Source organism: Globicephala melas, chromosome 11, assembly GCF_963455315.2.
Source record: "Globicephala melas chromosome 11, mGloMel1.2, whole genome shotgun sequence".
Classification (NCBI taxonomy): Eukaryota; Metazoa; Chordata; class Mammalia; order Artiodactyla; family Delphinidae; genus Globicephala; species Globicephala melas.
Genome location: NC_083324.2, coordinates 74389865 through 74534043, shown reverse-complemented (window position 1 = coordinate 74534043; position 144179 = coordinate 74389865). Strand labels below are relative to the sequence as shown.

Below are 144179 nucleotides of genomic sequence, written 5' to 3'. Positions count from 1 at the left end.
TATCAAAAGAATCAACTAAATCAGTTAAAAGAGTTTGTCTCTGAGAAGCAGGGAATTATAGAGTTATTTGACTCTTGAAATCATATCCACGTGACTTTGGTTTAATGTGTGTGTGTGTATAATTGGAGACAGCATGAGACATCCTGAAATAGGAAGTCACCTTGATTGATTTGATTGGCCACAAGCTTATGTAGCCTTGGTCAGCTGCTTCAGTTCTTGGAGATGCCTACGAAACCTTCAATTTGTAATGTCCAGTAGGACACTTGGCATACCAATCTATTGTTCCAGGGAGAATCTGGGCTAGAGATACACTCTTAGGGTCTTCACCCTGGAGATTATGGTTAAAGCCATGGGACCAGATGAAATCACCTAGCAGGTACAGGGAAAGAAGTGAGTAGGTCCAAGCATTGAGCTTTGAGGGTACCCCATCATTTAGAAGTAGGGAGAGGACGAGGATTCAGTAAAGAGGAAGGAGAAGGGCAGCCTGTGAAGTAGGAGGGAAACCAGGACAATGGGACCCAGAAGCAAAGAAAAGCATTTCAAGAAGGAGTTCAAGGACAGCAACTGGGTTAACTACTACTGAGAGTCAAGAAAGATAAAGAGCCTGACTTGCCCATTCCAGTTTGAATGTGAAGATCATTAATGTATGAATATAATAAGCACTCAGGGTAAGGAATTCCACTAGTGGAGAGTTTCACATTGAACACAGAGAACGGAATCGTGTTTAGATGTTGCCATCCCTCATATTGGATAAGCTCTTCCAGATCTGCAACTAGCTATTTTAGAAAGATTAATTTTCTCCATTTTTTGGATGCTTCCAGAACAAATGGAGGGGCTGAGGGATGGTCATTTTGTCGCACCTAGAATGTTTCCCAGCCGGATGCAGATTTTGGTAAAAGTCCCAAATCTATTTCTTTCTCAATGATTCTTATGAGGAAAGACAATGTGCCTTTTGTTAAAAGAAGGCAGCAAAACTGTGCTGTACTTACCTTTATTAAACTTCAGGGGGCAGGCTCTGACCAAGAAATAAATCCTGGACAAATTGCTCAAAGCTTAAATACACCTGAGATCCAGCCTGGAATGTGGCGAGGTGAAAGGCGTTTTAATCCAGCTACTCTAATTAGGAACAATTTACAGTGTTGCTGCTGTGTTTTGTCTAGTAAAAGAGATTAGGGAGCTAAGAATATAATAACTCTGTTTGGGGCTGGGAAACAATACCTCTGTTTCCTGGGTTTAAGCCCAAGGGTGCTGACGAACAGTTGAAGCCTGCTTTGAAGCAAAGCAGGAATTAGCCGTGGTTGGCAGGGGATTTTTGCCTGCTAGAAAACCAGTGTTTTATTTAAAATGTAGGTTGTCTAACAGGATATACCTTGAGTAACTTGGGCAAATGCAAGTTAATGCAAGTAGGTGGCACCAAATAGATTGGGGATGTTCCTAGATTTTTGGATTCATTGTTTACTTTGGGGGAAAATGGTCTGGCAGATTTTGCACAGTTTTGTCATACATGAGCTTCCATGAACGCATTACCCTAACTCTTCAGGGCGGAGGGAACAGAACAAAAGAAACATAAAATAGTGACTTCATTCAGAGCAAAGATTTACTAGGGCCTCAAAGATGAATCAGGAAAGCTCAGGGCTGCTTGCAATTTATTCCTCAGCCCTCCCCTTGCTGCCAGGGCTTGCGTTAGTGTTACGCAGTCCAAGCTCATACTGCCCGCTGCACAACAGGCCAATAGATCAAGAGATGAGGTGTTGGGACGAGGAATAGTGACCTTATCTGGAAAGCCAGCAGACCAAGAAGTGGGTGGACTAGTGTCCCAAAGAACCATCCTGCCCAGATTTGGGTGCTAGTTTCTTTTATAGAGCCAAGAGGGGAAGGTGAGGAGGTAAAGTAAAAAAAGGGTTAAGTTTTGCAAATATTTCCTGGTTCCTGCCAGACTCCGGAGGGGATGTGTTGATTTCTTCTTTCCTGCAGCCATTCATAGGTTGGCCTGGTCGGGATGTTTCCTGTGAGCTAAACAAAGGTATTTTAGCTTAATCCTCAGGCATGGGAGGCAGGGTTCCCCAGGATGGGCCATTATGTATACTTTAAGCCTTAGGCAACACCCCTTTAGTGATTAACTTGTAGCAAAAGCAATAGAATACAAAGATTAAAATAAAAGAGACAGATCCAATATGGAGTCAGATTTGTTCTTCCCTATTACATTATTGACAGAAAGGGTAGGAAAGGGAACAGAGGTGACCAAAGCCCTCAGGATCCCAGTTTCTGTCTTAGACTCAGCATAGATCATGCTCGTTAATCCTCAGAACAACACAGTAAGTTGCATATTATTTTCCCCCTTCTATAGATAAGGAAGCTGGGACTCGGAGAGTTTGGGTAAGCTGTACACAGCAGGAAGGGTCCAGAGCACTCCACTCTGCCTCACTTCCCTTGTTCAGAAAGCCTCCTCGCTTCACTCTATGCAAGCAGCAACCATTCCTAATATTTTGTGAATAGAGATTTATTGCTTTGGGATAAATATTGGACCCTCAGGCTGTACCATGAAGTAATTTATCCAGACACTCGACTCCAGCTTCTCCTGATAACCCGGGCAAGGTCAGGGAAGGGTTAGAACTTGAGAAAAGGACAAGTGATGGGGGAAGAGTCCACTGGTGACCACAAACTCTTCTGTAATTTGTCTCCATTTCACCTGCTTGATCCTAAAAAAAAAAAGTGCCCATGTACATTTCCATGATGGGCTCCATGGGGCTTATGTAGAGGGTTCTCTCTGGGATGGAGTCCTTGGGAGGCCCATCTCTAGTTTGCCTCCATCACTTCTCTGTGGGTCAACTTCCCATCAGTAAAACCACAGATCTGCATTAATTCGATAAGCTCAGAGATCCCTTCCAGTCCTGACTTTCTCTGATTCTGCGTCTCTTCATAGGTAACACCCTGGGAGAAGAGAAATTTATCACCAAAGAGTACCAAGTGGGTTTGGCAAGACCTTATCTTGCTGGGTAGGAATCACAGACAAAGCATTGCCAACAACTACTTTTATGCCAGCCAGATGGGAGGCAACACCCCTCTGGAATTCTGACCTGACACTTGAAACCAGAGGAGAGGAGAGCCCCAGTGTGATGTGTTGCCAAGGGACACATTGCTTTTATGGATAAGGTTTCCTGGTTCTTAGCTCTCAGCCATGTCCCCCAGTAGAGCACGGCGAGGCAGCTGTGGATTCCATGACAATACACAGCCAGGCACTGCCAAGGACAACTCTTTGTGGCACGAAAGCTTGCCTGGTGCTGGTGATAACGTGACTTTGTTTTCCTGAAGTAGGCTGGGTGTGGGGAGCCAGCCCCACCTGTCCTCTATGTCACCTGATGCGGGGAACGTTATACAGCCCCCCTCCCCATCAGCTTTCAAAGGAATATGTAAGAAGTCACATTCATGGAATCACTTTCAAAATTTGTGTTGATAATTTTTTACATATTAAATTCTGCAAACATGCAGTGCACCTGCCCTGCGTTCTTTTAGACTAGAGCAATGATTCCCAAACTATATCTTCAACCGGCAGCATCAGCATGACTGGAACTTCTTAGAAATGCCAATTCCTGGACCCCACCCCAGACCTCCTAAATCAGAAACTCTGGAGTGGTGCCCAGGGAGTGCTGTTTTAACAAGCCCTCCGGGGGATTCTGATGCACACTCAGATTTGGGAACCACCAACTTAGAGAACTGAAAGGGGGAATGTTTCAGGCTGAGGGCAGGAGATTAGGATCTGAATAAACCTTGCCCTGTGCAGGAGGGTAGGGCAGGGAGTGAGGACTTTTTTGTTTCATTTTCTAATGACAGCACTTCCGTGAGCCTCAGGGATCAAGACAGTCTTGGTACTGGTGCGAGCAGAGAAGTGTTAATGATAGATGTGTAATGTAACAGAACTGATAAGAAAGAAAAGGGATTGAGGCCTGGCTCCAACACTTACTAACGGTATTAACTTGGTTCCATTCCCAAAGCCCAGTTACTTCATCTGTAAGCTAAGGGTAATAACTCTTTGGAAAGTTATTGTTGGGAGTTCATGAGAGAACCTGAAAATTCTCGGCATACTGCCTGGTATTTGGTAAGCCTCCAACAAATACCGGCTATTACTAATATTAATAGTGCTGAAGTTAATAAAGCAGCGTGAATTCTATATGATATTGTCACGGCCCCAAAGCAGTGCACTTCGAGGAAAGATACAGTCTTCAAGGTCCAGAGAGAAGGGTTCGAATATCAGTCCGGCTATTGACCACGTTGGACAGGCTATCTTATTTCTAGTTATTTGTTAAAAATCGGAAAGATGGGGGCTTCCCTGGCGGCGCAGTGGTTGAGAGTCCGCCTGCCGATGCAGGGGACACGGGTTCGTGCCCCGGTCTGGGAAGATCCCACATGCCGCGGAGCGGCTGGGCCCGTGAGCCACGGCCGCTGAGCCTGCGCGTCCGGAGCCTGTGCTCCGCAACGGGAGAGGCCACAACAGTGAGAGGCCCGCACACCGCAAAAAAAAAAAAAAAAAAAGAAAAATCGGAAAGATGACAATTATCTATTGTCATCATGTTCAGGCTTGTTTAATGCCTGAATATATAGGAGTCCAATACATTTTCTTTTTTCTTCCTCTTCCTTCAGTGGGAAAGGAAACCCAATTTTCAAGGGTATGAAGGTCAGTGTGTCAGCGATTTAATCATGCAGAACATTCATATCGGAGCGTTCTGTCGAGGTGGCTTACAAAATACTTGTTTAAAGCTGAGGAGAAAGGCCATGGGCAGCTGTGAAGGAGAGAAGGACCCTGGATGTATATTTCTTTTTCTTGTTCATTATCCTATAGAAAAGTGTAATGACCCTTGACAAGTAGAAAGAAAAATAGTCCAGACCAAAGAAGGCTTTACAGGGAAGAATCCTGAAGACTCACAACCAAAAGAAATGTCTAATTACTTTTCCCTTGTTAATATAAAATAGACTTTAAGAATATCAAAGGCATTGCCATAACTTCCGCTTAGGACATTTCCAAATGTACGGGACTCTCAGGTCCCTAAGTGACGATGCCTTTCTAGCCCATCTCTCTTTGCTTTTTGTTTTTCACTTTAACGAAGACTGGTCACCAGCCTCAGACATCTTTTTCCGGCCTCTCTTCCCTTCTGCCTCTCCCCAGCCCAATGTGTATACATTTTCCTCATCCTGGCGTTGCAGGTGCTGGGAGGGGTCATGTAGTACAGTCATAGACATTTGGTTGAGTGTCCAAATGAAACAAAGTGTACATTCCAAGTATTGAGCATAAGATGTATAACAGGTGTGACTATGAGTGAGTGAGATTGATTCTTTGTTTCCCAAAAAGGAATGTTAAGTTTATTCATTTGAGGAAGTTGAGTACCGTGGCAGGAAGTATGAAATCTGGACTCCCACTGTAGCATAGCTCTTGCACTTAGCCCTGTCCTCTGGCAAGTGATTTAGTCCCTCCAAGGCCTCAATTTGCTCAATGGTAAAACTGAGACAGTGATAGGAACTGCCTATAGGGTTGTTGTGAGAAGTATCGATAAATGAAATAACACATGTAGCAAAATTCCTGGAACAGAGTATGTGCTCAATATATGTTAGCTATAATCACGTTTAGCTTTTATTTTATTATAAATAAAAAAATACATATGATAGAATATAAAAATCCGTTTCCTTACTTTTACGTTTACTTTTGCCTCCCCAGTACCCTGCCACACACAGTAAATAATCATTGTTTTTGGACTATATCTTTCAAGACTTTATCCTTCCACACAAATGGGATCCACTTTCTATGTGCACGTATTCTCCCTTGTCAGCTAGTGTTTGATGTTTACTTCAAAAAAATCACAGAAGAGATTTGGAAAATTTCTATGAGACTGAACCAGGTATGAAATACAGAAGGAATAGATCTCATAACATTAGAGCTTTGGAGTTATACCTGATTTTCAAAATAAAAACTGCCTTGTTCTACGTGGCTACTGAATTATTTACAAAAAGAATGGGTCTGGATACATGTGAGTTTCTCAAAAAATTCATACCTTTCTCAAAGTTGCTGGTATTGTCATCATAGCAGATATTTAGAAGATTGTGATGCTGGCCCTGAAGGTGGGGAAATGTGAATTCTGCACACACATGCCCTTCTTCTCCCATCTCCCTGACAGCCCCATAGTGTTGTAAAGCCCCAAATCAAAGTGTTAACTCGGATCCTCCCTCCAGCGCAGCCGATAAACCCACGGTCATGTGCAAAAATACACTGTAGGCACAGAGATGGGCAATGAGTAATTTTGTTCAAAATCTGACACTGTCTTGGCAGGGACCAGCAGCTTCCACTGCCGAGAGGTGAGACTTCACTATTGAAGTCCAGCTCTTCCTTTGCAAAGGTTTCTTTCAGATAAACAACAGTACATGATAGCATATGGTTCCTACATGTGCTCATTTATCTTACAAGATTCCCAGGGCGAGGAGGGGTGCAAGCAGACCAGGAGTTAGGGTCCGTATGTATCACTTTAAGACACGGCTCTGGCTCCTGGTTGAACAGTTGCCTAGATACAAGTACATTTTTCTTGTGCCATCACTTAGTGATGTTCATAGTTATCACCTCCACCTTATCCAGTCCCCTCAGAGCACATCTTATTAAAAATAAGTGCTTTTAATACTGGAGTATGTAGGAGTAACATGATATGGTATCAGAGATCTACTGCTTTTTTTTTTCCTGGTACGCGGGCCTCTCACTGTTGTGGCCTCTCCCATTGCGGAGCACTGGCTCCGGACGCACAGGCTCAGCGGCCATGGCTCACGGGCCCAGCCGCTCCGCGGCCTGCGGGATCCTCCCGGACCGGAGCACGAACCCACATCCCCTGCATCGGCAGGCGGACTCTCAACCACGGCGCCACCAGGGAAGCCCCAGGCTGAATTTCTTGAATGAGAAGGTTAACTGTTGTTCTTTCTCCCACAGTGGAAAAGTCAAAGACAGGCATTGAGAAGCCCCTAGGAAATCTTCCAGTTTCATTCTCAGCTCATCTCCAAGGGAGATAGGGACAGGGGAGAGCTGTCCAAGAAACAATCAAATATGTAAAACAAAGCAAAACAAAACAAAACAAAAACTCTTATTGGATGTTGGAGGCATGAGGGGGAGAAAAAAAAAGTAAAAAGGAGGGAAAAAGAAATCACTTCTATTTCTACTGCTACTGAGAGCACGTGGTGGAGAAATTGCAAAGGGTTCTATATTCCTAGAAGGAAAACAAAGTGCAGACACTGGGGATTACTGTACAGAGGACACTGACCTTCCTCTCTTCCTGAAGAGCTTATGAGACCACACAAGGAAAAAGAGATTTGTGCTGGGAGAATCTCTTTACTTTCTTCCATTTGTCAGAAGTAAAATATCAAGGTGGAAGAGGTGGAAAGGAGAGGAAAGGGCCATTTTCAGAAAAAAGAACAACAACAACCCTGAAATATCACAGTTACCCTTAGTTCTAGGAAAAGGAATAAAACATGGTCTCCTTTTTATTTTTATCTTTTGAAGGGGCACCTGAACTCGCCATGTTTTCTTAGTTGGAGCATTTCCTCCTTCCAAATATATCCCGTAAATCTTGGGACAGATCTTTCCTTTGTATTTAGTTGGAGCTGTCAGGGAATTTGACTAGATTTGGAGCCATTATGCACAATAAACTCTACCATACATATTCAACCCTCAGAGTGTGCAGATGATTCCAGCAAAATTAATAATTGAGTTGTTTGTAAAGGGCCGAACACTTGTGCAACCTTTATTAACATTAGTAGTCATGCAGACTTTGGAGTGAGCAGTCAAACTTCAAGCTTCCAGGCATGGGCAGGGAACAGGTCAGCTTAGAAAAGGACATTTACTCTCACATACTTCTGAAGGGAACAGAACATTCCTTGAGTTCTTTCACCTTTACTCCAATGGGCAAATGGGCTTGTATTCTTAGCAAACGCCACTGAAGACCAACCCATTCAGGAAAACAAACGTTAACAGTAGCTCTGTAGGTCTGAAAGGGTTCTGCTTGGAAGTGTATGAGCCCAGGTCTCACTTTGAGTCTTTCCAAGATTCATTCATTCATTTGACAAAAATCTATTGGGCACTATGGGCCATACACTGTTCTAGGTATTGGGGATACAGTGGTGAACAAGATGAAGAGATGAGGTTCCTATGCGCCTCTCACCATCCATGTGGGTACAAACCCATCACAAGTCTACAACTTTTCAGCTTGTCTGGTCAGTCTCTCCTAGGCTCTGCTACTTTTCGAGAGGTTATTTTTTATTGATTTGGAATACTTGGGCCCTGTCAATAAATAATCTGATATTCATCTACTTTTATGCTCTACTTCCAAAGGAAAAACTTACCACTCCCCATGTTGTTTCATTCAACCTAGAAAGCCCGCCCACTCTCCCTTCCACCTTTGCAAACCTCCTTGGTTCTTCAAGGTTCAGATGGCAGCCTACGTCCTGCTTGAAAACATTTCTGCCTGCTCCTGCCTGAATCGACTCCCTTGTCCTCTGAATCTTATCGTATTCAAGTAGCCACCAAGATGTTGCAGGAGGTATTGATTGCATAGTTTTTCTATCATTTGCTGTTTTTTATCCCTATTAACTTTGTTTCACCTGCTGGATTATGCATTTCTCACCAGTGAAGACTGCGCTTTATACTTTGATGATAGCTGACTCATTGGTATTAGACTTGAATATCAATTGCATATATTTGATACATACAATGGAATATTACTCAGCCATAAAAAAGAATGAAATAATGCCACTGGCAGCAACATGGATGAACCTAGAGATTATCATACTGAGTGAAGTAAGTCAGACAGAGAAAGACAACTATTATATGATAATCATTTCTATGTGGAATCTAAAAAATAATACAGATGAACTTCTTTACAAAACAGAAACAGATTCACAGACACAGAAAACAAACTTATGGTTACCAAAGAGGAAAGGGAGGGAGAGATAAATTAGGAGTGTTGGATTAACAGATACACACTACTATATACAAAATAAACAAGGGCCTACTGTATAGCACAGGGAACTATATTCAATATCATGTCAATAATGGAAAAGAATCTGAAAAAAATACATATATGACTGAATCACTTTCCTGTACATGTAAAGCTAGCACAATATTGTAAATCCACTATACTTCAATAAAAATAAAGAAATGAATTGCATACCTTTGAAGTATACATTTTCATTTGCGAATTAAAAAGCTTTTCACAACATTGTAAATCAACTATACTTGAATAAAATACATTTAAAAATTTTTTATTGGAGTATAGTTGCTTTACAATGTTGTGTTAGTTTCTGCTGTACAGCAAAGGGAATCATCTACACGTATACATATACGTTACAATTTTCTACAGGAAAGCCAGGTGATCGGATAAAAGCCAAAAGAGATTTAATTGATTCTCCAGATGTTGAAAACATAGAAAAGAAACCACCAGAAGATTGACCTGCATCTTCTCAATACTAAGCTACTAATTCATGAGCTAGTCCTAAGTAAGCAGTTGTTCACAGGCATCTCCCCCTTCATGCAATTTGAAAAATGGGCATCCCTCTGGTCAAAACAATTTTGCCTTCTATATCATTCGTTTGTAAATTTGGAGTAAGAAGAAAGTGGCTCTGGGTGTGGAAGAGAAAAGGTGGCTGGAGGAGATGCAGAAAGTAAAGCTCATTCATTTAATGACTGTGTATTCACCTCAACACAGCATGATCCAGAGCCACTCACAGCTCCCTGTTTTTTTTTTAACATGCAAATAAGCACTTCAAGCAGCTTTTGGGTATTTTCCCATCTCAGGTCTCCCTATTGTTTGCCAAGTCCTTCTGGACAAGGCGAAATGCAACGTATTTCCTTCTCGGTGATTGTTTGGTCTGTAGACCTGTGTGTGCGTGTGTTTGTGTGTGCACTGCCCAGCTGGTAGGTAGACAGATTTCCCCCACGCCCTTGGCCTTTGAATAGAGCAGAAAGGTGGAGATTGTTTTTTAACTTAGTAATAACAATGCTGTTACGAAGCAATTGAGAAAATACCTAAGGCTGCATCAAAAACAGCTGACTTAGATGTGACACAGAGCCGCGGTGACTGTCATCAGAGACAGGGTCAAAGACAATTTTTATGGGTCCTCAGACCAAAGGACATTGGGGCAGATTCTGTGTTTGAGGGGGCGGGGAGTGACATCTTATTTCCTGAGTAAGATATGCCAATTTTTTTTCTGTATTTTTATAGTCTTTTTTCAGATGTTATGGTATTTTCCACTTTGTGTGAATGTGTGTGTGTACCTGAATATATTGAAGAATATTTTTATAACTTATTCTTTCATTCAATCAATCTTTTATTTTGGTGGAAAATAAATTGTGCTTTATATTTTATTTTGCTTCATTTTGTCTGTTTGTTTTTCTCTGCAGCAAATGGCAAAACCAGAAATGGTGCTGGGTGAATGACCGTGAAATCAGTACAGATTAGGTGTGGAAACCTCGGAGTCACTGGAAGCACCTCCTTTAAGTGTCAGTCCTGCTATTCTAATGTCTTGAATAGCAATGAAATATGCCTTTTGAGTATGAGGGCTGGAAGGGGAGCAAGTGGTCAAACTCCAAAGTTAATAGAAGAAAAGGAAGATAATTGGGATTCTGGGTCCATAAGGTGGCAGATGCCTGGGTCACCATCCTAATACTGCCCTCTGGGATCTGTTTGTGGCCTGGAAGGTATAGGACCTATGGAGAGAGGTGAGATCTACTGTGGATGCCCTACTTCTATGGCTCCAGCTAGAGTAACCTCTCATTGATTGTGTAAGTTTCTAGACTGGAACTTGCTGTGGCACTTTGGGTTTTAGGGGGTGAGAGGACACCACTGTCCTATATGGTAGCTTAGCCTTTATATGTTTCCTTCTGTCACCAGATTCCCAGTGTTTTGAGTGTGAGACCACATGGCTCATGCATCTCTATAGCCCCAGCCTTGCACACATTCCATGGGGTTTGTTCAATGAAAGAAGGAATGAGGAATAGATTCTATAGGTGGAGAAACAGAGAATTCTTGCTGCGAAATTCTCTGCTCTCTACAACTGACCTTCCAAAGTGACTTTCCATTCTTTGACTTTAAACACTGCCACAAGTCCCGGTTTGGGGTTAAACGTAATAGGAAAGAAGGAGAGGCCTCTGTTATTCTGTAAGAAAATTCATAACTTGAACTGGGGGATAAAAAATACATTTCATAGAAACTAAATTTGTGGACAATTTGAAAAATCATTAAAGCAGAATGTAAATATATCTTAGCTGAAAGACTTCACACACACACACACACAATTTAAAAGAAGTACAAAGACTATGCTCTATAAATTTCTCCATATCATAAGTAACTTTCAAAACATATCTTTAGTGAGCTGCCTGCTCCTCCATCACGATGTTGGACTATATTTAATTTAATGAATTAAACTCATTTGGGGGGGCTCTGTAGCAAAGAATTAATCTCACCCAGAGAGAGATCTGGCCTTTGACCTTGGCTACGGGGAGGTATTCTCTTGGCCGTTGTAATGTCCTGCCTGATAAGAATGTCTTTGTTTAACTTGGGGTCTTGTGCTAAACTGGACAGTCTAACAGTGTGATTTATAATGGGCCCCTTAGGCCACACAGCATTTGCCCAGGTGCAGAGGGGCAGGAGATTAAGTAGGATGCGCCACACAGTGACACAGGCAGCCACTCGAGTCTACGCGATTGAGCCCAGTAAACACTCGGGACACCCAAGGATCAGGTGGCCCTCTCTGTGTGGCAGTACTCTAGGCGTATTGCCACACATTGTTGCAAGGGGACTTCACGCTGTCCATGACTCTACTGGGAGAGGTCAAATGGACACTCCACCTTTGGAATTTTCTGCCCTGTGCACATTTGCCCCTGGCTGATTTTAATGTGCAGTCATTCACTGTAATAACCCATAACCAGAAGTATAACAGCTTCCAGTGAGTTCTGTGAATCCTTCTAGCGAATGAGCGAATCAGAGGGTGACCTTGAGAACCCCCAACTCTGCAGTTGGCATCAGACATGAGGGTGGTTTTGTGGACTGTACTCCCTAACTTCACAGGAGCATTAATATTTCCCTTTGTTCTAAGTTGTCAATGACTTTGAAATGAAATATGAGTTTAAAATAACATTTTGTAGAATAAAGAAAAATTTACATGACATATACATCATCTGTAATATGCATTAGAAAGGCTAAATGTGTTAAGATATGGCTCTTAGAATTAAGAAAATTAAGCAAATTGTTTCAATTTTTTTATAATATAAAATAATATAGTAATGTACAGTATGCACTTGGATATGTGTCTTTGACCCTTTCTTTACATTAGATTCATAAAAGTAGAATTAATTGGTTGAAAGACCTGGACATCAAGCTTGAAGGATGTGGAGCTTTGAATGTGCAGCAACAGATGGGGAAGGAAGGGGCTTCCCTGGTGGTGCAGTGGTTGAGAGTCCGTCTGCCGATGCAGGGGACACGGGTTCGTGCCCCGGTCCGGGAAGATCCCACATGCCGCGGAGCGGCTGGGCCCGTGAGCCATGGCCGCTGAGCCTGCGCGTCCGGAGCCTGTGCTCCGCAACGGGAGAGGCCACAGCAGTGAGAGGCCCGTGTATCGCAAAAAAAAAAAAAAAAAAAAAAAAAGAGATGGAGAAGGAGGAAAAGAGCCTTCCAGGTGGGTCAATGAGAGGAAGCTGATGCATGGAGACAGGGAGGCCAGTGAGAGAATGATCTGGACTGAACAGAATGAAAGCTTGGACAGGTGAGTATTTGAGAAAAAGTATTAAGAAGATAAATCTTCTTATGATAGTGAAGTCATCCAAGATGCTTACAGGCCTGCAAAGTAGGAGAAATTAAGACTTCCAGGCTTTGCGAGAGGCTAGCTGTTGTTGAACCTCATTCCACAAAGGATTTGAGGGAGCTGAAACTCCCATCAAAACCTATTGAAAAGTTGATCATTCCAGAGCAGCCAGAGGAAATAGGTAACAGGCAGATCATTTGTCACATGGACAGAATCTAGACTCAGAGGCTGCTTAGTAGAAGGGTAATTACTAAGACCTCAGAATTCTTATAGTTCTTACACACAACTCGAAACAGTGATAGGCTTCCTTCTGAAACATGATAGTAAGGAAATGGTTCTAAACTTTTCCGTTAATGTGTATTTGCAGGTTAAACCAATACCCATTTATTGACTCACATTCTGTATGTCAGGGTCTGGCCTGGCATGGCTGGGCTCTCTGCTCAGGGTGAAATAAAGGTATTGGCTGGATGCATTCTCATCTGGGACTTGGGCCCTTTTCTAAGGAAAAGTCCCCATTTTCTTGCTGGCTACTGGCTGGGGCTGCTTTCAGTAACTAGAGACTGTCTCAGTTCCCTGCTCCAGGGACCCCTCCATCTCACATTTCAGATCTCTGACATCCTCTTCTGTTCCCACTTGAAGACAACTCTCTGCTTTTAAGGGACTCATGTCATTAGGTTAGATGCACTGGAAAATCTTCCTATCCTAAGGTCAACTGATTATTGACCTCAATTACATCTGCAAAAATATCTTTTTCCACATGAAATAACCTAATACAGGAGTGACACCAGGGAGTGGAGACCATGGTGTCCTCTCAAAATTCAGCCTCCCACAGGATAGACCAGAAGAAGTCCTTCAGAGAAGGACCCTGCAGACAAATGTATAAAGACTGGCAGAGCTTAATTCAGAAGTTCTCAAAGGATAAGTCAGTGATCAGAGTCCCTGAGAAGATCATGAGATCAGAACCGTTTTCAAAATAATATTAAAATACAACTTGCCTTTTTTTACTCTCGTTTTCCCACATGTGGGTCTGTCTAAAGGCTGCATGATGTGTGATACAGCACAGACTGAATACAGAAGCAAACATGAGGGTCCATGTCTCCTATTAAAGACATTAAAGAGGTTTGCAAAAATATAAAACAGTGACACTAGTCACTCAGTTTGTTTTTTTATTTGGAAAGCACGATTATTTTTCACACACAAAATTTTTTGTTAACATGTAATGGGTTTACTATTGCCATTTAAAACGAATTACTAACCCCAATGTTCAAGCAGCATTATTTACAATTGCCAAGATATGCAAGCAACCTAAATGTCCATCCTTTATGAAGGGATAAAAAAGATGTGTTTTATATACACACACACACACACACACACACACACACAATGGAATACTACTCAACCATAAAAAAGAACAAAATTTTGCCATTTGCAGCAATGTGGATGGACTTGGAGGGCATTATACTTAGTGAAATAAGTCAGACAGAGAAAGAGAAATACTGCATGATATCACTTATATGCAGAATCTAAAAAACACAACAAACTAGTAAATATAACAAAAAAGAAGCAGACTCACAGATATAGAGAGCAAACTAGTGGCTACAGTGGTGCAGGGGAGGGAAATATAGGGGTGGGGGAGTGGGAGGTACAAGCTATTGAGTGTAAAATATGCTACAAGGATGTACTGTACCACATGGGGCACATAGTCAGTATTTTGAAATAACTGTAAAGAAATGAAATGAATTACTAAATATATATACTTTAAATTCTGATTTAATTCCCAATATGGTTAATATTGATAAACATTAACAGCACAATAACAACATAAACACCAACAAAAGCTCTAATTTTTAATGTAAAGTGTTTCTGAGACTAACTGGTGTGAGAAATGCTAGTTTCACCAAAAGAAATGTTTTGAGCAAAACTTACTAGGAGAAAATGTATTCTATCACATTGTTTCATTTGGATAGCTAGACTTTTGTTTTTGGACTGTTAGCATTATGGGGGAGAAAAAGCTCATTCAAGTGAGTTTTCCATCTGGATGACGTATTAAATATTTCCTCACTTCATGGGAAGAGAATAAAAGTGTCATCAGCCGACTGTATTCTTCCTGGAAGTTGCAACCCTGAGTTCCAAGAAGAGACAGTTAGAGCTATATTTGGAACCAAGGTCAAGTCTAAAGTGAGCCTACTTTTGGCTCCTAAGTAACCAGGGAGAAATATATTCTCTTTTCAAGCATGTATGCCCCTTAACCAAGGTCTCACTCTCAGCAAAAGACTGTCTCCTCTCTAGTTTTCATGCTCAGCTCTCTCTTGCTTTTTGACTATATTTCAAAGGATTTGAGAAGTGATAGCTGTATGAGGCTGTGTGCAGACTACAAGGACATTGAATAAGAAAGTGGTATAGTCTGGTGGTTCCACCACTGCGTAGGAGTGACAGCATGGTTCAAATACTAGCTTCGTCACTTACTAACTGTGTGACTGCCTTTGGGCAAGTATTTAACTTCTCCAAGCCTCAATTAAAATGTACCTATTCACACCAACTATGCTGATGGCGCATAGTTGAATCAGTTTAACTTTGATCGTTAAATGTGTTGCGAACACCCACGTGGCTAGGCTAAGGGCACAAGAAGTGATGCAGCTGGAGTCTGAGGTGTAGGGAGCCTTTACAGTCTAACTGGGAGATGTCCAGATTCTTCTTATTTCCAGATTCTATGCTAATGCCTCCACCTAGGTAGGAAGCTTTTTGTAGTGAGGGCAGGCATCCATGATTCTTTCTGAGCTTAAACACCAAACAGGATCCTCCTCTTATACTCCCTGTCTCAGAAAATGTCCCCATCATTTATCTCCTCGGTCCCTCTAGCCACCGTGGGCATTGTCTCAGCTCCTTCGACTTCTCACCATGCTCTCTCTCAACCAGTCTACTAGCAAATCCTAAATATTTCTCCCATCTGCCCCCTCCTCTTTATCGCCACTGCATCCACTAGTTCAGAGAAGGACTCTGGAGATGAATGTACAAAGCCCGGCTTGGCTTAAGCCCTGGGTTCTCAAGGCCAGGTCTGGGGTTTACCAGTAGTCCCCAAAGTGTCAAGGATTGAAGAACAATTCAAGGTTGTAATGCTCTCACTTTGTTCCACTGCCCTTTACAGGTGTGTTATACTGTTGTTTCTGCAAATATTTTGTATTATATCAGGACTTTGTGTGATAAAGTCATGTGTAAATCACACAAGCTAATAATTGACTGCAGACCTTTAAGATTTTCACTTTATATTTAAAATTATACTGCTAAAATCATGTTGTTTGAAAGTCCCCTCCCCTCAAACTAAGAATAAGGAAAAATAGCTTGGCTTTTCAAATTTTTACTAAGTCCCCTGTGGACCCATGAATCTCTTCTTTTATAACTTACCTTTCTGAGACTGACATGTATATGAAAAATCAATTTTGTGTTGATGACAGCCATATTTCCTGATGGCGTGGTTACATATTTGCCTTAAAGTTTCAGAGAGATAGGAGCAAAGGGTTGAAATAAATGTATCATTTGCCTTCCATGTGAATTGCCCTAGTAAATCTCAAAATGTTTGCTTTCTTGAGGGAGGGACTTAATTTCATCAGGCAATCCACGTCTTATCGGGAGTTGTCTGTACTTTTGGGTCAAATAAGAGCACTGGAGAAAATAGCCACATTGATGAAATAAGAATGACATGTATGAGGAATGAGTTAATTATCCTCCATTAATAATGTGTCATATTTATGGTTTTGCAAAAAGATTAGCTTTAGGGAAAGAGATTACTTCCACTTTTCTCAGACTCAAGTTTTGTTCTTTCCTTTTTCCTTCCAGAGGACAGAATGTCCCTCAGCATGGAAACAAGCAGACCAGGTAGCCAAAATATCATAGCGTATTCTCATTGAAACAAACAGGAAAAAACATGCTTGGAGAGAGTTTCGCTTGTTTGATGTTATGGTTCCTGTTGAGATTTTTCAAACAGAAGTTTTGAAAACAAATGTGTCCCACAGTCTCCCACCTCTGAAAAGCAGTATTTATTCCTTTTTCTACGGGTGTCTTCATTCCCATGAAAACTGAGATATCTTTTTCGGAATCGGCAATTAGATTGTTCCCCTTGTATCAAAACTACAATGAGGTACCACCTCACACGGGTTAGAATGGCCATCATTAAAAAGACTACAAATAACAAATGCTGGAGAGGATGTGGAGAAAAGGGAACACCCGTACACTATTTAATTCAGCAAATTTTTAGCGATACTGTCTGTATATATGGGAACATGTTAGGGATACGGGGGAGATAAAGAATAGAGAGAAAGACTTTGACTACAGGAAGCGCACAGTTTATAAGGGGACTGAGAGAAGGAATCAGACAACGGTAAAGCGAGAAGAACGTTCTTCCCAGGGGAGACTAGGAGATTCCAAATGGGAGGTATCCTCTGGTTGGGAGGATCAGCTAAAGCTTCATGGAAGAGGAAGCAACTGAGATTAATTTTGAAGAATGCATAGGATATCCACAAGCGAAAAATCAGGCTGAGATTGTGGAGAATGAATGTGTACCAGTGGGTGGATTGACCTGAGCAGGAGAAAAGCAACCAACTTAGAAACCTATTTAAAAGTCTAGACATTTTGTAATGATGGCCCAAACTAGGGAAGTGTTAGTAGAAACTGAAAGGGGAGGACAGATAGGAGAGACATTGCTAAGATAAGACTGTCGGTGCTTAACAACTGCCTTTGATCATGGGGTGAAAGAGAGGAATGAGTGTCCAGCCCAAGGGACTGGAGGAACGGCCATGTTATCATCAGAAGGGCTAAACGTGGAAGAAGTGTCTTCATTAACACATTTGAAATAGGCTGAAATTCCAATATAGCAGGTAAAATAATTTGAAAGGAGAAAATTTGGTCTTTGCAAATAAATAGAACTACCAATGAGAAAGCTTATAACTTTCATCTTAGTCCTTCTTGGTAATTTGAATGGTATGACAAAATGGCCTTATCTTCCAAACATATTTATTTACAGATATAAATATTAGGCTGGATCCTGAAACACCTAATTAGAGATGTTCTTTAAAATTTTTCTTTTTAAAATTCACAGGCACCTTTGTGTGAAAGTTTCTGGGCATTTTAACAAAACAAATAAAACCTATGCCTTCTAACTATGTAATTGGTTTTTATTTTAAATTCAAAAACAGAGTATTTTGATATTACTGGTGCAAGTTTTATAATCCATTTTTAAGATCAGCTTTGGCCAATGAAGATATCTGTGACTGCAAACTCTTACGCTCTCAATAAGAGGAACAAAAATGATATACACATGAAAAATAGCAATTATTAGAACTGAAAAAAAAAGCTGAATAACTGGAAAACAATTCATAGTATTTAATCACTAAAATAGACCACTGGGCATTGGGTGATATTATTAAAAGAATAATATTGCGTCTAATATTTATCCAAGCATAATGATGTGTTTGTGGCAATAACAGGACAATATTTACAGAAAACAATGGAAAATTTCTAGGTTAAGCGGAAATGATTTCCAAATTTGATGCTAAAATAGCCAAACACAGATTGAAAACACAGGTTAAAAAAAGAATGAAACAAATGATCAGTATCTAGAATGGAAAATTGTAAAAGGGATTGTTAATCAACAGTAGTAAAATAAGAATACTTAATATATAAAATTTTTAAGAATACATATCTCAGGTCAACTGGATTCTATTAGTAATAAAAGTCTTCTTGTATGTGTGCATTTATCATACAAATTATTAAAAGCTACTAGATGAAGAAATAAAGAAGTGAACATTTATAAATGTTTCATTGGCTTTTACATTCTCTGTAAAGCTAAGTTTTGGCTTTTATAAGAAGCTGAAAAAAAAAACCCTTTTAATTTTAGGCATTGATTTAGAGTTCGATGAGAATTGTGCTCAGATGAAGAAAAAAACACGTTTAAGCCAGAAGAGAACTCAACATAGTTTGAATTTGTTACCAAGAGACAAGATTTCAATTTGTGGATAACAACGGCATTCTATGAACCAATTTAAACATTTATATATGTTATTGTCTATATCTGTCAAAAGGGGGAAAATGGAAGTAACCAATATCAAATTCAGCCATGCAACTATCCTTAAATACGTCATGGCAATGCGAACTGAGTGCTGTTAAAGCGGTAAGATTTAATTTAGACAAGATGTCAGATGTATAGCAGAGTTAAGTTAAGTAACAGGAGAGTTTCAAATAAACAGCCAACTGTGGTCTTCAGCAGAAAATTAAATTCAGTTTGAACGTGAGCTTCCCACGTTATTTTGTTATTTGGAATTAACTTTGTTTATTTGGTATAAGCATTTAAGCAAAATCTTATAAAAAGAAAAGATCAGAGTTTGGCCATTTCACTATAAAAGGATTACAATTTTTTTTTTTAAGGAAAAAGTGTTTTTATAAATCAAAAGAAATTGCATATAACCTGTACAAGTAAAGTGACATTCCAATAAAATATTAGAACAAGGAAACAAAAATGTGTACATGAATATAAAGAAGATTCATGTCAAATAATCCCAAAATGTATTTCTGTAAGGATGATTTCCTGGTCTTTATGGATCACGGCATGCTCCTATTAAAGAGAGGTTTGGGCAAATGCAGCAACACAGTGCTATTTTCAGTTTTCTTTATACTATCCCAACTTGGAAAAACTTGAAAGAAAAGGCAATTTTAAAACATCATATGGGAAGAGATATGGGAACATATGTATATGTATAACAGATTCACTTTGTTATGAAGCAGAAACTAACATACCATTGTAAAGCAATTATACCCCAATAAAGATGTTATATCTCTGCAAAAAAAAAAAATCATATGGATCTAAATTTTGCCTTGAGATGATTAAAATCACAATATATGATAGCAATTTATATGATAAAACATAGAATTTTCTATGATAATGCTAATTTATCATATGTGATTCTATTAGACTATTTGAACAAAATATATAAAATTCCTAATTATTTCTCAATCTAAGCATTTCTTTAAGACATCTATTGGCAATTCTAGTTGCCTCTTCCCCTACAGAGCAAAATTTTCCAAATTTAAATCAATTTATAAAACTACCTAGAAATGATGATGACTCAAGAAAAGTTGTGTGAGGTGACGTTGTTAGTAACATACCAAAATCTTGATAACAACATATTTTGCAATTTTGTGGACATTAAGGCAAGAAAAATAGATTTTATGAAATGAATATATAATTGGAAAGTTCCATATATCTTTATTTTATGAAGCATCCAAACATCCCTGACTGGTCAAGAGAATACCCAGAAATAGGTAATAATAACTTTCAACCATCTTTGATATTTTGCTGTTTTTTCACTCATTTAAAAACCATTGCTCAATATATATTTTTTAATATTATCATCATGATGCATATTTGTCAAGGTAGATAGTTGTTGCATTATTGCTGAACAGTGTGTCAGTGTGTTGATCGGTTTTATGTGTCAACATGGCCAGGCTAGAGTCCACAGATATTCAATCAAATGCTGATGGAGGTATTGCCCTGAAGGTATCTTGTAGCTATGATTTACATCTATAATGAGTTGACTTTAAGTAAAAGAGATTATTCTAGATAATCTGGGTGGACTTGATTCTATCAGTAGAAAAGTCTTTAGAGCAGAACTGAGTTTTCCTGAGCAAGAAGAAATTTTGCCTGTGGGCAGGGGCTTCAGCTGGTGCCCAAGTGTTCAGCCTATGCTTCCTGATTGCCTGCCCTACAGCTTCTGGACTCACCTGCCAACCCAACTGCATAAACCAATTTTTCCAATAAATCTCCTAATGTACATCTCCATCAGGATCCGTTTCAACAGTGGAATGTTGCATGATACAATTAGTTTAATTGATAATTTTTTAAATATTGGCACACAGAGTGTGTGAGTCCCCACATGTCCACTACTCAGCTCTCTAGATGGAGGGACAGGCCTACATGCATGGTACTTCTCCCCAAAAATGTCTTCTCCAAATCTGACCTGAAATAGCTACCTTTTCTCTTTCCTTATCTTCTCTTTACTGTGTCTGCTCTGTTTTGCCCATTGGTAGGATTTTGACCATTCCATTGAGAATCAACGTATCTTCTCTGACCTCCTCTGTTCTCTAGACTTACCCAGTATTCCCGCGAGCCCAGATGCTGATGGTCCAGGACAAATGCTCCTCAGATGTGAGAGCTGGGCTGGGGGGGCAGCAAAGCCCCTCATAAGCTAATACCTTTGACCCTTACTTGTGAATTAGGTACTCCTTAGGCTTTTATTCTTCACCCATGACCATTCAGCTTCTAATACTATTTTGCCTTCCTTGCTACCAATTCTTTTCCAGTGGCCCAAGAAGAATTCGTCCTTCTTCTTTCTTTGCTGTCAGCAGCTTCCTTTTGATACCTCCAGGACACTTGCATATGGAATTGGGTGAGGCGAGTAAAGGTTTTTGAAGCTCAAATGGCCACCCTTTCCCAGGAGTGTGGGACTCTGGTTGGAGTGGGTCCCTGTTCTCTCAGTGTCTTGCCCACACCTTCCCTTAGTTCTGGTGACTCTCCAGACACTGAGTCTTTTTTTTTTTTTGTAAAGTAGTTGTTTTGTTTTCCTCCAGTTTTACTGAAATATAGTTGACATACAGCACTGTATACATTTAAAGTGTTCAGCCTCATGATTTGACTTACATACATTATGAAATGATGATCACAACAAGTTTAGTGAACATCCATCATCTCCTAAAGATACAAAATTAAAGAAATAGAAAAAAAATGTTTTCCTGTGAAAAGAACCCTTAGGATTTACTCTCTTAATTTTATATAATCCATACATCAGGGTTAATGATATTTATCATGTTATGCATTATACCCCTAGTACTTATTTATCATATAACTGGAAGTTTGTACCTTTTGACTGCCTGCATCCAATTCCTCCCCCCCCCCCCGGTTACCACAAAGCTGATTTATTTCTCTATTTGGGTTGGGGGAAGGGGGATGCCTGGGATTTTTGTTGATATCAGGATTTGATCCAGAGTCTCTAATAATGACAAAGGATCATAAGATATAAAATATGGAAGAGTCACTGCCCGGATTTCTGCCACCTGGAACTAGGTATGTTTCATTTTGTTCCATATGACAGTAAAAGGAAACCTCTCATGATGATAAATATAAAAGTGTGAAGAGAAATACTAGCACAGTAAGTCCCTACATACGAACCTTCAAGCTGCAAATTTTCAAGGATGCAAACGTGCATTTCGCATGTCCAATCACATAAGTTAGTTCACATGTGTGGCGTACATGGTCATGTGCTTGCATCCTCTACAAGTGGTTGTGTTTTGTGTACTTTACTGTACAGTACTGTAGAGAGTACAATAGTACAGAGTCTTTATTTCAAGCCCAGGATGTCCAGAAACAAGCATAAAATCAGTGGTGATGTAGCTGGTACGCTAAGAAACGCCAGCTGTTGTACTGTACTACTGTACTTTTCAAGGTAATGTACTGTAAGATTCAAAAGGTTTATTTTTTATGTTTGTTTTTGTTTGTGTTTTTTTATGTATTATTTATGCGAAAAGTATTATAAACCTATTACAGTACAGTACTATATAGCCGATTGTGTTAGTTGGGTACCTAGGCTAACTTTGTTGGACTTGATGAACAAATTGGACTTACGAACACGCTCTCAGAACTGAACTAGTTCATCTGTAGGGGACTTATGTATTAAAGAAAAGTGAAGCCAAAAGTTTTCGAGTACAATTCAAAGTGACTAGAATTATCTCCCCAAGATATTCATCTCCCTCCTCTATTTAGACCAGTTTCTCTCAAACATCAGACTTCAATGTTAAAATCGTTTTAATCCAAAATAATTGATTTTCTGCATAATCTTATTACTAAGATTGTACTTAATTTTTGTGCTTATTTTTCTTTGCATGTGGACAATTACATAGGCTTCATGGATGGTTTCAAGAAGCCACTAGTTCATTTATTTCTTTTCTTAATTTATTTATTCAGTATTTACTGTGAGAGTCGAAAAGTAACTCTATATTTTTAAAGTACAGCTAAGTGTCCATGAGTAAGTTACACAACTTCTCTGAGCTTTAGTTTCCTAGCAAAGATGGAAGGCCTTATACCCACTTTTCAGAGTTGTTATCAGAATTGAGTGAAATATCATTCAACCTAGTATAGTATCTGGTACGTGATAAGTACTCAGAAAATGATAGCATTTTTTCTTGCTGCTGTTGTTGTTATTTTAGAAATTTTGTTTTTGTTAAAAATACATTCTGCATTCCCAAATAAATGACTATGTTTTGGAGTAGAGCTTTGTTTGTGACGTCTAAACTGCTTTATCCTCATTTCTATCCTATTTCCATCCGATATGGACGTATGAGGGGAACAATTGAAATAATAGTAGATAGTAAATTTTTCCAAATGACTTTAAAGTTGTATGCAGACTCTGGATGACATTAACATTCTGAGGTTAACATGTTTCTAAACTTAAATAGTTATGAAATTACTTAATCGCTTAGACTATGAGCTTCTTGGGTCTCTAGTCTTGGGAACAAAACCTGCTCAGAGGGAGACTGGGCTGGAATTGTCACATCTTTAGTGCTGTTGGCAGGTTTTCTCCCTAAGGTAGCTGAGAATGATAAGGAACAAACATTAAATGAAGAAGATTCTTTGTGATTCTCAGAGAGGAATCAAGAACATGTTTTTATAAATTCCAGTTGATGTGAAGAATTAAGATCTGGGAACATTGCTGTTTCTGTGAGAAGAAATGACAGCTTATTGAAGCAGAGAGAATGAAAGTTATCCCCTGGGAATGAACTGAATCATTAGCTTTGTGGTCATTTCAACAACGATAAACCAGAGGAAGTGATTTCAACCCAGGGCTGCCCACGCCTTGGTGTGAGGGTTTAGTCCAGGGAGACCTCTATGGCAGCTTAGTTTCCCCTACATTTCTCATTCCAGAAAGAAAAGGAGTCGGGGGAGAATACCTCATGTCATTTCCTGAGATGCTCAGTATTTACAGAATACATTTTTTGTAATCTTGGCCCTAGTAAGAGTCAATATATTCTGGAAACAGTACAGAACTCTCAAGACCTTGATGAATTTTTCTGTGTACTTTCTACCTCCCAGCTTTGGGTTATCTGCAACCCTGAAAAAGAGGCTTTCTAAGCTTTCCTAGCCATCGATAGAAACCAGTCGTTGCTTCTCTTTATCCATCTTTTTTTTTTTTTTTTGCAGTACGCGGGCCTCTCACTGCTGTGGCCTCTCCCGTTGCGGAGCACAGGCTCCGGACGCGCAGGCTCAGCGGCCATGGCTCACGGGCCCAGCCGCTCCGCGGCACGTGGGATCCTCGCGGACCGGGGCATGAAGCCGCGTCCACTGCATCGGCAGGCGGACTCTCAACCACTGTGCCACCAGGGCCCTCTTTATCCATCTTAAAAACCATCTGTCCTCATGCCTTTTCTTTCGCTTCTTAATTTATTTATTCAATAAGTATTCGGCACAAAGAGGGGGTACAAAGCTGATTAAAAGATGCAGTCAAGATGCTTACAATATAGAATAAAAGATAAGCCATGCATATGCCAGGAAGAGACGATATACACAGGTGAGGAAGAAAAATAAAATGTTGCTGTTTAAATTGATAAAAGTACAGCAGCCTTCTAAGTGAGTAGCATAAAGGTGGAAGCTTATTTTAGAAGATACTTCACTTGGGTCATTTTGGAGGTGAAAGCTGAAACCCACTGGGCATTCGGATGAGTGAGTGCAAAACAAAAGGAGAGCTGAGTTACTCTGTATCTTGAGGGTGAGAAGAACTAAGAATTTATTCAGCAGTGAGAGGATGGGAAGAGGGAGATGTCAGAGGCTCTGGGAAGGAAGAAGAGCCCAGACATATGAGATAGATAAAGGCTTCAGGAGAACATTAACCAGGAAAATTCCGCGTGGGGTGGGGCAGAGGGACTATAGGACACTGATTCCAGTGATCAATGTAAGTTGTTTTCTGGGTTTTGATGTAATTACCCTCTTTCTTTTCTCAGACTGTTAACAAAAAATCTCTTCCACCCAGCAGCCTTATGCTAATGAGGCTCTGGGGAAATGAAGGATGTAGGGTTCAAAGGCAGGAACCAAGAGCTATATGCTGGCAGTAAGCCATTTAGTGCTGGTTCCAGCGCAGCCTCCAGTGAGGATGGCTCACAAGAACTCAACTCTCTCCCCCACCTCCTTCTTTGAGGATCCCAGAGGAATGGAGGGTGGGAAAACTGGTGGTGGATTTCCCACAGTGCATGGGACGGAAACTCCAGCCATTCCTTTTGCTATCATATAGGAAAGGCTGAAATCATACCAAAAGATTGTGTGTTGGGAGAATCAAATAGGTTAATATGTCAAGGGCTTCGCATATAGTAAACTCTCAGTGGGTTTGGAGTATTATTAATTTTATTATTATTTGAACAGCTGGGTTATGAAATCATAAACAGATAATATACAAGACCGGGAAAAGTTTCTAAATGGTACAAACAATATGTGTTCTAGAATTTTAGTGATGGGAGAGATTACCTCTGGCATCCTTTATCAGGGGAAAGTTTATGGAAGAGCCAGGCTTCATGCTATGCATGTGGACTTATGTGAGACTGAAGGATGACTCCACCCGAAAGCCCAGCTCTTTGCAGAAAGGAAAAGACAACGCTTGTTGGAGGGAGGGAAGGAGATTCATTTGGGTCTGGAGCCAAGGCTAAGTACAGAAGAGCAGAAGTTACACTGGAAAGGCAGACTGGGCATAGACTGGGAGCATTTTGCATAGCAATACATAGAGCAAAGTCTCTTGATAGGTAGCGTGTATACGCAACACAGATGTCATGGACAGATATTTGAGAAGGGAGCATCAAAATCACAGCCCTGCTTTAAGGAAATTCACCTGACAGCAGAGTGTCAGTGGCTGGGAGGAGGGAATCCAGGAGAGGAACTGCTGAGGATATTTTTTTTTTTTTGTCATTCAGGCTGGAAGAGATAAATGAAAACATGAAGTGATGGCAGGGAATATGCAAAGAAAGAGACATAGGGGAGCTGTCTGTCTAAGTCATAATCAGCAGGTTTGGGAAACTGATTTGGGGTTGGGGAAAGGATGGGGGGCTGGGAAAATAAAGATAGAAGCAAAGTTACTCATCACACCCCAGATCTGAACCTGAAGAACTAGAAGGATGGTGGTGCCAAAAGCAGGACAAGGGATGTGAGATATTTTGGGAAACGCCCTCATTTAAAGAGGAATGAAGACCATTGTCTAGTAGGTCTGTGTCTTTATTCCTGTCTTACCCCTAGGTTCTTCATGACATTTCTTTTTTCTTAAATTCATATATATGTGTTAGCATACGGTATGTCTTTCTCTTTCTGACTTACCTCACTCTGTATGACAGACTCTCGGTCTATCTACCTCATTACAAATAGCTCAATTTTGTTTCTTTTTATGGCTGAATAATATTCCATTGTATATACGTGCCACATCTTCTTTATCCATTCATCCGATGATGGACACTTAGGTTGTTTCCATCTCCGGGCTATTGTAAATAGCGGGGAGGGGGAAGGGTGGGCTGTGACAAAGCAAGAGAGAGTCATGGACATATATACACTACCAAACTTAAGGTAGATGGCTAGTGGGAAGCAGCCGCATAGCACAGGGAGATCAGCTTGGTGCTTTGTGATCGCCTGGAGGGGTGGGATAGGGAGGGTGGGGGGGAGGGAGAGGCAAGAGGGAAGAGATATGGGAACATATGTATATGTATAACTGATTCACTTTGTTATAAAGCAGAAACTAACACACCATTGTAAAGCAATTATACTCTAATAAAGATGTAAAAAAAAAAAAAAAAGGAATGAAGAAAAGCCAGATTAGGAGGGAGGAAATGGGAAGTCCTAGGATAGAGACCCCGGGCGGTACAGATGCAGGGAAGATGAGAGAGGATTTTCAAGAAAGAATTGATTGACATGTTAAAAGCTTCAAGTTGAGAAACAGGAGACTTGAGAAAAGCCCTTGTTAGCCTACAGTCATTGGTGACTTTAAGAGTCGGATTTAGAGAGAGGGATGGATTACTAGCACTTCAGAGAGAGGAGGAAGAGGCTGGGTGATTAACAATTTTTTTTTTTTCATAAGTTTGGTTGAAAACGGAAGGGAAAAGATAGGATGGTAATTCAAGAGTAGGCGGAGTTAACAGAAAGTTGGTTGTTGAAATGTTTTTGGAGTAAGAGGTATGAACACCTTTTTAGGCAAAAGGATAAAGGAGCAAGTAGAAACGGAGAGATTAATAGCTAGAAGAGGATTGTTACAAAGGACGTGTGAGAGGTCAGCTCTCAAGAGCTCAAGTAGGCTACTGGGTACTGCACATCCTTGTCAAGCAGCTATGAGGATCCAGTTGTATTTTGCAATGGGAATATCTCTTTACTAACGTTCTGTGGCCTTCCCCATCCGTCACAGAGAGAGCAGGGAGGATTGATAGGTCCCCCAGGACCAGGAGTGGCCAGTGGCACAAGCGGGAATGATATAGGGAAGGTTGACAAAGAGAGTATTTAAATAGCTTTGCAAGGCATCTGGCTTAATAGGAAGGTAGTTGTAGCTTGAATAGTTGGAAGCTAAGGAAGGAGGTGTAGAAGAGCTGGGCCTCTCAATGAAGGCAGATGTCCCATGAAAGTGAGGAAGAGGCAGTAAAAGGGTGTGCTCCCCATCAAAAATATTCAAACTTAGAATCATGTATTTTCAAATTAGAGCAGTTCCCGATGGTCACATTGTGGCAGAACATGGCAATTCGCTAAAGTGGGATGCAGGTCATTGGCATGGAGGAGCTCAAGGAGGTGAGAGCCCAGGGTCTTGAATGTGAGGATGCAGAAATCCTGGAGAACGGTTGCAGAGGAAAGAGTCGAAGCATGAGCTGATGTCAGCGATCAAGGAACAGTGGAAGAGCAAGTGGTGATGAGTAAGTAGGAGGGGGATGGAGGGGAACAGGGAGGGGGAAGGATTTGTGCCCGGGGGCATGGGGTGGGGCAGGTGTGATGACCAGGATTCGTCACCCAGGGAGATTGAAAGGGAACTGGGGTCAGAAGCTCCTGAGAAGGGAGAAGGCTTTAAACCCAGACCCACATTGTGTGCTTATGGGGCACGGAAATGCCTCAGGGTGACAATCTAGGGTGCATTGACCCAGGAAGCCCTGCATCACCAGGGGCTGTAACATCATCACAGTAATATCTCCTGGATGATGACTGATTTCCCTCTCACATCTTTAAAGAGACATGGTCTCTGTGTATTCACTTTTACATCGGAGATGTTGACTAGCAAGGATGGAGGTGAGTCTGAGACTCACTTACCTCTCATTCCTTACCAGGTAGGAAAGTCAGAGTTTAGAGAAATTTAGGACACATCTCACAAACCCACAGCTTCTTCCTCTGCCCACCCCCCCCCCCAATTTTCTTCAACCCACACTAGTTTGTTGCTAAAACTCCATCGACCAAACCAACCAAACAAACGAGTTTAGTTTTTAAAAACAAGTTTCTATTTACAGCATCCAAATAAAATGGTTTCTCTTTCAAACTTCCTAAGGTATATATATATATATATTTTTTTTTTCTTTTTTTTTTTTCAGTACGCGGGCCTCTCACTGTTGTGGCCTCTCCCGTTGTGGAGCACAGGCTCCGGATGCGCAGGCTCAGCGGCCATGGCTCACGGGCCCAGCCGCTCCGCGGCATGTGGGATCCTCCCAGACCGGGGCACGAACCCATGTCCCCTGCATCGGCAGGCGTGCTCTCAACCATTGCGCCACCAGGGAAGCCCCATATATTTTTAAAGTACGTTGTCTTCGGGAAATTTTTACACATATTCATCGAGGTTTTACAGGTTCTCTTGTGAACTACATCAAAGAGCAGGTGGTAGACAATACTGAGCTGTCAGTAAACATGCAGGTGACTGTGTACCTGAAGGGGCCCTGAGGACCCTCAAGGTTTTGTTTCACGTGGAAGAAGTGAGAGAATCTGAGATCTAGCCAAGGATAGTACTGCAATTCCATCAAGGATTGGAGATAATTCGCATTTTCCCAGAGTTCTCTTCCCTTAATTTTTTTCTACCACAGTTGCAGGTGGAGGATGTGAAAAGAATGTGTCTAGTCTATGACTCAACATGTCTCTATTATTTAAAATAATATTTTAGTGACTTTTCTTTTTTCTTTTTATAAAGAAAAACTATAGAGAAAAACCAGCATCTGTATTACATGCCAAACAGAATTAAACTATTAATATTTTGTGATTTTTCTTTTTTTTAATACCAAAGACATAGAATAAAATGCAAAATCTTATATCGTCTGCTTAGTCCTATATCCCATACCTTCTTTTTCCTGGATTGTATAGTTCATTTTTTCCATTATATATCATTGTGTATATATAGTTTTGAAGCTGGCTTTTTTCATTCTGGCCTTTTTTTTTTTCCACTTAAAAAAATTATCTATCCGGGCTTCCCTGGTGGCGCAGTGGTTGAGAGTCCGCCTGCTGATGCAGGGGACATGGGTTCGTGCCCTGGTCCGGGAAGATCCCACATGCCGCGGAGCGGCTGGGCCCGTGAGCCATGGCCGCTGAGCCTGTGTGTGCGGAGCCTGTGCTCCGCAACGGGAGAGGCCGCAACAGTGAGAGGCCCGCGTACTGCAAAAAAAAAAAAAAAAAAAAAAAAAAAAAAATTATCTATCCATGTTGACACATATAGATCTAGTTCACTATTACTGTAATAATACTAAAATATTTTATCCATTTCCCTACTGATGCACATATAGGTTCCTTCAGATTCTAACTATTAATAATAATAATGGAATTGAACACTCTTGTATTTTCTCCTTGTATGTATAGGCAAGCATTTCTCTCAGATATATAGTAGTATATATCCAGAATTTTGAACTCTCCTGGATACGTCAAATTGCTCTCGCAAGTGATTTAAGTAACACGCATTCAGCGGTGTGAGTTCCTAATTGCCCCCCTAAACAGCAGTGTATGAGAATTCCTAGTTCCCCAAAATATTTGGACTTAGCTCTCCCTCCCTTCCTCCCTCCCTCCCTCCCTTTCTCTCTCTCTCTCCTTCTTTCATTCTGCCTTAATTTTTCCTAACACCTTAACTTTCCAGGGAAGCATATGACAGTGGTTTTACCTAAGGCGAACATTTATTTTCCAAGAACAATCCTACTGATGTTTCTTGCGTTATGTTGTCTCCTTGACAGGGTTGATACTATGGAACACACGTTTCCTCTTCATCTCTCAGTGACACAATGAAAGTCATAGAACTCCTTAGGAGTCGCCTCTCAGTGCTCCGTCTTCAATGACAAATGTGATATTAGTATTTGGCAAAGAGAAAAAAAGGCTAATGGAACATGACTAATTTCACCTCCAATGTAGGTGCAGCCAAAGCTGGCGGTACTGACTCTCTTTTCAGGAGACACTTGGAGCTTGTGCAAAAAGAGCCCTATGTTTGCAGGAAGTGATCTTTGAGCAGACACACTTGTTCTGTTACTTACCATGATTGTTCATACTTCTCACCATGCCTCCCAAATGAGGAACCATTCTTCTCAGGAAAACATCCAAACTACCACACTGAGCTCTTAGGTATGTTTTTTTTTTTTCCCCCCTCAAAATAATGGAACCAATGACAAATTAATTTCAAAAGTAAAAAACAAAACAAAACATAAAAGCCTTTATGTTGACCTGCTTATCTGGATCCAAGAGCATTAAGGAGCAGATTGGACGGATTGACCAGAACATTCCTTAGAGATAAATCGTTTACATCTTTGATATTAAAAAAATGTATTTTGCAAGTCACATCAATTAAAAACACAACAAATACCAACATTAAAAAAAACCAAACCACACAAATATATTGATAGTAAGATATTTCTGGATGGCTGTCTTATGTGGTTACAGATTCTGAAAATAACATTTTAAAGAATTATCCAACACCCGACATGTGTGCCCTTTGTTTATCAAGGTCCTCTTTCCTCCAAGCTACTAGTTTCAACGAGTCCAGCTTTAGCACTTCTTCCTTGCCTGGTAAATCCACATCCAGTTACATTTTGTAACATCCCACTTGGGGCTTTGCCTATACTTCTGCCCTTCCTGAAACTCTGTGCACTCTTCATTGTTCAGCTGAGGCAGTTTCTCTATTTACTTTGGTAATCAACATGCTTCATTCTTTCCCTGAGGGAAAAGAGTTACCCTACAGCAAACTCCTAACATGACTTACTGTATTCACTGAGTATCACCTGACTTCTGTTAAAAGATCGTTATCCAAAGGTGAAATGTCACTCTCATACAAATATAAAATGAGCATGTGACAAAGTTTTTATTTAACTCATCTATTAATGAAGGGATGGTAAGACGTTAAAGCTCATTCAAAGACAAATCTTAAGAGCAGACATTGGTGCAGGCAAACCAGGAATGCTAAACCGAATTGGCTCATAGATGCAAAACTGACTCATAGCCTCTAGAGCATTAAGATGCCATGTTTGGGGTAGTCATTTCTACAGTGTAAAAATCAACGGTATCTCTACTGGAGAAAGCTAATTTGTGTTTCTATGGACAAGAATCATCTGCATTTCTATCAGTTTCTACATCTTTCAGAATTATAAAATAGCCAAAAGAATCAAAGGTATCGACCTCTATAGACTCAGTGCCTCACAGAGGGTCTGCAGACGATACTCGACGTCCTGTTGACAGGGCCCCCAGTCATCTTTTTGCACTTTAACGTCTTTCACTATGTTTCTCGACTATTCCATCTTCAGTGGAAGTAATGCCTATTAAGTAGGAACAAAATTGAGACTCCGTGAAGAACATTTAAACCGTTGGTTTAAGGAATATCTTTGCTTTACTATAGATCTCTGCATATACTAAATTACAATTAACTGCACAAAACTAGATATTCAGAATAATGGACTTTTACCTTATCTTTATAGATGTTAGATTATGCATCTCCACTACTACAGCTTGTGCTCCAATCCGACAGCCTCAGCTGAGGCCTCTCAGCTAAACACAGCTCTTATACCTACATGAAGTGACCCTTTGGTTCATAGGAACTACGACAAATGACCAGAATACACGCATACAGGCTCGGAAATTCTAGCAGGAACATTGTCACAAAGTATTTACAACCGTGAAAAGAAAACTAATTTGGTGACTTACAAAATGTTTCCAAATCCAAGCAAAACACAGAAGCTAATTTCTGTGTCCTCACAGCAGCTCTGTGGCACAACCCTCGACCCGCTTCTGCATTTTGGGTTTTAGAACACACCAGCTTGATTTATCAGGAAGCACAGGAAAGGCACTGGGGAGTCATGGAGGGAACAAGGAGTTTCTAGATGCTTCTAGATGAAACGGTGACCTGGAGAGTCACCCCCCTCCATCCCTCTACCCCACAGTTTCCCAGCCTTTGCTGGACCCTGTGTTTCTTCTCACCTCTCCATATTTACCTGTCTTCCCTTCCCTCCTCCTACATTCCCCCCTCCTCTTTCCTTTCCTCTCTCCCATTTGGCATCCCCCCACCCCCTTCTCACCTCCAACCATTTCCCATTTTCCTTCACCCTTTCTTTTAACTTCAGAATTAAAATCCTCTTGGCATGTCCAGAGCTTCAGTTTCTGAACAGAGGTCATTTTCTACTCATAATACAGTCCCTGTAAGAACAGGGACGGACAGCACATGACAAACTGTGGTGCTTTAATAATAGCCCTGCCGTATTGCCTGTGAAATCGCTCCACTTTTTCTGCCAGAGTTTAAACTGTAAAACCATAACAACAATCTTATGTTTTCCTCTGAGTCATATGTTTTCCCTTTTTCAAAAAGTGGAGAGCTGTAATTAACAGTGCCTTTCCTGCTAATGCTCACCTTACACAAATAACGCCCTCGTGGGTCCTAGGTCTAGGGGTGTAATGCTGAACTAGACGCTGTCCATGACTTTATGGAATTTATAGCCCAGCAGGAGGTATGGACAAGTAACAGACCTTCACCACTTCCAGTTATGCGTGTTCCAGGAGAGATAAGCATGGTTGGCTACGGAAGAACACAGAAGGGGCCCAGGAATCAGAAAAGGACTTTCTAGAAGACGTGAGATTCAAAGGATTAGGGGTTCGTAGAGGGCATCCTTCAGAGAGAAATTTCCAGGAGAGGATAGAGGTGGAGATGGAGAGAAGGAAAAGGGGGGTGAAGAGAGAGAGGGGGAGGTGGGCTTTGAGGTCAGGTGCAAGAGGACAGCCAGTTCTGGTCCTGAAGGGGCTGTGAGCCATGCGCAAGCATTTGGCCTTTACCCTTAGGCTACTGGAAGAGTTTAAGCATGTGATAATTTCATGAAGACAGCAATTGAGAGGTTGCTCTGACTTCGGGGAAGAGAATGGATGGGTGTGAGGGTTGGACCCAAAAGCACTGAGGAGACCACTGGTGGGATTTTAACCCAGGGATGTGTTTGTGGCCTGTGTCCGCTTAAACCACAACCCAGCTTTCCCCCCTCTTTGTACCCGCTTCTGAGTACATTGCTCTTCAAAGGCTGACTGTCACCCCTCAGAACAAGGTGGCAATAGTCCAGGCCTCTTGATAACATAGCTTGTTAAAACCAACACGGCCACAGTTCCAGCCTTCTTCCTACTGGAACCGAGCAGAGCCCTATGGGGCCATCCCAGGGCGGACCCCTCCCCCATGTCCTCTGCTTTAGCTCCTCTCCGAAGTACCCAGATAATGGTATTTCATGCATATTTCCTGAGTTTTTCAGATGCTAAAAATAACCACCAGATGGAAGAAATTAACTACTTGATGATCATGAGCATGTAGCCCCCAGGACCTTCTGGCACCTAAGGATTGATAATGTTCACTCCGTGCCACCAGCCCATCAGAGAATAGTGCACAAGCTAATCGCATACCCTGGGACCCCCCCACCACCCGGCCTCATCTGGCCTTTAAAAATGCTTTGCTGAAACCCTTCGGCAATGTGGGGTTTTGGGAACATAAGCCCCTCGTTCTTCTCGCATGGCCCTGCAAAAAAACCTTTCTCTTCTCCAAACTCCGATGTTTCGGTTTGTTTGGCCTCACTGTGCATCGGGCACACAACTTGCGTTCGGTGACACGTTGGCAGGATGGGCTTCACAGATGTACCACCTACATAAGCTGCAAACAGCCCTGTGCTCAGAAGGGCCCGCACTGGGTTTAAGGATCTGCTGTCATCTAGAAATCCTTAATTTCTGGAGGAGTGACCTCACATTTTCATTCTGCACTGAGCCCCATCAATTATGTAGCGGGGAGTCCTGCTTCTAGCAATCTACAGACGTTTGCCTGCAGAGAATTCTTTAAACACTAGGGTAAAATGGCCTGAGGACTTGAAGAAGTGTTCCAGAATTAGACACAGACTGTCATCAGCGTTTCCAGAGACAGAGCTGAGAGAGTCTTTGCCTCCGCTGGCAAGCAGACCCTTCTCAGGCCGGTTCTGGCCTGCCTCTGACCAACAGCTCTGCAGCACTGCATCTGGAGTGTGGCCAGAAAATTCTTCAGCTCGGTGGAAGAGGATGAGGACATGCTTGACTTTTGCAGAGTTGAACACTTGGAGAAACTTCAGGAAGAAAGCACTTAGTACAAGGTAAAGCTAGCTGGCCCATCAGCCCCCTGCCTGCTGCCCTGCTAATTCTCATTTCCACGATTCTTAGCATGTTTATTCTCTTCTTGCCAGTGGCCAAAGGACACATTTAAATGTCTTATTTCCTCTGGGGAGCCTGGAGAGAGGCAACAGGCACCTACTACAGGAAATCATGTGGAGAGGATCTCTTATTTAATACGGTTCCCAGATTACTTCCCTTCCCCCAGCCTCCAACCCCCACCTCCAGCCACACCGAGTCACCCAGTTTCTTCCTGCAGCAGAGACTAGAAGGCAGTTCACTTCTGCTTCCTGAGGTCCCCGTGAGCCAACGAGCTGAAGTCTGGTCTTGGGCAACCCCACCCTCTCCGCGGCTGTGATTGAAGGGGAGGCCCTTCAGTTTCACCTCCCCAAAGAGGTTCTTGGGAAGCTCTCCAGTACAGGGTTAAACTTCAGGAGGCTGCAAAGCACAGACGAGAAAGGTAGGTTCCTGCACTCTTTTCTTTTGCCTTGTACTGTGAACCAAGCTGTTCTGAAGTGTGTGTCCATATGGCTTTTCCAGTTGGCTGCATGTTTTCAACCTCTGTGTCTGGTTGAGGTTTACTCATTTACAGGATGTGGGGAAAAAGAGTGAGAGGGGAGATGACCCTTGGGGGTTTTGCTTCTGGACATCTTTGGATACAGAATGCCACCCAGAATAGTACCTAGAATGCAAAGCTGATTCTTCTTTTCTTTGGAGGGAAATCCCATTAGAAGCTGCATTTTGGGGGCTTCAGTATATGAGAAAAATGTTTACCACCTGCCTTTCCTTTTCAACAATGTAGACCCTTCCCTTGATTTTTTTTTTTTTTTTTTTTACTCCTTTCTGAGTTTTTCCTTTCAGTTAAAGATGGCTTAGAGCAGATAGTGTATTTTCTGACAGCAATATAAATAGATGTCTCTAATTTCGGGTACCTATGAGTTATAAGAAATGAACAGGCACTGTGTTCAAGATCAGGTGGACTGCCATGTTATTTTCCAGAATTTGCTATGAAACAATTGTTCTTCCTGAAGCTTCCTGAAGCTACCTGAAACTAGATGCAAGTGTCTCTCAAGTGATGGCTGAGAAGGCTGATTTTATTTGCTCTGTTGTGATAATTGTCTGCAGGGATGCTGCGCCCCTTAGCTGGTTGCTTTTTCAGTCATTACTGGGGCTGGAGATGACGTGTCCACTGAGACCCAGAGGGGGGTCTAGACTTATTCAAATAACACTATGTGCCTCTTTGACTTTTTTTTTTTTTTTGCCTCTTATGCTTTCATTGTTTCATCTTCGTCCTCACAAGCAACCTTTCCTCTGGGAGAAATATTTTACAGCGACTTCATAGAATACCAGTCTGCACCTGTTTATTTGAACATTGACTGTTCTTTCCTAACTTTATTTAGTTCAGATGCTCAAAATTTCTTGCCACTTCTGTATTTTAGCCCAGCAGAGTCTCCCTCCATTCCGTCCTCCATACCCTGCTACAGGGTTCTTGGGAAAATGCAATTCTCTTAATGTCACTCTCTTCAGTGAAATATTTCCATTGCATCCCATTGCTTACAGCCTTGCTTCCTAAAGGGTAGTCCAGGGACCAGCTGCATCAGGCATCATTGGGCAGCTTGTTAGAGATGCAGGTTCTCTATCTGCTCCCCAGATTTACTGAATCTGCATTTTAACCAGGTCCCTGGGTGATTCACATGCATTAAAGTTTGTGAAACCCCAACTTAAGGAAGGTAGACAAGACCTTCAAGGTATGGTCCTTATCATACAGCCAGCCTTACCTCTCACCCTCTGACTTGCCAGCTGTACCCAATACCTTCCATTTCCCCAATATGAGAGAGCTCTAACGCCTACCTATGTCTGTGTGTGCTGTTCTCTCTGTCCCCATAACTTCATTCATCTTCTCCACCCAACTACCCGCTGCAGCCTGATTGTTCCTGCCCCCTCCCCCCATCCAGTCCACCTTAAACTAAATGCCCATCAAGTCTGGTATTTTATGGCAACTTAGCGAAGTGCTTCTGCCATAGCCCTTAGTACCTTAAATGCTCGTTGCTAGCTTTACTATTTTCATCCATGAGGAGTTACTAGAGATTGACTTCTGAATCCTTAGCACTTGAACCAATGCCAGGTACGTAGCCTGTGCTCAGTGTTTTTGAATTCATGAATGAATGAATGGACGGACAAATGAATGGATACATTGTTTGAAGAGGCCCAAATCATCCCCAGATTGAGATCTGTAGTTTGAAGTCTTCCAAGGAGATTGCCGCTCTCTATAATATTTTTCCACACTCTCCTTTATGAGACTTGGCTGGATTCATTGTTTTCACCAAATATTTTGAGTACCTACCCTATGCCATACCTTTTCGAATCTATTTCTTTACGTCGCTGTGAATAGTCTCTCCCAAAAGGTGTTTCTCTATCAGTGCCCCTCATTCGCCGCCACTCCAAGTCAGAGACTTACTCCTCTTTCAGCAAATAGGTACTGAGCACCTTCCCCATACCAGTTGCTGTGCTCCCTGCTACAAATGCGATGACCGACGACACAAATGCGAGCCCTGCCTCCATGCAGCTCCCCATAGACAAGATGCGCCTTTTGTCATCCTCTGTCTTGCTTTTCCTTAGAAAGTCTGAAGGAAAACTGAAAGCCTCATCTTTAACCAAAGCTTTGCATCCAAGTAAAGACAGCAGGAGATTGAAGGCAGAGTGATTTAGTGGAAAGGAAGCGGGGCTGTTTCAGCACCTTGATTTAGCCCAGCACCTGCAGTTCCCTAGCCAGGTGACCCTGGGTGCGTCCACATCCCTTTGCTGGACCTGGATTTTCTCAAGTGGTGAACAAGATGGAGAATTAGAAGGAAAAGAGGCCCCTGCCTTCATGAGTGTACAGAGAAGATAATATCCAGGGAGCCTCTGCACTCACTTCTGTCATGTTACGTGATGATCTGAAGGGCAGGGCTCTGCCGTTCTCTGGGTCAAACTGGCAAAGAGGAGATCTTAAGGGAGACATTTCATGACTATGCCCACGAGCTCGGCTGTGACATTAATGCTGTCCTTTGGCACCTTCCATCAAACACGATGTGGCAGTGGCTTCCAGGGAGCAGCGCCCTGCAGCTTAGAGGAATCCACTTGGTATTCATTGTTGGGTGGAGAGCTGGTTTGAAGTAGGGCAGCTGAGGAGAAAGGCAGTGTCACCCTCAGGCAGTCTCTGCTTTTGGAAAGCAGTCAGGAGAAGGGAAGGAAGTGGCTCCACCAAGTCGTGCAGGAAAAATCTGGAAACTTGTAGACATAGAGCGAAGAAGGGATCCCTGACCCCCACTGCGGCATGGTTGTAAGGACTCCCTTTCTGATTACACTTGGGTTCTTTCTAATTTGTGTTCATTTCACCTACAATCAGAGGTTGGGGGCCGGGCGTAGTATCCTTTGTCCCCGAGCTTTGCACCCCCGTGCGGTGCATGCACAGCTGGGAGGAAACAAATACTTTCTATTTGTTCTCCAGATACAACCACCAGGCTGAGGCTGCAGCAAACTCTTTAGGTACTCGCAAGGGTTCACCCTTTGCCTGTCTGAGCCTTCTCTTCCTGCTTCATCATGTGTGCAGCTTCCAAACGAAATGCCTTCCAAACCTTCTGAGTTCCTTCTTGCTTCCTGTTCCTCGTGTATCTCTTTGCCTCCAAATTTCCTGCACACCCACCTTGTGTATAGTTGCCTCCCAGCAGGCGGTGTTTTCTGATGGTCATTTCCTAACTCCTCAAGTTAACATCAATCTCTATCAGTAAGCACACCTTGTAGCAACAAAAAAAAAGAGGCTCACCTGCATGGGAGGTTTCTAAGGACCTACTGCAGATCTCGGGATGTATCTGAGATCAACCTTGCCTGTACCTGACCAACATTTGTTTTTTCATCAGAGGCATGGAGTGGGCTAGAAAGAGGTAGACCCACTTCTGAGTCCTCTATCTGCCATCTCCTTCAATAAGTGGTTGTATCTCATCAAGTCTTAGATTTGTTTCTGAAAATGCAGATAATATTTACCAAGCAAGGTTGTAGAGAAGATTAATTAGCTTAAGTACCTAGTATGTTGCCTCAAAAAATACATCAGATCTGAAAAAAGGAGGTTGACCAAGATGGTGAAAATGAGAAAATTGGCATGTGCAGAATAGTTGAAAGAACCAGAGGACATTTGAAGTAAGAAGTAAGTCTTGCAGCCCATGAAGGTTGCCTTCAAATATTTAAAGATTGCTCAAGGTGGGAAAAGGGGTCAACAGAGGATGGATCAGTGGCAATTATAGGGTAACAGGTCCTAGCTCATTGTACAGAAGGATTTACCCACCATTTGAATTGTCTAAAACTGGGTGAGCTGCCTTGTGGCAGGGTGAACACCCTGTCCTGGGCAGTGTTCCAGCACCTTGGAAGACCATGGCCAGGGTGTTCCCAAAGGGAAGCCTGCACTGGGTGGAGCCTGGGTGATGACCTCGAGGTCCTTCCCACTCAAAGCTACCAAGAGTCTCGTGATGTCAGGGTTCCAGCCCAAGCCACAAAATAAAAGTCTGCAAAAAAACCCCATCAGACTACAGAGTGATCGGGGCTGCCTTTTGACTAGCTAGCCCTACACATCAGCTGAGATGCTTTTTAAATAGGGTCTTTGCAGCAACAGTCAAAAGGTTGGATTTCCAGGAAAAAGCAAAAAAGAAACGAGAACAATGAGATGGGAAAAGTTCACTCCAAACCGCTCTTCTTGGGTTACTCTTTAACTAGATCGTGGGTTACTTCTTGTGCTGTAATCACATTCCTATTTGATGGAAAACTGCCACATTTTGGTACATTTTCACCCAAACTGGATCAAGCAAGTTAACAGCAAGACTCCAAGCTTTGTCCCTGATTTTTGCTCTATGTATAAAATGAAAACACGACAATATGTCTATGTATTCTTTGCCATCTCGAAATCTAACTTTCAAAAGTGCAAAATAGGGCTTCCCTGATGGTGCAGTGGTTGAGAGTCCGCCTGCCGATGCAGGGGACACGGGTTCGTGCCCCGGTCCGGGAAGATCCCACATGCCGCGGAGCGGCTGGGCCCGTGAGCCATGGCCGCTGAGCCTGTGCGTCTGGAGCCTATGCTCCGCAACGGGAGAGGCCACAACAGTGAGAGGCCCGCGTACCGCCAAAAAAAAAAAAAGTGCAAAATAAATGGTTCTACCATCCTCTAAATTACGGGGACTGTGAATGTGGAATTTGACTTTTGGGGGGAGAGGAGAGCTGGCTGCCGCTGGCTGCCGCTGGCTGCCTGCTCTGAGTCTAGTTCATCAGCCATTGTTTTCCACCCACCTTTCCTTTTCTGCTAAATGATAACAGCCTCTCTGCCAGATAAGGACCTGGAGGCTTTTACAAAAGGGATAATTTAGCTTATGGGGAGAGGGGCCTGCACACATCACTCACTGCTCCAGGTCCCCTCGGAGGCTTTGCTAATACGTCATCCTTCCAGGACTCATAAGAACTTTCTGGTCTTGCAGTTTTGGACCCTCACATCTTTTCTGCAGTTGCTTGGGCAGCATCTCCACGTGCTTTTCATTTCTTCCATCTTTGTTTTGAAATCTCAGGGAAAAGAAGCTGTGGTTCTTTCAGTAGAAGTGGATGTCCGCAAACGCTGCATTTTGTCAAATTGAAACAAAACTACAATCTATTTTATTCTCCAGGTTTACCCAGGCTCACTTTATTGAAAACGAAATTTTTAAAAATCCCTTGAAATATAATCAGCTGTGCAGGACAAAATCACAGAAACCCGTGCAGACCCGCGTGTTTATTTTTAGATGCCGGCCCAGCATGGCAAAGCAGCGGTCTAATGTCCAAACTAAGGCCCTGGGAATTTCCTCTAACAAGCCTGTGCTTCCGGGCATTGTCACAGTACAAAGGGCAGCGGGGGGCTTGAGTGCAAAGCTCCGGGTAACCCTGCCCCCATGAAATCTGGAACTTATCGTTCCTTCGGTCTACATGGTCCTCAGTGCTGGGGTCACCATGCAGGTCGTCCGGCAGCTCTGGGCACATGCAAATAAGTAGACGTGTATGATTATCTCATCTAAAAATATCCCAGAGATCAGCAATGGCATTTCGGAAATAAAGTTTCAGCTTTCTGTTTGTAGTTGGGGATCTACTCAACCCTCACCCTTGTCGTGAGGTGGATTCAGGTCTAGCCCAGAAACGGGGTTGTCATGCTAAGATCCTGGGTTAGATTGCAATTAATAAAGGGGTTTTAAAGCATATTATAGTTTTTAAAAAGCATAGATGCATGTACACACAGCGCCAACACACACACACAGAGGAGAAAAGACACCTGAGTCACCTAGATCTTTCCTATTATCCTAGACTGGTTTCTGATCCTTGATTTATTTATCTACAAAATGGATGCAATAAACCTCACATCCTATTAGTTTTGGGAGAAATAAGGTGCAAAATTACAAATAAACTGACCCAAACTAGACTTTTGCTCAAAGTTTTGCGTTTTGGTCTTAATATGCTTTGAGCTCCTTCCAAGAAATTTTTGTAGGAATATTTACCATCAAGTCTCCAGGGGGTTTTGTTGTTGTTTGGGGGGTTTGCTATTTTGTTTTTGTTTTGGTTTCGGTTAGGTTTGTTTTTTCTTCCTCCTTGCAGAGGAGGAAGCCTAATTTGGTACTTAATGGTCGCACTTTATTAGGAGAGGTTTCATGCCTTTGTCAAGCTCCCCACTCCTGGGAAGGTCACTGCACGGAGTCAAGGTTGCAATGCTCAGGCTTGCCATCTGGGGGTTACGATGGAGGAGGAAAGGTGGGTCTCAGGTCTGCACACAGTGGTCCATACCCACCCTGTGCGGGGTCTACCATCTGCATCCCAGCAGCCTACTGTGAAGATGGGGCCCCTGCACAATCAGAGGCCCCAGGGGCCAGGGGACCTGCACATAGAAACGCCAGCCCTGAGCCTGGACAAGATGGTTGGGCTTTGCCAGCAGGTGGATGACGAGGCCCCCTCTGGGGTCTGCAGATGCAGGAAAAGCTGTTCTAGCCCTTTGGTGAAAAATGTGCAAATGTTAGTAAAAAAACACCTTTATGGATTGTTTTGTTTGCAAGTGTTTATTATCAGACACCCCTCAGGGGTTCACAGGGCAGGTCACCTGGGGCCTGGGAATTTCCTTCCACAAAGGCTGTGCTTCCTCTCTTTGTTACTCCTCAAAGGACAAGTGGAAGCATTGCTCCAGATCCTTATTAACCCTTTCTCCCTGCCTGCCACATTGCAGACAAATCCTGCTGCCAGCCTTTGAAGGTGCAGAAAGATTTCAGACTTGGGTTGTGTGTGGGCACCCACAAGTGCATATGCAGAACAGGCTGTGTGTGTGTGTTGGTGGAGGAGATAGGCAATAAAGCATAAAACTTACTTTTTTTTTTTTTTTTTAAAGCTCTCATTCAATATCACAGCATACACCCAGTCATTGTTCAGACCAGGTAAAATTTCTGCTTTATTTACCATAATAGACTTTTGTACTAAAAATGCTGGCGCAATTTCAGTTCCCTGTCCCCAGGGCGGGATCCCTCTAGAATGATAGTTGCTCTTCCCCTTTGGAGTCAGGCTAAAGTAGGGGCACGATGAGTGGAAAGATCTTTCATGAACCAAGTTCTTTATGGAGCACATGCTACGTACCTGAGCTCCACCAGGAACCCAGGGAAAGTAGAAGTTCTGCCGGCAAGAAAGTGCAAGCACATCTGAATTTTTATACCTAAATCCAGACACACACACTCATGCGTTGTACGGGAGAGCACAAAGCAGCCAGGGAACAGTGTGATCTAAGTCCAGAAATATCAGAAGCGGCACCTGAGCCCTCGTACTGCTGGAGACGCTAATGATTCCCAGATACATTTCCCCACCCACGCATGGGGGACACACACACGTACGCACGTGCACACACACCTCACTCTCGGGAGACAGCTTTGCCATCTCAGAGGAAATCGCTTCTCACCACCAACTCCACGAAAGTATCTCCTCCCACACGCATCTCTTCCTCCTCCTTTCCTGCCTCAAGGGAAGAGACGGCCCTTCCCTGCATTCAAAGCTGGCTCTCACCCCCTCCCACCCTCCCCATCACCACGCTCCCCTCTGACTGGCTCTTTCCACTGTCATTTAAATCTGCTTCAGACCTCCTCATGGCACAACAACCTTTGCCGACCATGCAGCTACTCTTCCATCTTCCTTTCCTCCGCATCAGGAAGTGCATGAAAGAACTGTTGATGACATCCTCGTGTCATCATCAGCCATTCACCCAGGAAACCATTCTGCTCTATCTCCTCATCTGCCCGACCCCCTGGGGCACCTTAGCTGCACCTCGGCACCTTAGTCTTGTCAGGACTCTCACTTCATTGTCTACAGCATGTGACCTCATGGACCACCACCTTCTCTGCTCTTGTCCTGCCTCCTGGCTTCCCAACTACTACTCAGTTTTCTTTGCAGGTTCCTTTCCCTCTGCTGTTCCCTCCACTTCCTGATGGCCGTGATCTGGACCACCTTCCCTTCTCCATCTACATCACCACCCAGCTGCAATTCACCTCTCTGTCCAGAGTCCTCTTTTCTCCCTTGTCTGTTAAGTAATCTATTGATCATCCAAAGCCTATTTTATTTTACTTTTTTATACAGCAGGTTCTTATTCAAAGCTTATTTTAAATGCCACCAGATTACTTCCTTTTTACAAGTCTCTCCATCCACGTGCAGATCTGACCTCTCTTCTCGGAGCCCTCACATTCCTTCGTTGTAGTGTTTTTTGTATTTGTATTCTCAGTAATTGTTCCCATGCACTTCTTTCCTAGGACATAGAGACGCCATCTTATTGATCTTTTTATTCCTAGCCCCCAGCACAACACCTGGCACCTTGGGTTTTCGATAAATGTTTGATAAAGAGTTGGGAACATCAAAGTGTCATTTAACAAACAGACATTTTGGTGAACTTATCCCTGAGCTTAAATAACATCTTTACTGTTTGAGGGTAAAAGTACTAGTAAATTTTTATTTAAATACATAATTAAATTAAAAATATAAAAAATATATTTAAATATAATCTTTAAAGTTAAAACTCAAAGTCTAAACTCACATTTAGACTACTAACAATATTTCACTTTTCCTTAAAATCAAAATCACAGTTCCGAGCACTTCCTATCTGAGTGTTCAATCTCTGTTTAGAAGCCGAAAGGAACGACAACCTGATTTCATGTTAAATTTTAATTTCCCCTCAGGGAAAATGTCTGAATGTGTCATGAATGACACCGTATTTTCGTGCACCTGAAGTGGGGTTGCCAGGTGGAACAGAGCTAATATTTTGTCAAGGTTTTGCCACTTCACCGTGCAGCTGGCATTATGTAAACTTTCCACAGCTGCACCTGCAGGTCCGTTGAAGCCACAGAGATTGATTTGCCGAGTTGTTTGAAGGAGAACCAGGGGGACCCCAGGAGAATCAGCCTGATCACAGAGTCAGGGCTGAATCCACCCAAGGTCCTGTCTCCCGGGAGCACGTAGGGCAGGGATGGGTCTCAGAAGGCAGGGCAGAGAGGCTCACCCAACCCTGGGCGGTGACAGTATTCTGCATCCTCCCTGGGGCTATGAGGAGAAAATAGGAGAATCGCTATTTATGTTGAAAAAGGTCATCCCTTTAAAATCTCTATGTTAGGTTTTTGTAATAATGCTTATAAAATATTAGCACAAAACAACAGAAAATGGCTATATGAGAGATGCAAAGCATCGTTTGTCCGAGTGTGGTCTAGATATCACCAAGAGGTGAATGGACTGGGGCACTGGTCATGATGCAAATTGCCACGCTCTACCTGGATCTATTAAATCAAGCCTGTAGGGGGAAGTGAGGCTGGGGGTGGGAAGGACGTTGTATTACCCATCAGTAACGATATTTAGGAAATGCCTGCCAGCTTCTGTTTAGAAAAGTGTCTACAGTCGGCCTCCTGACCCTCGGTGCATCCCACTGGGTAGGTTAATGAGTTTGCCATCTGGGCTCATCTTTGCCGCGACATCCTTCCTGCTGAATTTGTAGCCCTTCTCTGGGCCACAAGTTTGGAAGAGAATCCTATACCGCTTTGTACCATCCTTCACACCATCGTGTGTTTAACTCTGTGTATTTAAATCTTGGCAGCTCGTCTCAGAGCACGAGATAGTATAGAGGCAAGAGCTGGGTTTGGAGTTTGGATTCTGCCTCAAATTCTTCCATGTGACCTCCAATCTACGCTGTTTTTTAAACGGGACTTGGCAAGTTGAGTAACCTCTCCAAGCCTCCCTCCCTTGAGTGGGAAGAGCTAACCAGTTCCCAGATTGTTGTGAAAATTAAATGACATCATGCACACACAATTTTTTTGAAAGGCACTCAGCACAGACCCTGGGCCAGAGTAGTTTCTCAGCGAGAGAGCAATTAAAAATAACAACAGATAAACAACAAGCTCCCACTGTATAGCACAGAGGACTATATTCAATAACCTATAATAAACCATAATGGAAAAGAATAGAAAAAAAGAATGTATATATAAATGTATAACTGAATCACTTTGCTGTACAGCAGAAATGAACACATTATAAATCAACTATACTTCAATAAAAAAATAACAACAAAAGTTTCACCAACACCAACCACGGAGGAACAGAGATGAAGTAATTTGTCCAAACTTACATAGCTAGTAAATGGTAGAGCTAGGACGTGAACCCAAGTAGTCTGGTGCTAAAGCCCATGCTCTTAACATTTTATAGCACCTCTAATAATGTGCCACCTGGGGAGTCATTCCTAACAAACAGTGATGGAGCACCGGCCTGCACTGTGTTAGATGCTAAGCACACAGCAGTAGACAAACAAGGCCTTGCCTTGGCCGTGAAGGCGGGCTCTAGGAGAATCATAGGATAGAGGAGGAGCTCACAAATAAGCCTTTCTAATGTAGTTCAGGAAATGCCTTGATGGAGGGAAGTGACAGGCAGAGATGTACACACAACTAGACGGAGTCAAAGCAGATTCTTGCCTGGAATGACCTTGACTGGGGCCTTGAAAGACAATGGGTATTAGACCAATGAATATGGGGCAAGGTGGCAGTTCTAGGCAGAGGCTGGAGGACACAGTGCTTGCAGGGCACTGAGGGGCTACAGAGAGGGGAGAGTAGGAAGAGAAGAAAGTGATGGAGAGAAGTGAAGATGGGTGTGTAGGCAGAAGCTATAATTATTCAGGGTTTTAGCTGAAGATAGTTGTATGTCATTTTAGAGAGAGGAGAGAATTTCCACAAACTAATCCAGCAGCTATCTATCTGCCAGTGTTTCTCTAAATGTAGGCAGAGCTTCTGATTCTACTGGCCTGGACCTGGAGACGAGGCATCAGTACTTTTGCAAAGTGAGAACCACCATGGTAAAAATAATCGTGCTATATCTCACTGATTAGTAAGCTTTTGTGTGCATCAGAATCACCTCTGAGAATTTGTTTAAACACGGCTGACTGGATCCTACCGCTAGAGTTTTAGATTCTGGAGGTCTGGAGTGGGCTCAAGAATTTGCATTTCTAGGGAATTCCCTGGTGGTCCAGTGGTTAGGACTCCATGATTTCACTGCCAAGGGCCCGGGTTCACTCCCTGGTCAAGCAATTAAAATCTCACAAGCCGAGCGGTGCAGCCTAAGAAAAATAAAGAGTTTGCATTTCTAGCAAGTTCCCAGGTGGTGCTAAGGCTGCTGGTCTTTGGCACTTTACAGAGCAGAATCTCAGAGTGTGAAGCCAGGAAGCCAGGAACTTAGGCCATAGTATTTGGGTGATTCTTAAGCTGCACTAAAATCTGAAAATTCCTGGGAGGAAGAGTGATTGAAATCTCTTATCTTCTTTGCTGTAATGCTCCTTTAACTTTTTTTGCGGGCCTCTCACTGTTGTGGCCTCTTCCATTGAGGAGCACAGGCTCCGGACGCGCAGGCTCAGCTGCCATGGCTCACGGGCCCAGCCGCTCCGCGGCATGTGGGATCTTCCCCGACCGGGGCACGAACCCGTGTTCCCTGCATCGGCAGGCGGACTCCCAACCCCTGCGCCACCAGGGAAGCCCCTCCTTTAACTTTTAAATATTTCTGTAGCTTAAGAAAATCGAACCCCAATATTCCTGATATTCTGGTTCATTTTGCTCTGTAAATGGTCAAAAAATGGTGACATGTAGGGTTCTTTGGAATTTTAAACATCAGCCCTTTGAAACGTTTGTTTGCAAAGCAGGAAGTCACTTGCTACCCAGGGCAAACACTCAGGTGGAGGGTTTGTCCCTTTGCAGGCTTTAGCGCTGCAGCTTTTGATCAAGTTTCTTTATGTTGTTTTTTGTTTTTTCTGTGTGTGTGTGTGTGTGTGTGTATATACATATATATATACATGCATCTATTACCTATCATCTATCTATCTATAGCGAGAGACCAAAAGTGTACTGTATAAATGAATACTAGTAATGCCTGCTGCTCTTAAAATATGAAATATTTAGTGATCTGAACTTGATATCTTGGAACAGCAAGCCACCGTGCATGTGCTGCACCTGGCCACCAGTGACCCAGCCATTAGGTACGTTCTTGAGGCAGAGACAGCACTTGCATTACAGTAAACAAAATAAACAAACAATAAAATCACTACACTCAAAAATTTTTATTGATTCCCTGGATAGTTACTTCCTTAAGTTAGCAATAATCTTAATTAAGTTATTAGATTTTATTTATAAATAAGTGAGGAAAAGTAATCCTTAAAGTTCTTGTGATGGTTACTTTTTTTTAATTTTTGAATTTAATTTAATTTATTTTTTTATACAGCAGGTTCTTATTAGTCATCAATTTTATGCACATCAGTGTGTACATGTCAATCCCAATCTCCCAATTCATCACACCACCATCACCACTGCCCCATTGCCTTCCCCCTTGGTGTCTACATTTGTTCTCTATATCTGTGTCTCAACTTCTGCCCTGCAAACCGGTTCATCTGTACCATTTTTCTAGGTTCCACATATATGCATTAATATGTGATATTTATTTTTCTCTTTCTGACTTACTTCACTCTGTATGACAGTCTCTAGATCCTTTTACGTCTCAACAAATGACCCAATTTCGTTCTTTTTTATGACTGAGTAATATTCCATTGTATATATGTACCACCTCCATTTGTCTGTTGATGGGCATTTAGGTTGCTTCCATGACCTGGCTATTGTAAATAGTGCTGCACTTAACATTGGGGTGTATCTGTTTTGTTTTTTTTTTTCAGTACACGGGCCTCTCACTGTTGTGGCCTCTCCCGTTGCGGAGCACAGGCTCCGGACGCGCAGGCTCAGTGGCCATAGCTCACGGGCCCAGCCGCTCTGCGGCATGTGAGATCTTCCTGGACTGGGGCACGAACCCGTGTCCCCTGCATCCGCAGGCAGACTCTTAACCCCTGCGCCACCAGGGAAGCCCGCATGTGTCTTTTTGAATTGTGTTTTTCTCTGGGTATATGCCCAGTAGTGGGATTGCTGAATCATATGGTAATTCTATTTTTAGTTTTTTAAGGAACCTCCATACTGTTCTCTATAGTGGCTATACCAATTTACATTCCCACCAACATACAAGAGGGTTCCCTTTTCTCCACACCCTGTCCAGCATTTGTTGTTTGTAGATTTTCTGATGGTGCCCATTCTAACTGGTGTGAGGTGATACCTCATTGTACTTTTGATTTGCATTTCTCTAATAATTAGTGATGTTGAGCAGCTTTTCATGTGCCTCTTGGCCATCTGTATGTCTTTTTTGGAGAAATGTCTATTTAGGTCTTCTGCCCATTTTTGGATTGGGTTGTTTGTTTTTTAATATTGAGCTGCACGAGCTGTTTATATATTTTGGAGATTAATCCTTTGTCCGTTGATTCGTTTGCAAATATTTTCTCCCATTCTGAGGGTTGTCTTTTTGTCTTGTTTATGGTTTCCTTTGCTGTGCAGAAGCTTTTAAGTTTCATTAGGTCCCATTTGTTTATTTTTGTTTTTATTTCCATTACTCTGGGAGGTGGATCAAAAAGGATCTTGCTGTGATTTATGTCAAAGAGTGTTCTTCCTATGTTTTCCTCTAAGAGTTTTAGTGTCCGGGCTTACATTTAGGTCTCTAATCCATTTTGAGTTTATTTTTGTGTATGGTGTTAGGGATTGTTCTAATTTCATTCTTTTACATGTACCTGTGCAGTTTTCCCAGCACCACTTATTGAAGAGTCTGTCTTTCCTCCATTGTATATCCTTGCCTCCTTTGTCATAGATTAGTTGACCATAGGTGTGTGGGTTTATCTCTGGGCTTTCCATCTTGTTCCATTGATCTATGTTTCTGTTTTTGTGTCATTGTCTTGATTACTGTAGCTTTGTAGTGTAGCCTGAAGTCAGGGAGTCTGATTCCTCCAGCTCCTTTTTTTCCCCTCAAGACTGCTTTGGCTATTCGGGGTCTTTTGTGTCTCCATACAAATTTTAAGATTTTTTGTTTTAGTTCCATAAAAAATGCCATTGGTAATTTGATAGGGATTGCATTGAATCTGTAGATTGCTTTGAGTAGTATAGTCATTTTCACAATATTGATTCTTCCAATCGAAGAACATGGTATATCTCTCCATCTATTTGTGTCATCTTTAATTTCTTTCATCAGTGTTGTATAGTTGTCTGCATACAGGTCTTTTGTCTCCCTAGGTAGATTTATTCCTAGGTATTTTATTCTTTTTGTTGCAATGGTAAATGGGAGTGTTTCCTTAATTCCTCTTTCAGATTTTTCATCATCAGTGTATAGGAATGCAAGAGATTTCTGTGCATTGATTTTGTATCCTGAAACTTTATCAAATTCATTGGTTAGCACTAGTAGTTTTCTGGTGGCATCTTTAGGATTCTCTATGTATACTATCATGTCATCTGCAGACAGTGACAGATTTACTTCTTCTTTTCCAATTTGTATTCCTTTTATTTCTTTTTCTCCTCTGATTGCTGTGGCTAGGACTTCCAAAACTATGTGGAATAATAGTGGTGAGAGTGGACATCCTTGTCCTGTATCTGATGTTAGAGGAAATGCTTTCAGTTTTTCACCATTGAGAATGATGTTTGCTGTGGGTTTGTCCTATATGACCTTTATTACGTTGAGGTAGGTTCCCTTTATGCCCACTTTCTGGAGAGTTTTTATCATAAATGGGTGTTGAATTTTGTCAAAAGCTTTTTCTGCATCTATTGAGATGATAATATGGTTTCTTCTTTAATTTGTTACTATGCTGTATCACATTGATTGTTTTGCATATATTGAAGAATCCTTACATCCCTGGGATAAATCCCACTTGATCATGGTGTATGATCCTTTTAATGTGTTGTTGGATTCTGTTTGCTAGTATTCTGTTGAGGATTTTTGCATCTATATTCATCAGTGATATTGGTCTGTAATTTTCTTTTTTTGTAGTATCTTTGTCTGGTTTTGGTATCAGGGTGATGGTGGCCTCGTAGAATTAGTTTTGGAGTGTTCTTTCCTCCACAAGTTTTTGGAAGGGTTTGAGAAGGATGGGTGTTAGCTCTTCTCTAAATGTTTGATAAAATTCACTTGTGAAGCCCTCTAGTCCTGGACTTTTGTTTGTTTGAAGATTTTTAATCACAGTTTCAATTTCATTACTCGTGATTGGTCTGTTTATATTTTCTATTTCTTCCTGGTTCCGTCTTGGAAGGTTATACCTTTCTAAGAATTTGTCCATTTCTTCCAGGTTGTCCATTTTATTGGCATAGAGTTGCTTGTAGTAGTCTCTTAGGATGCTTTGTATTTCTGCAGTGTCCCTTGTAACTTCCCCTTTTTCATTTCTAATTTTATTGATTTGAGTTCTCTCCCTCTTTTTCTTGATGAATCTGACTAATGGTTTATCAATTTTGTTTATCTTCTCAAAGAACCAGCTTTTAGTTTTATTGATCTTTGCTATTGTTTTCTTTGTTTCTATTTCACTTATTTCTGCTCTAATCTTTATGATTTCTTTCCTTCTGTTAACTTTGGGTTTTGTTTGTTCCTTTTTCTCTAGTTCCTTTAGGTGTATGGTTAGATTGTTTATTTGAGATTTTTCTTGTTTCTTGAGGTAGGCTTGTATTGCTATAAACTTCCCTCTTAGAACTGCTTTTGCTGCATCCCATAGGTTTTGGATTGTCGTGTTTTTATTGTTATTTGTCTTTAGGTATTTTTTGATTTCCTCTTTGATTTCTTCCATGATCTCTTGGTTATTCAGCAACGTATTTTTTACCCTCCATGTGTTTGTCTTTTTTACGTTTTTTCCCCTGTAATTGATTTCTAATCTCATAGCATTGTGGTCAGAAAAGATGCTTGATATGATTTCAATTTTCTTAAATTTACTGAGGCTTGATTTGTGAACCAGGATGTGATCTATCCTGGAGAATGATCCGTGCGCACTTGAGAAGAAAGTGTAATCTGCTGTTTTTGGATGGAATGTCCTATAAATATCAATTAAATCTATCTGGTCTATTGTGTCATTTAAAGCTTCTGTTTCCTTATTTGTTTTCATTTTAGATGATCTGTCCATTGGTGTAAGTGAGGTGTTAAAGTCCCCCACTATTATTGTGTTACTGTCGATTTCCTCTTTTATAGCTGTTAGCAGTTGCCTTATGTATTGAGGTGCTCCTATGTTGGGTGCATATATATTTATAATTGTTCTATCTTCTTCTTGGATTGAGCCCTTGATCATTATGTAGTGTCCTTCCTTGTCTCTTGTAACATTCTGTATTTTAAAGTCTATTTTATCTGATATGAGTATTGCTACTCCAGCTTTCTTTTGATTTCCATTTGCATGGAATATCTTTTTCCATCCCCTCACTCTGTCTGTATGTGTCCCTAGGTCTGAAGTGGGTCTCTTGTAGACAGCATGTATATGGGTCTTGTTTTTGTATCCATTCAGCAAGCCTGCGTCTTTTGGTTGGAGAATTTAATCTATTCACGTTTAAGGTATTTATCGATATGCATGTTCCTATTACCGTTTTCTTAATATGTTTTGGGTTTGTTTTTGTAGGTCCTTTTCTTCTCTTGTGTTTCCCACTTTGAGAAGTTCCTTTAGCATTTGTTGTAGAGCTGGTTTGGTGGTGCTGAATTCTCTTAGCTTTTGTTTGTCTGTAAAACTTTTGATTTCTCCATCGAATCTGAATGAGATCCTTGCCGGCCAGACTAATTTTGGTTGTAGGTTCTTCCCTTTCATCATTTTAAGTATAACATGCCACTCCCTTCTGGCTTGTAGAGTTTTTGCTGAGAAATCAGCTGTTAACGTTTTGGGAGTTTCCTTGTATGTTATTTGTCATTTTTCCCTTGCTGCTTTCAATAATTTTTCTTTGTCTTTAATTTTTGCCAATTTGAGTACTATGTGTCTCGGCATGTTTCTCCTTGGGTTTATCCTGTATGGGACTCCCTGTGCTTCCTGGGCTTGGGTGGCTATTTCCTTTCCCATGTTAGGGAAGTTTTTGACTATAATCTCTTCAAATATTTTCTCGGGTCCTTTCTCTCTCTCTTCTACTTCTGGGACCCCTATAGCGAACGTTGTTGAGTTTAATGTTGTCCCAGAGGTCTCTTAGGCTGTCTTCATTTGTTTTCATTCTTTTTCTTTATTCTGCTCCACAGCAGTGAATTCCACCATTCTGTCTTCCAGGTCACTTATCTGTTCTTCTGCCTCAGTTATTCTGCTAGTGATTCCTTCCAGGGTTCTTTTCATTTCAGTTATTGTATTGTTCATCTCTGTTTGTTTGTTCTTTTATTCTTCTAGGTCTTGTTAAACATTTCTTGCATCTTCTTGATCTTTGCCTCCATTCTTTTTCTGAGGTCCTGGATCATCTTCACTATCATTATTCTGAATTCTTTTTCTGGAAGGTTGCCTATCTCCACTTCATTTACTTGTTTTTCTGGGGTTTTATTCTTGTTCCTTCATCTGGTACATAGCCCTCTGTCTTTATATCTTGTCTATCTTTCTGTGAATGTGGTTTTTGTGCCACAGGCTGCAGGATTGTAGTTCTTCTTGCTTCCGCTGTCTGTCCTCTGGTGGATGAGTCTATCTAAGAGGCTTGTGCAAGTTTCCTGATGGGAGGGACTGGTCTTTCTATGTTTTTAGAACAACTTGAATCTGGGTTTTGATGGAATGGGCTGTAAATGTAGAAATGTGAGATGTGGAATGTAGAAATGTGGGTGTCTTTGAGGGTAGCCATGGCTAAGGCCAACGTGTGTCCCAAGGATTGTTATTTCTTCCTTCATAGATAAGGCAGGAAGAGGCTGGGAAACCCAAAGTCACCTTGAACAAGAAAGGAGGGGGCTTTCCTGGTGGCGCAGTGGTTGAGAGTCCGCCTGTCGATGCAGGGAACACGGGTTCGTGCCCTGGTCCGGGAAGATCCCACATGCCGCGGAGCAGCTGGGCCTGTGAGCCATGGCTGCTGAGCCTGTGCGTTTGGAGCCTGTCCTCCTCAATGGTAGAGGCCGCAACAGTGAGAAGCCCGCATACCACAAAAAAAAAAAAAAAAGAAAGAAAGGAGGGAAAGGATAGATGGGGGAAAAGAATCCTGGATGTTTAATGTTTCCCTTTTGCCTATAAAAAACAGAACCCCCCAAAACTACCATTTTTTTAAATGTCATGGTCACAAACTAAATTTCTCACACCAAAGATTTAGAAGAAAATATTCATGTGACCAAATTAACAGTCTTTAGTACAAGTGCGTGGTGAATCAAAGCAAGGCTCCCTGGAACAGAAATAACTACAAATCATAAAAATCCGAGTTCCTCTGAGGGTTTTATTACCAGTCTGGTATCTTAAACTCCTCTTTGTGGAGTATTGAAATGCAAATGCCATGCTGAATGTCTGGAAGCAACTCTTTCATCCAAAGTAGGATCAATTCTATTAACTATCTCTGTTTCAAAAGGAAGAAAAGGGCTAAATATATGCTTTAAGACTTCTCAGTACTACACAGTGTTTCGCCTTCATTTACCAGGAAAATTAATTAGTGGAGTTCCACATTCTATATCCTTACAATAAAATTCAACCTTTACTGAAAGTCACTTAGGAGTTTTGAAACAATGAGGTCAAAGGGAAGTTACTAAAAATAATCTGAATGAACTGTGATTGTATGAAAAGGAAATAAGCAGAAAACTACTTTCATTGAGTCCAAGAAACAAACTTTTATTAACTTGCTCTTTCCCCTCATTTGTTTAATTTTCACCTAGGGATTTTAGTGGAAGTCCCCCAAATACACCAGTCTGGTTGTCTAGTTACCCTGTGCCTCCCCAAGCTCACAGGTGCCCAGTGCTCTCACGTTTCCTGATGTCTCCCCCACACCTTTGAACTCACCTGGGTTCCAGCCCCAGCTTAGCCCTGTCGTTTGTGTCCAATCTAAATGCCTGGAGCTTGGCCACTCGGCCGACCGTGTTATGGCACGATTCCTACACATAGAAAAGAATCCCTAGTTAAAGGAGGGAAGAGTGAGTCTCTTTTGCTTTGCAGTCATCTGAAAAATGGGGGAAGAAAAGGAAAAGTAAGGTGAATTGGGGGGAGAGGTAAAGGCCCCTGCAAAGCCCTTTGTGGTGGAACAGGGTGGGTGGTCTCTAGGACAGTACTTCTCAGAGTTTAGTTTGCACAGGAGTCACCCAGAGACCTTGTTCATAATGATTCTGGACCCCACCCTGAGATTCTGGTGAGAAGGTTGCAGGCAGGACCAGGAAGTCCCGATCAGTGGACCACGTAGGCTTATTAAGTGCTGAACGGTACCCACCAAGAGGTTCCCTCATATGGTGGGAAGAGCAGTGGGCCCCAAGGTCTCACCCATGGATCTGAGGTGCAGGGGAGGAGAACAACAAAAAATAGAGAAATAGATGAGCGTGACTTGGCAGTCAACAGGTGGTGGAGTCTAAGGCCAGCAGAAAGGCAGGGCAGGAGAGGAAGATACTTTGAAAGCACCCTGAGCATTGTCCGTTTTGTAGCAAATAGTTTCCAGAACAAGTACTGGAATTTGTTCTGCGGGCTTTCCATGGTTGAAGAGTGTACAGGCTCCCCAAACACAGAAAATTAAACTATAAGTCGACTCACAAACTACATGTCATGAAAAACATTTCTGGTTGTCGATAATTCGTACCATCACCTCGGAACTAGGATGGTGACCAGGGGAGGGCACTTTGCTTGGGAAATTGGGATACACATTTGAAGGCTGGCGCTGTCAGAGGCTGACCTGCTCTGGTTAATACAGATACGAAAAATTGAGGACCCAGTGGAAAACCCAATAACGTGGGATTTGAGCTAGTGAGGCTGGGGACGGATGTGGCGAGGGTTGGAAAGGGGATTTCCAGTAACTTGTTAGAAAGAGGGGCGTGATGCCACCTCCACCAACACACGTGAATACACACACATACTCCTTACTGCCTTTAGGTTTCTATATAGCATTTTCGCTCATCTGGTACATAACTTATTTGTTTGTTTATTGTCAATATTACTGTATCAGTCAAGGCCACGCCAGGAAGGAAATCAGTCTCAAAGGTTAACTGAAAAGGTGAAGGCATTTTGTCAACAAGCCACTAGCAGTACCAGGAAGCCCTTGATCACCTCCCGTAGGGCAGGAAGGGGCCAGATGTTTTGGGTGGGGTGTCAGAGGAGCCTGGCAAGACCTGTGGATGTGGGAGAGGGGGTCCCCCAGAATCCATGACTGAGGGTGGAGCAACACAATAAGGCCATTGCCAAACTGTAGCCCCAAAAGGAGCGGGGGGAGTACATCCCTGGCTCCCCTTTCCTCCCATCCAGGATCTCCTGCTGGCATCTCCTGCTCTCCCAGAGGACAAGGCACTGCAGGGTGTGGGGTGGGTCCCCCGGGGCACAGAGCACGGCAGAGAAGGGTGGAAATGAACCTAGAGGCCAGCCAGCACGTTCCTCCAGCTGGAATGAAACTCCTCGGGGACAGTTGTGTTAGTTACTGCTTATCTCCAAGGTCTCCATTAGTGTCTGGTGCACAGGTTTTCAACAACATTTGGTGAAGGAATGAATGATGCATGACTTGGAAGAAGAGGCATATTGAAGAGGCAGAATGTGTGATGCAAACCCCCCACACCGTCCCTATTATGATACTTAACTCAATTCATCCTTGCTCACAATGTTTTCATGCGAAGGGATATTTTGAGGGGCAGGTACAGCAGGAAGACCTGGATGTAAGAGTGAGAAGATGCCCAGCATCCGATTATACACATATTATACTAATAAGTTATCAAGAAATTCACTTTGCCCATTTCTTTTTTTTATGTTTTTAAAAAATTTTATATTAGAGTATAGTTGGTTTACAATGTTGTGTTGGTTTCATGCCCACTTCTCAGTCTTGCTCTGTGAGCAGCCAGACTTGATTCATGGTAATAGACGGGCCCCGATGCTGTACATCCAACAGCACAACAGCAGGTTGTGAAGGTTCATGCTCTGGTTTCTACAGATGCTAGAGGCATGGGAGGGTTCACCCCCAGCCAATCCTACCCCAGGCAGGACAGATAGGCCTAGGACATGGGCTGCTCTGGTTCTATCTTCGCCACCTCAGAGGCTCTGAGGCTGAGCTTTACAGACTTTCTGTAAAATGGGGATGACAATCGTGCCCCCCTTTCAGAGATGTGAGGCCCAGCTGGGTACTGACCCACTGCCTGGCAGTATGTAAACACTTAGTAGTAGCCTTAAGGATTGTTTCTTGTCTCTGCTCCTGGGAGAGGCATGGGACATGCGGCAGAGGCTCTGTTTTCTGCACTGGATCCTTGATCAGGGAGAGGGTCAGGAGGCAACAGGATAGCCCGTCCTGGAGGAGGCTTTGCCCAATCCCCAAAGCAGGGCTTCCTGCTTCCTTCCTTCAGGATTAAGTGGAGCAGAAGCTGGTTTCCCTTCTGACCCCCAGTCAGTACCCCACACACACTTTTTTTTTTTTTTTCCAGGTGGCCTAGGGTGGCTTAGAAGTGCACTGAGAAAGAGACTGTGCAGTTCTTCCTTCCTCAGGGTCAGGGAGATGTTCCCAGAGGGAGCTGAAATGAGGAGCAGGTGGGGGACTCTGGGAAGATGAGCTTCCCTTGGAGAAGATGGGCAATGCCTTTAGGGTCTGGGGGTTCACGTGGTCTTCCTTTGCCAAGGGCTCTCCACCACTTACATTTGCTGGTGGCAAGTCCTTCCTCCACGCTCTTCGGGTCTGTATCGCTAAAATGACTGCTCCACGCTGTTACAGTGGAGGATTACTGGACTGAATGTCAATATTATGACATAGAAAAAAAAAATATATATGTGTGTGTCATCTTGGGCATGTTACTTAACTTCTTGTTTTATATGTAAAATGGGATAGTAGGAGTAGTGTTGGGAAATTATGTGAGATAGTATATGTAATGTAGGGCACTTAGAATGGTATATGGTTCAACCAAAGACTATATATGTGTTTGCTCTCTTCATGGTATTTTATTGTGTATATGCAATACAATTAATTTAGCTAGTTTCCCACTGAAAAAAAAAAGACTGCTCCAAGTTAAAACAGAGGAGGCTGATAAAGAGAAAACGAGCTAGCCTTTGACACCAAGGTCTCCTGTGGTTGCATGACAAGCTTACAAGGAACACTCTGGAATCCGGGGCACGAGGGTTGGTGGTGGGGAAATGTCACCCCGGCTGCAGGCAATAAGGTGGTACATGTCTGGAGAGAACTTAAAATCAATAATAAAACCAACTAAAAGTCTTTTTTTTTTTTTTTTTAATGATCACCATGCAGTGGCAATTCCAAACAATGTCAGTGGCAAAATACTCTTCCAAAAAAAAACTTTTGTTGGTCTAAGTTCTAAACAATTGCTGTCATCACGGGTGAGTTTCAGTAATAGAATCTAAGCTGCTAGTTACCATATTTGTATTACTTACTTTTTATTCATTTTTATCAGAGTATAGTTGCTTTACAATGTTGTGTTAATTTCTGCTGTACAGCAAAGTGAATCAGCTATACGTATACATATATCCCCTCTTTTTTTGGATTTCCTTCCCATTCAGGTCACCCCAGAGCAGTGAGTAAAGTTCCCTGTGCTATACAGTAAGTTCTCACTAGTTATCTGTACGTAGTAGTGTATATATGTCAATCCCAATCTCCCAACTCATCCCACCCCCGTTCCCTGCGCCCCCCATATCCATATGTCTGTTCTCTACATTTGTGTCTCTATTTCTGCTTTGCAAATAAGTTCATCTGTATCATTTTTCTAGATTCCACACATATTTAATAAAGATTGTGTTCTACATAGAAGTTGATTCAGAAAACTCAGTCATATACTGGCTCCTGGCACAGAGGGACTCCACTACATGTTCGTGTTCCAAGAATAAGTTCCTAATGGTTTGGAACTGTCTGAGGTTGCTTGAAGTGACTCTATCTCCTGGGGCATGACATATCCCTGCATTTGAACAGCAGGCTAAAAATAAGTAACATTAGCACAGTAATTGTAGAGACAAATAAACGGAACGAGTTGCTTCAATTCTGTCATTCTATGGGACTTCATAGAGTTCTGATTTGTGTTTAAAATTGAAAACAGTGAAGCAGAGTACTACCCGCATGGTGTACTCTTTATTTGACAACTACACGTTTTAGCTCACACCTCAATGTTTTACCGAAAATTAATATTTAAGTGAAAATTTTTTCTCTTTTTTAATTGTTTTAAATCTACAGAATTAATCAAGAAAATAAGGACTATTACTGAAAATAATGTTCTCATATAAAAGAGGGTAGAGTTAATAAAAAAATCTGGTCCAGATGTCAAATATACTAGATGCTTCCATGGTCCAGAATTATGAGTGCAGGCTGTTGCCTTCTTCAATTGGATTTTACAATGCAGAGAAGTGAGTGTGTGAGAGAGAGAGAGAGAGAAAGACAGACAGAGAGAGACAGAGAGAGGGAGGTGAACACATGCATGCGTGTGCCCGTGTGCATGTGTGTATTCATGGGTGTAGGGAACCAGTTTCCACTCTTTGTCGTTATGTGATTCCTGGGAAATTTTATGAGGTCAACCATAGAAGTTTACTTAAATATCGCTCCTGTTAGTATATATAAATATCCCTGATCAGGCATTTGTTGTATAAGGTGATTCTGGCACTTAAGAAGGGAAGATATGGGACCATTTCTGATGTAGACCAGTAGGTGATCCAAGGGCTGGAGCTCATTCATAAGAGTGCCCTTGCTTAGTGAGGGTCCAGCCGGTTCAAATAAAGAGTCCTAGGAAGAGGGATGTTTGTGAATATCCCACTGGGTAAAGCACAAAGTCCAGATCTCACTGACTCTAAGTAAAATGGAAAATGGAACATTTGAGGAATTCAGGAAAAGACTAAAAATATCAATATATGTTGTTTTCCCTATCTTAATGTTCCAGGTCAGACAAGGTAAACCGAAGGGGTGTGGTCCTGGAATCACCATGTAATTGTTAATAGGTAGCTATGTTTTGTGTACTATGCACCAGGTCTAAAGATAGTTCAGTGGTCCCAAGAGGCCAGCTTTGAATTATAGGTGGTGATGTAGTTAGGAACAGTCTTGAACTTGGAAACCTGGACTCATTGTTCTGGGACAGGTCGTGGAGCTGTGGGGAGCTGGGCAACTTCCATGCAGCACAGTGACAGTTTGCACAGTGCTGGGCCATTGCCAAGGGCTGTAGCAGCCACTGTGAACACCTTTCCCTTCATCTCTTAACTCCGTCTGTCCCTGAAACACTCAAAAAGTACCGGCTAGAACGCAGGGCAACTAAACTTTGGGTTTACCAACTTGATCACCAAGCACACTGGAAGGTCAGACAGGGTCTCAAGAGTTTGCCATCATGGTATGAAATGGAACAGACCAGTGAATAAAGGAGATTCCAAAGAGATGGCTTATGCACAACTTAGATTTGGGGAGACAGAATTTCATAAACCTATGGGTAGGGCACTCGAAGTGAACAACTAATGCTTTTCCTAATATTAAAACAGGCAAGTTGTTTTGAACAGGAGCTAGTTTACTGAGTAATATGTGTAATATCTGGAAAGTGTGTGCCTTTCCATTTTCTTTAAAAGTTTCACTTCAGGTAAAATAAAAAGTGGTCTAACAAGGTCTTGCTAATGATGGAATAGCTCGTTTCTCCAGGGCTCAATCACAAGCCATCTGGTTTTCCAGCATTCCACATCTCTAGGCTTTTTAAAGCACATTTTTCCTGCTCCCCAAGTAGCTGAACTTCAGAAATGTTGATTAATTTCCATTTGTGCTTCATTTTCCATTCTCACCACTGTGCTCCCAACTTTATGCTTCTCCTCAGCGAGCTTATTTTAGGCCCCTTCTTGGGGCTGGAGTTCAGAACCATTGTTGCTCACGGACACAGGCATCAGCCCAACCTTTTCCGAGTTCTTTCTCAAACAAATGTTGTCATTGTGCCTGACATAGTATGTATTCTTGAAAGAGCATTTTAAAAAGAATACATCATGGCTCTGAAGAACTGAGGGAAGTGGTGGTGGAGGGACCCCACTCTTAAGACATGAAGCAGGAGCCACGGAGCAGGGACTCGGGAGGGAGGTGGGATGTGTCCCTGGGGGATGGGGGGGTGGCCATCTTTAGCACAGGGTTGGCCTTCGCTGGTTGACCAGAAGGTGGTATTGACCTAATAGTGTTACCTTTGTATTGTAGGTCTTGGGAAATTTATTGAGCACCTCTTATGTGTTGGGGATTTCTAGCTCTACCTTAGAAGTTATTTTCACTCTTTGGTTAAGATGGTGGAATACCTCCCCATCTATGTAGGGGGACTCCTGCAACCCTACTGGGGGGCCTTGGTGGGCATGGTGTGTTAGCAGCCATAACCACGCCGTGACTGTGCCCTTGAAAGCACTGGATTCTCCTGACGGTATAGACATCCTAGCCCCCGAAAACGGGATGAGCCGCAAAACAAAACCTCCCCTTGATTCAGTCATTAAAAATGTATTCGTTGAATACCTACGATGTTCCTTGTCACAGCTACTTAGTATTTTCATATTTTCTATTATAATTTCACCTCCAAATTAGTCATTTTTAACTAATAATTTAAAAAACTAATAGTTAAAAAACAGATTTTAAGTGATCAGTTCTTGAGTGTCCATTTTTCTTTCTTAACTACATTATCTTAAGTTCATGGACGTCACATGAATAAAATTTGGCGGTGGGTCCACAAACTTGAATGGGAAAAATATATCTTTATTTTTATTAACCTCTAACTGCAATTTAGGATTTCCTTTAATTAGGAACCTAGGTAACAAGCCACAGCAGTATTAGCAGTACCTATGACTTTGTCACCAATAGAAATCGCAGATATTTTGGTATCACATTACTATGTTGCAGACCCTCAGAACTCTAGTTTATTCCCATCAGCACATGAAATGTGTGATAGTCATTAAAGCTGCCTCATTAAATTTTTTAATTGAATAAATTAAGAAAGAAGTAAATATATTACTAAATCACATTGTTTTAATATTTTGATAACTATATTTCAATATAATTATTTTCTCTTGTAATCCTATGTATTTTGTTCTATACATTTCAAAGCATTATTCAGAGAAGGAATCATAGTCTTTACCAGATGGCCAAAAGGGTCCATGCCCCCAAATCTTTTTTTTTTTTTATCCTACAGTCCTTTCATCCAGGGCCAGGGAGATACAAACTCTTTCAGTCTTTATATGTCTAGAAATATCTTTACTTTGCCCTCATCCACGAATGTTTTTTCAAGTGTGGAACCAGGTGAGGCCACCCTGGAAGAACGTACAGGTGGAAAAGGATGTGGGACCATGGACAAGGCTTGGGGCAGGCTAAATATAGAGGGCAGGTAGAGAAAGAAAGGGCGCCAAGGGGATTGAGAGGTGGGAGGAACCCGTGGGGTAGGGGGAACATCAGAAGACTGGATGCCAATGGGATTTCAAGGAGGCAGGAGCAGCCAGCTCTGTCACATGGTGCTGCAGAGTCAAGGAGGATGAGAGCAGCAAATGGACCATTGACCATGGTGATGTGGAAACCATGGTGACGGTCATGAGAGTCGCTAGTGCAGAGCTAGGGAAGGAAGATGGATTTGACTGACTTGGGAGCCAAAGAAGAGGGGTGAAGAAGTGGAGACAAAGTCAATGTGTTCAGCTCTTTGGTCAAGAGTTGCTGTAAAGGGGAGCAGAAAAATATTGCAGTCAGTGAGGAAAGAGACAGATGTCAAAGGCTTTTCAAGAGAGATTCTAGAACATGCTGGTGTGCTACTGGGACTGATCCAGTGCTGAAGATGAAAGAGGAAATGGCACCCAGAGCCGAGTGGAGGAAGAGGCAGGTCGTCGGCAGGAGCAGGGCTGAGTCATCCTCTCAAACCAGAGGGCAGTTCAGGTGCAAGAGTGTGGGAAGTTTGCACATAAGAAGATGAGCATTTGATTGATTCTGTTTTCTCAATGAAGTAGGAGGCAAGACTACAGCCAAGAGTGAGGAGAAAAGAGAAAATGTGAAATGGTGATTTGGAGGAGTGAGAAAACCAACATAAATAGAGGATTGTTGGGCCATGTGATTGTAGCAATTCCACCAACAATTAGGATAATTTTAATAAATAAGCTGTCTGTCTGCTCTCAGACACAGATAAGAACTGCTCTCTGAAATACTCCCCCCTTTCCACTATCCCTCACTTCTCTCTAACCCCATTGCCCTCTTTTTAAAATTTTTTTTATTGGAGTGTAGTTGATTTACAATGTTGTGTTAGTTTCAGGTGTACAGCGAAGTGAATCTGTTATACATACACATATATCCACTCTTTTTAAGATTCTTTTGCCATATAGGCTGCTACAGAGTTTTGAGCAGAGTTCCCTGTGCTCTGCAGTTGATCCTTATTTGTTATTTATTTTATATATTGTAGTGTGTATATTGTCAATCCCAGCCTCTCAATTTATCCCTCCCCCCCTTACCCAATTGCCCTCTTGTTATTAAAGCCTCTTTGATGACTTAAACTAATTCATGCTTACATGCAACTCATTGGAAATGGGTAATATATCTACCTTTCAAAGGCATCTGAGTCAGAGCAGAGGTTGTTCCTTCGCTTAAAGCAATTTGTCTCTAAAGGTGTAAGTTTAGGAATTAGAGGCAGGTGGACATAGGTTTATCTATTGCTTCTCAAATCCTCCCACAGAGGTGAGTCTACACTGCTTATGTTACCTGGCGCCAAAATTTTCAGACCACTATGGTGCCCTTCACTACACTTTCAGTTCAGCTGTATCCTAATACAATAGAAAGAATCATTTAAACTTCTTTCTTGAAAGGATATAGGCTTTGGCATAATTTACTTAGAGCATCATTTCTGGCACTAATTAAATTGTGGACCAAGCATCATAAAGAAAAGACTACAGGTCTAACACAAGTTTAATACTGTCTCTCTCTACTCAGAAATCATCACTGTATCTTAGGCATTAGGTGTAGGGATCAACCCCTTACCTGTACCTGGGGAATTGTCTTAATTTGAGGTAAGAAGAAAGGGTATCTGAGTATCCAGAGGGGGTTGGGGCAGGCGCCAAGGCACCATGCTAAGAGTCCTGCCTGGGAAGACAGGAGATATCAATTCTAATTCTGGTTCCGACACTAATGGGTGTTGTGGCCTTGGTGAAGCCTCTCAGCTCCCTCTAGCATGGTCGCTGGAATGAATGATCACCTGGTCCCCTTGACTCTCAGATCCTGTGATTCTGACTTTTCTCTTGGCATGTGTGACTCTTCAGCTCTCATTTGTCTGGTGCTTTTAGCGTCATGGCTATTCACTCATTGGCTTGATAAATTCTGAGGAAATCACCTCTCCGATCAAAGGCAAAAATGGGGGAACCTTTGTTTTGGTGGCAGAGGAAGTGTTGAGGCCCTGAATCGGGATGGAAAGTGCCCTTATGGGGACTAGGGATGTTAGCAGATGCCCTCACTGCTGCCTGAGGCATATGATACCTGCATCAGAGCACCTGCACCCAGGACACACAGTGAAGGAGCAGAAGTTAGAAGAGGAGCCACCACCCATGTTCACGTACAAAGGAACTTGCACACTTGAGACCAATTCAGTTTCCTTCAAAACAGCTTCCTTCCCAGACCAAGACAAGAAGGAATGCCCATGTCCTCAAATACCTAGCTCTTCTCCATGTTGCTGAAAGAGAGGGTAGTGGGGATGGGGGCGGGGATAAAGGAGGAGGAGTCAGTGATACATGTGGTCCATCAATAACTCTGACATCCGTGCACACCAAGGCTGCAGCGTGTGGCTGACATATGGGCAACAGTATGCACTTCCTGCTGCATGGATGGGCTAGTGGGTCACCTGTAAGAGCCAAAGGTGGAATCCAAAGGCTAGGGATGATTGCCAGGCCACTGACGGTCAACCCTGCATAAGAAAAGGTCAACAAAGGCCAAGAGAAGGCTGTTGATGTCACCTCTACAGATCTGTCTCCATTTGCTGCATTTTCTGCATTTCATCTGCATCTGTCTCCATTTTCCCATATGCTGTCTCTCCCTCTTCCAAGAAAAGGCAGGGAAGGTAGTCTTGGCTGTGGTCCAAAATAGGACTTCACTTGGAGGGTGCTTTGGATCTCTGACCGAAGCTAGGACCATCACGGGAGACATAAGAAGGTGGGTGGAACATGGCAGTCAACTGTATCCAGTTGGTCCAAAAGATGGAAAGCTTTGGGATCTACCACAGCAAAATAATGTAAGTATCTGAAAGATACTTACGCCAAGAAGGCATAATAAATCTGTCTATGGGTGGAATGGATCCAGTAACAGCAAATGCAAATAAAACCTGAGAGGCCGCAGCTGAGTACAAATATGATCAACTCCAATTAGCAGAGTCTGCCAAGATACACACACAAGATAAGAAGAAGACCATTTGTATACCATAAAACCGCCCAATTTTCTGTCGGTTTCTTCCTTGCATAAGGACAGGTCAGTGCCAGAGGGGAATTTTCCTGGCCTCGTTATAGAAATAACAAAGGAGAGCTGACCCTGAGTCACACTGGGTCAAAAGTGTTACCAACATCTGGTTGTGGATTAAAAAAAGACAAATAGGGCGTACCCTGCCAAGACGTGGAAGTGTGAGCGTTTTACAAGTAGAATAATTATGGACTTTGGTGTCTACCTCTGCTGTGTATATACTAACATCGTGGCGTTCTTACCTTTGCTTTCATGTTACACTTTCAAATATGCTTCTTTAGTGAACCAAATAGGCATCTCTCCCCTCAGGGAGCTTACACCCTAGTGGAGGGTTAGAAGGTGGAGACAGCCAATAAAATAAATAAGTACATTATAGTGTATTAGAGGTGATATGTGATATGGAAAAAATTCATCAGGGAAGGTGGTTGGGAGGACTGAAGTGTGAGGTATGGTGGTCAGGGAAGGCCTCACTAAGGAAGCAATGTTTGGGCAAAGGTGGGAATGAGGTGAGGGAGTGAGACACGAGGATATCTGGGCTAAAAGCATCCAGGCAGAGAGAATGGCCAGTGCCAAGACTCTGGGATGGCACAACCTGGCTCACAGGAAAGCCGGCATGGCTGGAGCAACGTGGAAAGAAGGAGAGGAATTAAGGGAGGATATGGTGGGAGGAGCAAAGCTGCCAATGGTCTAGACCTTACAGGCCACTGAAAAGACTTTCACCTTGACTGTGTGAGATGAGAGCATGGCTGAGCGCAGGTGGACATTACATAGCTTAGATCTTATGAAGACCATTTCAACTGCAGTCTTACACAGAGACCAATTAGAGGTAAAGATGATCATCCAGGCAAGAGGTGATGGGTTTGATGAGAGTGATAGCAGTGGAAGGGGTAAGAAATACCCAACCACGCGTGTATTTTGGAGGTAGAAAGGATTTGTTGACAAATTAAAGTGTGCAAGGGAGGACTCGAGGATGAGTCTTAGAGTTCTGGTCTGGCTAACCTGGAAGGATGGAGACGCCCTTCACTGAGATGGGAGAGACTGTTGGAAAAACTAGCTTGGGAGAGAAGACCAGTTTTGTTTTCGGACATGTTACGTTTGAGAGCCTATTGAAGATACAAGTGGATTTATCAAGTGAGAAGTTGGATGTACTGGTCAGAAGTGCAGGAGTGAGGTCTGTGATTGAGGTAGATGTTTGGAAGTCACCAGCACAAAGATTTAAACCACAAAACTGGTGGAGATCACCTGGGGAATAAGTGTCAACAGAGAAGAGTTCCAGAGACTGAGCCATGGGACATGCCAGTGTGAAGAGGAGAACCCAGCCATGGAATGAAATGAAGCAGTTTCCTTATGTTTGCCTTTTTAAAAAAAAAATTTATTGGAGTATAGTTGAGTTAGCTTCAGGTGTACAGCAAAGTGATTCAGTTGTACATATATTCATTCTTTTTCAGACTCTTTTCCCATATGGGTTATTACAGAATATTGAGTAGAGTTCCCTGTGCTATGCAGTAGGTCCTTGTTGGTTATCTATCTTACATGTAGTAGTGCGCATATGTTAATCCCAAGCTCCTAATTTATCCCTCCCTCCCCACATTTCCCCTTTGGTAACCATAAGTTTGTTTTTGAAATCTGTGAGTCTGTTTCTGTTTTGTAAATAAGTTCATTTTGTATCATTTTTTAAATTAGATTCCACATATGAGTGATATCGTATAATATTTGTCTTTCTTTGACTTACTTCACTTAGTATGATAACCTCTAGGTCCATCCATATTGCTGCAGATGGCATCATTTCATTCTTTTTTATGGCTGAGTAATATTCCGTTGTATCTATGTACCACATCTTCTTTATTCGTTCCTCTGTCACTGGACGTTTAGGTTGCTTCCATGGCTTGGCTATTGTAAATAGTGCTGCAGTGAACATTGAGGTGCATGTACCTTTTCAAATTATGGTTGTCTCCGGATATACGCCCAGGAGTGGGATTGCTGGACCATACGGTAGTCCTTTTGTTTGCTTTTATGGATCAGCTAGGACATGCCAGCACCGAGTGAGGAGCTGGGCATATGATAAATAAGACGGGGCCCGGCCCTCAAGGCACTTACAGTCAATGCATTAAGCATTAAAATGATCATTTGAGTGCAGTCTGGTACCTGCAGAAAGACACATACCTGATAGTTTGGGGTCAGGGAGAGGAAACACATGGCCCAGCCGGGGAGAGCTAGGAGGGTCCTTGGAAGAAATAACATCTGCAATTTAACTGGACATTAAAAGTTAGCCAGATGAAGAAGGGGGAAGGGCAGAGGCGTGACACAGCCTGGAGCATGCTGGGAAAGACACATTTATTTGGTGCTGACACTTCTGCCTGAGCAAATAGCTCTGTCTCCAATGAGGTTATCCCCTCAAGCCCTAAGAGGTGCCTCATACTAACGCAAACATAGATTAACACGACTAGTGAATTAGTTACTCAGGCTGCACCATCGCAGTCTGGTTGAAGTCTGGGTTCAATTTGCCACCAACTACAACATCTTAGAACTCAGGAGAAGGGCTCTGTCCCAGCCAAAGGCAGGGCAGCTGTAGCTGCGACAGGGCAAAGTCTTCCCATCAGCAGTGAATTCTGGGTTGCAGTTGAGACCATATGGTGGTCCCGTTTTCTGTTTGTCTTTGTTTTCATTGTAAAGTGAGTGCCACGAGCACAGAGTGTTCCTAGCAACAAACAGGACTATGGATGAGAGAGGAATTGCTCTTCAGTGAGGCAAAGGGACAGCCACCTTGACAGCGCCCTGTCCCATGTCAGAGTTGATGGCATCCCACAAACCAACGCAAATAGGGAAAAGACAGCGCTTTCAAAGAAGCGTTAACCCAGGAGCTGACTGACAGCAGGGTGTTTTTTAAGACAAGATGCATCTGAGTCAAGGTCCCCCACGTTGTCACTCTTTTTTGAAGTATCAAGGTCTGCAAGCTTTCCTCTCCCGGAGTGGGCGAACTCTGCCACCAGACATTCAGTTCTCTCTTACAGTTACTTTCCAAAGCCGCCAGCCTGCAAAGTTCTGTTAGTGTCCTTTACCCCCATGATAATGTACAGGCTTCTCCTACGTTTTCTTCATTCCTTCCAACACAGCTGGTGTCGTTCATCTACATCTATACTAATCCACTCAAGATACCCCCAAAGGAACCACATCTCATGACAAACACAAGAAGGTATATTTTAGAGGCATCTTCAAATGCCCGCCTGTACGGAACCAGAGGCAAAGCCAGCAGAAAACAAAGGCAAAGACAGTACCAAATCCCTACATGATATTACAACAAAAACCTCTTTTCTGCAGAAATACCGATAGCTAACACACATGCTCACTAAATGCCAGGCACTGTTATAAGCCTTTATACATGTACGGAACTCATTTAATCTTCCCAACAACCCTGAGGTAGGTCTTATTATTAACCTGATTTTACAGAAGAGGAAACTGAGGCACAGAAAGATGAAATAACCTGTTAAGTTTCTGAGGAGCTACTAGTGGGCAGATCTGGTGTCCACACGCTTAACCCCAGGCTACTTTGCATTCTCAAGACTCAGGTGTTCTCTACTACTTAAATTTAATATTATAGGTTTTTAGTATAAAAAAGAATCTGGAATGTCTTTGTCCATTTCGTATAGAAAAAGTCAATACCACAAATATTTAGTGTAAGAAATTTGGAATCCATTTGACCCTTGAACAACGTAGGGGTTAAGGGCACTCCCCCGACCCCCGCACTCGAAAATCTGTGTATAACTTTACAATCAGCGCTCCGTATCCTGGTTCCACATACAAGGAGTCAACCAGCTAACTGTGGATCGTGTCATACAGTCGTGTGTAGTTAGCGAAAAAAATCGGCGTGTAAGTAGACCCAAGCACTTCAAACACACATTGTTCAAGGATCAACTGTATTCTAAGACATGATTTAAGCTGTTTGCCTCTGTGTGTATGTGTCTTAATATTCTTCTTATTTATTTATTTACTTATTGGTCAAGGGTAGTATTTTATTTATTTTTTATAGAATTATTTTTTAAATTGAAGTATAGTTGATTACTATGCTTTTTAAAAATGTATTGAAATTTATTTTGAAATAGAAATTCACAGTTCTTGTTTGTGGGTAAGATTAGGCCATGTTTTCTTATCTGTAGGGATGTTATTTTGCTCCTTCTTCTTTTTTAAAAAAAATTTTATTGGAGTATAGTTGCTTTACAATGTTGTGTTAGTTTCTGCTGTACAGCAAAGTGAATCAGCTATATGTATACGTATATCCCCTCTTTTTTGGATTTCCTTCCCGTTTAGGTCACCACAGAGCACTGAGTAGAGTTCCCTGTGCTATGCAGTAGGTTCTCACTGACTATTTTATACATAGTGATTCTAATTCATTTTAAACCCAACCACCTGACTGCAGCCTGTCAACCTGCCCTTTTCCAGGTATCTCCTTATCTTTAAACATTAGTGTTATTGAGATGATATTTTAAGTGTTACAGAATTTGTAGTTAGATGCACAAATATTCATAGAGTTTCCCTGGAAATCTGGGAGAACTGGATGCCCCTGAAGGTGACATATTTGAAGTGCAACCCTCCCTTAAGCCTGGGGCTAGGACTAAACAACCTCACTAGGTCTTCTCGTATTCAAGATTTTTTTAATCTCTGATTTCTTGGTGCCACTAGAAAGGAAACTCATTGATAATTGTAATTTCCTTTCTGAAAACGCAATCTCATTTAGTGGACATCTTTCAAAGGTTTAAACCAGGCATCCTACACCGGCCATGAGCTCTAACACATTTGGGGTCCTCTCTGGTTTCATTTTCTGAACTTTTTCTTGGAGAAAGGAAAACAAGAACTAGGGCATTGGCCAAACAAGTCTGGCCACTCAGTGAATAGGTTTCCAGATAAGAATGACCTGAAGGACTTCCCATGGGCGTGAGGGAAATCGCATGCGCCATCCAGGGAAGAGGACCAGAAACCACTTCTTGCTTTCAAACAGCGCCTAGCCATCGGGGATGGCCCCGTGAGGCTCGGAGGACCACGGCAGGAAGGCACTGGTCAGCAGCGAGACTAAGCTCGGCTTGGAGCTGCCGGACCTGCCTGAGCCCTCCCGACGAGTCCTGCTTGACTCTCCCTTCACCGAGCATGAGGCTGTGGGGTGAATGGCCTCGTAGTGGAGACCTGGAAGTTTGTTAGACGTCTGATCAGAGCAGGAGCCGGCCTGGGACAACGGTGCTGGGAAGGTAACAGGCATTTCTCCTAATGGGGGTCTGTCTCCCTCTGTAGCAAGATCTCAGGGGCAGCTAGGTCACTCTGACACTGCTTTAAGTCATCTTTCAGTTACGACCCTCTGCCTGATTTTCTTTTCTGTAGCTGTGACGTGTGTTGGGAGCACAGAGCATGTCTGGTCAAGGGCATTTTGCATGCAGGCTGTTGGTTAAGTTGGTGACACTGCGTTTAGGGAGACTGAGTGTCAGGCAGTGAGCTGGGATGCTTTTAGGATTTCCTCTAAAATAAAAAAAGCTTTCCTTTCCTTTTTCTTTCTTTTTAATTAGTTTTCCCATCCCTGAGCCAGAAAGTACCGTAAAGACCAGAGCATTTTTGAATTGCTATGTGAGTGTATCCATGCCAGGCAGCAGGGGAGGCTACCCCGAGTGTAGCAGGAGGGGCATGGGTATCCTCAGGTCCCAGGCAGTCCTGGGAATGTGAAATGTAAGATGCTGCCCCACCCAGACTGAGGGGAAAGGGGTTTGCAGGTCAGCGCTGGGAAGGATGTCAGGAAAAGTGCTGGGATCAAGAGCAGGCAGGCTTGTCTCGAGTGTTCTAGAAGGAAGGAAATGCCCTATGATGTGTGGTTTGCTTAAACCATTTTTTTTAACATCTTTATTAGAGTATAATTGCTTTACAATGTTGTGTTAGTTTCTGCCGTACAACAGAGTGAATCAGCTATACGTGCACATATATCCCCATATCTCCTTCCTCTGTATCTCCCTCCCACCCTCCCTATCCCACCCCTCTAGGTGGACATAAAGCACCGAGCTGATCTCCCTGTGCTATGTGGCTGCTTCCCACTAGCTACCTATTTTACACTCATGCCACTCTCTCACTTCGTCCCAGCTTACCCTTCCCCCTCCCTGTGTCCTCAAGTTCATTCTCTATGTCTGCGTCTTTATTCCTGCCCTGCCCCTAGGTTCTTCAGAACCTTTTTTTTTTAGATTCCATATATACGTGTTAGCATACGGTATTTGTTTTTCTGTTTCCGACTTCACTCTGTATGACAGACTCTAGGTCCATCCACCTCACTCAAATAACTCAATTGCGTTTCTTTATATGGCTGAGTAATATCCATTGTATACATGTGCCACATCTTCTTTATCCATTCATCTGTCGATGGACACTTAGGTTGCTTCCATGTCCTGCCTATTGTAAATAGAGCTGCAATGAACATTTTTGTATATGACTCTTTTTGAATTATGGTTTTCTCAGGGTATATGCCCAGTAGTGGGATTGCTGGGTTATATGGTAGTTTTATTTTTAGTTTTTTAAGGAACCTCCATACTGTTCTCCATAGTGGCTGTATCAATTTACATTCCCACCAACAGTGCAAGAGGGTTCCCTTTTCTCCACACCCTCTCCAGCATTTGTTGTTTGTAGATTTTCTGATGATACCCATTCTAACAGGTGTGAGATGAAACCTCATTGTAGTTTTGATTTGCATTTCTCTAATGATTAGTGATGTTGAGCAGCTTTTCATGTGCCTCTTGGCCATCTGTATGTCTTCTTTGGAGAAACGTCTATTTAGGTCTTCTGCCCATTTTTGGATTGGGTTTAAACCATCTTTTCTTGTACTTTGTAGAAAGCCAGGCCACACCACTTCACTGCAGCTCAGTTTTTCCCTTCATAAAGGGCTAATGTTTGGGGCCTTTCATTTTTGAATTACACAAGTAATGCATGACTATATTCGTACTATAATAGACTATGCCTAACAGTTTTTCAAGTCCCGCACACCCGATATGCATTAGTTTTTTTCCCTCCCCAAATTTATCCCATCAGTTGTTTGCTGTGTATGTTACCAGTTAAATGACTTGTTTTTCTGTCTTCCCAGCTCTTAGAACAAGTCAGGGCACATAGGAGTACAAGAAATTCGCATTGTCAGATCCATGTATTGTTCTTTAACAATACCGTCCTCTCACTGGAAAGAAAAACTAATACATGGGGAATGTGAACAGCTCTTTTAATATTTAGAAAAGTTTGGAAGAGTTTTATTCATTTTCGGCATTATTATTTTTGTGTTGGTTTTGGCAACTAATAGTATTCATAACAATTTCCCAGGGATTAAATTCTAGATTTTTCAACTAGTAGCTTGGGCCTCTCTCCTGAAGGCCATCAAAGGCATTCTGTTCTGGAAAATAAAAGAAAAGAAAATTAACCAGATAGATAGATGGATGGATGGATGGATGGATAGATAGATGATAGCTAGCCAGCTAGATTAAGTGGTTGGCTCTGGGAAAATGGGGAGAGTGTGGGAGAGATTCCCTTTTCATTTAGTGGATAATAGTTGGGTTTAACAGATGGGTTCATTTTCTATTTCTTCTAGCTTTCTGTAAAAAGGTGGCCTTTTTTTTTTTTTTTCCTTCCATACATTATTATGAGACAAGTGAATAAGAAGAAAGCACTGTGAACTAGTCGGTATGGGTCATGGAGAGAGGATCTGGAATGAAGTTGCATGAGCAGCGTCAAGTCCAAGAATAATCACAAAATACTTTCAGTTGCTACTTGGCATCTTCTTGCCCTTCCCAAGGCTTCTCTACCCCAAACTAGAGGGCCAGTTGGCCCTGCTGATTTTGGACATTCTCTGGTGCTTTCTTGACCATCCTGTTAAATTTGCCTGCCTTGACTCTTTCTCAGGGTAATTCAGTTAATCATTTTACCCTACTGCGCAGTGCTAGCCCCTGATAGAGACCGCCTCATCCTTCACCATGTCATAGGTAAAGCAGGTAACTTGTTCCCATTTTGTGGAATACAAAAATGAGAGGCTCGGAGGTTTCGTTGTTTGCTCAGCATCTCACAATTAATCTTTTGGGGGCACTGAAATAAGAAGAAGCCCAGATGTCTGCCTTTCCAACATAAGGATAAAAGTCATGTGGAATAGAGAATGAATGGGATTGGCTAGATTCTATCAACTTGGTAGCAACATGGATTCCCAGTTGTGCTGGAAGTCTGTAGGCAGATTAAGCTATTGCCTGGTCCAGATTTTAGCAGATTCTAATGCCTGCTGTCCATTGGTATCACCCCCAGAAACTTAACAAAAAGAAAACGATGCCCAGACACTTCCCTGGAACAACTGAGTCAGAATCTCTGGGGAAACGGCTCGGGCATGGTTTTTTTGTGTGGTTCGTTTGTTTTTAAACCTCCAAAGTGATTCTGTTATGCAGTGAGGGTTGAGAACCACTGAGTCCAAACTGTAAGAGATAAAGTCTAAATTGAGAAGCAGAAGTGATAACCGCTTCATGGAGCCGAGAAGTTGGGGGCAGGAGTCCCAGCAGCTGTGAACATCATGGATTAGGATTCTGGCGGCCCTATTTATGAGAGGAACAGTCCCGTCTCACGTCTGCAGGTGAGAATGAAGAGGCATCTCTACTCCCCAGACAATGGCACTGCCTTTCAAGTTTAAATCAGAACAACCCCACTGGCTTCCCTGCAGATTCATGGGCTCCCTGTTACTTGCAGAGTTTACAAAATCAGATGAAATGTTCTAGGTAAACAGGACGTGCTCTTCTGCCGCCAAATGACTACGGGGGTGGGGGTCATCTATTCTACTCAGTGTCATTTTAACATGTGTCTCAGTTCCCAGAAAAAGAAATACTAATTATCCTTTGCATGATCTGCCACTTTCTGGATTGATCTATAGATGGATAGACAATAATTCAGAGCTGTTTGGGTTTTTTTAATAGATTTTATTTATTTACTTATTTATTTTTGGCCGAGTTGGGTCTTCGTTACTGCGCGCGGGCTTTTCTGTAGTTGTGGCGAGCGGGTGTTACTCTTCGTGGCGGTGCCTGGGCTTCTCATTACAGTGGCTTCTCTTGTTGCAGAGCACGGGCTCTAGGTGCGTGGGCTTCAGTAGTTGTGGCACGTGGGCTCAGCAGTCGTGGCTCACGGGGTTAGTTGCTCTGCGGCATGTGGGATCTTCCTGGACCAGGGATCAAACCTGTGTCCCCTGCATTGGCAGGTGGATTCTTAACCACTGCGCCATCAGGGAATCCCCAGAGCTGTTTTTTAATCAGAAGACGTGTCCCTAGAAACTTCCTCGCTGACATTTCTCAGTAAGATCCAAATTAGTATCACTCATCGCTGTAATCTTTGTCTCCTTTATAAGGAGCACTGGGTGGGGGTGGGGCCTCTCAGCCTCAGTTTCCCCAGGTCCTGGGAGTTACAACACAGAGTAGGTGCTGCAGGAAGGCTTGTTGGGTTAAATATCTGTGTTGAGGCGCTATGAATTCACACGTTATTTACCAGCTCAGCATTTCAACTCACGTTGTCTGATTCTAGTGATGATGGTTAAAATAACTGGCGTCTTGCCTGTTTCCTAAAAGAAAATCACAAAGGTGAAACGTTTAAAGTCACAGCTTAGTGGAAGCATTTACGGTGATAGGTGTGCAAAGAGCTGTGGAATTACAAAGACAGAGAATCCTTTCCTTTAATCAGCTTATACTCGGAATGGGAGGCAAGGCACAGGCCTTGGGAATTTTAATAATAACAGGTAATATTTACTGAGTACTTATTATGTGCCAGGCACTGTGTTCAGTGCTTTACAAAGACTGTTAAGTCATATAGTTATTCCAATAATCCAATACCTCAGGTACTATTATAATACGTACTTTATAGACAAAAGGACACAGAGTTTTAAGTAAGTTGCCCGAGGCACACAAAGCTGGCAAGTAGGGAAGTTGGGATTCCAGCGCAGGCAGCCTGACTTACCAGTCCAGAGGCCTAATTCCTACGCTGTGCTCCAAAAACCACAACAGTGCTGCAAAAAAATCCAAATGCCAGGGCCAGCAGAGTAGCGGAGGAGAGAAGTGCAGAGTAGTCCAAAGAATGATGTATCGCTCGAAAGACAAGAAAAGAGGCATGTGCTATAAAGGGTAAGAGCTCAGATTCGGCAACAGAGTTGGCTACATACTGTGTGACTTGGGGGGTGTGATTTAATCTACCGAAGTCTCAGTTTCTCCATCAGTAAAATGGGGATATTGCTATTTCAAACAATATAGGATTTAAGGATTAAATGAGCCTAGTACATGCAGAGCGCTTAGTCTAATGCCAGCATATAGCGAGGGCTTGATAAATGATAGCAACTGTTGTTACTAAGGGAATAAGCAAGACCTGAAATAATGAGTAAATCTCAGAAGGGAGGAGTGGGTCATTTCAGCTGCCACGAATAGTGTGAGAGGAAGCTAAGAGCTAGCAATCCATTCAACCAATATTTGTTGTTAATATTTGGGACACATTTTGCAAAAAAAGGTACAATAACAGCTTGTGAGTAGGTCAGCCTGTTCTGTATCCAAGTGTCATGGAAGAAAAATGTAGCAGGGCTGGGTTTTCCTTAGGTTGCGGTGACCATGCTTGCCAGGTGAATTCTCTGAGCATTTGAGAATGTTCAGAGTACTTGAATGTGGTACAGTAGCAATCTATGAAAAATAGTGTTCTAGGCAAAAGAATCAGCTGATGGTATTGGATATTGGACAGGGAGGAAAGGAGGGAGGGTTCAGGAGATTGCTGCAGTCATCCCGGTGATAGTGATAATGATGAGATGGTAATGTCCACACCAATATGGAGGCCGAGGAAAAGAAAACATGGCAGTGGAGGTATTTACAGGACTTAGCGAATGGTTGAATTGCTCCCCCGACTCCTGCCCTTGATTCGTGTAACCAGGAATACCTGTGGGGTTGTGAGTCTGTGAAACTGAAGAATGAAGCCAGCAGCTGGCAAACCTGGGAAGAGGTGGGTTAGGAGAGAAGAGACACATTAGTTCTGGGTGAGCTGAATTTACACCCAGGTGGAATAGTCCAGTTGGAAAGATGCTCCTAATATTTAGCAAAGAGATCAAGGTGGAAATAAAGTTAAACTGAAAATTAAAACTACAGATGTGGGCTTCCCTGGTGGCGCAGTGGTTGAGAGTCCGCCTGCCGATGCAGGGGACGCGGGTTCGTGCCCCGGTCCGGGAAGATCCCACATGCCGCGGACCGGCTGGGCCCGTGAGCCATGGCCGCTGAGCCTGCGCGTCTGGAGCCTGTGCTCCGCAGCGGGAGAGGCCACAACAGTGAGAGACCCGCGTACCACCAAAAAAAAAAAAAAAAAAAAAAGGAAATACTTTTTTTTTTTTTATAACAAAGTGAATCAGTTATACATCTACATATGTCCCCATATCTCCTCCCTCTTGCATCTCCCTCCCTCCCACCCTCCCTATCCCACCCCTCTAAGTGGTCACAAAGCACCGAGCTGATCTCCCTGTGCTATGCGGCTGCTTCCCACTAGCTATCTATGTTTGGTAGTGTATCTATGTCCATGCCTCTCTCTCACTTTGTCCCAGCTTACCCTTTAGAAAATACCTTTCATAATAAGGTGAGGACTAAAGTCAGACCAACCAGATTAAGGAAGTTTTGGAATGGCCATGACTTCTCAGGGTACTGTATTTGGGGGGAAAAATAATACTTTTTTCATTTTAAGTAGCACACATACAGACATTATTCTTAAAGTCTAACAAAATGGAAATTTAAGAGAAGTGAAGTCACTGGCTAAGGACACCAATGCCTGATGTCAGAGATATGGAGTGAATGGGGGCTGGGAAAGGAGGGAACACAGAGGGCTAAGGTGGCCCCTCCAAATATTAAAATGTTGGAATAATTGAAACCACAAGGTAGATAAATAACTGCTGCCCCGGGGCCCCTGGATTGTCCGAAGTGCCCCCTCCCCGCTCTGCCTCTGTCACCGGGTTGCTTGCCTTGGACCCTTGCACAGACCTCCCCACTAACTGGCAATGAGGGCCCCGAGGCCTCTGCTCTTGCAGCGACCAGGGACTGCTCTGATTGGGCCACTATTGTTGTTATTAGAATACTCTATTATTTTGAATCTCACCTCCTAAAGAGTAGAACCACAGAACTGTAAAGGTTTGGACCAACACCCAAGTCCCCTGAGGCTCTAAACAGCCTGGCAGCCAACCCCATATGGCAGTCGAAATGCATTGTCTTGCCAGGGCTTAGGGAAACCCCTCCATGTGGTAAATGAAAGTAGCAAGATGGTTGAGATAAGAGCAGAGTTAGGAACTTAATGTTTTCGTGGAGATGGCAATCTCTTGCTCAAAGGTTAAAATCCTCCAGTGATTTACAACAAGGAAAGAAGGATAAAAGGTTATCAATGCCACACACATGTGCAGTGTGTTTTAGAAAGCTTGACCCCATTGTGTACAAACAAATGTTCCTCTGTAATCTGATAGGACTGAGCGACCCTGACACAATGCTACTGCAGGACTTTATTTTAAGGCAAAGGAAAATTAAATAGAAAAAAAAAATTTCAAGGCAGTTCTTTCATTGGTATTGTGTTTCGTGTTTGTGTTAAATAAATATTTAGCTTATAGTTCTGCATGTGTGACGGATGAATCATCTCATTAGATAAGGTCAGCAAAGGTAAGTTTTATCACTTCTGTGTTTGAAAATACAGATCTGTGAAGGCAGGCTCTTAAAGTCGTCCTTGAGGACTTTTAATCTGCACTTCTGCAATTCAGGAGGGAGGTTATTGATGACATCCTGTCTTAATTGCAACCCTGAGCAAAGAATAATAATCTCAGTCAAATTTGCAATGGAAGTCCTGAAATTTCATACTACCATTCATCACCTGCCATCAGGAGGAACTCTGCTTTGAATTATTCTCTAGTAGTAGCATAATATAGATATATGTGCCCCAGAACATAGGGAACGGGGCATAGGAAGATATACCATTGGCTTTTTCAAAGGATACAATACCTGTCTAGTTAGTCACACACAGGCCAAGGATTAGTAAGATGCATGGCTTTCCCCTGTTAGTGTCCTAGCATGCAATGCAATTCTTCCTTTCTTAAAAAGAAAGCCATGCATATAACATCACCTTCTGTGCATGACACAGAAACCAAGCAGTTTACCTATGGGAAGAATCGCTACTCTCTCCTCCACTTTTTAACCAAATACCTTGAGTTTTATGTGCCCACCACATTCACAAGTCCTGACCTCCCATTTATAGCTGAACAGAGCAGGGAATCTCCAACCAGGAGGCAGTCGTCTGCCTGAGCATTAAAGGGTGGATAGAATTTAAATATGTGGTGATTATGTTGAGGCAAAGGGACAGGAAAAAAAGGGAGACCAAGAAACCAAGTAAATGATGACAGGATTACTTTGGTTTTGCCAAACACTGAAAAATAGTTTGACCGTAATAACTACCCTTCCCCACTCCCAGGATTAAGTCTCAAAGATTAATGTTCATATTATTACTTTTGCATGAACACTGGGAAATCTCTTGCACTATTTTAAATTATGAAAAAGCAACCAGCTACAGTAGTGAAAATATGATAGGTGCTTATTAAATAAGCCAGCTCCAGGTCATGAGGCCTTGAGCATCAGCAAAAGCCATTGCCTTTGTTCCGAAGGCAGCTGGGAGCTGAACAGAGGTAACACATGAGAAGAGCACTTCCAGAAGGTCAATCTTGCATCTACATAGGTGATGCACAGAGAGGAAAAGAATCCAGCCATCGCAGTGGTGCATGTGAGGGGCAGTGAAGGCCTGGACTTGTGTAGTCAACCAGAGATGTGAGAGATAAGTGCAAGAGATAGTTCCGATTAGGCTCAGAAGCCTAAGTGAGGTTACAATGGATTTGAAATAATTGTGAGAAATTTTGGTACCTTCAGAGGACAATTCCTCTACCCCAAATTTGAAGTCACCAGGGGCCATCAGCTCCCTGGCTTTGCTGAAAAGAAAACTGAGACTCAGAGAGGTGAAGTGACTTGCCCCAGTTCACGAATCAATCAGTGCCAAAGTGAGGCTAGAATTCAGTTGCCTGGTCTAAGGTCCATATAGAGAAAGTATTTCATTTATTCTTACTGATATCCCACTGAGAAGATCTCATAGGCCAAATGGTACCTTTTCCCAATGGAATAGATTGCAAAATTTATAATTTTGTCACTACCACATATCAACTGTGCAATCTTGGTGAGCTACTCATCCTTCTAACCTTCCATTTCCATTTTTGAATATGGAATAATTAGGGATAATTTAGTGGTATCATAGGATCATTGAAAGGGTTAAATGACATAATCCTCGGAGAGAGCTTAGCACCATGCCTGAAACAGATCCAGTAAATGACAGGGATCTATCACCATCAGCATCACCATCAGCATCACCATCATCACCACCATCATCACCATCATCATCACCATCAGCATCACCATCAGCATCATCATCACCATCAGCATCATCACCATCAGCATCACCATCATCACCACCATCATCACCATCATCATCACCATCAGCATCATCACCATCTTCATTGCTGATAATTATTCTCCACCATCCTATCACAAACAACTTGTCTGACTGTAGGACAACATTATTATCTATTGATAGAATTTTAAGAATCCTTGGTTGAGTTCTTCAGTCCTGACTGACTCAACCCCTAGCTGCCTTTGAGACACATAGCCCTTGCCAGGCCCTAGTTTTCTCATCTAAAAAACTAAGAGGTGTGCGTGCGTGCATGTGTGTGTGTGTGTTAGTATGTGTGTGTGTGTGTGTGTGTTTGTAGAGGGCTGGCAAGAGTGCTTGAACTAGACATGAATTCTCGTTTGTCTTTCAGTTTTAAACTGTGTATGTTTTATGCTCTATTCAGACACACCAATAATCCATTTTTCAATTTTCATAAAAACATTCCCAGAGTAAATAGTAAATACTGGGCAGCAGACCAGAGGGCCATACTCACACTTTTTGAGTGATAAAAAATAAAAAGAGATATCATTTTTATTGAATTCTGTATTAGTTTGCTAGGAACACTGTAATAAAGTCCTGCAGATTGGGTAGCTTAAACAACAGAAATTTATTTTCTCACAGTTCTGGAGCTTCGAGGTCTGAAATCAAGGTGTTGGCAGAATTGGTTTCTTCAGAAGCCTCTCTCCTTGGCTTGTAGATGCTGTCTTCCTCTGGTGTCTTCATGTGGTCATTCCTCTGCGTGGGTCTGTGTCCTAATCTCCTCTTACATGGTCACTGGATATATTGGATTAGGGCCCCACCCATATGACCTCATTTTGATGCAATGACCTCTTTAAAGACCCTGTCTCCAAATAAGGTCACATTCTGAGCTGCTGAGGTGTTGGAATTCAACACATTAATTTTGGAGGACACAACTCAGCCCTTAAGAAATTCAGCCTGTGACCAGGCTTTCTTGTGCTTCGTGGGCACAATCTCTAATCTTTACAACAATGCTGCAAAGCGGGTACTGTGATCCCCATTATTCACATCAGGAAACTGAGGCTCCATGGGGTTAAGTGTCTCACCAACAGTTACTAAGTGATGGAGCTGGAATCAGAACATAGGCCTGTTTTGCATCAAAGCTAGTGCTCTTTCCACTACAGTCTGTTATAGGAAGGAGAGAATCACTGGACCCCTAATGTCCTTACATTCATTTTCTTTCCAAGTCAGAGCAAAAAATAGCTCTGCCTTCTCTGTTGATGGTGATCGCTCAGGAGAGCAATGCATACCCAGGGACCGTGGCTGAGCCTTCGTCACAGTGGTTGGACAAGCTGACCAAGGCAACGTCCACAAGGAATTCAAGGGACCGCTAAACATCGCCCGTTGGGCTGCTTTGTTCCCTTTAAACAGAGACAAGGGCCTCTGCTTAGGCTCTTCTCCTTTGCCTGGGATTCTCTTTTCTTTTCCCGTTTTACGTTAAAACGTTACCCATCCTTCAGGGTCTGGCTGGCGACCTTGGTCACTCCCAAACTCACCCAACTTCCCCCTGTCCAACTTCCTCCAGTCATCTCATCCCTTCACACTGCAGCTCACGTTGGAGACAGGCTAAGTTGGGGGCGATTCTCACTCTGTTACTTACTAGCTGGGCGGCCTGGGTCAGTACGGTAACCTCTCTGAGACCCTTCACGTTCTCCTCTATGAATTAGGATTAAAACACCTACCTCACAGGCTTATTGTGAGAGGCAAATTAAGTGAATGAACATAGTAATGGCACTGAGGGCTGTGCCTGGTACCTAGTAGGCGATTAGTAAATAGCATCTTTTAAACTTACATTTTTTCTTCCAGTCTCTGTTGCATGCCTTCCCGATGAGATTGAGAACTTCTTAGGAACGAGGACCATGACTCATGTCAATTCATGAATGAGTGGCACGAATTTAGGCCTACAGAAAGTTCTCAGTGTTTGTTGGTTCGTAACTGTGCACCGTGATTGATTCTATGTGAGATATATAATAAACCTCAAATAACAGACTTGGCTGCTTAATTGCATCAAAAACTATTGGTAGATCACATTTGAGTCCATAATCCCATGAAACCATTCATTCATCCACCATTGATTGACTGCCTCCTAAATGCATCCCCCTTAAGATTCTGTTTCTATGTAGTTTCTTTAGTAGACAGAGGACCATAGGCTGGTGATGGAAAGTGACAGGAGTGTGGATAGAGCAATGGGATGCTGAAAATGTGGACCTGCAGACCTCAAACCTCCCTCTGCATCAGAAACAGCTGGGACAGATACAGATGCTCAGTCCCCTACCCTGCCAGAAATGCTAATTTAATTGGTCTGGCATGATATTAAAACAACAAATAAACAAATGAAAAGAGGAAAGGAAAAAAAAGAGAAATTCCCCAGGTGCTTGTTCTGACGTGCAGGCAGGGATAAGAACCATTTAAGCAGATGATGCTCAAATACTCCAGGGAACTTCCTTCCAGGGTGGTGGTACCCAGGCAATGTTAAGGGGAGGGGTTGTGCTCAGGGACCAAGCCAGGAGCAGAGCCCTGGACTGGAGGAAGGACGAGGCACCTGGGCAGGGGCTGATCAAATGTGGGCTTGCTTTCACCTCTTGCCTTCCTTCTCCCCAGGGGGAGCCAAGGAGAGTATCCAGGCTGGGGTCCCCAGGGGAGAGGGGCCGAGAACACCAGAGAGCACCGGGAGGGCAGAGCTGTGTAGAGCTTAGGAAATCATTCCCAGAACGAGTCTCACGATTGCCCTATTTATACGGAGCTTGGAATCATAAATTGATGATGACATTGGGTCATCAGACCACACAGATGTGGTCATTTCAAGAACAGGCTTCTAAACTTGCAAGGTGTACAAGCCTCTTCACTCCTGCTCCCACCCCCTCCATCAAATCGCGGCAGCTCAGGGCTGATGAAGGGTTTCCTGGAGACCAGCTGATCTGAAGCACTGGTTGTTTAGAAGATTTGGGAGAACCGTTCCCTGATGTGTTTCAGGTCAGTTTCACAATGAATGTTTCTGGTGCACATCCCTCCAAAAGAGAATGCTGTTAAAGACTGCTCCAAGGACCCCAGGCCCTCGTCCTCCAAGTGCAGTGATGCTGAGAGTCCTGGCGACTTCTTCCTGGCATAGGAGGCTTATGATGTCAGGGTGCTTGATTTCCCTCCCCCTCTCTTCTAACTTCACAGACAGGAAGACAGAGTCTGAGGAACCAGGAAGTTGCTCATCTCCCCAGGGTTACTCCTGAGCATGAGGTCATATCTCCCAGCTTTTTCTAAGATATAGTAGGCTCATATAGGTTGGTGAGTTTTAGTAGACAGTGTCCAGAATTTATAATGTAAAAGGAGAAAGAAATTGGAAATGACATCAGATATGTTTCTTTCCCTTTCAGCCTCTGCTTGTCTCTGAGTTTCTTAGTTGTGCTCTGCCATTTACTCCAGGAATTTGGAATAAATCTAAACTTCTCAGGGCTTTACCATTAAAGGGGCCCTCCTGAAGACACATTGCCTTGACGTGGGCTGCTACTCTGGGCTTTTCGTTGGATTCTCTTCCCTGTTAGCCAAGTTAAACAGCCTCCACTAGATTCCTCACTGATGAGAACAGCTGGACGGTTACTGAGACGTTATTGATATAGGTGAGAATAGTGTGTCTTCAGAAGGCTCTCCCCAAACATAGCAGGAACCCTAAAAACTGAATTGATCTTCAGTTGGTATCACTGTTCAGACTGGTCAGGCTCGCGCCATATTGGTTATCAAATATTTTTAATATTACCTCTCCCTCAAAACGATGGCCTTCTTCCTTCAAGTGGAGGACCCGCCCTTCACCCTTACCATGTAACTGATGACTGTATGTAGCTGTTTTCTTTCTTCTGTATCCAGAGAACATCCCCTCCCCACAGTGCAGTCCTTCCTGTATCCGTATTTCTACTGAATTGTGATTTTGTGGCCACAAAATAGGCCAACAGAGAAAAGGATGTCAATTTCATCAAGAGCTATGTCCAGGGAGGCTGGGGGAAGATGGGGACAGTGGACAGTATTGGCCAGTGGCTATTATACAAAAGGGCCAGACATGACCATTTAGGTTGTGACCCTTTATTTGGTCATTATCATGACCAAGATAATCCTCGCTAACTCTGACAAAGGCCAACACTGGGACGAGAGAAAGACGTGGAGTCAGCTTGAATTCCTTTAATGCCTGAGCCCCTCCATGGCTGTCACGTACTAAGGGAGGCTCATTAACTATTCAGTTACTATTCGTCTCCTTGATTAACTGCCTCAAAATGGAACGAGCCAGTCCAGTGCACTAAGTCAATGCCTAAAAAGATTAAATTCCCTCCAAAATACCCGATTCATCCCCAAAACAGTTGTTATCCCCAGGCTAAATCAGCCTGCTCCACACTCACAAAAGCCTCCTCCCTTCAACAAGGAATGAGTGGTTATGCTTTCCCTGCAGTAGATGCATCTGGTCTTAAATATCTATTCCTGTAACCTAAATTGCAAAGCGTTTTCCAAAAGCCGTTGAGTTGTAGAATTTTAAAAATGTATTTGATTGCCAGATCTGCAAATTGGCTCAGTTTTCCAGGGCCTTATTCTTCCTTCTTTTCCACTGGGGAAGAGGAAAAGGAGACAGCGACAGCTGGTGATTGAAACACAGTCCTCCCTGGCATGTAAGTCTTGGCTGTCTCTCCGTGTGTTATCCTGGCCAGGTCCCCTGGTGCCCCTGGCAACGCCTGGACCAAGGGCTGTCCTTGATGGCGGCTCTCTGGATTCCACTAAGGTCAGGGTGAAACCATTGCAGCCGGCATCCCTGGAGCTCTGCACGGCTTTTAGTCACATCTGAGCCTCAGAGAAGTCTGTGAGAGAATTAGAGGAGGTCTAAGTATCCCCATTTCATAGATGAGCAAACTGGATGCAGAGAAGTGTCAAGGATGCAATTAGTTTGTAGTCATCCTGGACCCTAACCCATATCTCCTTAGTCAAGTATTCTTTTCACAAAAACACATGGACATAAAAATGTCAGTAAGGAAAGGAATCTACACAAAGTAGTTTGTCGTGGTCCTCAGACCCATGAGAGGTGGGATTATTCCACGTGATACTCTAACTTTCAAATGCAACAATGATTAATCTGGTCGCCGAAAAAGTTTGTTTTCATTACTAGCATTGTAAAAGATAGCTATAAAAAATCAATATATTGAGATATATGTCAATGTTCCATATTATACACTCTAAAAATCTCTAAAATACAACTTGTATTTTTATGACTGAGTCCAGAAGTTTTCATACTAATGGGTCATAGCCCATTAATGTGGGTCATAAAGTCAGTGGAATGGTTTACTGCCAGAATTCAAAGAAAAAAATAGTGTAAGATAATAGAGTAGAATTGAAAATATCAGACTGTGTCGCATGTAGCAAAGGAAAGTACTGTTCTCTGAATCCTTTTGTTCATATGCTATGTACTGAACCACAAGGTTAAAAGTACTTTGTACTGAGTAGTCTCTCCCTTTTTCTTGCTTTCCCTCTCTTTCCTCTTTCTCCTTTCTCTTTCCTTCCCTCTCTCCTTCTCTATGTCTCTAGGAAAGGTACCCAGACATCTGCCATCTTTGTGCTGTTTGCAGGTACCATCCCCAGCCCTCCCAACCCCCATCCTTCCTAACACCATCCTCCCCTCACCCGGGGTCTGGAGCAGACACTGTTGTCTACATTTGATGTATTTATGCTTTTTCCTTTCTCCCCTTCACTGAAAAGATCCTTTTGTAGTGCAAACTTTGAGACAGGGTTTGCTAGTTCTTTCTGTGTTTGATAAACGAATTACTGTATCTCTAAACCATCCTATTTCCATTTCAGGCAAGGCAACTCAAACTTGAAGACATGAAATCCCCAAGGAGAACCACTTTGTGCTTCATGATTATTGTGATTTTTTCTTCCCAAGCTACACTGAACTTGAATTTAGAGTCTATTGTTTATCCTTCGGTGAGTAAATCCGTGTCTGCTGTATTTTCCCTGTCACATTTTTCTGATTTCCTGGGCATGTCACAGACGGAAATTGCTTTAAACAAATGTCTAAGGTCTTTGAGAAAATGTCACAAATGGTGGGAGGGGGTGGTGAACATAAATGGATGTTAAGGTATCTGCTGGGCTGCACGTTGCCACACTCTGAAATCAGTGGTAGTGTCAAGGGAACATCCTCCTGGCTTCCCTCCTGAAAAATTTGCCACGTCTAGGCCTGAAGCCCCGCCCTGTGAAACTGACAACAACATCTACAAAGCAGATTCTGAGGACTGAGCAGGACCTATGCTCTCAAAGTATTCACTTGAACTCCAGCATCAGACTAGAACACATTTCAAAAGGTGTTCATTTGTGTCTGTGTTATAATCACAGACTGATATAGTTGAAAGGGCCATAGATATCATCCAGGCTTTTTGCTAACAAATTAGCCAGGTCGTTTACCTTTGGGAAGTTAATGGGAGTTTAGCTCAACTCAAGAGGGTGATAAGTACCCCCTTGTTCCTTGTGGGAATCCTTGGGATCTTCTTTCCTTAGGCTACTCCATGCACCAGAGACAGGGCGTGTTACTGGTTATGAAATCTCACGAGACTGATGTGATTCTGTGTCTCAGTTTTCTCATCTGTAAAATGATGAAAATAAGAGTATTTATTTACTGATCTCTATGAGAATTAAATTAGTTAATATTTATAAGATGCCTTAGAACTGTGTCTGATACATTTTTTTCACGTCCTTATTGGAGTATAATTGCTTTACAATATTGTGTTAGTTTCTGCCGTACAACAAAGTGAATCAGCTATACGTGCATATATGCCCCCATATCCCCTCCCTCTTGCGTCTCCCTCCCACCCTCCCTATACCACCCCTCTAGGTGGTCACAAAGCAACGAGCTGATCTCCCTGTGCTATGAGGCTGCTTCCCACTAGCTATCTATTTTACATTCATGCCACTCTCTCACTTCATCCCAGCTTACGCTTCCCCCTCCCCGTGTCCTCAAGTTCATTCTCTACGTCTGCATCTTTATTCCTGTCCTGCCCCAGTTTCTTCAGAACCATTTATTTTTAAATTCCATATATATGTGTTAGCATATGGTATTTGTTTTACTCTTTCTGACTTACTTCACTCTGTATGACAGTCTCTAGGTCCATCCACCTCACTACAAATAACTCAATTTCGTTTCTTTTTATGGCTGAGTAATATTCCATTGTGTATATGTGCCACATCTTCTTTATCCATTCATCTGTCGATGGACACTTAGGTTGCTTCCATTTCCTGACTATTGTAAATAGTGCTGCAACAAACATTGTGGTACATGACTCTTTTTGAATTATGGTTTTCTCAGGGTATATGCCCAGTAGTGGGGTTGCTGGGTCATATGGTAGTTCTATTTTTAGTTTTTTAAGGAACCTCCATGCTGTTCTCCATAGTGGCTATATCAATTTACATTCCCGTCAGCAGTGCAAGAGGGTTCTCTTTTCTCCACACTCTCTACAGCATTTATTGTTTGTAGATTTTTTTTTTTGGTAGATTTTTTGATGATGGCCATTCTGACGAGTGTGAGGTGATACCTCGTTGTAATTTTGATTTGCATTTCTCTAATGATTAGTGATGTTGAGCATCCTTTCGTGTGTTTGTTGGCAATCTGTATATCTTCTTTGGAGAAATGTCTATTTAGGTCTTCTGCCCATTTTTGGACTGGGTTGTTTGTTTTTTTGATATTGAGCTGCATGAGCTGCTTGTATATTTTGGAGACTAACCCTTTGTCAGTTGCTTCATTTGCAAATGTTTTCTCCCATTCTGAGGGTTGTCTTTTCGTCTGGTTTATGGTTTCCTTTGCTGTGCAAAAGCTTTTAAGTTTCATTAAGTCCCATTTGTTTATTTTTGTTTTTATTTCCATTTCTCTAGGAGGTGGATCAAAACGGATCTTGCTGTGATTTATGTCATAGAGTGTTCTGCCTATGTTTTCCTCTAAGAGTCTTATAGTGTCTGACCTTACATTTAGGTCTTTAATCCATTTTGAGTTTATTTTTGTGCATGGTGTTAGGAAGTGTTCTAATTTCATTCTTTTACATGTAGCTGTCCAGTTTTCCCAGCACCACTTATTGAAGAGGCTGTCTTTTCTCCATTGTATATTCTTGTCTCCTTTATCAAAGATAAGGTGACCATATGTACGTGGGTTTATCTCTGGGCTTTCTATCCTGTTCCATTTATCTATATTTCTGTTTTTGTGCCAGTACCATACTGTCGTGATTACTGTAGCTTTGTAGTATAGTCTGAACTCAGGGAGCCTGATTCCACCAGCTCCGTTTTTCTTTCTCAAGATTGCTTTGGCTGTTCAGGGTCTTTTGTGTTTCCATACAAATTGTGAAATGTTTTGCTCTAGTTCTGTGAAAAATGCCATTGGTAGTTTGATAGGGATTGCATTGAACCTGTAGATTTCTTGGGTAATATAGTCATTTTCACAATGTTGATTCTTCCAATCCAAGAACATGGTATATCTCTCCATCTGTCTCTATCATCTTTATTTATTTATTTATTTATTTTTATAAATTTATTTATTTTTGGGTGTGTTGGGTCTTCGTTGCAGTGCGTGGGCTTCTCATTGTGGTGGCTTCTCTTGTTGCAGAGCATGGGCTCTAGGCATGTGGGCTTCAGTAGTTGTGGCTCGCAGGCTCTAGAGCACAGGCTCAGTAGCTGTGGCGCATGGGCTTAGTTGCTATGCGGCATGTGGGATCTTCCCGGACCAGAGATGGAACCCATCTCCCCTGCATTGGCAGGCGGATTCTTAACCACTGCCCCACCAGGGAAGCCCTATATCATCTTTAATTTCTTTCATTAGTGTCTTATAGTTTTCTGCATACAGGTCTTTTGTCTCCTTAGGTAGGTTTATTCCTAGGTATTTTATTGTTGTTGTTGCAATATTAAATGGATGTGTTTACTTAATTACTCTTTCAGATTTTTCATTATTAGTGTATAGGAATGCAAGAGATTTCTGTGCATTAATTTTGTATCCTGCTACTTTACCAGATTCATCAATTAGCTCTAGTGGTTTTCTGGTAACATCTTTAGAATTCTCTATATATAGTATCATGTCATCTGCAAACAGTGACAGTTTTACTTCTTGTTTTCCAATTTGTAGTCCTTTTATTTCTTTTTGTTCTCTGATTGCTGGGGCTAAAACTTCCAAAAGTATGTTGAATAATAGTGGTGAGAGTGGGCAACCTTGTCTTGTTCCTGATCTTAGTGGAAATGATTTCAGTTTTTCACCATTGAAAATAATGTTGGCTGTGTATTTGTCATATATGGCCTTTATTATGTTAAGGTACGTTCCCTCTATGCCTACTTTCTGGAGAGTTTTTATCATAAATGGGCGTTGAATTTTGTCGAAAGCTTTTTCTGCATCTATTGAGATGATCATATGGTTTTTCTCCTTCAATTTGTTAGTATGGTGTATCACATTGATTGATTTGCATATATTGAAGAATCCCTGCATTCCTGGGATAAACCCGACTTGATCATGGTGTATGAACCTTCTTACGTGCTGTTGGATTCTGTTTGCCAGTATTCTGTTGAGGTTTTGCATCTATTTTCATCAGTGATATTGGCCTATAGTTTTCTTCTTTTGTGACATCTTTGTCTGGTTTTGGTATCAGGGTGATGGTGGCCTCGTAGAATGAGTTTGGGAGTGTTCCTCCCTCTGCTATATTTTGGAAGAGTTTGAAAAGGATAGGTGTTAGCTCTTTTCTAAATGTTAGATAGAATTCCCCTGTGAAGCCATCTGGTCCTGGACTTTTGTTTGTTGGAAGATTTTTAATCACAGCCTCAATTTCATTCTTTGTGATTGGTCTGTTTATATTTTCTGTTTCTTCCTGGTTCAATCTCAGAAGGTTGTGCTTTTCTAAGAATTTGTCCATTTCTTCCAGGTTGTCCATTTTTTTGGCATACAGTTACTTGCAGTAATCTCTCATGATCCTTTGTATTTCTGCAGTGTCAGTTGTTAGTTCTCCTTTTTCATTTCTAATTCTGTTGATGTGAGTCCTTCCTTTTTTTCTTGAGGAGTCTGGCTAATGTTTTATCAATTTTGTTTATCTTCTCAAAGAACCAGCTTTTAGTTTTATTGATCTCTGCTATAGTTTCCTTCATTTCTTTTTCATTTATTTCTGATCTGATCTTTATGATTTCTTTCCTTCTGCTAACTTTGGGGTTTTTTTTTTGTTGTTGTTGTTCTTTTTTCTCTGATTGCTTTAGTTGTAATGTTAGGTTGTTTATTTGAGATGTTTCTTGTTTCTTAAGGTAGAATTGTAATACTATAAACTTCCCTCTTAGAACTGCTTTTGCTGCATCCCATAGGTTTTGGGTCATCGTGTTTTCATTGTCATTTGTTTCTAGGTACTTTTTGGTTTCCTCTTTGATCTCTTCATTGATCTCTTGGTTATTTCATAATGTATTGTTTAGTCTCCATGGGTTTGTATTTTGTTACAGTTTTTTTTCCTGTAATTAATATCTAGTCTCATAGCGTTGTGGTCAGAAAAGATACTTGATATGATTTCAATTTTCTTAAATTTACCAGTGCTTGATTTGTGACCCAAGGTATGATCTATCCTGGAGAATATTCCATGAACACTTGAGAAGAAAGTGTATTCTGTTGTTTTTGGATGGAATGTCCTATAAATATCAATTAAGTCCATCTTGTTTAATGTGTCATTTAAAGCTTGTGTTTCCTTATTTATTTTTATTTTGGATGATCTGTCCATTGGTGAAAGTGGGGTGTTAAAGTCCCCTACTATTATTGTGTTTCTGTCCATTTCCCCTTTTATGGCTGTTAGCATGTGCCTTATGTATTGAGGCGCTCCTATGTTGGGTGCATAAATATTTACAATTGTTTTATCTTCTTCTTGGATTGATCCCTTGATCATTATGTAGTGTCCTTCTTGTCTTTCATAATAGTCTTTATTTTAAAGTCTATTTTGTCTGATATGAGAATTGCTACTCCAGCTTTCTTTTGATTTCCATTTGCATGGAATATCTTTTTCCGTCCCCTCGCTTTCAGTCTGTATGCGTCCCTAGGTCTGAAGTGGGTCTCTTATAGACAGCATATATGCGGGTCTTGTTTTTGTATCCATTCAGCCAGTCTACATCTTTTGGTTGCAGCATTTAATCCATTTACATTTAAGGTAATTATCGTATGTATGTTCCTATTATCATTTTCTTAATTGTTTTGTTTTTGTTATTGTAGGTCTTTTCCTCCTCTTGTATTTCCTGCCTACAGACGTTTCTTTAGCAGTTGTTGTAAAGCTGGTTTGGTGGTGCTGAATTCTCTTAGCTTTTGCTTGTCTGTAAAGGTTTTAATTTATCCATCAAATCTGAATGAGATCCTTGCTGGGTAGAGTAATCTTGGTTGTAGGTTCTTCCCTTTTATTACTTTAAATATGTCCTGCCAGTCCCTTCTGGCTTGCAGAGTTTCTGCTGAAAGATCAGCTGTTAACCTTATGGGGATTCTCTTGTATGTTATTTGTTGCTTTTCCCTTGCTGCTTTTAATATTTTTCCTTGTATTTAATTTTTGATAGTTTGATTAATATGTGTCTTAGAGTGTTTCCCCTTGGATTTATCCTGTATGGGACTCTCTGCGCTTCCTGGACTTCTTTCCTTTCCCATATTAGAGACGTTTTCAACTATAATCTCTTCAAATATTTTCTCAGTCCCTTTCTTTTTCTCTTCTTCTTCTGGAACCCCTATAATTTGAATGTTCGTGCATTTAATGTTGTCCCAGGGGTCTCTGAGACTGTCCTCAATTCTTTTCATTCTTTTTTCTTTATTCTGCTCTGCGGTAGTTATTTCCACTATTTTATCTTCCAGGTCACTTATCTGTTCATCTGCCTCAGTTATTCTGCTATTGATCCCTTCTAGTGAATTTTTCATTTCATTTACTGTGTTTTTCCTCATTGTTCGTTTGCTCTTTAGTTCTTCTAGGTCCTTGTTAAACGTTTCTTGTATTTTCTCTATTCTATTTCCAAGATTTTGGATCATCTTTACTGTCATTATTCTGAATTCTTTTTCAGGTAGACTGCCTATTTCCTCTTCATTTGTTTGGTCTGGTGGGTTTTACCTTGCTCCTTCATCTGCTGTATGTTTCTCTGTCTTCTCATTTTGCTTAACTTACTGTGTTTGGGGTCTCCTTTTCACAGGCTGCAGGTTTGTAGTTCCCGTTGTTTTTGGTGTCTGCCCCCAGTGGCTAAGGTTGGTTTAGTGGCTTGTGTAGGCCTCCTGGTGGAGGGGACTGGTGCCTGTGTTCTAGTGGATGAGGCTGGATCTTGTCTTTCGGGTGGGCAGGACCACATCTGGTGGTGTGTTTTGGGTGTCTGTGAACTTACTATGATTTTAGGCAGCCTCTCTGCTAATGGGTGGGGTTGTGTTCCTGTCTTGCTAGTTGTTTGGCATGGGGAGTCCAGCACTAGAGCTTGCTGGTCATTGATTGGAGCTGGGTCTTAGCATTGAGACGGAGATCTCTGGGAGAGCTCTCGACAATTGATATTACGTGGGGCCGGGAGGTCCCTGGTGGACCAATGTCCTGAACTCGGCTCTCCCACATCAGAGGCTCAGGCCTGACACCTGGCCAGAGCACCAAGACCCTGTCAGCCTCACAGTTTTTAATTCTTCTGATTTCCACAGCTCTACTTCCCATCTGTGTTTCAGCCAGTCGCACAGCTGCTAGTGTTGAAGGGTCTCCTGCTGAGGCGGGGGTTGGATGTGGCTCACTGCGGGGACAAGACACTGGCAGCAGAAGTTCTGGGAAGTACTCTTTGGTTTGAGCCTTCCCGTAGTCCCGATAACATAGTTTTTATTTTTGCAATAAATCTTTTCAGTAGCAGTGAGCAGAGCCAGGAATACGCTTGGTCAACAAAATAATGCTGAGCACAGTCCTCTTAAAATCTGACTGCAGCATCAATAAAAGTAAAATCATAATGAAGGAGCAGAAAAGGAAATATAAAACAGAATTTTGGAGACAAGAAGACAAATAGTCAACTGGCAATCAAATTGGAAAACTCAAGAAAACTGAATCTTAAGCCAACAGTGGAGAAAGCTAACTTAATATTCATCAAAACGTTCAAGAATTGATGAAACCCTCTGAAAGTGGGGCATGAAGAGAATGCTGATACAAGGAGACTGGTTGAAGGATGTGTGAAAAGTGGTTGGGTCCCTATATCCCCTCTCCCATGCCGTGAACTTGGGCAAGCTGCCCTTCCTCCACCCTGGCAGAAGTCTGGAAGTTTATTCTCTGGAGAGGGTGAAATGCAGCGTCTCTTTATCTAATACACTCGAATATAGTCACAGATGTATCCTTCCAGAAGCAGAAACACTCACGACTGACTCACACAGGTTACATGAGATTTTTCTCCAACAGGCGTTTGGAAAAAAAAAAAAGAAGTATGAGTCCTGACTGCCCTCCATCTCCTGACCCAGTAAACTCCCTGTGCCTCATACATTTTTTAAAGGCTCTATCAGTGTTTGCTATTAGGATTTCTCTTCTTGTAATAGCATTTTTTCTACCGACTTTTTAAAAAGATATTTAGTGCTACTTTATCCAGTCTGTCACTATAGTTAGAGCTTCACTGGTAGATTTTACCATGAGAAAATGTCTCTTTTTGCCCTGCTTGGTACTTTTCAATTTTAATTCTTTGTCTTATATTCCAATGGTCAGTTCTGTTTTTTATTTGTGTTTGCCTGATCTTTGTTCTTTACTTTTTTTTAGCTTTCAGTATATTCCTTTGTTCTACTGGTTCTCTTATAAACAAGGAATGTTTGAGGTTCTTTTTTTTCATCTGACTGTGATTTGGGGAGTATAATTTATTCACATTTGATGTCATATTTAAAATGCTTGCTCTTACTTTCAGGATTTTTTTTATGAGTTTATGCATTTCCTTCCTCGCTTCTGTTTTTGTGTCTTTCTTTGTTTGGACCTAGGTTTTATCTTTTTTATTTCTCTCATGACTTGGGAGGTATACTTTGTATGTCTTCTTCCAAACTCCGCTATGCGGGATGCAGCCCATGCAATCATATGCGGCAGCTTGCTCTCATAAATAGAGGAGGGAAACATTACTTTTCCTGTGAGTTTGCACGGTCAGTACAGAGCTCTACTTCCCCCAAGCATGTGGGGAGAAAGCCGGAGCCTGAAGTGATCTCAGCAATGGGGTCAGCCTTACCTCTGTTCCAGAGTTTCCCAGTGTTCCTAGCTGCAGCAGTGCCCTCCCACTGTGCCAGCTCGGCCCTCATCACAGCATCCTTAACAAAGTCACTCTATCTGCCTCATGGCCCAGGCTGATCAGGGGATAGGCCTCCCAGGACTGCTGGTGGACCTTTAAATTTGTCTTCCTGAAAGCTCCCACCACCATGCCAAAAGGCCCCAATTGTCCCCCCTAGACCTGCCTTCAAGATATAATATCTTCATCCAGCCTAGAGGCTGAAGACCTCCATTGGAGTGGTGCCCTTGAACCTGCCTTATCAGCTCACGCTGCCTAAGCTGCCACTCAGCTCCCACTTCTACCATTTTAAAAGCAACATGGGGTGATGAGCTTTTAAAAAAAACTGTGGTAAATACAAAATTTACCATCTTCACCATTTTTAAGTGTATAGTTTAGTAGTGTTAAATATATTCACATTTTCGTGCAGCCAGTCTCCAGAACCATCTCGCAAAACTGAAACTCTGTAAACAGTAAACGATACCTCCCTAGCTCTGCACCTCCTAGTTCCTGGAACTCACTGTTCTACTTTCTGTCTCCATGATTTTGGCTACTCCAAGTACCTCATACAAGTGGAATCATATAGTATTTGTCTTTTCATGACTGCCTTATTTCACTTAGAATAATGTCCTAAAAATATATCTATGTTGTAGTCTGCATCAGAATTTCCTTCCTTTCTTAAGTCTGAACATGGGCCCATTGTATGTATATCCTACTTTGTTGATCCATTTATCCATCAAATGGATCGTATGGTAGTTTTTTTTTAATTAATTAATTTATGTATTTATTTTTGGCCGTGTTGGGTCTTCGTTGCTGCTCGCGGGCTTTCTCTAGCCGTGGCAAGTGGGGGCTACTCTTCGTTGCGGTGCGCGGGCTTCTTATTGTGGAGCACAGACTCTAGGCAAGCGGGCTTCAGTCGTTGTAGCACGTGGGCTCAGTAGTTGTGGCGCATGGGCTTCGTTGTTCCGTGGCATGTGGGATCTTCCCCGAGCAGGGCTTGAACCTGTGTCCCCTGCGCCAGCAGGTGGATTCTTAACCACTGCGCCACCAGGGAAGCCCCTAAAAAAGCAGTTTTCTTCACCCGATTCTAGACCTGCTGAATCGGATTAAGGGAGGGAGGGAGGTGATCCTTATGCCCACAGAGATTTGAAATGCTCTGCATGAGAGGATTGAAATGTTCCTTGATTTTAACCCACAACTGCCGGCAGCAAGTCCTTAATTTTTTAGCACCCCTGGAAAATGGGAGAAATGAAATCTCAGCTTGGGAGAGCTTCCCAAAAGTGACCACCAGTAGTCACCTTCTCCTGGGCTGAGTTCCCCAGCAGCAAGCCATGGAGAGTGGACAGAGAAAGCTTCCTGGTGGCTCCCCTTCCCCAACCCCAAGCCCCAGGGAGGATGGAGACAGCAAGGCAGCGGAAGAACTCTTCCTTCTGCCCAGGCACGGAGCCAGAGAAGGCTCCAGGGCAAGCCGCACAGGAACCAGCCCTGTACATTGACTTTGTTATTTCTTGCTTTCTGCACATTGCGGTAGACCTGAACTAACCTCACTGCAAACGAAGCAGCACCCTGGGCTTTGGAAATTCTAATCATCAGCCATCATTCCTCTGTTCATATCTTCAAGAACATTTGTGAACTCTCAGGTCCCGCCACAGTTCCTGTGGACGTGAATACTAGCCATTGAAAAGAAGGAGGGGGTGGTGGAGACAACAGAGAAAGAAAGAGAAAAGACACTAGTTAAGAGATACTGGGTCACCAAGGGGAGCCCAGTTCCCCCACAGTTTCCGGGGTACCTCCTGATAAGACGATGCCGTACCTATGTGGATAAGCGCAAACTTAGGATGCAGGCTAGCTGGGTTTGAGTCCTGATTCTGCCATTTCAAGGCTGTGTGACCTTAGGCAAGTTATTTGACCTCTCTGCACCTGTGTTTTCTCATCCGTGAAATGGAGATAATAACGGTATCTACGCCTCAGATTGTCATGAGGATTAAATAAATAAGCACACACCAAGTACTTAACAGTGCCTGGCACAGGGTGTTGAAGAAGTCTTAGGAATTATTGTTTTTGTTATCATTATGATGTGAGATAACTAGGAAAAAATGGTAGAGACCACAGGTGGCAGAGCTCTCTGTCTCTCGGGGGGTGTTCGTTGGTGCATGGGGTTCATGGTAAAGCACACACCCTGGAGGGCAGGGGTTATCTGGCTCTTCTACTGAGACTTAAGGAAGTTTGGATTGGGAAACACATCATAGGAAGATTCACTTGGAGGCAGGGATGAGCTAGGAGCCCCATATCAGGTCGAGGTAAGGTTATAAGCTACGGAGCTGGCAGTGAACTCAGCAGCAAAGCCCATCAATGTCAGGTCTTAAACAAAGAAGCCACCTGATGACAGTAGATGAGCTTTATGGAGATGAAGCAAGTGGCAGTATGCAAATGGGGGGAGTCCACGTGAATGGTGCCCCCAGGACAGCGTGATGCCCTGTCCCAGAATAGCACTTACTCTGTCATCAAAACTATTCTAGTGTTTTTCATTGATTACTCATTTGATCCTCACAGCAACCTCATGAGGTAAGCTATTTTTATCGCTCTACTTTAGGTGAGTACTGAGGCACTGAGAGGTTAAGTAACTTGCCCAAGGTCACACAGCCATTTTATGGCAGAGTTAGGATTTGAATTCAATTTCTGCAGAGTCCTTATGCTTAATTATTGTACTATACGATCTAACTAACATTTATTAAGAGCTTACTATGTTCCACGTTGCGGTTGGCTTATTTCTCATAACAATTCTATGAGGTCAGCACTATTATTATTCCATTTTACAGAAAAGAAAACTGAGACTCAGAGAGGACGAGTAACTTCCTCAAGGTCGCGTAGCTAGTAAGGGCCTGTACCCAGGCATTCTGGCTCTAGAGCTGGCTCTCAAAGCCCCCGCCTCAGAAGGCAACCATCGAACCATCTAGGAGAAAAAGGGCCAGAGGAGGAGAAAATAATTTCTAAGCATGCACAATCTAAACAGCCCTAATGCTGCAGAAATATTAGGGTGGGGACAGGCCGAGTGTGGAGGGGAGGTCGTGAGACTCGTCTAAAAGGTCATGCGAATGACTCAGGGTTCAAGTCTCAGTACAGTGGAGGACAGCGTCATTTATATTTCTCGACAGGCCTCAAGCTGCAGGAACTCTGAGAAACTCAGATAGGCTGATTTCTTCCGCTCCTGCGTCTAGAGACTGGTCTATAAAAAGTCGATGCCCAGATCATACCACAGAGACGAATCCATTTCATTTCCCCGACCCTTCAATCACTGGTTGCCCGCCATCCCCGGGGCACGAGGTGCTGACCCAGAATCTGCAGCCCTACCCTCAGCTTGAACGTCCCGGGGCATGTGAACAGAGAACCATTGTGAAAAGACGTCTCTAACACTCACTGACTATTTTCTAAAATGTTCTTTCAGCTTCTCCATGAACATGAACTAGCACGGGAGGACCCAATAAGGCAAAAACGAGCCGGTATGTAACCCTTTGCTTGGCCATTTTTCTAGTAAATCGCAACAAATGACATTTGTTGTAACTTTTAGAAACACTGGGATCCACATAATACAGTCTCTGAGCATCTCAGTGTTCAGTTTCTAGAAGTAACTGCAGAGGAACTCCATTCTCTATCCAATGACATTAAAGGGGTCTTATCAGCACATTCAGGGCTCGTGTCCCCTCCCATCACGTCTCCTCAGAGCCTGAAGATTTCCTCGAGGCCCCTTCCTTCAGCTGCCCTCTGCCACCACCAAAAAGCCTGCTTCTCTCTTCTCAGCCCAGCAGCCTTGCCTTTTTTCTTTTTCTTTTTTTCTTTTAACCTCGTCTCCTCTCACTCAGCACTTTATTTTGTGGATCAGTTGAATCGCTACACCCAAGTCCTTTTCTGCCTGCCACTCCAGGTGCCCACTGAATTCCCAAGAAGGTGTCTGGAAAACACGGGGCTCTGCCCTTTGGAGGGTTGGGGGCAGGGGAGAGCTGTGAACACCTGCATGGTGATGGTCAGTGTCTCCTCCCTCATGTGGGACCCTGAGCAGGTGGGTACATCTGGAGGCTGCATTTTCCAAGGACCAGCTCCTCCCACCACAGCAACCTTGCAAAAGCATCAACCTGATTTTCTCATTTCCCTGCAGAAAATCCTTCAAGGGCTGCCAATTGCTTTGGAGATAAAATCTGATTATCTGCTCACTGGACCCTAAGTGCTTTGCCCACTCACTCTCCTTCTGCTGCTTTTCGCAGAGTCAGTATCCCACTCACCACACCCCTTTGCTTGTCTGGGGGACTCAATTCACATAGGCTCCTGCCCTGGAAGGTCTTCCATCAATTCCCTAGACAGGGAGGGGCTGTGTTCCTGGGTTCCCCTTACCCACAATACATCCTCGTAGCCCAACATTTATCCCAATGCATTGTAATTCTTTTGCTTCCTGTTTGCCACTCCCAGGAGACATGAGCTCCCTTGAACCCTCTTCCTCTCTGCAGCCTGGCATGTAGCCCAGTGTCCCAACAGATGAGTGAACAAATAAAGAGAAGGCATGTCTCTGTCATAGCTGTCCCTGTGTGAGTTCAGAGGATATGTTCCTTTTTGCTAAGAGTCTGCTGGCTTCGTGGCTGGACCAACCATCTAGAAACTTCTTCACTTGTAACATTGGGACTGAATCCTTTTCCAAGCGTGTTGGGACTTGGTCTGTTCAGTCTGGTGGTCTAAAAGAGACTTTAGGCTGCCAGAGGGAGCAGGCTTGCCCCAAGGGCAGGATAAAGGCGTCCGGTAGAGCCCCTTACAGGGCCATAACAAGATCCGCCTGCTGCCCCGTGCGTGAAATGAGAATTCAACCAGTGCTCGCCGGAAGTTCATATCATTGGTCCTCTCTCCTTCCCTTCCTTCCCTTTTTTTTCTATTTTAACCTTGTTTTATATCCCTATGGGATCCTCACTCGCCCTCCTCTCCTTCCCTAAAGTGATCTACAGCACAGACTGTACTTTGTACTTCCTGTGCTTTTAAAACAAGCATTATCACCTCTACCCACCCCTCCCCCATGACAACCCCTTGAACCCTCCCACCCCCACGACAGGAACAGGACCAGAGATGTCCCCACTCAATATTTTGAAAGACTTTTCTTCTTAAAATCAAACCACTTGCGTTAAGTTCCAGCTCCAGGTTCTGCCAGCTTCTTCTAGGGTTCAGGCTGCCCCCTGCCTCGGAACCAGTCGGTGACCCGACACCTGGAAAAGTAACATCTTTCTGCACTTCCAGCCCTAGCTATTTGTGATCCCTGGTGCCAGCATGAGAGGTTAGCCCTCAGAGAGGAAACCTCTTCCACTTCTAAGGATTTGACATTCCAAAATTTTTCCAGACGTGCTTTCATTACAAACAGTCACGAAGATGATAAATCAACATGAAAACATGTTTTCCATTTTTTATACATGGTTTGGGCCTCTCTAGGGTCATTCTGGAGGTGTTGATGACTCAACCCGTCATCTGCAGAAGAAGGATTGGCCTTGGTACTTGTACAAAATCACTGAAGTAAGAAGTGGTCATGCCGCAGATGCTCAGAATATAAGTTGCAATTAAGAGCATCGCTCTCCAGGAAAACTAGGAAAGCAAGCAATAGGAAGGTTACATTCAGCAGATGCCACACAGAAGTGTCTGTGTTCTGGAGGCTTCGTGCCAGAAAGTGGCAAACAAAGTTTCCAAGAGAAAGAGAATTCTCAGAAGGAATTTCCTTTTGAGGCATTGGACCAACTCTATAGAGCTTTAAAGTTTGATCCTTTAAAGGTAGGATCAATACTCACCTTTATTCTCAGAGCTGTGGACTTCTTCCTTTACCACATGTTATGTATCACAGATATATCACACACATCCAGACACACACACACATATATACATACATGCAAATATACAAATATATTTTTACTGTACAGGGTTGTTGAGAAGATTAAATAATAGTATGTACTTATTTTTTAAATGTTAATATAGTTATCTGGGGGGGGTATTTGATGTTTTTGTTTGTTTTAATGGTTTTTAAAATTAAAAACAAATTTAATGGACTTATTTATAAAAATATTGCATTTGACAGAGCCTGAAATATACCTGGTACGGAGAAGGTTTTGTAGAACTACTGAAGGCAGGAGGTTGGATGCCACAATATTAGCATTTTAGGAAAACTATCTCAAAACTCTGTGGGGACAGAGAAACCTTCACCAAAAACTCGGAGGCCAGGGGCAAGAAGAGTATGAACCTGCTTGTTAGTGGCTCTTGGGGAGCAGAGGGAAATAAGCATCCGTCAAAGCCTCCAGAATTCTGTCCTGATTCCACCAGGAAGTGGATTCTAGACCAGCCGAGAGGCTGGCACAGAGAAGGCATTGGTAGAAGCCATCTGAAGTGAAAATTTGCCAGATGGTTACGGTTGAATGAATTAGATGAAGAGGTTAGTGCCGGGAGACCAGCAAGGGTGCAGCAGTGTGGACTGTCATCGGCCCTGGTGCCTGGAATGACGTTAGGAAAGGAACATGGCGAACGCTTGTGAGAGACATTTGGAGAATTGGGTCAAAAGGACTTGGGGACAGACTTGACATGGGGGTGACAGGAGGGATGATTTATATGATACTTGGGAGTGCACAGACCCGGGTGACTGGGGAGGTGGAGGCCACGGGTAGAAGCCGGAGCTGGAATGAAAATCTTATTTTGGAAGTACAACAGTCAGCGGGAAATTTAGTCTTAAGGGCAATCTTCACAGGGGACTGAAAGCAGAAGTTTCTTGGGAATTCCCTGGGGGTCCAGTGGTTAAGGCTCCGTGCTTCCACTGCAGGGGGCACGGATTCGATCCCTGGTTGGAGAATTAAGATCCTGCATGCGTGCGGCCAAAAATAAATAAAGTGCCGGGATGGACTGATTTTAAAGGTTTTTTTTTCTAAAAAGAGGCTTCTTAGGTTGGAAGTAACGCAAATGTGTCCTCAGCATCAATTATGAAGTTCCCCATGTCAGATTTCTGAGCTTAACTGGGAATGTGTCTTGGGTCCTGGGCTGAAGAGTCCCCACTGGTGCTTCTTTGGTTTCAAAAGGAATGGCTGGTAGGAGAAAGGGAGACCCAGGGTGTCCTAAGCCCGAGCTGGAGGCACTATACATCTTCACAGATCCAGTGAGAGCAAGGTTCCTACCAGATTGGGTTGCCAGCTGCCAGCTCGGAAATCCTGACCTTTCTGCAGACCTGCAGCCCCGCCGGCTGTGCTGTCTCCTTTTGATCTGTGTTCAGGAAATGCTGTGCATTCTCCAGATTGAGAAACACATTTGGGGATTTTCCTGGCTTTAATCTTTCTTATGATAACTTGTGGCATTTCGTGCTCTGAGCAGGCAGTAGTGGTGGCAAAGTAAGAAGAGAAGGCTGGTTCTCTCTGCCTGGTGGGTTTTTTTTTTTTTTTTGCTTACCTGACTCAAAAGTGAGACCTGATTGGAAGAGAATTAGGTTTAGTTGACCTACCAGCAGATGGCTGCATAGATGTTAATCCGTACACTTATTATGATCAGTATTATTATTTCTACACGCTGTTTCAGAATGGCTATTATATGCTAGGCAATTTGCTAGGGGTCTTCATACCCCAACTCCTTAACAACAAATTCTGCAGAGAAAATAGTGCTCCTGACTTACAGATGAGCAAAGCCTGGCTCACAGGGGTTCAGTAGCCTCCCAGGTGAGAGGGCATTTACCCCAGCTCTCTAGGCTCCGAGTCCTAGCTCATAGTTAGCAGTCAGAGTTTTCAACATGACTTTCTGGATCTTGCCTATGAGATTCCGTGCCATGATTTTTTTTTTTTAGCAAAGAAGTGTTTTTAATATTGAATTAGTATACATTTATTAAGCACCTATCGGGCACAAAGAACATAAAACATGCTGACTGCTGCTATCAACTTTTAATCTGGTTGTAAGGATAGGATATGCACGCACCCTAAGTTAAATTCGAATTCTGTAAATATCAAAAGCAGAGTCATCCCGTATTGGGAGCCTGAAAAAGGCAAAGCTACTGGCTGGAAAATGGTAGGAGCTACAGAGAGATAGGTCTGGGCTAAATGTAAGTTTCTAACAGAACTAACTAAAGGTGGGTTGGACCGTCTTATGTGGAGGTGAGTTTCATGTCATGCAAGGTATTTAAGCCAATCTGAATAAGCACCTGGCAGGAGCGTTTATAGGGGGAATCACGGCATCTGATGAGTGGTTACCCAAGATGATCTTCAAAATACTCAACTTCACGATGCCTTGATTCTGTGAGTCCTCAGGTCACTGAGCACACACAGGCTCAGAGAGTGACCAGGAAAGAATTGATTGAGGTTGAGGCATGAAAGGAGGAGCAGAAATGGGACAGAAGAAGGGAGGGAGGAGGGAGCTCCAGGCAGAGGGAGTACAAGGAGATTCTTGATGGCCTGGGGCTTTTTCTTACGCGTGTATTGCAGAAGGAAACTGTGTTCTCGCTAACCACATTTAGAGGAAGTTTACGCAGCTGTGATTCTCGGGGCAGATTTGTTGAGTGAGGGGCTCTAGCATCACTTTACGTGGGGCTGACTTTGATGATTTGGGTGTATGATGAGCTAGTAGAATTGATTCTTTTCTCCAGGCCTCACAGCCCATTGTTTTATGCCACAGTGCTGCCCTCCCTCTCCCCCATCCATGCCTGCCCCCCAGACCATAGCCATAGTGTGAACAAACCTTTCAAAACCTAAAGGGAGGACAGGATCTTTGACTCTCTCCTGACAAAGGTACAGCAGACCCAGATGATGCTGCCAAATTGGTACCTACGAGAACATGTCAAGAAAAAAAGCAGAGCAGGTAGCTTTTAATATTTACCTGCTACAGGACTAAGGGGGAGAAACAAATCTAAATCTTCAGTGATAAGGAAGCATGGGCCCCTTTGGTCAAGAGAAAACCGCATGAACCTCGTTTCTCCTGAGCGATGTCAGCAGGCCCCACTCTCTTGCAGGTGAGAGGTTCATTTATACACTGATTTAGGCCCCGACTTCTGAGAAGCTGTAATTACCCGTAGAGTGGCCAGGCAAAAATAGTCTTGTTTGCTTAAACAGCTGTGATGAAGACCCAGAACTGCTTGTCACAGTTTGTGGCCAACTTTCCAGAAATGTCTCTATAAGATAAGTGCGGGCACTGATTAATGGGAAAGGAGAGGGGAAATCCTGGTTGGTTTGTGCCTCCCAGGCCAGGGATAAGCCTGCGTCTGTGACACTGATGACCCCTGGAATGTGCTACCTTCCACTGGGGCATCGGTGAGTCAGAAGAACTCAGACAAACAACACCAGGGCGAAGGAGCCCGAGGCGAAGCGAACACATTGAACTGTCTGGAATCAGGTGGTCCAGGGGCAGCAGAGAAGCATGGAAGGGCCTCTAAAATACACAGAGTGGGAGGAACCTTCCTGTTCCTCCTGGGTCCCTTGTAGCCTGGGGCAAGCCCACCAGCATCACTTTCCGAAGCTCTGAAGTCCTCAGGTTTGGAGGAGGTGAGGCGGACAGGGCGTGGCCTTTCGACCCCAAATCTTGGGCCCCTGACCCCACCCTACACAAGTCATACTAATCCTGAGCATCTGGGCTTCTTCCGTTAATCAGATGCTCTTCCTGGGCATTACAGGGACTGGAGGCCCAGTGGTGTTTCTGTGTTCTGCTTGCCCATAACACCAGGATGCTTTGGGTTCAGGGCCAAGCCAATGGTCGCTGGTAGGTCCAGCCAAGCTATCTCTATCTTTGAAGTTATTAATTACTGCACGCCCACCCCACCTCCAAAACATCCTTTATTCTCTTTTCCTGAGGAACACGTGGCACCATTAAGGGAGAAATGATTCTACCAGTCACACTGTCAGAGTGAGGTAATGGAAAGAACCCCGTTCTAGAAGTCCAGAGATCCAAGTTCTGGTCCTGTGGACACCACCACCAAGCAGCAGAAGCTGGGGAAAGTCATTTACTCTTTGGGGGAATCATTTTTCTCATGCCTAAAAGCAGAGATTTCTGGGACTAACTTATAAATATTCTACTTTGACTCACCTGGGTCGAGGCCCCACAGTATCTGTGTGTGTAGAATCCCTACGTGTGGATATCATCAGTCAGGAGCGGGGACCACGGGAATAGATGATCGCCAAGGGCAGACCTGTAGCCTTCTGAGTTAGTATGGTGTTTTCGAGCCTGTTTTGAAGAATTGACCATTTTCAAGAAGACATTTCTCTCTCTATTAAATGTTTCCCATCCTTATCAGTCTCTATAGAGGACTGATGCTCAGGCTGAGGGTTACTCTGAACCCCCCTTAGAAGTTGTCAAGAACATAAAAGGTGGCTGAGGGGAAGGGGGCCTTATAGGCTGGTGCTTCAATTCATATTTGCACAAACACCATAGACTAGAACTCGCTCAAGTCACAGGAACTGTCCTCTTAGTCGTATTTTAAGCTTTTGGCTCAGCTCCTTGTAGGACCTCAGCGGAAGAACTACCTTGGCTTCAGTGGGGAATGATGACATCCAGGAAGCACCACGTGCTTTTCAGGCACATGCTCGTTCTCCAATTACATCTGTAAAGAGCAGAAAGAGGTGGGCTCAGGGATGGGTGATACTCACGACCCTCAGGCAGGCATGGAAATCATGCTGGGATCAGACCCTGGGAGGCAATAATGCAGGTGATGGAGTGGGTGATACGGGATTGTTACTGACCTCACTCATCTCAAAAGCAGCTGCCGTCCAGGAAATCCTGTTTACATTCATTCCTGGCAGGAGAGTAGACTGACCACAGCAAAGAGGATCCTGGAGCTTCTGAATCCTCCGGAGGGTATAAACATTGCTGCATTACTTTTCAGGAAAAAGAATGTGCTCTAAAACAGAGCTTGTAAATACCATGCAGCCGCCCTTCTTGCAGATGTTCCCAGCAGGCCACATACTATGTCTAGGGTTAGGATCACTCAGATTAAGATTAGCAGTCCTTCCAGGAAGCTTGTCTGCATCACAGAACCGTTTGCAAATCAGAAAGAAAACAGGAAATTTCAAGCAATGCCATAATATCGTGACAAACTGAGATTCCGCACTGGGTTTTAAAAGTCACCGTGTTCTACTTGTAAATACATTTTTATAAGGAGGAAACATACCGCAAGATGCATTCCAAATTTTAAGAAAATGTGCACAGATATTTTTTACAGTTTGAGTTAATTACAGCAAGTTGAAGGATGCCAAAATGAAATAATTCTCAACAAGGTTGATAAGTAAAACCAAACTCCTAGACAAACATAGTTTACAGCTGTAAGTGGACAAATATTACCATTTTCTACAATAAACATTTATCAGTTGGAGTTTCCCATAGCAAACGTACTCCATTTTAGTGTTTCTCATAAATAATCCTTGGAATATTTAAAACAAATCTTGTGATATTATGGGGGAAATTCTTTGTCATTTTAGAAAACAGACATAGAACTTTAATGTTATGGTTTTATATATATACATATATGTATATATATGTATCGTACTTCCAGATTTTACTTATATTTTAAAGTAAAAGGCTTGCAGGTATTCACTAATCTTTTCCTTATTTAACTGACAGGATAAAATAAGCCACAACTTGTCTTCTCAGGGCATCAGTATTAAAAATTCTCCTATTTTTTGAAGGTTCGTCATTAGCTACTAACCAAGCCCATGGCTTCTGCTCCAGTTATATATTTCAACCAGGAATGAGCCAAAGATTCTGGCCATGACAGAAAGGTGAATCTGTGATTCAACTCAGAAATCACAGGTTTATCAAGAATTGATTGGACATGAATTTATTATGTGCTGGGCTGCATGCCAGATGGAGTGGGTACGGCCATGAGAAGTAAAAGAAGCCGTTTCTGCCCTTGAGAACTTACAACCAACAGCCCAGACATGATGTAATAGTGGTAATTATGCAGGAACATTCCAATAGATCTATTGTCTGGCTTGCCTGGATTGGGAAACAGACTCATCTAGAATGCCAGCCAGGCAACCCGTCTTGAGACAATTTGGAAGAACAATGAATTGCTGAAGATCTCTTTTACTTTAATTTCCAATTTGCCAATTTTGCTTTTGTTGAGTACCTAGCATGTGCTGAACACCAGAGATACGGAGTAAGAACAAAGAGCCCAAGCTTTGCACACAGGCTAAGAACAAAGGGAATTAACTACATGACTCTTCCCAGAGGTCTTCAGGCCGTGAGTGCGTCCTTCAGCTCTCAAAATACATGCATGACCACTGACTGGTGTCAGAAACATACTGACTCATGCTGGTGAGTCAGGACCGTGGCTTTTATTGTCTAGATGGTTGCCAGGCCTCCCTGCCGGGTCTCCCTTTTTCTATTCGTGTCCCATTCGAGTCCGTTTTCCACACAGTCACCCTTGGCCTTGGACACCAAGGGGGGTGTGGGAATGGAGAGGATGGACAAGTCCTCAGCTTGGCCTGTGAAGCTCTCAAATGGCCAGAGACCACAGCGCTGATACGAGCTAGATCTGTTTCCTTTCTCCTCTAATATAGCAGAGTCGTAGAGAGGAAGAATCATGGAGGGAGGGCTTGGTGGTGATCAGTAAACAAACTTCTTTTTCTCTAAAAAAGTTCATTAGAAATTCTTAAAGGGTGATGTGTCCAGCATCCACATGTCCCCGTCATTAGTTTTTTTTTTTTTAATTTTAATTTTTATATTTATTTATTTATTTAACTGCACCACACGGCATGCGGGATCTTAGTTCCCCGACCAGGCATCGAACCCATGCCCCCCACAGTGGAAGCGTGGAGCCCTAACCACTGGACCCCAGGGGATTCCCAAGAAACTTCTGCTTTTTATTTTATATTGGAGTCTAGTTGATTTACAGTGCTGCGTTAGTTTCAGGTGTACAGCAAAGTGATTCAGTTATACACGTACATATATCTCTATTCTTTTTCAGATTCATTTCCCCTATAGGTTATCACAGAACACTGAGCAGAGTTCCCTGTGCTATGCAGTAGGTCCTTGTTGGTTATCTATCTTATATATAGTAGCGTGCGTCTGTTCATCCCAACCACCTAATTAAAACGTCATTGGCTTTAAGCGCTGAAAGGTCCATCACGTTCTCTCTCTGCCCACCACAGTGAGTTCTCACAGCCTTCATGTGCTTTCGTTCCAGTTGCCGTGAGCAGTCCTGCAGCCCAAGAGTTCACTGTCAATGTTGAGGTCAGTTTTGAAGATGCCTCCTTCCTGGAGCCTAGCAAAGCTTACTTGAAAAGCCTCAGTTTTCCAGTTCAAGGGGATGACACTGACCCAGCTACCAGCATTTTGAGCATCGAGGTGACAACAGGTGAGTAAAAGACCCATTGCTTGAAATAGGAGGATTGGGCCAATCAGGAGAAATGTTGCTTTGAGCCCCTTCCTGTTAGAGGGGGATGTGGGGTGTGGAGGGGGGTAGCCTGGGGAGAGTTGACCTCAGAGAGGAGGTAATGGGATGGCTGGGTAAGGAAGATTAGACTTACTGACCATGATACTCATATCTAAGCACCCCAAATTTTCTCCGTTCCCCTCTTCCTGTGCCTCCCCCACCCACTCTTCCAACAGCTTATCTTATGATCCTTTCAAGAAAGGCATGTTTTTAATCAAATTTTTTAAACTGGAGTATAGTTGATTTACAATGTTAGTTTCCGCTGTACAGCAAAGTGAGTCAGTTCTACATACACATATATCCACTCTTTTTTTAGATTCTGTTTCCATATCGGTCATTACAAAGCATTGAATAGAGTTTCCTGTGCTATTCAGTAGGTTCTTATTAGTTATCGGAAAGGCATTTTTAATCATAGTACACAAAACCGAGGATTTTTATGGCCAATGTGTGTCAAGCCCTAAGTGCGGTAGGTCCAGGGGTGGTCGCTTCCGCCATCCTCTTAAGGCACATTTGTATCTTACATGGAGTCAAAAGTTCTGCTAATATCACCTCCACATCCATCTCAAAAATAAGTAAATGAGGGCTTCCCTGGTGGCGCAGTGGTTGAGAGTCCGCCTGCCGATGCAGGGGACGCGGGTTCGTGCCCGGGTCCGGGAAGATCCCACATGCCGCGGAGCGGCTGGGCCCATGAGCCATGGCTGCTGAGCGTGTGCGTCCGGAGCCTGTGCTCCGCAACGGGAGGGGCCACAGCAGTGAGAGGCCCCCGTACAGCAAAAAAAAAAGTAAATGAAAAACAACAACAACAAAAATAAAACAACCAAAAAAATGCTTTTCACGTCAGCGGGAGAGAGATTTTGACAAAGGGGATCTTGTTGGCTCCCTTCGAATTATCCCCGGCCAATGTTCACCACACTCACTAGCAGCCTTGACTTCCTCCATTCCTTCTGCTTCTCCTTCAGCCCCTCCTGCTGCTGGAGCACAGGACGGAAGCGGTGTCCAAGGATCCCAGGGGACTTGGTTGTCCCTCCTATTTCAGGAACAGTTATTTGACGGCTTTCCTTTGGGTGGTCACTCTGTGGGCCTTTGCCTAGATGCCCACCCGCAGAACAAACAGCTCACAGTGACGTGGCTTTAGTTCAGTTTTAGACATAAATTCCAAGCCCTCTGTTTTCAGAGCATTTTTCAGTGTCAGTTTTTAATGGGATTGGAGTCTGTTTGGGCTGTTCACATTTGACTTGAAATGTAAAAGGCACAAGTTTAGAATTTTTCCTTATACTCTACATTTGTTATCTATTGCTGCATAATGAGTTACCCCCAAACTTAGCATCTTAAAACAACAAACTCGGAATTCCCTGGCGATCCAGTGATTAGGACCCTGCGCTTTCACTGCCGAGGCCCCGGATTTGATCCCAGGTTGGGAAACAAAGATCCCACAAGCCGCACAGCATGGCCGAAAAAAAAAAAACCAAAACAAAACAAACAAAAAGCTACAAATGTTTATTACGTCACACAGTTTCTGAGGGCCAAAAATCCAGGAAGAGCTTAGCTGGATAGCACTGGCCCTGGGGTCTCTCATGAGGTGGTAGTCAAGCCGTCAGCCGGAGTTGCAATCATCTGAAGGCTCAGCTGAGCCTGGAAAACCCACTTTCAGGCTCACGCATGCGGTTGTTGGCAGCCCTCAGCTCCTCACTAGCTATTGGCTAGAGACCTCACTTCCTAATCATGTGGGCCTCTCCATGACGTGTCCTCATGCAATGCAGCTGGCTTCCCCCAGAGCAAGTGATCAGAGAGAGAGAGAGCGAGAGAGTAGAACCAAGAGGGAAGCCACAGTGTCTTTTATAACCTAACCTCAGAAGCGATGCACCACCACGTCTTTCTATATTCCCTCGGTCACACAGACCAGCCCTAGTACAACATGAGAGGGAGTTATAAAAGGGTGTGAGTACCCAGAGGCGGGGATGGGTCGTGCCATCTTGGAGGCTGGCTGCCATACCCTCTAGTCCGGGAATCTGTTGAGCACTTTATCATTGTAGGCAGCCCCTGGGATGGTCAGAGCTGTCATCTTTTAGATGGCCGTGCCTAACAGCAAGGTGACATGTACGGGAATCATGAGAATCTCATGCAGAACTACTGAACTTCCCAGAAGGGCAATATGAAGTGGAGTTAGCGCTTCCTACAAGTATAAGTACTTGACGTCTATAAGCACAGAAGCGGTAACTACCTTTTCTCTCCTCATTGTTCTGGTTGGTGGCAGTCTGCAGACCTACTGGAAATGAAATCTGGTGCTCCTGTGAGAAAGGCTATAAGTGGCCTCAGGAAACGTGCCTCCACAATCTCACTTGTCAAGGGCATGATGGCTCCCCTTCAGGGCATCATTGCAGTCTCCTTAAGGGACTGCCTCCCAAGGGACCTTTTTGCCAGCTCCAGGGAGGTAAGTAACTGCTCACTGAATGTTTGTTTGTTGAGTGGCTATTTGATATCATCTCAACCAGATGCTTCTCTGTCCTGTGTGTGCTCAGATGCTGACATGGGATTTTAAAAATATTGCCCTGTGTTCTTCAGCAGATATTACCCTGCGAATGTCGGTCAGACTCAATGTGGGCTTTCAAGAAGAACTCAAGAACTCTTCCTCTGCCCTCTATAGGTCCTACAAGACTGACTTGGAAACAGCGGTGAGTTTTGGTCCCAGGAGGCTCTGAACCAACAAACTCTGAGCTGAACTGAATCTGTTGCATTTATAGTGGGTCGTTTGCTTGAATCTGTCAGAATTTATGAATGTGAATGTTGAAATTATTTCTATACCTCTGGGACGATGAATTAAGAAGCGCTCAAATCAGACAGTGTTCAGGGGATGACGGGACATCATCTTGACCTATAGGTGGAACTTCCTCCCAGGATAGAATTGATTCACATAAAATTTGGCAGCATCAACTCACAGAAACCTACTAAAAGGTCCAAGAACCTGGTCTAGAAGCACCAGATGGTGCATTTCTATTCATCTTCGCACATCACATGGGTGAAACCCCTAACATCTTTTGTGCAGACCAGCCCAAGTCTGGCACAGAGGATTCCACACCACTCTACACTGCAGGTCCCAAGGCATTCACACGTAAGGCAGATTTAAATTTACTCACGTAGATAGGTTCATTTGTGTCATATTGTAGATTCCACATAACAGAAACAGACTCATAGACATAGAGAACAAACTTGTGGTTGCCCAGGGGGAGTGGGGGAAGGGGCAGGATGGATTGGGAGTTTGGGATGAGCAGATGCAAACTATTATATATAGGATGGATAAACAACAAGGTCCTACTGTACAGCACAGGGAACTATATTCAATATCCTGTGATAAACCATAATGGAAAAGAATATGAAAAAGACTGTATACATATGTAAATTTACTCATGCAAAAAAAGAGGATATTCTCTCATTGTAAACTGTGGGCCAGACACTATTCTAAGTGCTTTACATTGGATTAATTCATCTAAACCTAAATGCTTTGCTGAGTCAGTTCATTTGGAATAGAGCTTCTCAACTGGTGTGGTACAAATTGCCACAGGTGGGCTGAGGTAATGACTCCCCTTAACCCTCTGGGCAGCCAACCCTCTGCCTCAAGCCAGGAGCGGCCTCCTGTTTACCCAGTCAAATATTACCATTGTTCATGGGCGCCATGATGAAACTCGGATACAGATGAGCTGTAGGATATCTGATTTGCATATCCGACATGTAATAGTTCTGCACAGCATGAGAATCCTCCTCACGCACACACGTGACACACTAAATTATACACTTTTGAGGAAAAAAGGAGAGTTACATATTAACCTTTGGATCCCACCCATCCAGCTACTTAACACAGCACTTTGCACACGGCATCCGCTCTGTAAATATGACTTGATTCAAATTGAATTTCCTGTGGGGTTGGAATTCAGAGAAAACAAAATAAAGTAAAAACATCAGTAAAAACCACATTGGCTCAACCAGAGCTGTGATATGTTAAGTGAGGGATCCGGTCCGGCAGTGTGGCAGCTGCAAGAAGGCACCTCGAAGATTTCCAACTACAGGAAATGCAATTGATTGAGGGCCCGGCTGCTGCCGCATGGCAGAGCTGGCTGCCTGCTGCTAGTGAATGAGCAGGGCGGGTCTGTCTAGCACACGTGGGACTCCTTTGAAGGCTGTACTGAACCTTCCCAGGCTCAGTCTAGGATGATTTCATCCAGCCTCTCCTGCACAGTTTCACTCGGGTCTGATGGCTCTCCCTGTCTTCCCCACTGCCTTCCCATTATTTTCCCCTAGGCATTTCCCTAAGTAAATTTTTGGCACATTACTCTTGCACATTTACTTTTTGCACACTTACTCTGGTGTTTGCTTCCTGGAGAACCCAGAATGACCTAGGTAGAGAGGAATCACTTCTTCAAAGATCGCCGGTGCTAGCGCTAACAAAATATACGGGAGAGCATTTTACCCAGGGTGATAAGAAATAGACACTCTTCACTCTGTTTCAAATTGTTGACCCGTCTCTCAGTGGACCTTGATCCGTGACACTTGTCTTGCTTTATTTTCCAGTTCTGGAAGGGTTACAGTGTTTTACCAGGCTTCAAATTGGTGACAGTGACAGAGTTCAGGTAAGAATGCTATAACTGGGTCATTTTTATCCAATGGCAGATACCAAAACGTTAGTGAAAAAGCAAAAGCCCGTTAGAAGGGCACCATCTGGGATGCCCAGTGGGGGCAGTTTGGTAAAGGTGAAGACAGTGTCAGATTTCCAGGGCTTAAAGTGAAAGGAAATACTGAGAATAGTAGCTCACTCCTAAGAGATGTACCTACTTAGAAGGAAGGTGAGAAAAAGACTTGTGTTTGTTCTATGCACGCAAAAATTTTGCAAACAAGATGTGGGATACATTTGCCATCTAGGGAAGTCAGAAATACAAAAATGAAATAAAGTCATGCATGCAATGATGCCTTTATTAAAAAAAGTTAGCTAGCTAGCCATGGCCACAGAGTTGCACACTGTCATGTGAATGCACCCCTGTGGAGTTAGGCACCGGGCAGCCCTAAGTGTGTTTGCACAGTGTTTCAAAAAGTTAGTTGCTAATTAAAAAATGAAGAATGTTTACAGAAACGTTGAGGATTTTGGCTTCACTGGATATTCAGCATAGCTGGTAACCTGGGCCAGCAGACTGTGTGACAACAGTCTCTACCTTGTGGCTTATATCCTTTGACCCATTTGTAGGATTCAATTCCCTCTGCCCCATCTGGCTCTTCCAGTCATTGATGTTACCCATCTGCAGACACTTGAGTGTTCGAGCCCTGCCTCAGGCTTTCAGCTAGAGCTTAGAAACAGGTTGGATTTCAGTGGACCCTTGAAGATAAAGTCCCCAGGCTCTTCCTGCCATTTTGTTTTCTTATGCAAATAAACCATAAGGATCTAGACTCTTCCAGATCACTTACTGCTTTACTGAACTGAGTGGTCTCCATCCAGGCCTGGAAGTGTGGTTGTGGTGTATGAAGTCACTACAACAGCAGCGTCACCTGAATTAATGCGCAAAGCAAACGAGCAAGTAACACAGAACCTCAGTCAGACCTACAAGATGGACAGCAGTTCCTTCCAGGTTACTTACAGCAGTAAGTAGAACATCGCTACATTTCTCCAATGTGTAGATTCTACTTAGATATGGTAACGGCATTTATCATGATGCTTAAATCTGGGAAATCACATTACAGTGCCCTCCGTGGAGAGAGACTCTCCAGTTCCTGGCATAGAGTTTTGGTACCTTCTCCCCATCTTAGGCCTGTTCAGAGCCTCCTTACACTGCTAATATCACTGCGACTGGGGAAGTGGTGGTGGTGGGGGGGTTCCCAGGAGGGAGAGATTTTACAAGGGGGCCACAGAGCCATCTGGGTTTATGGATTTTTTTTAAATTAACAGACCCAAAACATCCAAAAAAGTAGAACTAACGTGGTGGTGGTGGAAGTGGGGGATATTCATGAAATGCATTGATATTGACTAGGGGGACCGTTGTTACTTTAGAGCAGTAGTTCTCAAAGTGTGACCCCCAGACCAGCAGCATCAGCAGCATCTTGGTACTTGTTAGAAAAGCAAATTCTTGGGGCCACCCCAGACCAACCTGGGCCAATCTGTTTCGGCAAGCCCTCCAGGTGATTCTGATGCATGGAAAGTTTGAGAAACACTGCTTTGGATCAGATGTAGCAGTGGTAAGAGTCCTGGTATTGTAGATGTCCTCCCTCATTTTACAAATGGGGTATAGAGTTGAGCTCTGTTGTGTAATTAGGTGGGTGGATCGATTGTTACTTGGGGGATAGAAAGGGGAGCCAACTGAGCAGAGATTTGGTGGACCGGTACTGGCCGGTAGGTGTTCTGTCTAACTCAGGTCCGTGGTTCCAGAGTGAAGGTGACTCCTCTTTGGAACAACACAGTTCACCATGGGGAGGGCACTGAAGGGATTGTCTGAGGCACAGCTGGAAGGAAAAGTGCCCCTTCTCAGGAGTCAGACCATCCGTACAACAGGTCCATACTCTTTCTCTCTACATTCGCTGCTAATATTTTTAAACATTGGATCATTTTTAAAAATAAAATATTGAAAGGGATATACACAACGGTAAGAAAGTGCTACAACATAAGAAAGAGAAAAAGAGCAAGATAAAAATTCAGAATGAATAAGGCAGCAACCACATAGATGAAAACTGAAAAATTCAACGCAGGGACATAAGTGGCCTCCAGGTGCGGACTCACATGGAAGTAATCCCAGCATCGCCAACCCCTTCCTCACCCCTAATGCCATCCCACCAACCGGCAGATGCTTTGGCCTGAAAAAACTTTTTTCTTTATGGTTCTGAGGGCACAGGAGAATAGCAAGCTCTAGCATACATGAGCTTCAATTACGATGACTCTTTCCCCCAAATTTCCATTGTGCTGAATATAGTCAGACATTTACAGGAATAAGTATCCTGCAGTTTTCCTGACCGGTGGCTGACAGTCAGTCCAAAACCACAGAAGTGCTCTAGTGTCTGTGGCTTATTCTTCCAAAGAGCCATGAAGTTGTTGCGAATGACACTCAATGCCCCTTTTTGCAAGAAAATCTACATTCATCTCTGTCCTTGATACGCACAGCCTTAGACCAATGACCATGAACTATGTCACCTGCAACTCCACCCCCCGGGAGCTTAAATACCAGCCTGCTCTCCATAGGGTTAGTGGGGTTTATCCAAAATACAAGGATCCAAAAAAGTCAAGTAGCTGAGTAGGTTTTTTTTTTTTTTTTTTTGGCCGCGCAGCATGTGGGATCTTAGTTCCCCGACCAGGTATCGAACCCACGCCCCCTGCATTGGAAACGCAGAGTATTAACCACTGCACCGCCAGGGAAGTCCCTGGGTGGGTTTTTCTTAAATTATAATTTTATCTGGCGGCAAGAGTGAGGGGTGCAGGGGAGAGGAAGAGAAAAAGAAAGAAAAATGCTGAATGAATGAGGTGGTATCAGGAAATTATTTTTAAGTCCATCTTCATGAAACTATTTCAGGAAAGGCACATGGCAGTCTTCAGAATGGTCCCTTTTAGTTTGCCATATATTAATCCTCTAGTGATGTTTGACCAATCAGCAGGGTCCCTTAACCGGAACGCCCCTTTCTTTAATCACTCTCAATATATTTACGATCAATTTCACATAACCATGGAAATCCGGCAGTTTTCCGGATCATTGTAGTTAGCAGTGGTGCTAATGAAAAGCGGGCACGGTTATTGAACCTTTTCTATGTTAAACCCAGTGTTTTACACATTTTTCATCTTCATACATCCTGTGAGGTAGATACTATTATCGCCATTTTACAGGTGGGGAAGTGGAGGCTTCGATTTCAATCATTTGCTCAAGGCCACATAGTGAGTAACATAAGTTTCTGTGCCTTCCTGGTCAGTTCACTACATGAACTATTCACGGATGGCCTTGCTTCCTAATAGTTGAATGCAATTTTCTGAAATCTTATTTTATCCAGGAGCCTAAAAAACGGGATAAGAAATATTTAGATAACTTGATATTTTGACCAGAACATCACAGCACCCTAAATTAATTGTGTGGTATTTTAGTCCACGTTTACAGTACGGACAGGGTGTGGCGTGGGCATAAAGAACCATCCAAAAGAGGAGTTGCCAAACCTGCTTCCCCAGCTCCTCTGATTTTCTCAGCACATGGAGCTCATGAAGGACATAGCACAGCTTAGCGGGAAAAATCTGTATGTTGTGTAAACAAGGGACGGCCATAAAAACACACACAAAAACAGCAAATACCGTGTTTTCATTTCTGTCTGTGAAATGGCTTAATACCAGGGTTCCCCAGAATTTTATTGTGAAAACAATAAGAATAGTTACTATTCCTCCAAATCACCTCCCGTGGTAGTGCTCACTGCTCCTGTTTTCCAGACAAGGGAGCTGAGGCTCAGAGATGCTAAGCAAGTTCCCCAGGGCCACACAGCTATGCCTGGTACAGAACCAGGATTCAAATACAGACCTGTGTATCTCATAAGCTCCCACTCTTATGGGCCCATGGGTGTTAGGTCTTTAAAAACATTCTTATTTCCCAAGCATACTTTATTGTAAAAAATTAATTTATTTTCCCACTCTTAATTCATCAAAGACACAGGACAGGGCTTTCAGTCAGCATGAGGTATCAGTTATCAGTAAGAAGCAGTTGATATCTTTCAAATCAGTAGCAAAGAAACTTGATGTTTAGGTTAGCTGGGGTGGCTTTTTCATAAGCAAATGTGCAATTTTCTACCAGACTATTTAAAAATTTTTTTGCATTTTTATTTTATTTTATAAATTTTATTGAATATAGTTGATTTACAATGTTGTGTTAATTTCTGCTGTACAGCAAAGTGGTTCAGTTATACATATATATTACACATTCTTTTTCATATTCTTTTCCATTATGGTTTATCACAACTATATTGAATATAGTTCCCCGTGCTATACAGTAAGACCTTGATGTTTATCCATCCTGTATATAATAGTTTGCATTTGCTAATCCCAAACTCCCAGTCCATCCCTCCCCTCACCCCCTCCCCCTTGGCAACCACAAGTCTGTTCTCTATGTCTGTGACAGATTATTTGAAATATTGAAAATAGCTTTGGGATCCCCATTAGTACCATTGAGGACTGTTAAGTGTGCAAAGATCCCAAACTGGGAACCATGTCCCTAGTAGCTGGCAGACTGTCACTCTGGGGCCTCAGATCCCAGCTGCCCAGGGGTGGAGTGAGGAAGACGCGTTGCCTCATTCATCACCACGGAAACCTCTCGAGAACCCCAGTGGTGGTGGCATTCAGGGAGTAGCATTAATTCCATGTATTTGCTTTGGGACCCTAATATCTTTTGTTTGGGTTTCCAGATGAAACGAAGTTCTCCATCACCCCAGAAATCATCTTTGAAGGGGATACGGTAACTCTGATGTGTGAGAACGAAGTTTTGTCCTCCAATGTATCCTGGCAGCACGTGGAAACAGGCTTCGACATCCAGAACAGCAGCAGATTCTCCGTCTACACCTACGTGCTCAACAACATGACCTCCGTGTCTCGCCTCACCATTTACAACATCACGCAGGATGACGCGGGTGGGTTGCCATCCAGTAACCAGGGCGAGGAAAGGAATGAAGGGCTAAGAAAGAATCAAACCGTGGTGGTGTGTGTAGATAGCCTTTTCCTCTTCAAAACGAAGTCACCAGGCTCAGCTTTTCAAAACTGAAAATTAATCCCATGATGAATGAGCCAAGCAACTTTAGCCTTGGGAGACAAATATAATTTTCCACATTTACTGAAGATTATGAGTTGGAACCTAAGACAAAAAGTAAACTCCTTTTTTTAACATTTAAAAAAAATTTAGAAGAGCCTTGTTGAGGTAGAATTGACATATAATAAGCTGTACATATGTGAAGTGTATAATTTAATAAGTTTTGACATGTGTGTACACCCGTACAACTATGACCACAATCAAGGTAGTGAACATATGGGTGCCTGCTCTCCTCCCCCGCCCATTTTCTTGTCCTCTGTTTTAATCCCTCCCACTTGTCCCTCCCCAGCAACCACAGAAGCATACGTTTTGTACCTGACATTCTAGAATTTAATAGCCCCATCGTAACCCAGATGTCAACAGGAGCATCTCTTTTTCTCTGAATGAGAAACTGGGCTGCAGACACATGGGTTCTATCGTATGTTTGTTGACTCTGACCTGCCACAGTTAAATAGGATGCCAAAATTATCCATGATCTCCTAATTCTCCAAGGTTTTCCCATTTTCCCTTTCTACCTCTGAAGCATCCCCACACTTCTTTTCTTACTAGCGAGGACTCAGATTTCCGCTCTTTCCTGAGAACAGCTCTCTACTCTTTTACCTTATGGCATCAGAAATACCTGCCTTGACCTTCTGCACTTCCTGAATGTTCCTTTAGGGTTGTTTAGACCAAGTCTCAGATGCTTTTAAAAGTGATGTTTCACGAAGTACCGTCATGACACATGAGATGAGGCTATCATTCTTCTAAGGAAATAGACATGTGTAATAGTAATAATAAATGCCTTTGTGTGTTCAATACAGGTGAATATATTTGCAAACTGACATTAGATATTTTTGAATATGGGTCCAGAAAAAAAATAGATGTTACATCCATCCAGATTTGGGCAAATGAAGACATGAAGGTGATGTGTGACAACAGTCCTGTGTCTTTGAACTGCTGCAGTGAGATGACGGTGAATTGGAGTCAAGTTGAATGGAAGCAACAGGGGTCTGTAAGCATTCCAGGTGAGACTGTTAGAAGCCCTTCTGCAAACAGGTTTTTGCCTCTTGGCCAAGTAAAAATGGGAGATGCGGTCGGTGAAAGAGCAAATGTCAGGTGGCTGGGGTTTTTTCCAGACTGAAAAAGTATGAGGTTTGATGCCAGCTCCAGCTTAGCCATTCTAAAACAAAATTCCCAAAATATACACACACAAGTTGCATGCTTGGGTTGTAGACAAGATTCTGGCAGAGAAGACCCAAGAGGGAGTGACAGGATGATGCAGGTGCATGGTGTCTTGCCTACAGACAAGACAAGCTTGTCCCCACCGCCCTCTCCTTTCCCTCTTCAGCAGAGGGCCAAGGATGAGGTCATTGGCTTTGCTTTGGGGTCTGACTCTGAGAGTCTTATTCCTGTGTCTCTCCTCTTGGTGTCTGTCCTTCCCACTTCTCTGCCTTTGTCACCATGTCTCTTTCTGTATTATCTGACTCCATGCCTCTGGTTTTATATCTTTCTCTGTCAACCTGTGTGTCTCTCAGCCAATGTCAATTTCCAATCCTGTCTGCAGATCTGAGATATCACTGGAAATTCCCCACCTTCCAGTTTATACTGGTGAATGACAAGAAGAAGAAATTAAAATAGCATTGGTGATTCTGTTTTGTATACTAGTTTATGATCAACCGATTTTTAAAAAATATGTTATCACTTTTAATCCCACTTAAACTTGACCACAAGTTTGAAGCTGGCATTTTTTTTGCCTCCCATTTTCAAATAAGGAAATCGAGGTTCAAATGAAATGACTTATCCAAGATTGTCATAATTAGGAAAAGAAAAGAATTGGGACTCACCTCGTTTCACAGCCTTCGCCTTGGTCAAACTATATCACATGTGCCTGGTGAGCCAGCACTAGAGTGAGTTGATGCGGCAGAATTTGTATTGAAACAGAAGACTGTTTTCTGCCTAGAAACCTCACATAACAAGATCCAATCTTTCCCTTAAGAAATGACAGTATTATTTGCTCACCTTTTTTTTTTTTGTTTGTTTGTTTGTTTTTTGCGGTACGCGGGCCTCTCACTGTCGTGGCCTCTCCCATTGCGGAGCACAGGCTCCGGACGCGCAGGCTCAGCGGCCATGGCTCATGGGCCCAGTCGCTCTGCAGCATGTGGGATCTTCCCGGACCGGGGCACGAACCCGCGTCCCCTGCATCGGCAGGCGGACTCCCAACCACTGCGCCACCAGGGAAGCCCTTGCTCACCTTTTTTAGTAAAAAATTCTTAAAGGAAAATGTGGCTTTACCCATGAAATACATCAGTGTGGTGGAGCTTTTATTTTATAAAGCCGTTGCTATCAGACATTATTAAATCATAAATAAAATAAGGATCAATCTGGATGTAACGTTTTCTGAGCACATCTAGTTTGAAAAGCACATTTGTTTTCTACCTTAAAGTGCTCCAGAGAATGGCAAAAGCATCTGGTAACTGCTGAACATGTTGACATATGGTCCATTTAGTCACTTCCCTAATTTTTAAGGAAGAGGAGGTGTAGACATCCTGGAGGAACTGCCAGATGGGAGAAGGACCTTGCACAGTTCCCGGAGTACTGACTTAGACGCTTTCAACTGTGAGAGGTGAAAAGCCTCGCCATCTGGCAAGAGAACCAGGAAGTCTGCTGTGCAGATGCTCAGGAACCTCGCTGTGGCCACCGCTGCTGCAGACATTCGTAACGCCCAGGGTGGGCTGAACCGACTGGCGGAACAGTGGATTTCCTGCCACAGGGCTGGCCGCCGGGGGCCGGCAGGGTTGTTTCTCTGATGAATTTAGCCCCTGCTTTCAACACCCTGCCCTCCTTCCGTCTCCCTTGCCGTCCCCTCTCTGCGGCAGTCTTTCTCCAGATTCCACCAGTTCTTCTATCACCCGTTTTTCCAGCTCAGCAGAAAGCAGTCTAGCTAGATAATTCACCCCAAAGCATCTAGAAGTGCATGTATTACAGCTTCTCAGAAACGGTTGCACTGGATTTTCAAAGCACTTCCGGCAGAGGATAAGACAGAAAGGAAGTAATCTGCGTGACAATTTCTAGCTTTAAGAAGGCGGTCTTTTTCGAATAGGGAGGGCTTTCTGAGGCTATTTCAAATCATGGGGCATGGGTTGATGATATAAACGGTCATGGTAACTGCAGTAATAGTGTTAATAGTACTAGTAGTAATAACAGAGGTACTAATAGTCATTAGTGCAGCTTCTGGTTCGCCTGTACTTAGCGCTGGCTTTGCCTGTACGGGAAGGTACTGACCACTTGGGAAATTTAAAGGCAACAGCGTTTGTATTCTCACCATAGCTCGAACTCAACTTCTTCTTTGCCCTGCCTACCACTGACATTTTTTTTTTTTTTTTGCGGTACGCGGGCCTCTCACTGTTGTGGCCTCTCCCGTCGCGGAGCACAGGCTCCGGATGCGCAGGCTCAGCAGCCATGGCTCACGGGCCCAGCCGCTCCGCGGCATGTGGGATCTTCCCGGACCGGGGCACCAACCCGTGTCCCCTGCATCGGCAGGCGGACTCCCAACCACTGCGCCACCAGGGAAGCCCTAATTGTGTGTTATTATTTATGCTTCTGTGCCATCTGAAATGTTATGTTTGTAGCCCAGTAGGACATAAGTAAGAGATAAGTGAGACTGTTTTTTTCTTTATTGAGCAGAAATCGGCCTTGTGGCCTTCAAGTCACATTATAAAGGGCCGCTAGAGACAGGCCTGCCTCGGGGGCTGAGGCGAGACCTAGAGAAGCAGCTAGAAGTGGCAAACAGCCCCGTCAGAGGCGGCCTCTCCCAGCCTGGCTGCCCCTCAGGGTGTCCACAGTTGTCTTTTGAAAAAGACCAGCTGTCAAGGTTCCTCCTGAGAGCCACTCGTTCGCAGTCTCCGCGTTTGGGCTCCGGGCAATTTAATTTTCTTCAGTTTCGCAGGAGATGTTATTGTGAGAACCACGGGTTTCATCCCATCCCTCGTCTTCCACATGAGGAGACTGAGGCTTTCCGTGAGCTGCCCACCATCTCCCCGAGAGCACCAAGGGTCCCCTCCTCACCCACTGCTCTCTCTCCTACCCCCTGTGCCTCCCTCTGTGTTCCTAATGTTGCTGTAGGCAAATCTGATTTTAAATAGTGATTTCTCTACTTGTAGGAATGCACACAAAATTGGGCTTAAAAAAGGAAAAAAAAGAACTTGAACCCAGGCTTCTACTGTAGAAAAATTAGCCTTACAACCCATGCTTTCCAGTAAGACAGAATCTGGTCCTGAAGAGCTGTCATTCCAGCTCTGCCCTGTTCCTGCTGCAGAGCAAGTTGGGTCATCTTGGCTCTGAGAACTTAATCTTTTTTTTTTTGGCTGCGCCGCACAGCTTGCGGGATCTTAGTTCCCTGACCAGGGATTGAACCTGGGCAGTGGCACTGAGAGCACTGAGTCCTAACCACTAGATCGCCAGGGAAGTCCCAGACCTTCATCTTTTAAATAGTGACAATGGTACCCACTTTGCAAGACTTTTGAGAGGAGGGAAAAAAAGAAGATAAACGTCAACATTTAAAACAGTTGCATACTTTGCACCTGCCGCAATAACTGCTTTCTGGTAAGGATGAAAGCTTTGCAAACCATGCCTTTATGTATCCTCAGTGTCGTGGGCAATTTTCACTGGATATTATTTAACCTTGAGCCGCTGCTAGGTTAACTGCCTACCAGCTCTACTCCAGAAAACAGAGCGCGAACTTATAGGCTGCATTCAGTAACTTCCATTGTTCTGCAGTCAAAGAAGAGGAACGATAAAGGATGGAGTGAGGTCCTGGAGGAATTAGAGAAAGTAGGTTTTCCAAAAATGAGTAGAGGGGTGAGCCTTGGAGAGGAAAGGGACATTTGTACCTATGAACTAGCAGGTAACTTACTCAAGGTGGGGAATCAGTTTGGTATTCTGAACAACCATTTTGGGGACTGGGGAGAAAAGCTGGTGACTTATCAAAATATTTTATATATCATTGATCATCCAGCCAAGGCTGGATGGAGTTCATCAGAAGGGTTTTTTTTTTCTTTAATTTTTGGAAGATTGCCAGTGTTTGAAGAATGCCTGGCAGAAGTACATTGCAGAAGGCAGGGCTGGAGGAGAGAGAGTGAAAGAACCGAACCAAAAAAAATGGCCAAGAGGCTGTTACAGAGCCACAGGCAGGATGGCTTGGAGGGCACAGCGTCGGGAATGGAAAGGAAGATAGCGAAGAACAGCTATTCTGAAGGGTACATTGCTGTTACCCTGAGAAAGCATGACGTTGAAGCTTCCACTAAAACATATATACTAATAAGAAGGAACAAGTTATGAAAACAGTTCTCAAATGAGATGAATATCAGAGTCCGTGTCCTGTTTCTTCCTCCTTTCAACAATAATAATAGTCAAAATAATCTGACATTTTCTTCCTTCCAGTTGAAGTTATATCCAAACACATGGCTTCCTTTTTTATTTTTCACACTCCAATTACCATCACGAAGGGTCTTTGTTAGGGGTCGGCCCCAGCCAGGCACTGTTGTAAATGTTTACACAGTTACACTACAATCCCAGGTCACAGCTGTTATTTATTCTCATTTTACATCTGGAGAAACTGAGGCACAGAGTGGTTTAGTGACTTTCCCAGTAACACCCTACTGGTAAGTAGTAACGTTGGAATCTGCAGCCGGGCCACCTGGATGCGGAGGTGGCAGGGCTAACATTACACCCTCCCGCCTCTCCATTCAAAGAGAAGAAATTGAAATAAGAATTCCTTTTCGCTGATTTGGCTTCTTTGCTTCCGAATCAGACAGTCAGCCAGCTGTGACAGTAAAAGAACCTCTTATGTGGTTGCAGGAAGCCCTGAAACAGACGCAGACCCTCGCTGCAGCAGATACACCCTCACGGCCAATGGCACTCAGTGTCCGAGCAGATTGTCTGGAACGACAGTGATCTACACGTGTGAGTTCATCAGCGCCCACGGAGCCAGAGGCAGTAAAGACATAAAAGTGACATTCAACTCTGTGGGTAAGGACTCTTTCACTAGAATTTTTTGCCTTGCACTTCAAACTAAGGGCTGCCAATCAACTGGGAATATCCATGAGCAGTAAAGCAGAGCCTTCCATGGTAGTGAGAGTGTGACTGGGGTCAACCACAGAATGGGATTTCCATCTCTGCCATTTACATTCTTACGAAGTCTTTAAAAGCAGGAAGGGTAGGGGTAAGAAACAGCAGTTGCAGGGAAGGAACAGCCTGCGTTGTACTAGAAAGACAGAAAGTGGATGGGAAGTAGGGTTTCACCCTCAGATTAGTCACTGAATGAGGATAACACCGCCAGTTTCCCACTTTTTCCTCCCATAATCCCATTCTGCCTCCCTTGAATTCCAATAGCCTGGCTCACTCCCCACCATCCTCCACCCCCTCTTTCTCTCCCATTTCGTCTTTTCCAGAGAGAATGCTGCAGGAAGATTTAAGAGTCTGGTATTTTGTGATTTTTTTACAGTTGTTACAAATGGGTTTTAAAAAATATTTTAAGTAATTCTAGGCCTCTTAAAAGTATCATTTCTTCTGCTCATATCATAAAGCATTATAACTTCATCCCTATCTGCTAAAGTGGGGCAGACAAGCGTGTTTTTCTACCCACCCATCATACAAATACAAACTATTATATTTAGATAAATCCTCAGTTCCCCTTTCTGAACAATTTGGAGAAAGGACTGAGATAAACATACTTGTTACTCTTGTTTCCATTTTCTACTATCCTGACTTAGCACTTTTACAAAGATCAAGATTAGATTTATCTGAAACATTATTACTATAGAAAAGTTCAGCGTCTTTTGAGGTATTTGCGGTTTTCTAGAATGAGAACAGTTATACTCTGCAAGTTTTAACTCAGAGAGTTGTGTTGATTCTGTGGGCTTTTGGCTATCTCAGGGATATGCTTAGTCTTCGCTGAAAACCACCGGTCTGGTAGTTGGATTCTCATCTGGAATGAAGAGAACCAGATTGAGGCTTCCATGCGCCTTTTCCTTTCCACCCGCAGAAACAACTCAGCCTTAGAAAACCATCTCAAGATCCTTATAGCCAGGGAGGGCAACATGAAGGGCATATGAATCCCTTCTCTGTGACTTTGGGGCTGCATCTGAGCATTTGAATCCCAGCTTCTGGAGGGTACTATGGAAAGCCCTGATTTCTTTTGTTTATGGCTAAGAATAAGATTTCACACTGATTGGAAAAACTGGCCAGCATCTGTGGGCTCAAGGTATGACATTGTCCACGTAGAGAAGACAGAGGGAATGGCATTTTGAAATGACAGCTATGCTCAAAGAGGAGTAGAAAGAGAACCAGAGGCAAACCAGTAGAATGTTCATAGAAGCTTTTATTTATAAGGGTCTTGTTAACAGTTTCAGTGACTAGTTCCTCATGAACTTACAAGAAAATTCTCAGAAATAGGAGTAAATAGGGACATAAATTAGGGTGCCTATACTTCCCAGCCCAGGTATAATTATTTGGGCAGTAAACACTGTGATCCCTGTACGTAACATGTAATTCCAAAAACCACTCGTCTGCTTGGAAAGCACTGGCTGGGTACTGGACCCAGTGCTAATGCTGGGGATGTGAAGACGCAGATGAGAGGGTCCTACTCTTAAGGGGCTCACATTTTTATGGAGAAGAGATACAGAAGAAAGAAATGAAAATACAGTATGGTATTTTTTGAAGTATTTTAAAAGAGTAGGGAATGGTGTGGTTATAAGAACTGAGCCATTGAGTCCCCCTTTAGGCGCCTGGAAAAGGTTGGAGGGGAGTTTGGGTTAAGTCGACACCGTAGTTTACAACCTTTTGCCCTGCTGATCATTAGGAGATAATTCCAGCCACAAAGGGGAAGTGCGCGAGTTCCCAAGGCATGTGATGGAAATGGGTACAGTTCAGAGCACCACCGAGAACAGCCTAGAAACAAGTAAACCTCCGGAGCAGCAAGGTACCAATCCCACATTGACCCTAGTAGAGTCAGGACAGCCCATGCTTTCTGTCTCTATGTGAAATTTCACTCAGGTGTTGATGTCACCAGAAAGACTAAACATTTTACTTGTTATTGGTTTTCTTTTGTCTGTTTTGTTTGCATTCTTTTAGCCAACGTAAAAATAACCCCGGACCCAATTTCTGTTTCTGAGGGACAAAGCTTTTCTATAAAGTGCATCAGTGATATGAGTAACTATGATGAGGTGTACTGGAACACTTCTGCTGGAATTAAAATATACAAAAGGTTTTATACCACGAGGCGGTATCCTAATGGAGCAGAGTCGGTGCTGACAGTCAAGACCTCGACCAGGGAGTGGAACGGTGAGTGAAAGCCCAGATACACTGGACCCTGATACCTGGACCCCTGGAAACATACTGTAATCATTACCATCCCTGGAGAGCCTGCCCTGGACCGTGCCTGTGCCAGCCACTCTATATGACATATGTGCTCACACTAAGTGCAACAGCCTTCTGGGGGAAGATGTCACTATTCCCATTTCACAGATGTGCAAAGTGAGCCTAGGTTTCCGCAATTTAAGCTGTAGAGCCAGGATTAGAACTAGTCTCTTTGATTCTAGAGTCTGTGCTTTGCCATTAAGTTAAGAGGATTTTTTTTTCATTGAAGCATGGTTAATTTACAATGTGTTAGTTTCAGGTGTACAGCAAAGTGATTCAGTTTTATACACACACACACACACACACACACATACACTTTTTTAGATTCTTTTCCATTATACGTTATTACAAGATATTGAGTATAGTACCCATGCTATACAGTAGGTCCTTGCTGTTCATCTATTTTATATACAATAAGTCCCCTACACATGACCGAGTTCCGTTCCGAGAGCGCGTTCGTAAGTCCAAGTTGTTCATAAGTCCAACAAAGTTAAGCGTAGGTACCCAACTAACACAATCAGTTATATAGTACGGTACTGTAATAGGTTTATAATACTTTTCATACATAAAAAACACAAAAATAAAGAAAACATTTTTAATCTTACAGTACAGTACCTTGAAAAGTACAGTAGTACAGTACAACAGCTGGCATACAGGGGCAAGTTCGCATCTTTGAAAGTTCACAGCTTAAATGTTCGTATGTAGGGGACTTACTGTATTAGTGATTTGTATATGTTAATTCCAAACTCTTAGGAGGATTGTTTTTTTAAAGTATTTTTACCAGACTCTTGTGTTTCACCCAACTGAGCTATAAAAATTCTGCCTAAAGATTTTATATGCCTAGTTCCAAAGAGGGAAAAAACACGTTTTTGTTTTCTACTTATCCCTAGACATTGTTTAGGTTGGGAGGAAATGCAAATTTTTGAAAGAAAAGGGCATTTGATAGAATTGCTTCAATAATAGCTGACATTTCTTGAGCTGTTGCTATGTGATAGGTATTGTTTTACGTATTTAAGTGTATGAATTAATTTCAAACAATAAACCTAGAGGAGAGTGCTATTATTTATTTATTTTTTTGTAAACAGTCATTTATTTGGATTCATAGTTTTACAAAGGGAATTCTTTCCCACCTTGTAGTAGCAGAATGATATAGTCCCATTTAGATTGTTATATAGGTCAGCCTTTTTTAGGGAGATGTTTAAACATATAGTATATAACTTTAAAATGCCGTAAAGTTACCACAAAAATAAAATAACAAAACTACCTAATCATTCTACCTCTCTCTCCATCCTCCCTGCCCCTGTACACCTGGGTCTGGGAGATTTGCCTTATCACTCAAAAAAGTGTCAAGAGTAATGGTCACAGCTTAGGTCGCATGGGTAAGATTACAGCCAGAGATGAAAAGACCACACATCCATAAGAAGCAGTATCCCCGTCAGGCATCTGAAAGGGCAGAGAGGTGGCTCTGTGCAGGCTGAGTAGCAGGCTCTTCAGTGGGGAGATGAGCACCTGCCCTGCCTCCTCCGTGTTCACCATAGACTCATGCAGGGAATATAGCAGCCACCTGCTCCTCAGGGAGGGGCACGATGCCAATCACACTGTCTCAACAAGCGGCACCACCTGCTTTATTTACACAGAGGAAATGCTCAATTGTAACAGCATCATCCCATGCCTCCCTCCCACCCAAGATCATTCCCTGAATGCCCTTCTAAAACAGAGGTCTTACATTCCCCCACTCCAATATACTCACCTCCTGAAGATACTTTGTTATGTGTCATTTCAAGATACTTCTAGAACCAAACCCTCACAAAGACATTCAGACTTGGTGCCTGATAACTTGATTACCTTCAGAGTCCTGGGTAAAGAGCAAATCAGGCTGCAGATTTAACTGAGTGGTCCTATCCTGGCTCTGAGCCCAAGGGCTGTTAAGAAGCTGTCCTAAGCCCTGATTCCGGGCATTGGTTACATCTCGGAAAGGAACTCTAGAGTTGTGGGCAGTGACCCACTGGCCCTGAGAATCCTCGGTGCAAAGCTGACTCCAGGAGTCCTTGTCATTCTTTTCGCTGTCCCAGGAAAACACAGGAATAGGACAAGGGCTTTGCTTCACTGCTTCTTTGTTTGCTGCACTCCAGGAATCGAGAGTGCTATCATTATCTCCATTTCACAGGTGAGGAAACTGAGGCCCAGTGAGGTTAAGGAAACTACTTGAGGTTATACATCTAGCAGACAGCAAAGTCAAAGGGAAACAGACTGTGTTGCTACAGAGGCCAACTCTTAACTCCTCTATTCTAAAGCTTTTCATTCATTATAAGCTTAATCAGTCCAGACCCTGTGAGTTCTTTACTTTTTCATATAAGGCCTAGGCAATATTGTAGAAATAACTACTTATTATCTGGCTGGACTTGGTAGATACAATCGGGAAATGGGAGTCTTTTTCTCCTGTGCTGAACTCACACAGGAGAGTTGCTCTGCCCAACTGCCCTTTCCTACTATCAGGCAATAACTTAGGAAGAGCTGTGGCTGTTCTGGTCACACTGAACTATTAAACAGTCCCAGACTGAGGTGCTAAAAATCATCTATTCTCATGTAAATCGACTACACGTTTATTTTATATTCAATGTAAATGTCCCCTCCCTCCCAATGGGAATCAAAAAGCATCTCCTCTCTGTTCTCGTTCTACGTGTTTTCCCTCTGGCTAGCAGCTACTCTGGCTCCTCCAGAGTCGGGGCAGAGAGAAGGAATGTCAGGAACATTGAAAGGTCCTGCTTAACTGTAGATGCTGTTATCATCTTCCACTGTCCCGACAACAGCTGATCCAATGGTGGTTCATCCTCTGATGGGCTCTGGTGTGAAGTCCCGTAGGAAAAGTTCCTTTCATGAAGCTCAACCCAAGCCCTGTCCACAGTCCTCTCTGCTTCACCGAGCACTGGGCGTGCAGGCAACTCCTGCTGCAGCCTTCTCTTTTCACTCCTGCAAAGTCGGCCCGCTCTCCTCTCTAGACTTTTCTAGATAAGAGTCAGACATCTAATCTCAGAGTCCACAGACCAAGCTCTCCCAAGAACTCACATTCAACCTCTCTCCCTCCCTCCCCACTCCCTCCCCACATTCCTTAGTGGTGCCCTGAGGTCCCAGACCAGAGGCACCTACTCCCTTAAAGATGGGGAAAGGGGGCCTCACAGGACCGCAGTGCTCTATTTCCCTCTCACTGGCAACTTTCTTCAAAGAACTCCCCAGCCCAGCACACCCCAAAATTCGCATTCCGCCCCCGCTGCAACCCTGACTAAAGAGCCTTGGAGTAGGTTTTGTGAACCAGATTTGAAACTCAGTTCCACCCCCAACAGGCTATATGACTCTGGATACGCCACTTGATTTTATTCGGAAGTAAGTGAATATTTAGGTGGCGATGAGCTAGTCCTTCAAATGCATAGCGAACCCAGGAGGGGAACCTGTGGAGCATTTTCTAGTCCAGGGCCCAGGAGCGGGTGCTGTGCCTGTGCCCCAGCTTGACAAGGAAAACCAAGCCTCTTCTCAACTTTCTCAGCAAATGTCTATTTGGAGCGATGACTTCGTTCCATCTCATCTTGGCTTCCTTCCACTCAGGAACCTATCACTGCATATTTCGATACAAGAATTCATACAGCGTCATGGCCAAAGATGTCACCGTCCACCCGCTGCCCCTACAGCCCAATATCATGGTTGATCCTTTGGAAGCTGCCATTCCATGCACAAGCTCCCGTCACATCAAGTGCTGCATTGAGGAGGACAGAGACTACAAGGTCATTTTCCAAGCTGGTTCCTCGTCCTTTCCGGCTGGTAAGATGCCCACTGTTGAATTGTAAGGACACATGATTCCATATATGTCGAGTCTAAAACTTTACTCTTAAAATAGGGGTAAAGAGACAGAGAGGGATTGCTTCAGGGACATAATGTAACAGAGGGAAGCCCATGAGGCTTTATTGCCTTCTATTTTGCTATGTGACCAGTGGCTCATTGGTTTGTGACAACATCTTGAGAGTCTGTGAGGGTGGAGCCCACTGTTTTTAGTGACAGCTGTTGAAGGTAGTGTTAAGTTACCGTCACAAGCCTTCTACGTGCTCAGTATAGTAGACTCGATATTCTGATCACCGCTCCCTCTATGCTATGAATCAGCACGCAATAAAAGTATGGCAGGGGCTTCCCTGGTGGTGCAGTGGTTGGGAGTCCGCCTGCCGATGCAGGGGACATGGGTTCGTGCCCCGGTCCAGGAAGATCCCACATGCCGCAGAGCGGCTGGGCCGGTGAGCCATGGCCGCTGAGCCTGTGCATCTGGAGCCTGTGCTCCGCAACGGGAGAGGCCACAACAGTGAGGCCCGCGTACAGCAAAAAAAAAAGTATGGCAAAAACCCTTTTAAATGCACAGTTGATCAGGCAAGAGAGTAAGAGAAATAACCAAGGGTCAAAAACATAGAAGAAAACAAAAATAGAGGTAATGCTTTAGCTAATGCTGGAGTTTCCCTGAGGGCATCTGCCAATATCAGAAACCTAAGAATCTTTTTTTTTTTTTAGTTTATTTATTTATTATTTTTGACTGTGTTGGGTCTTTGTTTCTGTGCGAGGGCTTTCTCTAGTTGCGGCGAGCGGGGGCCACTCTTCATCGCGTTGCGCGGGCCTCTCACTATCGCGGCCTCTCTTGTGGAGCACAGGCTCCAGACGCGCAGGCTCAGTAGTTGTGGCTCACGGGCCTAGCTGCTCTGCGGCATGTGGGATCTTCCCAGACCAGGGTTCGAACCCGTGTCCCCTGCATTGGCAGGCAGATTCTCAACCACTGTGCCACCAGGGAAGCCCAGAAACCCCAGAATCTTGAATTTGAATTTGAAGGCTCTGAAGTGTATGAAAGAAAAGGCCTTGCTCCCAATGCAGGAACTAAGGCAAACTACCCCATCAACAAAATGTCAGGACCCTCAGACAATGATATGCTCAGTAAAAGAAGAAGCTAGAAAAACAAACTTCATCTTCCAGAGGTAAGAGCCTCAGCGCTGGGTGGGCAACAATTTCCCCTGAGAAGTATAACTGTCCTGCCTTCATTCAGATTTGGGGCTTGAATTTGTACAACCTATGTGGTCCAATAACTCCAAGCTGAGGAGTAATTAACTTAAAGTAGTCCGTTGGTAGCACTCAGTGGTACCTGGCCAAAAAAGTTTAAATCCTCTCTGGTAGAATGTACCCTCCATCCAGATCCCTCAGGATTCCTGTAGATTAAGGTCAACCAAATATGAACTCACAACCACAAATGGTAATGCATGGACACCTTCACGAGGGATTTATAAGCTCATTCATACTTTCAAGAGCTGTTCTTTGGGACCTATGCTTAATACAAAACATAACAGTAGGCAATGAAAAGGAGACAAAAGAAGTGGGGCATATATGTCGATATCTAGAAGGGCATATGTCGTAAAAGAAAATACGTAGAGCATTAACTATACAAAATGAGCACTACAGATAGAAAGAACAATGGAAGTTCAGAAAAATGGGGATCCCATAAAGACCGGACAATTTAGAGAAGGCTTCATGGTAGAGGGGATATGAAATCAATCTGGGTACCGACCTATTTAAGCGTTTTCACATTCTGTGTTCAACACACGTGCATTCACTGCTACTTCTAGGCTAGAGGCATTTTGAAAACCACATTAAAGTGAATGTGGCACATTCTTGGGAAAAGTTTGGACAAGTTTATCCACATTGGATGATTTTAACAAAATTTGTGCTTTGAATACTAATGCTGTGACTTCATTCTTTCATTGTACCTTAGCAAAAGAAGTTAACGGAAAGCAAGTGTGCTACAAACACCATTTCGTGGCAAACTCAATTTCCTGTCCAGAAAATATGGATGTGTTTTGTCACATTACCAATACCGCTAATAATTCAGTGCGGAGCCCATCTATGAAGCTTAATCTGGTTCCTGGTGAGAACACCTTAAATTATTTTAAAATGTTATAGTCATGAGCAGGGATTCATGTATTCATTCACTCCCTCATTCATCCATCAATAAATACATGTTAATCACGTTCATGGAGCAAGCCTTGAGCTAAGCATGGGGCTTTGAAAAGAAATAAGCTGTGTTTCTTGGCCTCAAGCCTAGGGGAGAGATAAATGCGATTTAAAAATGTTATCACATATAATGTGGTAGATTCTAAACTAGAGGCAGTTGTGGGAGGTTAGAAGGGGCTGCCTGGTTTAACTCTGCTAGTGATTAGGTGGGGAGAAATTGATCAAGAAAGCCTTGCAGATGAAGCCATATTTCCGTACGTAAAAAGAATCAGAGACTGTGTAAAAAGGGCTACGTAAAAAGAATCAGAAACTGTCTTTCCCATGCTTTGTCATCACTGAGCCAATATCCCCCTAAATACTATTGTCAAGGTAAAAGGTCGTGATTTGTGGAGCCATCTCTGTAATAACCAATACCGAAGAGCTCTCCTCAGTAGCAACTGAGGGGCAAGTGGATAAAGGATACTCCTGGCCTTGCATCATCAGCAATCCCCTCCCCGCAGAAATCTTCTCTCTAATAGAACCCGTGATGTCTGTAGGATCCATGGCTCCATTACCAAGCTTGTTTGAGTTTACTGAGGGATTTGAGGTCCTTCTCAACATCTGTTGGTATCTGAGCCCTAGACAACAAAGTAGGAAGCCACTTAGAGCTCCCTGTCTCTCTGAGCCACCGTCCTCTGGACCCCACCAAGCACACCTCTTCCAGGGGGCAGCCAAGGTCATTTCTCCACTGTCCCTCCATCTTAGCCTAGACATCATCATGTTTTATTCACTTACCTTTGTTCTGCTCTTCTTTCTTCATACCAAGTCTGATTCCTCTTCTTTTTCCTAATAGACATTACTTAGGTATTCTAAGATTTTACACAATGGCTAAGAACTCAATTCATGCTAAGTTTAAAAGATGATGAGAGCGGGGGTCTGCTCATCAGAGAGTCAGGGTCCCTTGGAGACTAGAGATTCTGCAATAAATGACATTTTCCCATTCAAGTCTGTCTTGAGTCGAGGTAAAGAAAAGTCATCCTTACGGGAAACCAGAAGGAATAAATGCTTAGGAATGTTGCCCAGAATATTCAGGTCATGGGTGCCTGGGATTTCTGCTACTAATTATATCCTTGGATTAAGGTGGTGCTTCTCAAACTTGCCTGCACCCTAGAATCACCGGGGAAGCTTAAAAAACTGCTGATGCCTGAATTCCAGCCCAAGGGGTTTTGATCTTCTTGGGCTGGAGTGAGCCTGGACATTGGTATTTTCCAAGCTCCTCTGAAGATTCTAATACACCAGAGCTGAGAACCCCTTGGATTAAGTCATTATGTCCCTAAGACCCTTGTTAACCTGCCTGTCTTTCATCTGGATGAGTACACGTCAAGCTCTCATTATTTTCCATGGCTTAGGTTTTACAGGCATCAGAGGGAAGATTCCTGGAGGTCAGAGGTGGGAATGAGGCACTGAGGAAATAAATTCTGTTAGAAAAAGCCAGTGCAGATTAGAATCGGATTTGCATGGAAAGCCCTAAGGGGCTTTAGAAAATCAGGGGCAAAATAAAGAAAGTGGGCAACTCCGAAAAGGTCACTGAAAGGAAAAAAGAAGATGAGTTCAAAGATCAAAGCTCTACCTAAGCCTGACCCTATTTCCACTATCTTTTCTCCTCTCTTCAATTGTCCTTTTTATGTCCATTTTTCCAATGCAGGGGAGAACGTCACATGCCAAGATCCTATCATAGGTGTTGGGGAACCCGGAAAAGTCATCCAGAAGCTTTGCCAGTTCTCTAATGTTCCCAGAATCCCTGGGAGTCCCATTGGCGGGATCATAACTTACAGATGTGTGGGCTCCCAGTGGAAGGTTAAGAAAAACAACTGCATCTCTGCCCCCATAAATACTCTGCTCCAGCTGGCTGAGGTGATTCTTTTTTTTTTTTTTTTAGAAGATGTTGGGGTAGGAGTCTATTAATTTATTTTATTTATTTTTGCTGTGTTGGGTCTTCGTTTCTGTGCGAGGGCTTTCTCTAGTTGCGGCAAGCGGGGGCCACTCTTCATCGCAGTGCGCGGGCCTCTCACTGTTACGGCCTCTCTCGTTGCGGAGCACAGGCTCCAGATGCGCAGGCTCAGCAGCCGTGGCTCACGGGCCCAGCCGCTTCGCGGCATGTGGGATCCTCCCAGACCAGGGCTCGAACCCGTGTCCCCTGCATTAGCAGGCAGACTCTCAACCACTGCGCCACCAGGGAAGCCCCCTGAGGTGATTCTTAAACACTTGACTCTGAACTCTTGGTGGGGAGGTGTGTCTAGCTGATCCAATTTCTCAGCACTTAGGAAAACGGGCTTTGAGCTGCTTGGTATTGCTCTCAAAGCTATACCTATTTAATTCCAAAGAAGATGCAACCCTAGAAATGCTGAATATTTTGCTTGAATCCAAATATGGAGGCAGCGAAATACGTGTTCTGCCCTAGGACCAGCTGTACAGCGTCACCTTGACTTCTTAATACCTTGTTTCCATTACCTCCGAGATGGAAGTCGTGTTATCCCCTCTAACTGCTCTCCTTTGAAGAATTTTTATATCAAGCTAATAGCGCTAATCTTTTCAGAAAGGGGAGCAACACAAAAAGTAAGGTTCATCAGTCAAAAAAATAGTTGGGCTTTACGCTTTTACAAGTCTGAGATTTCCTTAATCCTTAGAGGTAGCCTATAGTTATAGAAGGGCCTAGCTGACCTCTCTTACCTAGAATAGAGGTTACTGCCATGTGGTAGGAAAAACATGTTTCACTTCATCAAAATAAATATAAATTACCTCTCATACTTAGGTTGCTGAAAGTTCGAGACGCCTAAAATTCCATGAGTTACAATAAATGAGGCAATTAGTGGGGTTATAGCTCATGGTAACATCTTCAGACCGTGAGCTATATTTGGAGCTAATATCTGGTTAGCTCCAAATCCTTGCATCCCGGGAAGAAGGACTGAGAAAAAAGGGTGATATTGGTTTGCATTTTATCTAATTATCTCTTGTCTCACATCAAATTCCTTAAAATACCGACTATGTATAAAGCGTTATTATAGGTGCTATCAGGGTAAAGAGGCCAAATTAAAACTTGACCTCTGATTGGATATGGAATATAGATGTTATATATGTATTAATTGGGGCTAGGATAATCAGGAAGTTCTGCTTGAAAAACGTGGCATCTGAGTTAGACCTTGATGGGTAAAGCATCGGGAATATAAACTATCCCAATTGAGGAAGATAGAAATTATAATTTGAACTCAACATTGGGCCCTGGTCCCAATTCTAGATACTACATACCCCTTCAATGGAAAGGGGGCATGCTGACCTATCATGCTCCGTCTGATTTATCCATTCAACATATGGTATTGAATACCTACTACATACGAAGTTAAGTGACTATGTTAGGGATTATGGGATATGAGAAGATACAAAGAAATGCAGCACATGGTTCCCATTGTTAAGGAGCTTATCATTTAATGGGAGAGAGATTGAAATTAAAACACAGGATGACATTGGTAGAGATGTCACAAATGTAAATTCCGTTAAGTAAAACAAATACTTCTGCATTCAGAGGAAGAAACTCCCCTGGGTTAGAACACTCATCCAAGTTCTTTATGGAGAAGACCAACTTTTAATTCATTCTTTAATTATAGTGAGGAGTCAGATAGTTAGAAAACACAAATGTGATCATTACAGATAAGGGGACCATATAATTTATCATCCAAACCAGGATACTTTTTACTTTTTGGTTTTTTTGTTTGTGTGTGTGTGTGTTTTATTGAAGTAGAGTTAATTTACGATGTTGCGTTAGGGAAAAGAATCTAAAAAAGAATATTTCAGATTCTTTTCCCTTACAGGTTATTACAAAATATTGAGTATAGTTCCCTGTGCTATACAGTAGGTCCTTGTTGGTCCTAATTTTCCCTCCCCGCCTTTCCCCTTTGGTAACCTTAAGTTTGATTTCTATGTATATGGGTCTATTTCTGTTTTGTATATACGTTCATTTGTATCATTTTTGAAAATAAAAGAGGACACTATTTATAATTACACTGGGACATCAGATGTAAACCAGAACTGTCCCAGGAAATTTGGGATAGAAACCTCAGAGTGGCAAATGTGCTTTCATACAGACAGTCAAGTGACAATTTCATGCAACTTTAATCTAGTTCTCTAGCAGTCATATCTACTTCCCTTCCTTTTTCTTTTCAACTAGTCATCAGGTTGACATATGCTCTACTGTTCCCCTTCTATGTGTGAGGTCTCGTGTAATATTCTATTCTGAAGAGCAAGCACAGTTTAAGAGATAAGTACATTACCTTATGGGATATACTTATGAGAATGGAGGAATCAAAAAGGAAACTCAGATGTGAGAGATTTTTGTCATGGATGTATCAGCAGTATTTGATGACTGATGGGCAAGTTTTTTGTTTTTTTTCTGTGTCGGCTTTTGTTTTACTAGGCTTTGATGAAGAGCCCCTCTCAGGATGAGAAGCTCCCTTCATACCTAAAGAATCTTTCCATTAGCACAAACCAGGTGAAACTTGAAGTCAAGTCATTTCCTGGGAGCCTGGGAGCCATTATTAACATCCTTGATTTGCTCTCAACAGTTCCAACCCAAGTGAATTCAGAAATGATGATGGTGAGTTTGCTTAAGCCTTGCAGGAGTTTGGGGTCTTGTCTTTTCATCCCTCAGGACTTGGGGTCAAGAAACATAACTTCTCTCCATTGCAACTTCGTCTCTGTCTTTTTCTGAAAATCGCTTTGCCAGCTCTGGCTTTTGGCATATCAGTGAATATTTTCAGTGTACATTTTGGGATCTTAAGATTTCTCTAGAGAAGGTCTGTTTTAGTTTCTTCATTAAAAGAGAATGAATTCTTACCTGCTTTCTAAGAAAGCTAGGAGTGAAAGGTTTTCAGAATATGTACAAGGTGGGATTCTCAATGGTCTCTCACAAAACATGATCTTTGAAGCAATCCGCATTCTGAGAGGCAAGAGAATTCACCCACCAGAATTCACATGAAGAGACTTTAATGAAGGGATACTTACAGAGGTAAAACCAGGAATTTAAAAAAAAAAAAAAAAGGTGTAAGGCACCCAGAGACCAGCGACATTTAGAAGCCCTTACTACCCTGAGGATTAAGGTGGGAAGGAGAGGAAATAGTGCACCCATAGCGTTGGAGGAGGGATCACTGAGCAGGAACTACAGTATTGGAAGTATGTAACTATCACCAAAGGTGTGCTGAGAGTGAAATGAAGGTGCAGCGGGTAGCAGGAAAAATATATCTCAGCTTCTTTCTTCTCTCACCCTCTCATCTCCCGCCGCTGCTTCTCATTGGCCAAACCCAACCGGAGGTAACTGGCAAGCCGCTTGGGTACCAGGAGTCTAAGGAGCTTATACAGATTTCCTAGGGCTGCTGTAACAAATTGCTTCATTCCAACCTCTGGCTTTGTCTTCACATGACCTTCTCTTCTTCTCCATGTACCTTCTCCTCTTCTGTCTCTTATAAGGATACTTGGATTTAGGGCCCTTTTAGGTAATCCAGGTTGATTTTTCTCTCAAGATCCTTAATTACATCTACAAAGATGCTTTCTCCAAATGAGGTTTTCTCCAAATAAGGGCCACCATTCAACTAACTGCAGGGCTCATCATTTCAGAGAACAGAGCAAGGCAAAGAAGGGCAGAGAGAAAAAGCCACTTCGCTCCATGGAGAGAAGCCACAAATGACAATTCCAAGTTTATGGGCGAGAGAATCAAAATGTTGAGCTAAAAAGAAAGATGCCTTTAACAACACTCCCATGGCGTGTTTGATGCTTAGCATTTGAGAGGGGCTTCTGAGACTACCTCACCCTTGCTGGTGAGATACCACCCACCCAAAAGCCTTTACAGGCTTGAGATTTAAAATAAAATAAAACAATTAATAAATATCTCTGTCAGCCCGCTGAGTCGACCTTAGTGAGAGGTGGGGGCAGTTCTCACCGTCACGACTGCTAAATGTTTAGTAAGTCTCGCAGTTGTGAGGACCCATCCCCTGCTAATTCCCTCCATAAGAAGGTGGATCAGAGTCCTCCACAGCCTGGGATGCTGCATTTTTCTCTTCTATTTTCTTCTTCCCTGTACCCACTTAATGAGTTTCCAGGGAGATGTTCTCTTCTTCTCTCTTACGATTGAAAACATTCGGTTGGTTTGATCCCATGCCTTGTCAATTACAGCACGTCCTCTCCACGGTCAACGTCATCCTCGGCAAACCCATTTTGAATACCTGGATGATGTCACAACAGCAAAAGACCAATCAGAGCTCACAGTTACTGGATTCATTGGAAAGATTTTCCCGAGCCTTGCGGTCAGAAGATAGCACCATCTCCCAACCTAATGTTCAGATGAAGAGCATGGTCATAAAATCTGGCCACCCCAAATCCTACACACAGAACTTTGTTTTCTTAGACTCTGAGCTCTGGGGCAATGTGACCATTAATGAATGCCAGCTGGAACACCTGCAACCAGATTCATTTATCGTCACCGTGGCTTTCCCAACTCTCAAGACCATCCTCGCCCAGGATGTCCCAGGAAAGACTTTTGCAAACAGCCTAGTGATGACAACCACTGTCAGCCACAATCTAACCGCGCCATCGCCATTCAGGATTTTGATGACTTTCAAAAACAACAACCCTTCGGGCGGGGTACCAAGGTGTGTCTTCTGGAACTTCAACCTCGCCAACCACACGGGGGGGTGGGACAGCAGTGGGTGTTATGTTAAAGAAGTCACCGAGGACAGTGTGTCCTGCAGCTGTGACCACCTCACATCCTTCTCCATCCTCATGTCCCCTGATTCCCCGGACCCTGATTCTCTCCTGAAAATCCTGCTGGATATCATTTCCTACATCGGGCTGTGCTTTTCCATCTTGAGCTTGGCGGCCTGCCTCGCTGTGGAAGCCGTGGTGTGGAAATCGGTCACCAAGAACCGGACTTCCTCCATGCGCCACATCTGCATCGTGAACATCGCGGCCTCCCTTCTGGTCGCCGACGTCTGGTTCATCGTGGCCGCCGCCGTCCACAACTACCGCTACCCGCTCAACCAGACGGCCTGTGTGGCTGCCACCTTCTTCGTCCACTTCTCCTACCTCAGCGTCTTCTTCTGGATGCTGACTCTGGGCCTCATGCTCTTCTACCGGTTGGTTTTCATCCTGCATGACACGAGCAAGTCCATTCAGAAGGCCATTGCGTTTTCTCTCGGCTACGGTTGCCCTCTGGTCATCTCCGTCATCACGGTGGGGGCCACCCAGCCCCGGGAGGTCTACACGAGGAAAAATGCCTGTTGGCTCAACTGGGAGGACACCAAGGCCCTGCTGGCCTTCGTTATCCCAGCACTGATCATTGTGGTGGTCAACGTGACCATCACGGTCGTGGTCATCACCAAGATCCTGAGACCTTCCATCGGGGACAAGCCGAGCAGGCAGGAGAAAAGCAGCCTGTTCCAGATCACCAAGAGCCTTGGGGTCCTCACACCGCTCTTGGGGCTCACCTGGGGTTTCGGTCTCGCCACCGTGTTCCAGGGGAGCAATGCTGTCTTCCATATTGTATTTACCCTCCTCAATGCCTTCCAGGTACGTTCTGCAGGGCAGCGCTCTCGGGAAGGATCTATAATGATAGAAACACAAACAGGGGTAGGAACGGGGAAGGACTTTTGTTCATAGGAGGCCCTAGCCCTAAAGAACGGTAATGACAAGAAGTCAGTGAGATAGAAAGGGCGCATTCCTCTGCTCCCATGGAACCGCATGCCTCTTATCACCTGCATTATAATTTAGTTGCCTACGCACCTCTCTTCTAAGTGCCCTGATAATACAAATAGGAGGAAAGTCCCTTCCCTACACTGGATTTTGCTATTTATCTAACATTATCTTGATGCCGTTTATTATCTCCTAAATGAAAATACCACCGTTAAACCAAACAATCTCTCCAGTTAATTTCCACTAGCATTAAACGAGCCGTGCCTTGGTGAGGTCAGGGGCAACATCTGTCTTATTTATCAGTACATTCCTAGTGCCTGCAAAGACCTTGGCACAGACTAGATGCTCAGTCATGAGCACCTTGGCAAGTGCAATGAAGGCTCTGTACCACGTAGTGGGTTCTCAGGCAACATTTTTCTGAAGGATGAAAGAATGAATGCTCTATGTAAGGTAGACATTTTGCTCCATTATGTGAAAATGAAAAAGACATTCTCTTTGCTCTCCAGCAGCACGTAACTATAATACAAGCCACATTGTTAGGTGGGCTTTAGCAGAGGTACAGACGACAAGCCTTTGGAGCACAAGGAAGGGGATGCTTAATTCTGATTCAACCAGTGGTAGGCCTAAGTCCCCATGAGCTGGTGAGGATCCAGGGCATCTGGAGGTGATGCCGAGACGTTGCCCTAGATGCTAATGCCAAGACCATGCAAATTCTAACTTCTGCTACTGGGCCCATGGCTCCAAACTCTAAGGCTCATGTCTAATGATGTTTATAATATGCCTTGACTAGAAGGGACTGATTATTCCACCTCATGCCCTGTGTTCTCATCACAACTACATGAGGGCTACTGTAGACATAAGAGGTATGTTTAATAACATAACCAGCAGGATCTCCAGCGCACAATTGGGTGGAAATAGGGAAATTGAAAATATCCTTATGACATTATAACATCAGAGGCCCTTGGTGTGGACCTACTACATCACTGTCATCTACTGGACCATAAATGCAGATGTGGAAAGAGGTAGTACAAATTCTATGGCAGGTGAACAATACTTCCTAGTTTGCTAGACTAGACTATGATTAATATAATTAATATGATTAAAATGCACTTCTTCCCAATTCTTTTTTCAGGGATTATTCATTTTACTCTTTGGATGCCTTTGGGATCAGAAGGTAAGAACAGTGACAGTCATGATTCTAGAAAAGTCTAAATTGCAGTGACATGTTGAGTTGACAATGGCTTCTTTTAAATGATGCAGGTACAGGAAGCCTTGCTGAATAAGTTTTCACTGTCGAGATGGTCTTCACAGCACTCAAAGGTAAATACTTCCTTTGTAGAAATTTACACAAACCCCTCTCTCTCCACTACCAATTATAACATAGATTATTCCACTGTGTTTTCTTCTTACCTGATTCTGCCTATTAAACATAGTAATGGAACAGAACTAGCATTAAGATGCTGTCCCCACATCTTTAAATAGAGGTTACAAATAGCACAGATAATATCAACTGGAGGTTAAAACCAAATTTCAATGAGAAGTACTCTTCTGGGGAAACTCAAGGCCATAAAGAACAAAATTTGAAGAATAATGATGAATAGAATTTTCTGTAGTTCATCTTGGAAGATAACTATTGCACTTAAATATATTTGTTTTCCTATGTCAGAAGCTAGTAAACCCTATCGAACAGTAAAAAATGTATTTGGAAGCTATTTCCCTCCTACCGGTGGTGATGTTACAGTGTTTCAAAAGGTGGCTCCCCTGCTTAGTTTGTCTGAAATAGAAATTCATGCTCATCCAGGCTCTCTCCTTAAAGTGAAATGAAAGACGCAGTCAGTGACCACCGGCAGGCAGCAAACGAATCATCCTACAGATCAAAACTGGGCCTTGGTCTAACACGTTTGCTGTGTAATTCTTCTTTTCTTTTCTAGTCAACATCCCTAGGTTCATCCACTCCAGTATTTTCTATGAGTTCTCCAATATCAAGAAGATTTAACAATTTGTTTGGTAAGACAGGTACGTGCTGACCTCTAGATGTTTCCTGGCTTGACCTAAACATATTTGCCCTGGGGGGAATCTCACGCCCCTACTGTCCCACTGCCCACTTCATGGCATTGACCCATAATGGCCTTATTTGGGGCAGAGATTAAGTACTTGCTTATATTTTCCCAAACACCCAAGGGGTTGGTACAGAGGGCAGTTGCCTTCAACCTGTGGAGAGCTCTCCATAAAAACTGTAAACACCGTAAAACTGGGAACTGTAAATTGCTGGCCTGGTCAAACACGGAGTTCTCTTCTATTCCTGTTATATAAGAATAGGTGGGTCATGTTTACGGGTTACAGGGCAGCGAAGAATATATTTAGAGAATCCTCCCATAGGATCCCATGCTGTGAGTTTCATTTCCCTTTTTTTTTCCCTTTTCTTTTTTTGGAGTGTCCTTCTTTTACACATCGACATTTATAAAATTGCATACATATGAGGGATCACCCTCATATGTTCTGTTAGGGGCGTGGCGCAGTGAACGTTTCCTCCTTGTAGACATAGGATAAAGAATGTTAATGACTTTGGGGAGTGGGTTTCAGCTATTCTGGCAAGCTGAAACTCCTGTCCCATGTCACCGCCACCTCCTCCCCTTAGGAAAATAGGCACCAGACTTCCTTTCAGCTCCTCAAAACTGAACAAATCTCACAAATGAAGACATGTATCAAATGTATCAAAAGCCTTCCTGACTAAAGCTTTTCATATAAAGCAACTTTTGAGAATGCCTATTAATTATTGAAACTCCAGAGAACCTGGTGTTTTGAGCTTCATTTTGATGCATGGCTCGTGAAACTGGAGGACCTTCACTTTTGATTGGACCTGTTGTGAAATGATCAAATCTCCAGGGTATGTTAGAACTATTCCCTTTGGCCAGCACTGTCCCCGGATCATGTTTATCGTTTGCATTAAAGCAAGACAGTGAAAACTCTGTGAAACGATTCCACAGAATCAGAATTATGCAATATGTGAGGTCAGTAAAACGTGTTCATTGTTTCTGAGCCAGTCAGGTCAAGAGTTGGGGTCCTGTTCCCGAGGTCTCGGGGCCTGAGGGCCCCGGCCATTGCCACTTAGCCTTTCAGGGTCATTAATGCAGATCCAGGTTGGCCTATCTGAGGGGTCCATAATCACTGTAACTTTGGTTTGTGTTGTCAGCAGCGACAAAGGGCCCCCCAGGCAATGATGGAAACCTTGTTAGCCGTGGCAGTCCGCCCATCTGATGGTAGGGTGGGGCACTGTGTCGCTTCCCCTGCCCAACACACAGCCCGTACCGTCCCCGTGTTCAGTTCCCACCCCCCTGCTGACACGAGCCTGTGCAGTAGCTCGCGGGCCACCCGCCCTGCTACACTCATCCTCAGCGCTCTTGTTGGCATTCTCTGACTCCTGCTGCTTTTTCGGTCCTGCCTTTTCTTCTCCTGTAATTTTCTCTTTTCTTTCCTTTTCTCCCTTTGCCCAGCTCAGTCCCCAGGCCCCTCCCAAGAGCTTCCCAAAGTCACACCAACCCAAAGGGACCAGGGATATTCCCTCCCACGGATGCCCCCAAGCCAGTGCATGTGGTGGCATGCAGAGGGCTGCCCCTGTCGCGATCTCCCTGTCTTTTGTAGAAATCTGGCTGCTGGTATGATGTGAAATAGTCAGTGCTTGTCTTGTCGGCCACCACGCATGCTTGAGAACAGCTTTGTTTGTTCTCCAGGACTTCTGGGTCTGGGGAGGAGGGCAGGCATGTGTTCCTATCCAGGCATGGCCTGAGCTTACCTGGCTCCTGGAGTAGAGCGCCCCCTGGTCTATGAGCAGAGGTTCACACCCTGGTAATCATGAAGACTTGGCCTTCAGCTGAGCTGCTGTTCTGTTTTTCAGGAACATACAATGTTTCCACCCCGGAAATAACCAGCTCATCCCTGGAAAACACATCCAGTGCTTATTCATTGCTCAACTAAGAACAGGAGAATCCAGCCCATGGAACCTCTTGGGGAACAGTGGACGTTCTCTGAAAAAGAGATCTTTTCCAAGCCATGGATAAAATGTTTTCTCCGCAGGCTTCAGGGAACAGATGCCGAAGAGACTTTTTCATTAGGGAAGGGGCTTTCTTTTGTAAATACAGACTAAAAGGAATTGTTACATTTATGTTGCAGCCCTACCCCCACCCCTTGTGTGATACCGAATGTGTATAGTATTTAAGTGAAACTCAAGCCAACTTCTCTGTCTATATTGTAAAATAGAATTTCAGAGACATTTTTACTTTTCACACCCTGGGCCCAAAGATAAGCTTTGATTAAAATAATAAGTGAAAGGCTAGGACCTAGGAAATACTTCAGTGAATTCTAGGAAGGAAGGAAGGAAGGAAGGCAAGAAGAAAGGAAGAAAGAAGGGAGCGATGGAGGAAACTAGAAGGAAAAGAAAAAAATAGAGAATAACATAAGGACCATATTTTAAGATTTCCATGTTAATGACCTAATACAATTGCTTCTCAGGTGCTGCAACACTGAAAATTCAAAAATGACTCCAAATGGAAATGGAAAATTAGCTGTGGAGAAACTTCAATATCTTCCTGGTATTTCCTTAGTTAAGAGGGACCAAAAAAAAAACAAAAGCAATGAAAAAATTAGGGAGGAAATTATATCAAAGATGCTTTCAAGTGGATGATAATATTTACAAGAAATTCATGGAAGAAGACATGATTCTCCTGATGCTAAACATATACACATATGCTACTGTATGTTAAGGTTGGAGCTAAGTGGAATGAATAGACAGAGAAAGTGTGATGGCCATGCCTTATTAGATCACAGCAGACCAACTGCTGATTACACTTTTATAGTTTAGCAGAAAAGGCTTATGTTTTGCTTCCACTTTTTGAAAGCAAAAAAAATATATTTTTATATCCATTCATTTCCAAATATGATATATTGCACTGAAATACAGAACCCCCCTCTACGGTCATATATTAACAGCTTTAACCAGGTACTTTTCTGTGCATGATAGAATAGATTTTCATGACCTTACAGCATTGTATATTATTATTGTTGTAGTTACTGTGGATTTAGGGTCCCTGGGTGTGTTGTATAGCTCTCTATGTATTAATTCTTTCAGTTCCTAAGTTCCTAGACCAATATACATTAAGAGTTTTCTACTGTCTAATTCGTGTTTATTTCAACCACGTGGAAATCTTCTAGAAAGAAATTTTACAACCAGCTAGTCTGTGCTTCTGATGACACTTTACCTTGATGAACAGATGGTGAAGATTGTTTGTGAATTATGTGCATGTGTGTATTTTGCTTGTGTGTGTGCAGTTCATAAAAATACAAAGATTAAAATAGCATCCTTATCAAAGTTAACCACGTAATGCCGTGGAGCAACTAAGCCCGCACGTCACAACTACTGAAGCCCGTGTGCCTACAGCCCGTGCTCCGCAACAAGAGAAGCCACGACAATGAGAAGCCCACGCACCGCAATGAAGAGTAGCCCCCGCTCGCCACAACTAGAGAAAGCCCGTACACAGCAACAAAGACCCAACGCAGCCAAAATAAATAAATTAATCTTAAAAAAAATGTTAACCATGTACCGTAGCCACAGCAACCGTACATTCCAAATCAAAGTCGGATCCCAGGGAGACAGTGAAACAGAATAAAAATGTGGGGCTTCTCTGAAAATGTGGGTTGTGTGGTCTTCATAAGGACAAATTTAAACGGGTCCAACCACCAGGAAGAAAGGCCAAAAGAGTCCGAGATTCAGCAACCATTTATTT

At 43.1% G+C, this 144179-nt stretch overlaps 1 protein-coding gene across 6 annotated transcripts; it reads left to right on the top strand.

The window, feature by feature from the left end:
• The first annotated feature begins 34694 nt into the window (after window positions 1-34694).
• Window positions 34695-143976, top strand: ADGRF5 (adhesion G protein-coupled receptor F5). 6 transcript variants are annotated; one of them, XM_030870525.3, is made up of 23 exons: window positions 52772-52877; window positions 69335-69578; window positions 84679-84804; window positions 96521-96575; window positions 106226-106396; window positions 108729-108905; window positions 109037-109146; window positions 111038-111096; window positions 111954-112096; window positions 115868-116089; window positions 117066-117269; window positions 122101-122271; window positions 124103-124222; window positions 124375-124584; window positions 128260-128472; window positions 130448-130600; window positions 132371-132579; window positions 135134-135313; window positions 136885-138276; window positions 139532-139573; window positions 139660-139719; window positions 140331-140415; window positions 142295-143976. In XM_030870525.3, exons 3-23 carry the CDS (start codon window positions 84703-84705, stop codon window positions 142372-142374), a joined length of 4158 nt encoding a protein of 1385 aa, XP_030726385.1. In that variant the 5' UTR covers window positions 52772-52877; window positions 69335-69578; window positions 84679-84702; the 3' UTR covers window positions 142375-143976. The 6 variants fall into 6 exon arrangements, with proteins under 6 accessions (XP_060164117.1, XP_030726386.1, XP_060164119.1 ...); XM_060308134.2 differs by lacking the exons at window positions 52772-52877; window positions 69335-69578 and adding an exon at window positions 34695-34913 and having other exon boundaries at window positions 109040-109146; XM_030870526.3 differs by lacking the exons at window positions 52772-52877; window positions 69335-69578 and adding an exon at window positions 34695-34913.
• The last annotated feature ends 203 nt before the right edge of the window (window positions 143977-144179 follow it).

Excerpts from the sequence above, each read along its gene's own strand:
- ADGRF5 (XM_030870526.3), top strand. The coding sequence starts at position 84,703 with ATGAAATCCCCAAGGAGAACCACTTTGTGCTTCATGATTATTGTGATT. Across the intron at positions 124,585-128,259 it reads CTCGACCAGGGAGTGGAACG|GAACCTATCACTGCATATTT; the intron begins GTGAGTGAAAGC and ends CCTTCCACTCAG. Across the intron at positions 128,473-130,447 it reads TTCCTCGTCCTTTCCGGCTG|CAAAAGAAGTTAACGGAAAG; the intron begins GTAAGATGCCCA and ends ATTGTACCTTAG.